The sequence below is a fragment of the Sorex araneus genome, chromosome 5, assembly GCF_027595985.1.
Source record: "Sorex araneus isolate mSorAra2 chromosome 5, mSorAra2.pri, whole genome shotgun sequence".
In the NCBI taxonomy this organism is placed as follows: Eukaryota; Metazoa; Chordata; class Mammalia; order Eulipotyphla; family Soricidae; genus Sorex; species Sorex araneus.
The window spans coordinates 39,946,989-40,086,528 of record NC_073306.1 but is presented as its reverse complement, the minus strand read 5'-3'; the positions used below and the strand labels follow the sequence as shown (position 1 = coordinate 40,086,528).

The following is a 139,540-nucleotide window of genomic DNA, read 5'->3' as shown; positions in this document are numbered from 1 at the left end:
TAGGAAAGGGGTCCGCAGGGCTGGGGCAGCGCGCCTGCAGGGCCAGATGCATTGGGAAGTGCTGGTCCCCGAAGGATTGGCAGGAGCTGCAGGGGCCCTGGGACCCCGGGTCCCAGGTGGTTTGGTGGCGGGAAGGTTGAGGCCCAGGCCTGACTGACGCTGGGGCCTCCACACAGCGCCTGGAGGAGATCATGAAGAGGACTCGGAAGTCAGACGCGACGGAGACCAAGGTCAGGACTCCTGGGAAGCCGTGGAGGGGCGGGTGGCTGGGTAGGCAGCGCCCGGGGCAGCCACAGTGGGGCTGAAGGGAGAGCGGGGACAGCTGTTGGGCAGGTGGGGCCGGAGTGCCGTCCTGTCTGACTCTCCTTCCCCTTCCAAGCAGAAGCAGGACGGGAAGGAGGCAAAAGCCAACACCTCGAGCCCAGGTAACACGCCTGCCCCATCACCTGCAGCCCTTGCCCCGCGCAGCTTCAAGCCCCTCCGCCTGGTGCAGCCCCTCACCCCCCGGCCCTGTTTCCTTCCCGCAGACCCTGACAAAGCCGGCCAGTCGCGGTCTTCAGAGCTGCAGAAGGAGACGGGGCAGAAGGAGGCTCTGGCTCCGCAGGAGCCTCAGTGGAGGTACCAGCTCCAGTCCTGAGGCTCACCCCCCCCCCCAGCCTCCTCCCTCCCAGCCAGCAGGGGGGCACCTAGAGCTGGAGCTGGGGGTGCCCGGGCCTGAGCGTCTGCCCCTCCTCCACAGCCTGCCGAGCAAGGAGGCACCCGGGTCCCTGGTGAACGGCCTGCAGCCTCTCCCCGCGCACCAGGAGAACGGCTTCTCCTCCAAGGGACCCTCTGGGGACAAGAGTCTGGGCCGCACTCCAGACACGCTCCTGCCCTTCGCAGAGGCAGAAGCCTTCCTCAAGAAAGCCGTGGTGCAGCCCCCGCAGGTCACAGGTGGGGCTCCCTGACTCCCGGGACCCCTACCCAGGCCCCTTCACAGCCCGCCCTGGAGCCGCCCCCACCCTGCACACACCACCACCACGTGGTGGGGCAGTGTTTGGCCCTGACTGTTTCCCCCCTCCTGTTCTCCCCTCAGAGGTCCTTTAAAGGGTGACCTTGGCTCCAGGCACAGCGCTGAGGGCTCCTCTGTGTCACCTACCAGGATGTCTGAAGAGAAGGAAACGGAACAAAGCCGGAAGTGGCCTGGGCGCCCGGGAGGGGTCCTCTCTGTTGTTTTTAATCTGCACCTTATAGACTGATGTCTCTTTGGCAGGAGCCAGGTCCTGTCCGCAGTGCATTTGTGTGCTCACAGGCACAGACACCCCCGCCCCCATACACACACATACACTCACAGCCTCTGGGCGCCTCTCGTCGGGAGGGGCCCTCCGTAGTATTTGCCTTGGTTCGGTGGGGTTCGGTGGATGTGAATACTGTAAATAGCTCGCGCTCAGACTCCTCTGCGTGGAGGGGCGGGTGCAGGAGGTAGACCCTCCCAAGACTCCCTGGTAGCTCTCCCTCGCTCTATTTAACTGTAACTGAGGGGGAGCCCAGGAACGGGCTGGGGGCACCTGGGGCCACAGGTTGCTTTAGGGGGACCCGTGCCTCCTGCCCTCGCCTGGAATCAGTGTTATTGCATCTGATCAAATGTCTCCGGAAATAAAGAGAGAAAACTCAGCTGGTCCTGTCTCTCCTTGGGGCTGCGGGGAGGGGGGGGCGGCTGGGGAGCATGTGCTCCCAAGTTCTAAAGAGAGCAGGAGGAGCCAGGGTCTGGGGGTACCAGCCCTGCACCCCTTGCCTGTGGCCTGCCACCTGGACCCAAGTCCCTTCACCGAGCAAGCATGCTTGTGTCTGTGCTGTGAGCAAAAGCTGTTTCTCCACTCTTTCTGTTTCTTTGTTTTTTTTTATTATTATTATTACTGTGTTTAGACCACACCCAGCAGTGCTCAGGGTTCATTCCTGTCTCTACTCAGGAATCACTCTGCAGTGCTCGGAGATCATATGGAGTGCCAGGGTTCGAACCAGGTTCTGCATGCAACTCCAGTGCCTTTCCCACTGTGCTACCATTTGTGCCCCTGTTCCTCTGGTTTGGTTTTGTTTTGTTGTTTTTGAGGGGGGGTCCTCATCTGGCAGTGCTCAGGGCTTACTCCTGTCTCTGAGCTCAGGCATCACTCTGTAGGCTCAGGGGACCGTCTAGGGTGCAGGGAATCAAACCTGGCTCAGCCCACGTGCAAGGCAGGCACCCTGCCCACTGTGCTACAGCTCTGGCCCCTGGTCCCCCGTTAAGTTCACAGTCTAGTGGGCGAGCCTCAGAGACACCATGGATTGCTTACTCAGCACATCCCAGCACCCCTGCCTCTCTGTGCCAGACAGAATCCCAATCTGGTTCTCTTCCCTGTGGATGCCCGCCCGAAGCGGAACCATGGTTGTGATGAGCAGAAAGTTTCCGGGGATAGTTGTGAGACCGTTTCAGAGGAAAGAGAGGTAGTCCAGAGGGGAGGTGTCTGCCATACCCGTGACCAGCCTGAGTTTGATCTCTGGCATCCCCTGTGGTTCCCCTGAGCCTGCCAGGAGTCATTCCTGAGCACAGAACCAGGAGTGCCTATGGGTATGGCTCAAAACCAAACAAGAAAATGACCGTTTCAAACCCCTCATGCCGGCCAGGAGTATGGCTTAGTGGGAGAGCACTTGCCCGCGTGAGGCCCTGGATTCCATCCCTGGCGTTGCGAAAAAGAAGAAATGAACCAACCCCCACGTGAGTGACAAGTGACAATTCCAGACCACAGCAGAGCCTGGTGGAGCTTCTCAGGGAAACTTCCTCACTTCCCAAAGCATGCCATGTGGGAACCGGCCTCTACGATGGCCTTTCTGTGTCCCTCACTTCCTGCTGCTCTCACCCTGTGTGGCCGCTCCTCCCCGTGGCACGCCCAGGCGGGGCCGAGTCACCCACCACGGAATGCAGCAGCAGTGACGCCGTGGCGTGGTTGAGACTCAGTCCGGAAGACGCGGCATCTGCCCTGGCTGCTCGCTCGGGGCCGCTCCCCCTGGAGGAAGGCAGCTGCCACCCCAGCTCTGCAGAGGCCCACGTGGCTGCTTGCCCACAGCCCCCCGTGGAGCCCAGAGCCAGCCGCCGAGGCCAGGGCTGGCTCTCACCTCAGAGAGACCCTCTGCCAGGTTCCACGTCCAGCCCCTCCCCACTCTGGCCCTCAGTAACTGTGAGGCAATGAACGGTGCCTGCTTCTAAGGGTCTGCTACACAGCAGCAGTTACTAAGACCTAGCAGGAGAAAACGCTGCTTGTGTGAGGAGCTTGACGGCTGGAATGGCTGCCCCACCTGACTGACCTGCCAGAGGACAAGCCAAAGGCAAGGGTGACAGAGTCAAGGCAGGGATAACCCTGGTCCTTGGGCACATCAGTGACACCACATCACCCACCACCAGACCCAGCTAACTTTGAGACAATTTTCCTTCATTTGTGTGTGTGTGTGTGTGTGTGTGTGTGTGTGTGTGTGTAAGGTGCAGGGTGTTTTGGAGCAAGGCCCAGGGGTGCTCTGAAGCTCTGACTCTGCACTCTGGGAAGTGTGCTTGGGGGACAATATGTGTGGAACCAGGGACTGAACTGAGGTCAGCCACGTGCCAGGCAAACACTTGTGTGTATGAATTATTGCTCCAACTGCAACTTCCAGTTGAAGCAGAGAGAATTGGGTTTTCCGTGATGTGGGCCAAGAATTCCTTGCTCATATCAGGACACAAATAATGCATGTTTCAGGGCCAGAGTGATAGTACGGCGGGTAGGGCATTTGCCTGGCACATGGCCAGGTTCAATTCATGACTTATGGTCCCCTGTGCAATGCCAGGAGCAACTCCAGAGCACAGAGCAAGGAGTAAGGATTGCTGGTTGTGGCCCCACACAAACCAGCCCCCAAATCATGCATGTCTTTGCAGAGGACTCATGATACACGGCAGGAGAGACATGGTGGGGAGCAACCACACCCAGCGTGGCTAGAAGGCTGAGCAGGAGCTAAGTGACAAGGGGCAGGGAGAAGAGTGGCAGGTGGGGGGGGCAGCCATGGGCAGCCCCGAAAGAGCAGGCACAGTGAACAAGGGGAGAGGCGGGCAGGGCCAGCTCCTACGTGAGGCGCTGGCAAGGGGCTAAGCCGCTTCCAGTGCTCTCCCTGCTGTGCTCCTGCGCTCACCCCGCCCAGCCCACAGCTAAGCTTCCAGCTCATAGTCACAGAGGCAGAGGTGCCAACTTTCCTTGAAGGCAGTACCCCTGCAAAAAAGCTGCATGGCAATAATGTTTCATTGATTCACTCTGTAAATTGGGGGTGGGGGTAAACGAGTTAAGCACCAGTGATAACTCAGACGTGCAAACTACTGGAGTTTCCTAAAGGCAAAGGTGGGTATTAACCGAATAACCACAGGAACAAACGTCCTAAAGGGCCTGACCCCTGGGCCTGGAGGGATAGTATAGTAGGTAAGGCACCTTGCACATGGCCAATCCCGGTTAGGTCCCCGGCATCCCATATGGTCCTAGGAGTAATTCCTGAATGCAGATCCAGGAGTAACCCTGAGCACTGCCAGGTGTGGCCCCCAAACAAAACAAACATAAAGGACCGACCACTAATCAGAGATGGCAAAAGAGCTGGCGCACAAAAAAATTATTAAAAAGGACTGGAGAAAAAAAAAAATAAAGGGCTGGAGAGAGGTCAGAGCCATAGTATAAGAGGTTGGGTGTTTGCGTGCATGCAGCTGATTTGGGTTTGATCCCTGGCAACCCATATGGTCCTCCAGTCCACCAGGAGTGATCCCTAAGCTCAGAACCTGGAGCGAGCACTGAGCACCACCTGGTGTGGCCTAAAAAAACAAAAACAAAACTAAAAAGGGCCAGAGAGATTGTACAGGGATCAAGGCATTTGCCTTGTATAAGGCCACTCTGTTAGAACTGCTGGCAGTACATTATGGTCCCCTGAGCACTGCCAAGAGTGATCCCTGAACACTGAACCAGGAGTAAGCCCTGAGCACCACTAGGTGTGGTCCCAATCAGCCTCCCCTAAATAGAGGCTGGAGTGCTATCTTCGTATGCATGAGGCTTGGGATCCAGCCCCAACATCATTTGATTCCCTGAGTACCAGGAGCAACCCCTGAGCACCAGGCCAGGAATGGACATCAAGCACCACTAGGAATGGCCTCAGAAAAAAGGAAAAAAGAAATACGTTCAATTCTATAACTGACATTTAGGAAACACCAACCAAGGGTTCTAGGTTGGGTATCTCTGAATAACTAGTGGTTAATCAGGTGTGATGGGTGAGCAGGCATTTGCTGGTCAAGTCAGAATAAACAGAGGCAAGAAGCACTTCCCAGCCAAGGGAAAGGTGCATGCAAAGGCCCCGCGGGGAAAGGAGTGTGTTGAAGTATCAGAAGACTGTAAACAGCCGAAGGAGTCTATGTTTGCTCATCCTGGTGCCCTTCATGTCCGGTACAACATGCCTCAATATTTTCTTTATTAAGAAAGTTCTGTTGACAGAGTTCATTGAATGGAGGTACAAGTTTGCAGTGATGGGGTGCATGGGAAATCTCGGGATGGGGGGGCAGTACCGGCACTGCTCCCTGCCCAGACGAGACCCCGAGTGGCCGCCCACAAACTGTTCCTCCGCTCCTGAACAGCCATTATCCCAGAGTCACATAAACCAATTTCAGAACCCAGCGGCTTCTGGCAGAAATCACTTTGGACTTAATTACTAAAATACCAGAAATCCAAAATCATATGCTCTTCATTATCAGCAATAGAAAACAAATTATCAAATGACGCCTTTATGGCAGGTCTGATTGTCAGGGGAAATTTCCAAATAATAATGTGGGTTTTATATCCAAACATTGAATGTAATCAAAGTAAAGAGAGAGTAAAGTGAAAATCATTTGCCACACAGGCAGAGGGGGACTGGGAGCGGGGGTATGCTGGGGTTCTTGGTGGTGGAACATGTGCACTGGTGAAGGGATGGGTGTTTAATTATTGTGTAACTGAGACTTAAACCTGAAAGCTTTGTAACTGTTCTCACAGTGATTCAATAAATTTTTTTTTAAGTTTAATATTTTGTGGGGGGGGCCGGAGCGATAGCACAGCGGGTAGGGCGTTTGCCTTGCACGCGGCCGACCCAGGTTCGATCCCCGGCATCCCATATGGTCCCCCGAGCACCGCCAGGAGTAATTCCTGAGTGCAGAGCCAGGAGTAACCCCTGAGCATCGCTGGGTGTGACCCAAAAAGCAAAAAAAAAAAAATATTTTGTGGGGGCTGGAGTGATAGCACAGTGGGTAGGGTGCTTGCCTTGCACGCGGCCGACCCAGGTTCGATTCCCAGCATCCCATATGGTCCCCTGAGCAGTGCCAGGGATAATTCCTGAGTGCAGAGCCAGGAGTGACCCCTGGGCATCGCCAGATGTGATCCAAAAAGAAAAAAAAAACAAACAAAAAAAAGTTTAACATTTTGTAAAGAGAAATCACAAAGCTGAGAAGGTGAAGGGCAACTAAAATGTTTATACAATGCTGATGAATCCAATTAAACAATGACTTTGTACAACTCTTCAGTTCCATAAAATGCTATTTGGAATAACTATTAAATTCAAAAATGGTAAATAAATTTGGTTTAATATTAAAAAAGAAAGAAAGAAAGAAAGTTCTGTTCTGTTGAGGGGCCGGAGCGATCGTGTTAGAGATTAGGCACTTGTCTGCACACAGCCAAGCCAAGTTCAATCCTCAGCATCCCGTATGGTTCTCCGAACCCAACAGGAGTGATTCCTGAAGCCAGAGAACTAAACCCTGAGCACTGCCGGGTGTGGTACAAAAACAAAAAACAACAAACAAAACCCTTCCAGCATTGGCAGGAGAGATGGTACAGGAATTGTAGCACTTGCCTTGCATGTTGCCAACCCTGGTTTAATCCCTGGCACTGCATGGCCCCCTGAACACCTCTGGGAGTGGATCCTGAGCACTTCTGGATGTGGCCCAAAAACCCAAATCAAGATAGTGGCAGAACTTTGAACTTTGACTCTTCAGCAGAGTGGGAGAGTGATATAGTCAGATGGGTGGTTTTATTGTACCCTTGGTTTCTCTGAAACTCATTAGGAGTGAACCCTGAGTACAGCCAGGTGTGGCCCAAAAGTAAAACAAACAAAACCCTTTCGTGGTCGAGTGAGAAAATAGCAAGGACTTGATTATAAAAAGTGATTTTTAGTGGCTATCAAAAAGTACCTGTCTTGCAAGCATGAGGAGCAGAATTTGATCCCCGGTGCCACCTGAATGCACTGAGCCTGATCCCTGTGTGTCTACTGTCTGGGCCCCTCACTCAGTCACAGAGCATGAGATATCTGGTATATGCATAGCCAGATGTGTGCTAACACAACTACAATTTTTTTTTCTTTCTGGGTCACACCCAGAAATGCACAGGGGTTACTCCTGGCTCATGCACTCAGAAATTACTCCTGGTGCTGCCCGGGGACCATAAGGGATGCTGGGAATCGAACCCGGGTCAGCCGCATGCAAGGCCTACCCACTGTGCTATCACTCCAGCCCCCAACTACGAGTTTTGACCCTAGCAAGGATTGCAACTAAAGGGACCGAAGTGATAGTATGGTGGGCAAGACACTTGCCTTGCACCTAGCCGGCTGACCTGGCACCCGATATGGTCCCCCAAGCTCGCCAGGAGTGATCCCTGCGCTCAGCGCCAGGAGTAAGCCCTGAGCACCTCTGGTGTGCCCCTCCCAAAAAAAATTGCAACTGAAGATGTGCAATTGTGGGACAAATGTATATGAATGGGACTAGTCAGAGAGGTTAAGGAGGGTGGCTAAGAAAGCAAGGCTGGAGCAGGGAGCTGAAGGAGCAGGGATTAGCACAGCAGAAAGCTGTGATGCCAGAGGAAATAGTGTACGCAAAGGAGGTACAGTCAGCATGGCCAATCCTTGAAACAAGAGCAAGGGAGGATGGGGCCAAGAGGCAGTGTGTGGGGATGCTCAAGGATCAAACAGGGGCCTCCTGCATGAAAAACCTGCATTCTAGGGGCTGGAGCAATAGCACAGCGGGTAGGGCGTTTGCCTTGAATGCGGCCAACCTGGGTTCGAATCCCAGCATCCAGTATGGTCCCCTGAGCACCGCCAGGGGAGATTCCTGAATGCATGAGCCAGGAGTGACCCCTGTGCATCGCCGGGTGTGACCCAAAAAGCAAAAAAAAAAAAAAAAAAAAAAACAAAAAAAAAAAAACCAAAAAACCTGCATTCTGGTTCGCTGGACTCTTTCTCCAACCCCAGAGTTTGGCTTTTATGGCAAGAGCCCTATACAAAGGTTCCACCGGGTAGCTGATACAATTGGCAAAAGTTCTGGAGACTGCCACCTGAAGACAGCAGGTGAGCTGAGAGTGGGAGAAGAGGGAGAGTGAGGGGCTAGACAGAAATGAGCCACCTGGAAAGAGACTGGACTATTGCATTGGTCCCACGAGTGCCACAGACAGAGAAGGCGAAAAACGGGGACCAGATGTGGGAAGTGAAAAATGTCAAGGATGGGGGCTGGAGCTATAGCACAGCCGGTGGGGCGTGTGCCTTGCACCCGGGTTCGATTCCCAGCATCCCATATGGTCCCCTGAGCACCGCCAGGAGTGATTCCTGAGTGCAAAGCCAGGTGTAACTCCTGAGCATCGCGGGGTGTGACCCAAAAAGCCAAAAAAAAAAAAAAGTCAGGGATGATCTCAGGCTTTCTGGGTGAAATCGCCAGCTGGATGCCCCATCTTCCTCCAGGAGAAAGCAAAGCTGGGGGCAATGGATCAAAGATCGGGAAGCCCGGGGGCGGGGGATGTGGCTCAATCAGTGGCCTGGCATGCGAGAGGCACTGGGGTTCGACCCCCTGCCCTCGGGTAACTAACTAAAAGTCCGGGGCTAACGGTTTCTGGTGTCGGGCCGGGACGGATCCCGCCGCGAGAGAACAGAGGCGGCGGGGCAGGGGCGTCCCGGCGGGGAGCGGCGTTCGGGCACCCGCCCCGGCTCTTCCCGGGGCGGGGCGGGCGTCGGGAGAACTGGCCCGGCTGGCCGGGCCTCCGCCGGGGACTCAGGAATGTCCGGTCTGCTTCTGAGCGAGACGGGGAACGGAGGCGGAGGCAGCCGCGCGCAGGGCGCTGCCCTTTGCCGCTCCGGCCAGGAGGAGGCAACAATCAGCCCTCCCCTCCCCCCCGCGCCCCAGCCGCCAACGCTGCGGACTCCGGCAACCCTCCCCCCGCTGCACACCCTTCCCTCACCGGGGCTCCCAGCTGCACTGCCGCGTCGGGGTGGGCCCAGCTGCCCGGGGCGGTCACCCCACCCTTCGGGCTGGGCCCGGAGCGCCCGTGGATGGGCATCTGGCGCCCCCTGGCGGCAGAATGAGCACACAGAGGCCCGGATCCCAGAGACGCGCAGGCTTGCGGGCAGGGGGCGGGGAGGACCGGGCGGCTGGCCAAGCTGAAGGGTCAGTCCTGGAGTGTGGCTCCCTGCGGGGCCCGGCCGGTGGCTCGCTGGAGCTGTGAGCAGTTCTCTGACCTCCAGGAGCTTCAGTTTTCTCATCTTCAGGTTAGGTCTAGTGATATCAGTGAGGCTGCACTTGAGCTAACAGAGAATAAATGAGTTTTGTTCCTTGCCTCAACCCATAGAGGGGCAGCAGGATAATTCTTTATTTTTTTTTGGTCACACCCGGCGATGCACAGGGGTTACTCCTGGCTCTTCACTCAGGAATTACCCCTGGCGGTGCTCAGGGGACCATATGGGATGCTGGGAATCAAACCCAGGTCGACCGCGTGCAAGGCAAATGCCCTACCCGCTGTGCTATCGCTCCAGCCCCAACAGCAGGATAATTCTTAGTGTTTTTTTTTTTTTTTTTTTTTTTTTTTTTTTTTTTTTGCTTTTTGGGTCACACCCGGCAATGCACAGGGGTCATTCCTGGCTCATGCACTCAGGAATTACCCCTGGCGGTGCTCAGGGGGACCATATGGGATGCTGGGATTCGAACCCGGGTCGGCCGCGTGCAAGGCAAACGCCCTACCCGCTGTGCTATCTCTCCAGCCCCTTCTTCGTGTGTTTTACCTGCCCCACTTCATGCCATTCTACCTAAGGACAGCCAAGTCAGAGAATCCTGCTATGGCCAGAAATTGAGTCAGATTTTTCGGTGGGGGCGTGAAGGGGGGCACACCTGGCAATGCTCACGGGTTACTCCTGGCCCTGCACTCCGGAATTACCCCTGGATGTGCTCAGGGGACCATATGGGATGCCAGGGATTGAATCTGGATTGGCCACGTGCAAGGAAAGAGTTCTCACTATACTATCATCGGCCCCGAGATTCCTATTTTTGAGGGGACTCAGTCTCAAAGAGGAAAAAGACCACTAAAGCCAGAAAAAGGGCAGAAGGACTCTGCTCAGTGACCTCTGGGGGCTTCTCACCCGGTGCCTCTTACTCTATTCCTCTTCCCTGTTCCCATCGCCCTGGTCTGGTTCGGGGCCTCTGCATACACAGTTCTCTCAGCCTCGGGTACTCGCCAGGCCCCGCCCCTTCCCATCTTCACTGTCACTTCCTCCAGCAGGCCACTGGCCCCGGAGCACTCCATCAACCAAGTGCTGCCAAGACTTTCTGCTCACTGGTTTTGGTTTTTGTTTTTTAAGTAAACAGGTTTTATTTAGAGGCTTTTTGAGGCGGGGGGGGGGGAAGGGATAAGAGAGAGGGAAAAGTAAGAGTAACGTGCTCAAGAGAGAATGCGGGCTTCTCCAAGGGTACAGAGAGCTCTACATACATCCTAGCTCTAGACACGAAAGCATGAAAGTACTTATCTCAAGAGGGGAGACGCGGGCGACACATGTGCTCGGGCACCGCATGTGCTTGGCCACATGGGCGCAAGCAGCACATGTGCTCAGGCAGCATATGCGCTTCTGGTCACTGTTTATTAAATGTCCTCTCCAGTCCTGGAGAAATAGTTCAGGTGGCTCAGCTCGCTTCGGTGGAGGAATTGCACAGTCGCCAGACCACCACCAGGAGTCACCTCTGAGCACTGTCAGATGTGGCCACAAAACAAAAGAAAATAATTCCTTGTTTTGGAAGAGGACCAAAAAGGAGTTGACTCCATGCGAGGCAAACACCTTAACCCCTGAATGTATTTTTCCTTTGGATCCCAAAAAGTAAATAAAATATTTTTAAAAACTAATAGATTAATTTAATCATCAGTGAGATGTAGTTAGCAAGGCCTTGCGTGTATTTGACCCAGGTTCAATTTCCGGAACCCCATATGCTCCTCTGAGCACCACCAGGAGTAATCCCAGAGCACAGAGCCATGAGTAAGCCCTGAGCACTGCCAGGCGTGGTCCCAAAACAAAACAACAACAAAGTAACAGATGTCCTTAGCAATAAACAAATTCACAGCAATGACCCCTCCAAAAAGAAATTACTCTTGGGGCTGAAGCAATAGCACAGCGGGTAGGGCATTTGCCTTGCATGCGACTGACTGGGTTCGATTCCCAGCACCTCATATGGTCCCCCGAGCACCAGGAGGAGTAATTTCTGAGTGCGTGAGCCAGGAGTAACCCCTGAGCATTGCCGGGTGTGACACAAAATAAAAGCATAAAAAGGGGCTGGAACAATAGTACCGCAGGTAGGGTGTTTACCTTGCATGCAGCCGACCCGGGTTCGATTCCCAGCATCCCATATGGTCCCCAGAGCACTGCCAGGAGTGATTCCTGAGTGCAGAGCCAGGAGTAACCCCTGTGCATCGCCAGGTGTGACAAAAAAAAAAAAAAGCAAAAAAAAAATTTTTTTTTTAAAAGCAAAAAAAAAAAAAAAGAAATTACCTTAAGACCCAAGTCATGAAAAAAAAAAAAAGATCCAAGTCATGAGCACAAACATTTCACCTCTGTTCTCCTCTCCGTCCACACAGGCTGGGCTGTCTGGGTGCAACAAATGTCTAACAGAAACGTGAGTGAGAGCCAGGAGCAGGGCTGGGGGAGTGAGGGAGGCAGCAGTGAGAGGGAGGGTATTCCCAAGATGCCCTTGAGACCAGCAGGCCACGATGTTGCCAAGTGTCCAGGGAAACTGGGACAGGAATAAGCCCCGAGTGCCTCTTTTCCCAGTTAGCTGGGAAGTGTTGGTGGTTCTTTCTGTCCTGGCACAGAAAAACCACTAAAGGACTTTTTGTTTTGTTTCAGGGACCACACCTGGCAGTGCGTGGGCCTGGCATGAAGGCCAGCAGTGCTGCACCCTGAGGGCTTGTAGGCAGTCTCAGGGATAAATTTAGGGCTTGGCATGGGCTCTGCCCCGCAAGCCACATCTCTGGGAGGTCATCTAGTTGGAGCTGGACCCTGGGGCAGACCAAAGTAAGCAAGCAGGCAGTCCAGAACTGGGGGCGGGGAGTCAGGGAGTCGGGAGCTGTGCAGTCCAATGTCTCGGCAAGCAAACCCAGAGGACTGGGGAAAGTGGGTGGCCAGGGCACAGGAGGGAAGAGGCATCACAGCACATGCTTCCTGGTGCCCGTGGAATTTTAACTCACATAATTGACTAATTCCTGGAAAAAATTTAATTTTAATGGTTTCCTTTAATTTTTTTATTTTTAAATATTTATTTATTTATTTTTAATTGAATCACTGTGAGAACAGTTACAAAGCTTTCAAGTTGAAGTCTCAGTCATACAACAATCAAACACCCATCCCTTCACCAATGCACATTTTCCATCACCAAGAACCACAATATACCCCCATCCTACCCCTCCCCCTGCATGTGTGGCAGATGATTTCCACTTTACTCTCTCTCCACTTTGATTACACTCAATATTTTGACAAAAGACCCACCATTATTATTTGGAATTTCCCCCCAACAATCAGACCTGCTGCAAAGGCATCATTAGATAATTTTTTTTCTTTTTTTTTCTTTTTTTTTTTTTTTTGCTTTTTGGGTCACACTCAGCAATGCACAGGGGTCATTCCTGGATCATGCACTCAGGAATCACCCCTGGCGGCGCTCAGGGGACCATACGGGATGCTGGGATTCGAACCCGGGTCGGCCGCGTGCAAGGCAAATGCCCTACCCGCTGTGCTATCGCTCCAGCCCTGATAATTTGTTTTCTATTGCTGATTATGAAGAGCTTAAGATGTCGCATGATTCCTAGAACAGATGGCTGGTTGAAGAAACTTTGGTACATCTATACAATGGAATACTATGCAGCTGTTAGAAAAAATGAGGTCATGAATTTTGCATATAAGTGGATCAGCATGAAAGTATCATGCTAAGTGAAATGAGTCAGAAAGAGAGAGACAGACATAGAAAGATTGCACTCATCTGTGGAATATAGAATAACAGAGTAGGAGACTAACACCCAAGAATAGTAGAAATAAGTACCAGGAGGTTGACTCCATGGCTTGGAGGCTGGCCTCACATTCTGGGGAGAGGGCAACTCAGATAGAGAAGGGAACACCAAGTAAAATGTGGTCGGAGGTCATGTAGGGGAAGGGGGATATGTGCCGAATGTAGACTAGAGACTGAACACAATGGCCACTCAACACCTTTATTGCAAACCACAACACCTAATCAGAGAGAGAGAACAAAAGGGAATACCCTGCCATAGTGGCAGGATGGGGTGGGGGGAGATGGGATTGGGGGGGGTGGGAGGGATGCTGGGTTCACTGGTGGTGGAGAATGGGCACTGGTGAAGGGATGGGTTCTCGAATGTTGTATGAGGAAACATGAGCACAAAAATGTATCAATCTGTAACTGTACCCTCACGGTGATTCACTAATTAAAAATAAATAAATTATAAAAAAAAAGATGTCGCACGATTTTGGATTTCTAATATTTTAGTAATTAAGTCTGGAGGGATTTCTGCCAAAAGCCAAGGGTTCTGAGATTGGTTTGGGATCATGTCCGTTCAGGAGCTGAAGGAGCCGTTCGTGGGTGGCAACTTGAGATCTCGTGGGGGCGGGGAGGAGGGGTTTCCTTTCATTTTATGTTTTGTTTTTTTGGCCATATCCAGCAATGCTCAGTGCTTACTCCTGGCTCCGTGCTCAGGGGTCAGTCTTTTTTTTTTTTCTTTTTGGGTCACACCCAGCGATGCACAGGGGTTACTCCTGGCTCTGCACTCAGGAATTACCCCTAGCGGTGCTCAGGGGACCATATGGGATGCTGGGAATCGAACCTGGGACAGCCTGGGTCGGCCGCGTGCAAGGCAAGCGCCCTACCCGCTGTGCTACTGCTCCAGCCCCTCAGGGGTCAGTCTTGGCAGTGCTTGGAGGGAACCACATATGGTGCTGGGATCCAACTGGCATTGACTACATGCGAGGCAAGTGCCTTAACACCTGCACTATCTTTCGGACCCTTCTTTTTCTTTTTTTTTTTTTTGGGTTTTTTTTTTTTTTTTTTTTTTTGCTTTTTGGGTCACACCCAGCAATGCACAGGGGTTACTCCTGGCTTTGCACTCAGGAATTACTCCTGGCGGTGCTCAGGGGACCATATGGGATGCTGGGAATCGAACTTGGGTTGGCCGCATGCAAGGCAAACGCCCTACCCACTGTGCTATCGCTCCAACCCATTTTGGTGTTTTTTTTGTCTTATTTTTTTCCCAGGCAGTAGTGCTCTTAACTGTACATTCAGAGATCACTTGTAGTGGGCTCAGGGATGCCAGGGATTAAAACCAGTTTGGCTACCTCCCCCCTCTAGCCTCCCCCTTTCCGAAAACTTGGCAGTAACACCCACAAGCTACCTCTGGTGCCAGATAATCTCATCAATGGCCATAATCCAAAGACTTATTATAAATCTCTCAGAAGAGAGCAGAAAATGACTCGCCATAACCATGCCATCAGACCCCCATGAAACAGCCAGGCTGTTTCATTCGGGACAACCGGAGTCCGAAGGTGAGACACCTTCCTGCCCCAGTGGAGCCAGCCTTGGCAGCTGAAAACTTCCATAATTCAATCACCACCATGCTCACGGCCACTCTCCACATGCTCCGGCTAAGCCTCACCCATGAGTGAACTTTTTCCTGGACATCTCATACTTTATATCACTAATATTCCAAAAGTAGCACACCACATTTGGTGGGGTTTAAAGTAGAAGGCAACCAATCTTTAGGGGGAAATATATTTATACATATACATATACATACATATACATGTATATATATATATATTATATATAAGCACACAAGGCTCAACCTTTAACAAGAACAACGTATTAGTAAATCTCTTATAGAAGGCTTTAATGGCCCCTGGGTGAAACACAACAATCTTCACACACTTTCCTCTAAGGAAACTTTCTGGGATCATTTTTAGTGGTTTATTCATTACAAACAATACAAAATGAATTATTTCAGTTCTGCTTTGGGGCAGGGGTGGGGGTTCGGGATGGAAACATTCGAAATATGGTGGTGGGATTGGTGTTTGAATATTAAGTGTAATCAAATATTGTGAACTACTTTATAAAAATCACTGTCACTGGGGCTGGAGAGATAGCACAGCGGGTAGGGCGTTTACCTTGCACTCGGCCGACCCGAGTTTGATTCCCAGCATCCCATATGGTCCCCTGAGCATGGACAGGGGTAATTCCTGAGTGCAGAGCCAGGAGTAACCCCTGTGCATCGCCAGGTGTGACCCAAAAAAAAAGCAAAAAAAAATTTTAAAAATAGGAGCTGGAGCGATAGCGCAGCGGGTAAGGCGTTTGCCTTGCACACGGCCGACCTGGGTTCGATTCCCAGCATCCCATATGGTCCTCTGAGCACCGCCAGGGGTGATTCCTGAGTGCAGAGCCAGGAGTAACCCCTGTGCATTGCCAGGTGTGACCCAAAAAGCAAAAATAAATGAATGAATAAATAAATAAATAAATAAATAAATAAAAATCACTGTCACTGTATCACTATCATCCTGTTCTTCATTGATTTATAAAAATAAAATAAAATAAAACAGGTCAGTCAAGTGCAAGGCAAGCACCTTCCCTGCTGTACTCTTGCTCCAGTCCCTGGGGGTAGATATTTATTTGTGACACTGGGGTTCAAACCCAGGGCCTCACACCTGTAAGGCAACTGCTCTACTATTGAATTATAGCCCCAGCGTTTGGGTTGACTGACTCGTAAAGAAAAAATGTGACAAATACATAAAAGTTGACGTAGTAGAATTCCTTGGGTCAAGGAAGAAGCTCTTTACAGCGGCAGAGCAGAGGCGGCCGCGTTCTACCTGCAGTTCCGTGCCCAGCGCTGTGCACCCCCAGCACTGCCAGTGATGGCCCTGGTGGCCTCAACCCCTGTCAGTGCTGGACCGGAACCCTGACCCCTCAGGCCTGCTGGGCTAAGCATTACCATGAGGAGGTCTCCTGGGCCTCCACCCCATAGTCCTGCTGGGTGTGGCCCCTAGAACAACTTTTCAAAAGTTTAATTCCTGGAAGCCAAAAGTGAGCAGTGACAGAAACACTCCCTGTTGCCCTGCAGCTTTGGCACAAGGATCACCAGGAGAGGACTGGGCAAGACCTGGTCTCCTGTGAGGCTTTAGTGCACCAAAATACAGGCTCCACTTAGAGCAGAATTCTACTGGACAATGAAAACGTTTTTAGTACAAGTGTGTTCCAAACATGGTACAGGACAGACTTTAAAAAAAAAAATTCTTTGGGGGCTGGAGAGATAGCACAGCGGGTAGGGCGTTTGCCTTGCACGCGGCCGACCTGGGTTCAAATCCCAGCATCCCATATGGTCCCCTGAGCACGGCCAGGAGTAATTCCTGAGTGTAGAGCCAGGAGTAACCCCTGTGCATCGCCAGGTGTGACCCAAAAAAGCAAAAAAAAAAAAATTCTTTGTAGGGGCCAGAGAGATAGTTCAATAGGTAAGGAGCTTATCTTGCATGCAGACAATCTGGGTTTGATCCCCAGCACCCCATATGGTCCCCCAAGCCCTTCCAGGAGTGATCCCTGAGCACAGAACCAGGAGTGAGCCCTGAGCACTACCTGGTATGGCCCCCAAACACACAAATGAAAATGATATGTTGAGGCCAGCTAGTAGAGAGAATAAGGTGCTGATCCAGGGTTTGATCCCAGGCACCTCATATAGGGCCTTGAGGCCTCCAGGAGTGATTCCTAAGCACAGATGCAGAAGTAAGCTTTGAGCACCACATAACGTGGCCCCAAACCCAAGAACAAACAAATAAACAAAAAATTGGGGCTAGAGAGATAGTACAGTGGGTAAGGCCTTGCATGTAGCCAACCCAGGTTCCATCCCCGGCATCCCATCTGGTCCCCTGAACCCATAGGGGTGATTCCTGAGTGCAGAGCCAGGAGTAACCCCTGTGCATCATCAGATGTGCCTCCCTCACCCACCAAAAAAAAAAAAGAAAAAAGAAAAAGAAAGAGGGCCAGAGCGATAATGCAGCAGGTAAGGCATGCCTTGCACACAGCCGAGTTGGATTTGATCCCTGGCATCCCATATGATCCCTGAGCACCCGGCATCTCATGTGATCCCCAAGCACTGCCAGGAGTAATACCTGAGTACAGAGCCAGAAATAACCCCCTGAACATCACTGGGCATGACCCAAAAAGAAAAAGGAAAAAGGGGGCTGGAGCGATAGCACAGCGGGTAGGGCGCTTGCCTTGCACTCGGCCAACCCGGGTTCGAATCCCAGCATCCCATATGGTCCCCTGAGCACTGCCAGGAGTGATTCCTGAGTGCAAAGCCAGGAGTAACCCCTGAGCATCACCAAGTGTGACCCAAAAAGCAAAAAAAAAAAAAAAAAAAGTTTGTTGGGCCAGAGAGACAGCTCAATGGGCTGATTGTATGCTTTGCAGTACCCCAGTACCACATGTCCCCAAGCAATACCAGGAGTAACCCCCAAGGAGTGAGGTGGGGGTAGCCCCTGAGCACTACCAGGTGTGGTTAAAAAAAAATAACATTCAAATTTGTCTTTAAAATTGCCAGTCTTCACGCCCTTGGCCCAGATAAGATCCAGAGCTGCTGAGCATGAAATGGACCCTCTGCTCCTAAAGACTTTGATTCCAGAGGTCTTGCAACCCATTTTGGCACCCAGAGCGGCTTCTTACAGAAATGCATTGGGACTGTGAACTGAGCTAAAATATCAGAAATCCAAAACTGCACGGTCGCGACAGCAGTGAAAAGAAATTATTAAATGATGCCTTTTCGGCAGGCCTGATTGTTGGGGGAAATTCCAAACAATAATAGTGAGTTCTCTAGTAAAATATTGAATGTATTCAAAGTATAGAGAGAATAAAGTGAAGATCATCAGCTACTTAGGAGGGGGCTGGGTGGGAGGGGGGTATTTTGGGGTTCCTGGTGGTGGGACATGTGCACTGGTGAAGGGATGGGGGTTCAAGCATTATATGACTGAGACTTAAACCTGAAAGCTTTGTATTTTTTTTTTCACGGTGATTCAATAAAATAAAAACTTAAAAAAAGAAAAAAAGAAACCTAAAAAATAAAATAAAATAAAATTGCCAGTCTGCCCCCCTGGTCCCCAACCCTGGGAGGTAGGCGGGAGGGCAGGGCAGGCTGCTCCAGCCCCAGGCACTGAGTATGGGTCCTGGGCCCCTGGGCCTGGGGACAGCACTGAGCTCCCAGCGTAGGGAAGCAGGCCCTTGCGCACAGCCCACCCCTTTGTGGACTCTGGGCAGAGACGCAGAGTAAGTATTCCGCTCATTGGTAGCTCTGAGCTCGGTGACACCTACTGACCAAGGGCAGGGCCAGAGTGAAGAACAGCCCAGTCCCCAGTTGCTTGGCAACAGCTGCTAGGCCAGGCTAGGGAAGGGCTGCAAGGCTCTGGGGGTGGGGTGGGAGGAAAAGGGAAGCGGGCAGGCGGGGGCCCAGGGGCAGGCTGACTGGGCCCTCTGGCCTGGGGACAAGAGCAGGCTGGAGTTGCAGCCACTCGGAGGCAGGGAGCAGGGACAAAGGTAGGACAGGTGGTGGGGGCAGTGGGGCCTCTTAGGCCCCCTGCCTTGGCAAGCTTCCTGGCCCAGCTCCCAGGACCAGGCAGCTGGCGTGATTAGTGTGGGAGGAGACATGCCAAAGTCTTGTCTCATGTCTCAGAACACGAGGATCCGGCTAGAGCAGATGGTGAGGCTGAAAGAGACAGAGAGGTAAACAGAGAAGTGGGGACAGCAACCGAGGCCTCCTGGAGGAAGAGAGCCAGACCTGGAGGGTGACACCGAGGCACGGTCTGACCCCCTACCCCCCACCTAGCATAGAGGCAGGGTGTTGTGGGCGACCAGGGATCGACAGCTCCCCAGCGTTTAGATCTCCATATATGTGTGTGGGGGGGGGTCTCCCCCAAGCTGAGCTAAGGGGCCTTCCCGGCAGTGCTCAGCCAATCAGTGATCAACAAGGGCCGAAGGATAGGGAATCCTATCAGTTCTGGGGGACTATGGGCTCATCCCTGGTCGTGTTCGGGGGGGCTGTACAAGTCAAGTGCTCTGACTCCTGTACTTTGTCTTTGTCCCTAATCACGTTTAATTGTGGAACAACTGGTAAAGGACTTGAGGGGAGAGCAGTCCGAGAAGAAATAAAGCTGTAGCATTTGTCAATCTTGGTGAAAATGCAGTCGTTCCTCCAAAGGAGACACCAGCCTCACGCAGCCGGAAAACTGAGCTTAGCTCCTTCCCCTCCCCCACCCGCTCTCATCCCGTCACTGAGTCTGGCCTCAGCACTCTGGCTGGATGCTTGTCTTGGGCCAGCTTCTGGTCGTGGTGCTGGTACAGTTTTAGCGGTGTTGGTTGCAGTCGTGTTATTGCTCACTGCGGGGGCTTCTATATTCTGTGTTTTAAATTTTATTCTGGGGCCACACTCATTTGTGCTCAGGGGTTACTCCTGGCTTTGTGCTCAGGAATCACTCCTAGTGGGGCTCTCAGAAGCACATGGGGTGCTGGGGATGGAACCTGGGTCAACCACATACATGGCAAATGCCCACCCCTCTGTGGTATGGCTCCAGCCTAGTGGTACACTCTGATGAGGGTCCCTAGACAACAGAGCTGCTGGACCACACTCCGGGCCTGTTAATGGCACCGGGGAACCTTCTCACGGCCTTATACCTGCAATGCAGTTATGCTCACTTTTGCTTCTGAGTCATCCTGGATCCCTGAGTATAACTTTTGACACCTCCCACTCCCAATGTAACTACTTTTGTTAACCAAAAGTCTTGCTGATAACATTAACAGCTGATTAATATAGATTGGATTAACATAAGAATATATTGTAATATATACTGTAATAACAGAAACAGTTGATTAACTATTGTATATATTTTTTTTCCACAAAAAATAAACTAGAAAAAAAGAAAATGTTGGGGCCGGAGCAATAGCACAGCGGATAGGGCGCTTGCCTTGCATGCAGCCGACTCGGGTTCGATCCCTGGCATCCCATATGGTCCCCCAATCACTGCCAGGAGTAATTCCTGAGTGCAAAGCCAGGAGTAACCCCTGAGCATTGCTGGGTGTGACCCAAAAAGCAAAAAAAAAAAAAATGTTACGAAGAAACTCAGAAAGGGGCTTGGGGTGTGTCCTGTGGTAAAGTAAATGTCTTGTGTGTATGAGACCCTGAGACACATCGACCTCCACCCCCAACTACCACCTCCATGCTCCACTGGGTGTGGCTTCATCAACAGAAAAAAAAAGAGAAAGGAAGGAAGGAACTTATAAGGAAGAGGAAATCATCATCATCATCATCATTATCATTTACTTTACCTTTACTTTATGTTTACTTTACCGCTAGACACACCCCAAGCCCCTTTCTGAGTTTCTTTGTAACATTTTCTTTTTTTTTCTAGTTTATTTTATTTTTTTGTGAAACAATATATATACAATATACATATACATATAAAAATACATAAGTACATATATACATAAAATACATATACAATATACATGTATATGTACATAGACATATACATTTATCATATTGTATTATAGTCATTGAAAGATTATGCTTACTGGTGCTAGAGACATACATAGTTTGTAAGCTGGAGTCTGGGGCTTGACCCCCAGCATCACGAAGTCCCCCAATCACTGCTAAGTAACCAATTTGTGACAGGAGAAGTCCAAGAGCATCATCAGGTGGCCTAAAGCCAAACAAAAAAAATCAAACAAAAATCTGCTTCTCAGTGGACTGATACTATTTAGTTTTTGATTTTGGACCACACCCAGTGTTGCTTAGGGCTGACTCCAGGTTCTATGCTCAGGGATCACTCCTGGTGGGGCTCAGGGGACCATATGTAGCATCAGGGATCAAACCCGGGTTGGCTGCAGGCAGGGCAAGAGCCTTACTGATAGTGCTGTCTCTCCAGTCCCAATCACTTGGGCCTTTTGCTGGGGCCAAATCACCCCATGCCCAAAACCACCTGGTGCCCCCAAGCCCCTTCGCTCCCCAAACCTCAGCTCTGAAGAGACATTGAGTCTCAGTGATTCAAGGAGGGATAACAGCGGCATCCTGTCCACATCTTCAGGTTTGGGGAAACTTCATTTTGGCTCTGCCACCCCTTCAAACTTGGAATAACCTGGATTGGGGTTCCTTGAGCCAGGCCTTGGTAAACAAAAGCTGGGGAAGTCTTGTGTTGCCTGGCAACCTGCTGTGGGCCTGGCCGCCCCTGTGCCTTTCACAGCTTCTGTCCCCAGGCCCAGGGAAAAAGGGAAGAAACCACACAAAGGTCATTCCTGTGGCAGCAGGTTTCTCTGCCAGCCCAGGGTCGGGAAGCAAGGATGGGGGGTGCAGGAAGGGCAGGCTGTACCGCTCAGACACTGAGCTAAACCAAAGAAAGCACCTGGTTAGCAAAGGAGAAATCCCAGTTAGATTCAGGAAGGCCTCGGGACCTGTCTGGAAGAAAATAAGTAGAATCAGTGTTTGGGAAAGTCCCTTCGCTCCAGGTGGCCTGGGGACCACTCAACACTGATGTGTGGGGCCAGCGAGATACAACAGTGGGTAAGGCTCTTGCCTTGCACATGGCTGACCCAGGTTAGATTCCCCGCACACCATATGGCCCCCTGAGCCCTGCCAGGAGTGATTTCTGAGCACAGAACCAGGAGTAAGCCCTGAGCACCGTTGGTGTGGCCCTGCCAAAAAACAGATGTATCTCACCCATGCTCATATAACCAGTGATGAATGCCTACCTCAGGGAAAAGTCAGAGAAAGTATGACTGCCCAGACCTTATAAGGTAGGGCTTGTCCTATTTCACAGATGGAAAAACTGAAGCTCAGAAAGGGTAAGTCACTGACTTGAGGCATCATCATCATCATCATCATCATCATCATCATCATCATCATCATCATCATCATCCCGTTGATCGTTGAATTTCTCGAGTGGTCTCAGCAACCTCTCCATTCGTCCTATCCCTGAGATTTTAGAAGCCTCTCTCTACTTGGCCTTCCCAACGATGCCGCATTGGAGGCTCTTTCAGGGTCAGGGGAATGAGACCCAGCTTGTTACTGGCTTTGGCATATGAATACACCATGGGAAGCTTGCGAGGCTGTCTCACGTGGGCAGGAAACTCTCAGTAGTTTGCCAGTTTCTCCCAGAGGGAGAAGTAGCTTATAAGATATCACTTCTGGGAGCTCGCTTTTAAGTCTCTGGATATTGGCTGTTGATGGGATTACACACACCTGGGTTCCTCTGCTGATACCTTCCGAACGTGTGGAGAGGGGCCTTGAGCATGGCTGTGGCTAGGTTCCAGAGGTCTTCGGAAGCTAGGAGCTCTGCTCGGGGCGGGGAGGGAAGCTGGAGCCTATCCCCTCCGAGGGGCCCCGGGGAAGACAGCCAGGTGCACGGGCAAGAGACTCTCTTGAGGCATATGGCTGTAAAAAGTAGTCGAGGTTGAAGGGCCAGGGCCAGAGAGATAGCACAGCATATAAAGTGCTTGCCTTGCATGTGACCAACCTGTCCAGCATCCCATTGTTTCCCCACGCCTAGGAGTGATTACTGAGTGCAGAGTCAGGAGCACTGCTGGGCGTGTTCTCAAAAAAAAAAAAGAAACAAAAAAAAACCAGATATAGGACCAGATAGTACAGGGGTTTAGTGCTCACCCTGCATGTCACTGACCCCAATTCGAATTCCAGAAACCACATATAGTCCCCTGAGCACTGCCAGGGGGCACTGCTGAGCCCCTGAGTACCTTAGGGTGGGGCCCAACACCCCCAAATAAGTAGTCTGGACTACTTATTTCAGACTACTTATAGTCCAGACTGAGAATATGGGGGATGGGAGAGACAGCTCAAAAGGGCAACCCAAGTTTGATCTCTGGCACCATGAGGCGAGGCTAAGTATTACCAGGAGTAGTTCCTGGACTCCCAAGCACAATCGAGAAAATAGACTGGAACTCTGATATGATTCCAAAGCTCATGCTCTTTATACCTGGTGACGTCATCTCCTATCCTGCCTCTCGGACTTCTGCAGCATAAACCACCCCCAACACCACCTTGTTCCCAAACTGGAGCAAGGGATTAAAGACATAAAGCATAAATTTATTGACAACTCTGGTAGCTTATTTATTTATTTTTTGGTGGGGGCGTCCTACAGCTGGCATGCTCAGGGTTTGTTCCTGGCTTGTACTCAGAGATCAAGGGACCCTATATGTAGTCAGATTGGTTGTGTGCAAGGCAAGTGCCTTAGCCATTGTACTTTCTCTCTAGCTCTGTTAGTTTTTGTGGAATTTTTTTTGGTTATGGCATGTAGCAGTACTCAGGGGCTACCCCTAGTACAGTGCTCAACAATGACTCTAGATAATGTTTGGGAGGCCATGCAGTGCCAAGGATGGAAGCCAGGGCTCTCCAACATGTGAAGCATGTACCCTGGCCCTTTGACTATTCTGCTCAACCACCCAGGCAAATCTAGCCCTTTGAAACGTCTCCCTAATACTCCCCACCTGTGCTAGTTTGCCTTGAATGTGGTTAGTTTTGCTAACTAAACCATAAAAAAATTATTTTTGGGTTTTTGGGGGCCAGAGATGCTTGAGATTTACTCCTGGCTCTGCGCTCAGGGATCATTCCTGGCAGGGTTCAGGGTACCATATGGGATGCCAAGGATTGAGTCAGGGTCAAATGCATGCAAGGTAAGTGCTTTACCCACTGCACTATCTCTCTGATTCACCCATAGAATATTTTAAAGCTTAATGTTATTGAACTTCTTTTGGCCTCAAAGCAAGATAAAGAGTCTCTCAAAATGAGCATTATTGATAATCTGGGCAGGATCATTCCTTGCTGTGAGGCAGGCCCACGCATTATACAATACTTAGCCTTTCTCTAGTTTGTAGCACCAGATATCAATAATGACTCTGTCCTTGTTTCCTCTCCTTTTCCCATGACAAAGCATCTTAGACATTGCCAAATGTACAACATTGTTCTCCACTGAAAACCACTGAGCTGAACCAAGAAACAGGTCTTAGGTAGAGCTAGAACCTGTCAGGGAGAGACTGGAGAGATAGTAAGAGGGCTTAAGGCACCTGCCTTGCACACAGCTGATTCAGGTTCCATCTCTGGCACCACATAAGGCCCCCGAGCACCTCCAGGGATGATCTCTGAGCATAGTCAGGAGTTAGCCCTGAGTACAGCCAGGAGTGGCACAAAGCAAAACTCTTCTCTGCCAGGGAAGGGAGGAGTGAGTAGTGTAGGGGAGACAGAACAGCTTCCTAGTTCTTTTTTTTTTTTTCTTTGTGGGTCACACCTGGCGATGCACAGGGGTTACTCCTGGCTCTGCACTCAGGAATTACCCCTAGCGGTGCTCAGGGGACCATATGGGATGCTGGGAATCGAACCTGGGTCAGCCACGTGCAAGGCAAACGCCCTACCCGCTGTGCTATTACTCCAGCCCCAGCTTCCTAGTTCTGAAGTCAGACTGCATCCCAGCTGGACAGGGTCTGTGGAGCCCCTTAGAGGCCTGGCTTTGAGTGGTTTTGCCAGGACCTAGGACTGTCAGATTGGAGTCCAAGAAGGGAATGGTAGAATGGTAGTGCACGGTGCTACCCCAAAGGAACTGCAAGAGAAACCTGCTTGGATTCAGGAAAACAAAGGAGTGAGCATGCTGGTTAGTCAATCCCACTATCCATGCACACACTCCTGGCACCCTTGTTGGTCTGGGAACATCTGGTATTGCATCCTTCGTCTCTGTCATCTTCCCTCAGAGGGGAACTGAAGTGAGCCTGGCTGCTGGACTATTCAGGGTAGGAATCAGAATGTGGCTATGCTTGGGGTGGAGGCTTCATCCAGAACAGCTGTCCACTGCCTTAGGGGGAGCCATTTCCTCCAGGGAATCTTCCAAATGTAAAGTGTTTTTTTTTTTTTGCCCCTCCCAGGCGGGGGCCCCTGGAGACCTGAGAGTAGGCATCAGCCTTGTTTCACCTATACGTTCTGTGTTTTGCTTTTGACCCACACCTGGCTGTGGTTGGAACTTATTCCTGGCTCTGCACTCAGGGCTCACTCCTGGTGGTGATCAGAGGACCATATGCAGTGCCAGGGATTAAACACAGGTTGGCTTTGTGCAAGGTCAGTGCCCTCCCTGTTACATCATCTCTCCAGCCCTCACCTTTATATACTGAATCCATTTGTAGCTCACCAGTGGCTCAGAGGTCAATCACACACAAGCTTATTCCCTTTAACTTATCGGAAATAAAATTAAAATAGGTTTCCTTTATTTTTTTGACAATTATTTTCATTTTCATAATTATAAACAACTCTGCAGTTAGACTTGGAAGGAGGGTAGGGACCAAAAGAACTGCAGAAGGGCTGGAGAGATCCTACTGTGGATTCAATCCTTGACACGCAATATGGTTCCCTAAGCCTGCCAGTAATGACCTCTGAGCACAAAGCCAGGAATAAGCCCTGAGAACCACAAGAAGGGTCCCAAGCCCTTCCCAAAGAAGAACTGCAAGAGAGCACAAGGATCATAAAATATTTCTAGTGTGTTAGTGTAAAAGGCTTCTCTCTCCTGAACTACAGAAGAAATGATCCGGTGGTGAAAAGACAAGTCTCCTGAATCAGACTTGCCCACAGATGGAAACCATTATCTTCTTGCTGGTCTTGCTGTTCCTGGACCCAAAGCACCCCATGGCTCCCACAAGATTCATTACCTCTTTTTTCACACATTTTAAAAAATTGAATCACGGTGAGATACATAGTAACAAGGTTGTTCATGACTGGGTTTCCGTCATACAATGTTCCAAATCGGTTCCCTTCCCCAGTGTACATTTCCCACCACCAACCAATGTTCCCAGTTTTCCATCCCCCCCACAGCAGATATTCTTCTCTCTCTTCTCTCTCTCTCTCTCTGTCTCCTTTTGAACATTAAGATCTGTAATACAGGTATTGAAAGGTTATCATGTATATTCCTTCGCTGCTCAGTTCTGGTCCAGAGTGATCATTTCCAGCTATCATCGCCACGGTGGGCTCTGTCTTAATTGCCTTCCCCACCGCTACTCCCACCCCACCACTTGTGGCAAGTTTCCAACCATGGACCAGTCTCCTGTCACCCTGTCAGAAACCACATGCTGGAGGCCAGAGCTATCGTACAGCAAGTAGGGGATTTGCCTTGTATGCTGCCAACCTAGGTTCAATCCCCGACATCCCATATGGTCCCCAGAGCCTTACGAGGAGTGATCCCTTAGTGCACAGCCAGGAGTAAGTCCTAAGCATGTTTACCAGCTTTACCTAAACATGTTTACCATGTGTACCAGCTTCTCTTCATTGATTCCTCTCACAGACACTGCCACCATACATGTGCATCAAAGTCTCTCCTTAAGCCTTAAAGACATTGTCACCACCTGATCTCCCATGTCCTGCAACCATGGCCAACCCTACTGTGTACATCAACATCAATGTCATTGGCAAGCCTTTGGGTCATGTCTCCTATGAGCTGCTTACAGACAAAGCTTGCAGTCCAAAGACTGCGGAAAATGTGCTTTGAGTCCTGGGAAAAAAGTATTTTATTATAGAGGCTCTCACTTTCACAGAATCGTGTGCCAGTGTGAAGACTTCACTCGCAATAATGATACTGGTGGCAAGTCCATCTCATGGGAGAAATTTGATGATGAGAATTTTGCCCCGAACATACAGGTCCTGGAGTCTTGTCCAAGATAAATGCTGGATCCATCACAAATGGTTCCCAGTTTTTCATCTGCACTACCAAGACTCAGTGGTTGGATGACAAGTGTGTGTGGGTTTGTGTGTGAGTATGTTTTTGTTGTGTTTTGGGGTCACACCTCGGGCTGTTCAAGGCTTGTTCCTGGATGAGCTCAGGGGCCATATGAAGTGTTGGGTACTGAACCCTGGTCGGCTGTGTGCAAGACAAGTGCCCTACCCACCATACTATCTCTCCAACCCTCCAAATTGCTTAGTTTCTAGTGGCTCACATTTGGACCTAACCTCAGAAACTTGTTCCCTACCAAGTCTGGACCATGGGGGGTTCCTCTCCACCCTAAGGGAGAATTTGGGCTCAATTTTGTGAGATGGGGTCTGAGAGGAGGGTCTCCTCACCTGTCTCTGGACCTCAAACCTGAACCCTGCCTAGATATTCCCTACATGGAGGACGGGAACAGGGGCATATGAGAAGGGGGTGAACCCAGGTCTGACTTACTGAGTGAGGCCGCCCTGAGTCTCCTCCATACCATACAGCCTTCCCCACAGCGCCAGTGGTGAGAACAAGAGTGGGTGCAAGCATCTCTACAGCAGCGCTTCTCTTACCATACTCCATATGCTAGTGTTTGTCTGGTCCCCAATGTATTCACAGCAATTAAATCTTAGGGCTGGGGAGACAGTACAGCAGGTGGGCACTTGCTGGCCCTGGTTCAATTCCCATCATCTCATATGGTCCCTCAAGCACTGCCAGGAGTGATCCCTGAGTACTTCTGGGTGTGGGCCCAAAATTAATAAAATAAATCTCTTTTAGAGGGTCAGAGAGAGAACACATGATCTATGACTCTTTCCTTGTATGCAGCTGACCCCAGTTTGACCCCCAGCATCACTGCTAGGAATGATAACTGAGCACAGAGCTAGCAGTAGTCATTGAGCACCAGTGGGTATGGCCCAGCTTCCTCCCCTCCCCCACCAAAAAAAAATCCATAAAATATTTAGAGCAGTGAGATCAAGTAATTGTGTTTGTTTAATCTTAAAACAAAAATGTACTGTATGTCTGTTTAAATGTGATTTTTCTGGGCCAGAGCAATAGTACATCAGGTAGGGTGCTTGTCTTGCAAACGGCTGCCTCAGTTTGATCCCCGGCACCACATTTGGTTCCCTATACGTGCCACAGAGTATCCCTAACCTTAAGTACAGATCCAGGAGTAAGCCTGGAACACACTGCCCAGCGTTACCCCAAAACAAACAAACCCCCCAAAACTAAACAAAGCTAATTTTTCTAGTAAGTTTTTTTTTCTTTTTGGGTCACACCCAGCGATGCACAGGGGTTACTCCTGGCTTTGCACTCAGGAATTACTGCTGGCGGTGCTCAGGGGACTTATGGGATGATGGGATTTGAACCTGGGTTGGCAGTGTGCAAGGCAACTCTCTGCCCACTGTACTATTGCTCCAGCCCCCTAGTAAGTCATTTTTATTTAAAAAGTTGCAGGGGCAGGGGCTAGATTTTATAAAAGACTTCCTTTGTGATAGATTGGAAATTAAATGGAAGAGAGTCTCTTGCCCCCGTGCCTGGCTGTCTTTCCCGGGGCCCCTCAGAGGGGGTGGGCTTCAGTTTCCCTCTCTGCCCCAAGCAGAGCTCCGGCAGCCAAAGATCTCCAGAACCTAGCCACAGCATGCTCAAGGCTCCTCTCCACAAGTATAGATGCGCCTCATGCATGAAGGAACCGGCAGAGGAACCCAGGTGTGTGGGACCTGGGCTGAGACCTCCAAGCCTGCTCGGATCGGAAGTGGGCCTCTTCCGCCCCAGGACTGTTGGGTACTGCCCCCAAAGCACTGTAGCACTGTCACTGTAGCACTGTCATCCCATTGCTCATAGATTTGCTCGAGCGGGCACCAGTAACACCTCCATTGTGAGACTTGTTACTGTTTTTGGCATACCGAATACACCATGGGTAGCTTGCCAGGCTCTGCTGTGCAGGTGAGATACTCTCAGTAGCTTGCCGGGCTCTCCGAGAGGGATGGAGGAATCGAATCCGGGTCGGCCACGTGCAAGGCAAATGCCCTACCCCTATCGCTCCAGTCTGCCCCCAAAGAAAGAAAATTTAAAATAAAATCTCCATTTGACTCAATCTTTGCTGAATATTAGAACTTCCTGGAGGAGCTTATTGAAACAATATCTGTACCATAGTTCTGGCTGCTAGAGCAAAACATTATAGTAGGAGTTTGAGACAGAGCTCAGTGTCAGAACACAGGCTTTGCATGTTTGGTAACTGTTTGACCTCTGAAATCACAACTGAAATATAAAATAAATCAAAATAAAATATAATTTCATAGTTGGTGCCTCAGACCCCCTTGGCCTGGCTTAGTCAAGGTTTTATTTACTTTTTTTTTTTTCTGAAGTAAAACAGATTTTATTTGGAGGTTTTGAAGGGAAGGAGGAAGAGAAAGTAAGAGAGAGTGGAGAGTGTCATGCTCAAGAGAGAACCCAGGCTTCTCCATGGGCGGAGAGAGCCCCTACACACATCCCAGCATTAGACAGGAAAGCATGAAAGTACCTATCTCAAGAGAGGAGATGTGGGCGCCACATGTGCTTGGGCACCACATGTGCTCGGCCACGTGGGCACAAGCAGCACATGGGTGTGGGCAGCATATACGCTATTTATTTGCCTTTTAGGACCACACCTGGAAGTACTCAGAGACTAATTCCAGATCAGTGCTCACTTCCAGGGTGCTGGGGATTGAATCCAAGCATCCCATATACAGAGCAAGTGCTTACAGGCCTGTCCAGATATCTCTCTAGCTCTGACCCAGGGCTTTTTTAGGTTTTTCCATTCGTGACCCTTTTTCATCTGAAAAAATATTCTATTGATAGAAATGTTGAACAGTACAGCCATTTCCGTTTTTGTTTCTGGACCACACCTGGCAGCGCTCAGGGCTTGCTCATGAATCTATATTCAGGGATCATTCCTGGCATGGCTGGTGGACCATACGGAATGCCAGGGATCTAACCTGGATCAGCTGCATGCAAGGCAAGCTCCCTCCCTGCTGTACTATCGCTTGGGCCCCTGGTTAACTATGTTAATAGGTTGTGTGAATATTTACATTTCCTCAGAGGTGCTACCGCTTACCTCCAAGTCAAGGTGAGGACCTCCAAATTCTGGTTTTTTTTTTTTTGGGAGGGGTCACACCTCGCAATGCTCAGGGGTTACGCTTGGCTCTGCACTCAGCACTACTCCTGGTGGTGCTCAGGAGACTATATGGGATGCTGAGGATCAAACCCAGGTCAGCCTCATGCAAGGCAGATGCCCTACCTGCTGTACTATTGCTCCAGCTCCAAACCTTCAGATTCTATGCCAAGGGTCAGAGAACATTTTCAGTAAAGAGCAGATAATAAATATCTCAGGTTTCACAGTCATAGACTGTCACAACTACTCAATTCTGCATAGCAGTAGCTATACTTCTAGATGCTGAACTTTGAACTTCTGATAATATTTTTTTTTCTTGCTTTTTGGTTCACACCTGGCGATGCACAGGGGTTACTCCTGGCTCATGCACTCAGGAATTAATCCTGGCGGTGCTGGGGGACCATATGGGGTGCTGGGGATCGAGCCCGGATCGGCCATGTTCAAGGCAAATGCCCTACCCACTGTACTATCACTCTGACCCCAAGAAATATTAGCTTCTTGAACTGGAGAGATAGTATAAAGGTTAGGACTTGCCTTATGTGCCTCTCAACCTCAGTTCAAATCTTTTTTTTTTTCTTTTCGGGTCATACCTGGCGATGCACAGGGGTCACTCCTGGCTTTGCACTCAGGAATTACCTCTGGTGGTGCCCAGGGGACCATATGGGATGCTGGGAATCGAACCTGTGTCGGTCGCGTGCAAGGCAAACGCCCTACCCGTTGTGCTATTGCTCCAGCCCCCTCAGTTCAAATGTTGACCATCATATATGGTTCCCCTGAACACTACCAGGGTTCAATTCTGGGTCAAGCAAAGAGTCAGAAATAGCCTCTGAGCATGGCCATGTGTGATCCAATTTGTTCCCCACCCCTACCCTAATTACTCTCCTTTTTACTACTATCTCTGAACTGCTTCTTTCTTTCTTTCTTTCTTTCTTTATTTATTTATTTATTTATTGCTTTTTGGGTCACACCGGCGATGCACAGGGGTTATTCCTGGCTCTGCACTCAAGAATTACCCCTGGCAGTGCTCAGGGGACCCTATGGGATGCTGGGAATCGAACCCAGGTCGGCTGCGTGCAAGGCAAACGCCCTACCCGCTGTGCTATCACTCCAGCCCCTGAACTGCTTCTTTAGATCTTATTTCAACCACTTGAAAATGTTTCATTTTGTGACTCTGGAGTGATAGTACAGTGGGGACAGCAATTTGTCTTGCACATAACTGGTTTAGGTTCGATCCCTGGCATCCCAAACGGTTCTTTAAGGCCATCCAGGAGTGAACCCTGAGTGCAGAGCTAGAAGTAAGCCCTGAATGCCTCTGGGTGTGACCAAAAACCAAACAAAATAAAACCAATAAAAACCAAAAAGTTTTGTTTTGCTGAGGTGGGTGTTTTGGGCAACACAGTGGTGCTTGGAGACACTCCTGGTAGTGTTCAGGGAACTGCATTGCTAGGTATTGGACTTGAGTCTTCAAAAGCAAGTGTTTAACCTTCTTGTTTTTTTGCTTTTTGGGTCACACCCGGCGATGCACAGGGGTTACTCCTGGCTCATGCACTCAGGAATTTTCCCTGGCAGTGCTCAGGGGACCATATGGGATGCTGGGAATCGAACCCGGGTCGGCCACATGCAAGGCAAACGCTCTACCCACTATGCTATTGCTCCAGCCCCAGAGCTTTAACCATTTTACTATCTCTCTGGCCCTCAATCACTTAAAAATGTGAAAACAATTTCTAGGTTTTTGACTGATAAAAACAGAGGCGAGGGCAGGAGAGACAGAGTACAGCAGTCTCTGTACTGCTGTACATGTACTGTAAGGCATGTGCCTTGAATAAGACCAACCCCAGCGTGATCCTCAACACCACATACAGTCTCCCATGCACAGCAGCCAGATGTGACACTTGAGCACAGAGCCAGAAGTAAGTCCTGAGCACAGATGGATAAAGCCTCAAAACCAAAAATCAAAACAAAAATCCCTGAAGGATATCTTTACTTAGCTTGTTGCCTATAATTTGCTGGCTCCTGTTCTACCTGCTACAGTATAAATGATATATTTTCTTTTTCATGAGTTACACTTCTTGTAGGAATTATGTGACTTCTTTTTCAAGGGAAAGGGAAAACCACACTCAACGGTGTTTAGGACTTATTCCTAGATCTGTGCTCAGATCGGGCGATGCTCAGGGTACTATATACGGTGCCAGGGATATTGAATTCAAGTTAACTGTGTGCAAGGCAAGTGTCCTACCTGCTGCACTATCTCTCTGGCTGGCCCCTCCAGAATTCTTTTTGTGTTGGGGCTGGAGAGATAGCACAGCGGGTAGGGCGCTTGCCTTGCACGTGGCCGACCCAGGTTCAAATCCCAGCATCCCATATGGTCCCCTGAGCACGGCCAGGGGTAATTCCTGAGTGCAGAGCCAGGAGTAACCCCTGTGCATTGCCAGGTGTGACCCAAAAAGCAAAAAAAAAAAAAAAAGAATTCTTTTTGTGAGGGGAGGTAGGAATTTGGACATTTTGGGTCACAACCAGTGGCTCTCTGCTGAAGTGTGATCCCATGTGTGTCTCAAGGAAATATATGTGATGCTACAGATTAAAACCAGGATTCAAGGGGGCTGGAGCAATAGCACAGAGGGGAGGGCAATTGCCTTGAATGTGGCCAACCTGGGTTTAATCACCGGCATCCCATATGGTCCCCAAGCACTGCCAAGAGTAATTCCTGAGTGCAGAGGCAGGAGTAACCCTTGAGCATCGCTAGGTGTGACTCAAAAAGAAAAAAAAAAGATTCAAGGAAAGTACCTTAATCCTCTTGATACTCTCTGATCCTGTGACTATATATATATATATATAATATATATATATGTTATATATATGGGTCTCATTCCCCTGACCCTGAAAGAGCCTCCAATGTGGCACCATTGGAAAGGAAAGGACGAGTAAAGAGAGGTTTCTAAAATCTCAGGGCTAGGATAATGGAGACGTTACTGAAACCGCTTGAGAAATTTGACGATCAACGGGATGATGGTGATGATGATGATATATATATTCATGGAGAGCCTGGCAAGCTCCCCGTGGCATATTCGATATGTCAAAAACAGTAACGATAGGTCTCATTCCCTAGCCCTGAAAGAGCCTTCCATCGTTGGGAAAGACGAGTAAGGAGAGGCTGCTAAAATCTCAGGGCTGGGACGAATGGAGATGTTCCTGGCACCCGCTCGAGTAAATCGATGAACAACGGGATGACAGTGATATAGTGACAGTGATATATATATATATATACATATATACATATATATATATACATATTCAATTCCCAGCATCTCATATGGCCGCCTGAGGCCTGAGTTGGGGCTGGTGAAGAAGACAGATTCCTTCCTCTCTATTCGTGCTACTGTCTATTCTGCCTAGGGGATACGGAATTCATCAAGAATGGATTTATGACTTTGGTACATCTACATAATGGAATACTATGCAGCTGTTAGGAGAGATGAAGTCATGAAATTTGCTTATAAATGGATAGACATGGAGAGTATCATGCTAAGTGAAATGAGTCAGAAAGAGAGGGACAGACATAGAAGGACTGCTCTCATTTGTGGAGTATAGAATAACATCACATGAGGCTGACACCCAAGGACAGTAGATACAAGGGCCAGGAGGATTGCCCCATAGCTGGAAGACTGTTTCATGAGTGGAGGGGAGAAGGCAGATGGAATAGAGAAGGGATCACTAAGAAACTGATGGCTGGAGGAATCAATCGGGATGGGAGATGTGTGCCGAAAATGGATAATAGAACAAACATGATGACTTCTCAGTGTCTGTGTTGCAAGCCATAATGCCCAAAAGTAGAGAGAGAGTATGGGGAATATTGTCTGCCATGGAGGCAAGGGGAGGGTGGGAAAGGAGGGGTGTATACCTGGGATATTGGTGGTGGGGAATGTGCACTTGTGGAGGGATAGGTGTTTGATCATTGTGAGAATGTAACCCAAACATGAAAGCTTGTAACTATCTCACAGAGATTCAATAAAAGAAACAAAAAAAAAAAGGGTGGATTTCTGGGGACTCTATGGCAAGTAGGATGCTTGACTTGCAGGTGGCTGACTAGAAGTTCAATCTCTGGCATTCCCTATGGTCCCCTAAGCCCTGCCAAGATTGATCCCTGAGCACTGCCAGGTGTGGACCCCAAACAAAAACCCCCTTAAAAAAAAAAAAGATTTCTAACCTCACCAGAGCTTATTTTGTAGTGGAGAAACACCAACTCAAGCCCTACCAATTGCAAAATACCAAGTATTGTGGGAATACTTAGAAGAGCACTGAGGAAGTACATAGGGAGCACTCTCGCATACTAAGGGAACATTGTCAGAATACTCTGGGGAGGAGCGAGTTTTGTTTGGGTTATTGAGACACACCCTTCGGTGCTCAGGACTTACTCCTGACTGCTTTTAGGGCTCACTCCTGGAGGGCTCAGGCGATCATATGTGGCGGCTGGGATCGAACCCAGGTCGGCCGCATGCGAGGGCAGCGTCCTAACCGCTGCGCTCTCCGCCGGACCCTAACAGCGCGACCACTTCGCTAAGGTTTTACGGAGAGGGGGCTTTTCCATTACACTAGGGCAGGAATTGCGGCGGAAATCAGCCTCCGCGAAACATTTGTCCGCGCGGAGTCCGGGGCTGCAGAGGCCTGTGACGTCGGGATCAACAGCGGGACAGTTTTCCAGCAGCCTCCCGGGGCCAGGCTAGGGGGCGGCCACTGTTTCCCCGCGGGGGGAGGGGGGACGGCCGGCCGTGAGGGAGCTGGGCCTCCACGCCTCGGCCCCGGGGTCCGAGGGAGGGCACGCTCTCCCAACAGTAACAGCTCCATTTTGTGTCACGCCGTCCAGGGCCTTGTAACAATTCCTCATTTCCCGGGGCAGAAAACTGAGGCTCAGGGAGGTGAGCCAGATTTGCTCAAGGTCATAAAGCGTGAGGGTGGGAAAGCCGGATCCCCCCGGCTCCGAAGCGGCTCGGACCCAGAAAGCAGGCCGCGCGTGGGTGGGGCTCAGGCGCTCCCTCCGCGCCGCTTCCAAAATGGTGGGGGGCAGTGGCGTCAGCAACACCCGCGCCTCTTCCGTCCATCTCCCTTCTTTCCTAGGCCACCCAGGCGGGGGGAGGGGAGGGCCGGGAGCGACCCACGTGACCGCCGACAACCAGGCGCGTGACGCAAGCGGCGGGCCTGGCGCTCGCTTTGCCTTCTGGGAAGAGTAGTTCGGTAGGCGGCCACGCGCTCGCGCGGAGCCGGGCCTGGGACTACATTTCCCAGGAGGCAGCACGGCGACGCCGCCGCTGCCTTCGTCGTCGGAGAGCGGGGACGCTGGGCGCGCTGTCGGGCGGGGGAGAGGTTCGGGCCGGTTGTGCCGTTGCGAGGTTGCGGCTGCGATCGCGGCGGTCGGCCTAGGTGAGTGGGAGCTTCCGAGGGGCCTGAGAGCCGCTCCAGCGGCTTCCGTTCTCTCATTTTTCATCTTTTCGCCGCGACCGCCTAGTCAGCCTTGCCCGAGAAGGCCCGGCGCGGAGCCGACTCCTCGGCCTCGTCTGAGCGGGCCCCGCGGGCTCCGGCTCCTCCCCCCTCCCCGCCCTTCAGGGCTTCCCCTCGCTCCGGCCTAGCTCCGGCCGCTCCGCGTCCCCAGGCTGCTTCCTTAACGCTTTCTCTCCGGACGAGCTGTCGGGGAACCAGCCTCCTCTTCCCCTTTCCCTCTCTTTCTGGTGCGAACCCCATTATTTGGACCCCCCCTCCGGAAACTCGTGCGCGCCCTTCCCCCCAGCCTCGTCTCCATTGGCCTGGTTCTGCCTTCCAGGGCGCATGTGGCTGGCGCCGGCGAAGGGCCCCCCTTCCGTTCCTTTCCGCCTGGCGGCCAGGAGTGGCGTAGTTCGCAGGCGGTGGCCGCCGGGGGGACGTGTGCGCCCACTCGGGGGGCTCCCGAGCGGGAAGGGAAGCCGACCTGCGTTGCAGAGGCGCGCTGCTCGCGGCGGTGGCTTCCCCGGGCACCGAAGGAATCGTTGCTGTCGCTGTTGCTCTTGGCCATTCTCTGCTCCGGGAGGTCGCCGGCGGCGGCCGACGCGGGGTGGGTGCCCCGGAGGTGGTGGGGGGGAGGGGTGGCGCATCGAAGAACCCGGGCCCGCCGGCCTGGGTTCGAATGTCGGTTCTGCCAGCTTTTGATTGGAGGTCGAGGGGATTGACCCGCGCGCCTAGGCGCCTGCGTTTCCTCTGCTGCGATAGTGGTGGTGAATGACGGTGGTCGCCTTCTGAGCGTACCGGGGCGTGGGGGGTGGGGGAGCTGGCGCCGGGAGCCGGGTAGCGCGCTCCCTGGCGCCGGGGCGCGCGTGCCAGTGCCCCCCGCCCGCCCCCCTGCGCCCCCCTCCTGTCGCCGAGCGGCGTGCCCGGCGTCTGTCGTGTTTCATCGATCTGCCCGGCCTGCTGCGTTTTTTCTTGAAGATCCCCAGCGGGCGGCCGCCGCGGACTTGCGGAGGAAATCCGGCCCGGTCGGTTGAGCACACACGGGCAACATCGAACTTTTTTTCCCCCCCCCCTCTGCCGCCATTTCGGCTTCTTTGTAGTTTGTAGGAAGGTGAATTGGGAATTTTCACGGAAGAAACTGAAAGCGGAGAGATGCTCATTGGTAGGGCTATTGCCTTGCGTGCGTGAGATCCTGGCTTCTGGAACATTCCTGACACACACCTCCCCCCCATCACCTCCAGATTTAGCTCTTTTTTTCGTTCCGTTTTTGTGGTGGTGGGGATGGGGATCTGGGCCTCATGTGGAAGGCAAGTGCTCTACAGCTGAGCTACGTATCCATTCACTACGTTAGAACAAACAGCAAAACCTTATAGGACCAGTTAAAGAGCTCCAGGATTGCTTTTCTTGTTTGTTTGCAAACTCGGTACAGTCCGATGGTGGCAGCAATGGTCATAGGAGAGGTGGTAGCGGTAGGTGCCCTATTAAAATTTGAGTTAGCCAGTGAAATGGGTTAGAAAGTGACCTGTTTTCTGCTGAGAAAATGGAGAGGGGAGATTTGGAATATTTCTGAGATTAGCACAGAGGGTAAGGGAGCAACCTGAAAGAGCACGAAATACACAATTTATTAATTTTTCATTGGTGGTAGTTTTAACTACTAAGAGTCTTCAGGTGCTAACCTGTTTCTCAGGCACAGTGACATCCAAAATGGAATTGTGATTACTCAGTTATGAAATACTCTGTAAGCACGTATGATTGGTTTGGCGTTCGATTGATTTTTAAATTCTGCCTGAGCCTACCATCAGGTAGGGCGGGGTGGGGGGGTGGGTATGAGACAAAGGGAGTCTTGTCTCTTGGGAACTTAGTGGGGGAAGACAACAGATAAATTCCAAATTGAGAAAAGTGCTGTATGTGGGAATATCAAGCAGGGGACTCGGATGCTAAAAAGAGGGCGATGGATAAGTGTTTATTGTTGGTGCCAGGAATCAAACCCAGGATTTCTTGTGTGCAAGTCTTGTGCTGTACTGTTGAATGACATCCCTGGCCACAAGAGTGAGGTGAGAGTTTTGTAGGACATCAAGGACAGAGTGTTCCAGAAGGAGGGAACAGCAAATGCCAAGCATGAAGATAGCAAGAATTTGGAGTGCTTTCAGAAGTTTCAAGAGGCCAGGAAGGCTGACACGTAGTGAGGGGAGTGGTTGAAGATGAGCTAGAGAAACTAGACAGTTTGTAAGGCCTTTAAAGCTTTCTGGTGGGTGGGAGTGGTTGGTGTTTATTTGAAAATTGCTTTTTGAGAAGTGTGGGAAAATGGATTGTAAGGTATATCAATGAAGGGGCTATTGTGGTAGTCCATGCTGGAGACAGTAATTGCCTAAGTAGAGGTGGAGTGTCAAGGGGCATGTTTGGAGGAAGACAGTTTGGTATAGTTAATATTCCTTTAGCCAGACATCTCAGTCTATGGTTTGTGGCATACGTTAAAATTGTTGTGAAGGAGTACATTCTCCCCCAAGGTTTGGTCATTACTTTTCAGCCTATGGGACTGGGAAACTCCAATGGGAGCCTCAAATTTCTATTTATTTATTTATTTATTTATCTATTTATCTATTTATTTATTTATTTATGGTATTCTTTCCACACCTGGCTAAAGGATCACTTCTTGTGCCCAGGGGACCATATGGGGTACTGGGGTTGAGGAGTCTGGTCTGCTGCATGCTAGGCAAGCACCCCCTGTCTGCAGTTTCAAAATTTAAAACCCACTGCCCTTGCTGGAGAGAGTTCAAAGGGCTGAGTGCATGCTTTGCATGCAGAAGGCTGGATTTGATCCCCAGCACCACCTGATCCCTTGATGTGGCACAAAAATGAACCACTGGGGCTGGAGTAATAGTACAGTGGGTATGGTGTTTGTGTTGAATGCAGCCAACCTGGGTTCGATTCCCAGCATCCTATATGGTCCCCTGAGCACCACGAGGGGCAATTCCTCAGTGCAGAGCCAGGAGTAACCCCTGTGCATCGCCGGATGTGACCCAGAAAGAAAAAATGAATAAGAAATGAACCACAGCTCTAGAGTCTATATATCTGTAAGGAAAGTTTATGCTCATGGCTTCCCAGGGAGTGTTGTGAATTTTCTTTTTAATGAATATTTTTTCTAAATAATAGTAATTTTTTAGTCTTTCAAGGGAGTCTTTTTTTTTTGGGGGGGGGGAGTGAAGGGCACACCTGGTGATGCTCTGAAGACCCATACGGGATGCTGGAAATTGAACGTGGGTCAACTGCATACAAGGCAAACACTGTACTAACGCTCCAGTCCTCCCAAGTTTTTTTTTTTGTTTTGTTTTGTTTTGGGGCCGCACCCAGCTATTCTTAGGACTTACTCCTGGCTTTGTGCTCAGGAATGCTGGTGGGATTGGGGGACATATATGGTGCCGGGGAATTGAACCCAGATCGATCACATGCAAGGTAAATGCCCTACCCCACTGTACTGTCTTTCCAGCTCACCATATCTTCTTGTTATGACAGAAGCTAAAAGACGAGACCATATCCATTCTGCAGGTGTTTTACTTGATTCCTGCCGTTACACAAATTTGAAGTAGTTGTCAACATTAAAAAGTTCTAGAAACATTTCACTCAGAACACTGGGTTCAGACTGCTTGTATTACTTTGCAGTGCCAGGGATTGAACTCAGGAAGCCCTTAGCACATGAGAGGCACATGCTGCATTAGAGTAATATCTTGACACCCTCCTCCTTTTTTTTTTTTTTTTTTAAATAAAGAAAAGCCAGGTCTGATAGCCCTGGACCTGTCCTGCTTTGCAGTGGCCATCTGTTTTGAATGTGGGGTTGGGTCATACCTGGCAGTGTTAGGGCATATGCAAGGCAGGCATCTTGATCCCTGTACTGTCTCTCTGGCCTGCATCAGCCATTTTGTTTTGGGCAGGGTGGGGGTTCTCTACAGTTATCCAAACTTATCACCATAGTCTCACATATTCCTGCAGTGGAGCAGAGTATCTGTCGATACTGGGTTTTTTTGTTTTGTTTTGTTTTGTTTGGGGGCCACACCCAGAGTTGTTCAGTGGTCACTCCTGGCTCTGCACTCAGGAGTTAGTCCTGGCAGTACTTGAGGGACTATATGGAATGCCTGTGAATGAACCTGGGTGGGCAGTGTGCAAGGCAAGTGCCCTAGCAGCTGTACTGTCTCTCCAGCCCCTGGTAATGTATTATTTATTTTACATCTTGTCTAAGACCTTTTTTTTTGGTGGGGGGAGTCACACCCAGCGATGCTCAGGGGCTGCTTCTGGCTCTGCACTCAGAAATTACTCCTGGCTGCGCATATGGGGACCATATGGGATGCTAAGGATCAGACCTGGGTTGGCTATGTGCGAGGCAAACACACTACCCACTGTACTATGGTTCTGACCCCTGTCTAGGACTTTTCTTTGCTATCATTTTTCTAAAAGGAAAGTTTATTATTTTGTTGGGGGGAAGGAACACTTGGCAGTGCTCAGAGCTTACTTCTGGCTCTGCACACAGGAATCACTGGTGTCAGAGCTCTGGGAACCATAATGGATGCCAGGATGTAACTGGGGTCAGCTTCGTGCAAGGCAAACACCTTACACATTCTATCTCTCCAGCCCCTCTAAAGATAGAAGTTTTATTGCATGTTTTTCTTGCTTGGTTTTTGGCCACATAAAGCTTTCCTCAGGGCTTATTCTTGGCTCTGCTCAGGGATCTCTGCTGGTGGGGATTGGAAGGCCGTATGTGGTGATGGGGATTCAACTCAGGTCAGGCTTGTGCAGGGCAAATGCCTTAACTGTAGCTTTATATCTCTCAGGCCTTCTCTTGTTCTGGATGTGTGATACAGGTCTCTAATGCCCCCACCTAGCCGTTTTAATGTCCTTATATTGTTTTGCTTTTGGATCATACTTGGCGGTAATGCTTAGGGCTACTTCTGGCTCTGTGCTTGGCTGCTCAGACATTAGATTTGGGCCTGCTGCATGATACAAAGTATGTGCTCAGCTCTTTTTCTCTTTTTTTGGAAGGGGAAGGTTTGGCCATATCTGGCAGTGGGGGGGGGGGCGGACCATGAGGTGCTAGCCCTTGAATATAGGTGTGCTTCATGCAAGGCAAGCATAATCTCTAACTTGTTGTCTTAATGCTAGACCACAGTTTGGACACTTGTTACCAGTCTTACAATGTTTCTTCTTTTCTTTTTCTTCGTTTTTATTGCTTTTTGAGTCAGGCCCCGCAATGTTTAAGGGTTACTCCTTTCTCTGCACTCAGGAATTACTCCTTGTGGTGCTTTGTAGCCCTCCCCACTGAAGTATCACTCTACCCACAATGTTTCTTCCTAAAGTAACTTATTTAAGGTAAGTGGAGAGGAGGGTGATGATAGGATATGAGATCAGTTCCCCAAAACATTGAATTTCCAGACTCCGGAAACTCCAGGACTTTTTATTATTATATTTTGTTTTGGGTCCACATCTGGTAGTGCTTAGGGATCACTCCTGGTGCCTTGGAGGACTATATGGGGATGCCGAAGATCTAACCAGGTCAGCTGTGTGCAGGGCAAACCTCTAGTCACTCCTGCTCCTCAAATCCAAGGACTTTGAGAAAGCATAAGGACATTGATCTGATCTGTGCCCTTGCCTGTTAGTAGTGCCCTCATTTTTGTTCTGCCTGATATGCTTTTTAGGATCCGGAATGTTGTAACTATATGTTTTGGCTTGGTACAGAATATTAAAGGCTAAGCAAAGAAGTTGCTTAATATCTATTTAGGGTACTTTTGGCTCCTTTCCAGAGATCTGAGGCATAAGAACCAAGGTTTTCTTTTTTTTTTTCTCCCTGTAATAAAATGCCTGTGTGCTTTATGATTTTAGGGTTTTTTTTTTGGGGGGGGGGCACAGATGGCAGTACTCAGGGCTTACTCCTGGCTCTGCGCTAAGGGATCTCTCCAGCGGGGCTTGGGGACTGAATGGGGTGCCCGGGATCAGCTGTGTGCAAGGCAGGTGGCCCCACATACTATGCTGTGCTCTGGCCCCTGATTTTAGTTTTGAGGGATTTATACTCCATTTTGTCTCCTATTTTTATCAAAAGGGCAGTATAAATAATTGATAGTCATAAAAGTGTGGTTGCTTTCTAAAAGTTAGCCAGATTTCTTCCCTGTGGGGCTCTTCATTCCAGAAAACTTTCCGGGGGTGATCATAATTTGCCCAAAATAGAGATTCCCACCTAGACTTACTTAGCATACCACCCCCTTTCCAAAAGTTATTCGGTGCTCCCTGGAACTCTCTCTTAGTGAACAAAACAGAAAGAACCTTCTCAAATTGTACTCCAGGATATTAACCACTTGGGTCATCCTAGGGCCCCCTCGGGCATAGTATTATCTACTTCAGAAACATGATCTAAAAGATGTGTTCTCAACTAATAGACTGGGGGCTATGGGAGGGGGTGGGACAACTTGATGTATTTAGGCATCTTGATCAGAAAACTATCGCTGTATCCCGTTGCTCATTGATTTGCTCGAGCGGGTGCTATTAACGTCTCCATTCATCCCTGTTGCATTCAAGGTCAGGGGAATGAGGCCCATTATTGTTACTGTTTTTGGCATATCGAATACACTACGGGTAGCTTGCCAGGCTCTGCTGTGTGAGATTCTGTATCACTCTCTTTTGGGAGCTTAGTTTATAGTCTCTGGATCTTGGCCGTAGATGAGATTGCATGGCACAGGTGGAGAGGGGGGAGCAGTTTGTGGGTGTGACTCCCAAGCTACTGGAAAACTGGGGATCTGGGTGGAGGAGGCCCAGTCCCAATCCAACCAGGCTTGGAGATCTCAGCCACAGGTCCCGCATACCTAGGTTCGTCTGATCAGAAAACTAAGAAATAGAAAGGACTGGGGATATTAACTAAGCAAGAATGTTTGCTGTATAGTGTGTAAGGCTACGGGTTCATACCTCTCACTGCAAAAAATGATTGTCCTCTAAGGAGGTGATTCCTGTAGGAAAGCTTGCTTTGTATGTGGGAACCATGGGTTTGATCCCCTTTATTGCATGATTCCCCAGCTGTGCTCCAGCGACTAAACTGAGAACATAGTATGTACACTCCCCCTAAAGCAAACAAATAGGGAGATTGAGGAACTTGGTAGCCAGAGCAAGCTTGCTCAGTAGACAAAAGGAATTGGGTAAATTTATGTTTTTGGGCCACACCTGGCCATGCTGAGGAATTACTTAATCCTGGCTCTGTGCTCAGGGATCACAACCTAACTTGGCGTCACATAAGGCAAGCATCATACCTGCTGTTTCTCTAGCCCTGGGGCAAATTTTATTTTTTGGTTGTTGTTTTTTTTGTTTGTTGGGGGTGCCACACTCCACCTGGCGGTGCTCAGGGTTTATTCCTAGCTCTGTACTGGGGATCACTCCTGGCAGGTCTTGGGGGCTCATATGGGGTGCTGGGCATTAAACCTGTATGCAAGGGAAGCATCTTAACTCCTATACTATGACTCCAGCCCACTTTGAAAAATTTCTGATTACTTACTACATTGGGAGATGTTCTCAGAGACCTTCATGACTATAGCACTCTCCTAAAGTGCTCTCCTTCTCAACTCTGCACTGCTATGTTGGGATTTTGTAGTTTTGATCTGTTAAGACTCTGCCTCTGAGGGTAAGGAAGGGATTTGTTTGATTCACAACTGAATCCCTATGCTTTGGAGGTTCTGTTTCTCACAGATGAGGATTCGTTAATGTTGAAAGAGAGGACAAGCCAATCTAGCATTAAACAGATGCTAATTGGGTGGGTGTCTCTGGTTATGCTCCCACTGTCATGTCCTCATTTGTTCAGATTCTCTTAGACTTGAGAACAATCATTGTGGAACTGGAGAGATAGTATAGCAGGTAAGGAACTTGCTTTGCATGCAGCTGACCTGGGTTCATCCCTGGCACTATGTATGGTTGAGCTTTGCCAGGCGTGAGAGCTCAGAGCCAGTTGTGACCCAAACCCTCCCCCTTGGCACCCCTCCAAAAAAAAGTGGGGCTGAATTATGGGTTAGGGTGCTTATCTGTATGGTCAGCCCCAGTTCAGTCCCTGGTACCACGTTTCCCCTGCCTACTGCTAGGTTGGCCCCAAATCCAGACCCCCTCATTCTCCCCCCTCACACCCCAAAATAATTTGGTCGTGGATAAGCAGAAAGAACAAGAGGTTACCTTTTCTTGGGAGGGGTGGTTTTAAGCACATGCACTGGAGATCAGAGGTTATTCTTGGTTTGTGGGATGCGAAGCATTTGTCTTACCTTCTCTGCTCTCTGTCCATCCCAAAGAGGGTGCTTTTTTGGGGGGGGTGGGAGTGCATACCCAGTGGTGCCTAGGGCTTGCTTCTGGCTTTGCTCAGAGATCACACCTGGTGGACTGTGGTGGTGGTGGTGGTGGTGGGTATCACATAGGATTCTGGTGGGGATTGATCCCTGATGGGCCATGAGCAAGGCAGGTACTCTGTTGTGAGTACAGGACAAATACCTACGTGCAAGCCAAATACCCTGCTGTATAATGACTCTGGTATAAGAAAAAAATCTAGGAGTTGGAGAGAGAGCACAGTGGGAAAGCTGCTTGCCTTGAATACATCCCAGCTGGGTTCCGCCCCTGGCATTGGAGTTGGTTGGATTAAGCCTTGAGCCCCCAAACCAAAAAACAAATCTAGGCAAAAATAAATGTGTGCTCATGTAAAGAAGTCATTTTCTTTTAATGTTTCAAGTTCTGTGATCCTGTCCGATTCCCCCCTTTAAAAAACTATGTTGGGTGTTGGAGTGTGGGTAGGACACTCTTGCCTCGTATGCAGATGACCCAGACTTGATCCCAGCCACCCATATATTCCCCTGAGCACCGCTGGGTGTGGCCTCAACACCCCCCCCCCCCAAAAGTATAGGGGTTGGTGAGATAGAACAAGAGATGAGATGCATACGGCTGACCCTGGTTCGAATCCCCAGCACTGCATTGACTCCCTTCACTCCCAAAGATTGATGCCTGAGCACAGAGCCAGAAGTAAGCCAGTTGTGGCACCCCCACCCCCATAAATACTTTACATATACAACAACATGAATAGAACTTAAAGACAAGCCAGTCATAAAAGAACAAACACTGTATGATTCTTGGTAAAGTAAGTCCTTATTTAATAGCTTATGTAGATTTTGTGGAAACTAATTTTGGGTGTGGTGTTTTTTTTTTTTTTAACTCTTTCTGGGTCACACCCGGTGATGCACGGGGGTTATTCCTGGCTCATGCACTAGGGAATGACTCCTGGCAGTGCTCGTGGGACCATATGGGGTACTGGGGATCAAATCTGGGTCGGCTGCATACAAGGCAAATGCCCTACCTGCTGTTCTATTGCTCCAGCCCCTTGGAAACCAATTTTTTTTCTTTTTGGGTCACACCTGGCGATTCATAGGGGTTACTCCTGGCTCTGAGCTCAGGAATTACTCCTGGTGGTGCTCAGGGGACCATATGGGATGCTGGGGATTGAACCCGGGTCGGCCGCGTGCAAGGCAAACACCCTACCCGTTGTGCTATCGCTCCAGCCCTGGAAACTAATTTTTAAGATTTTTTCTTATAAAGTAGTTGACAATATTTTATTACATTTAATATTCAAATGCTACTCCCACCACCATTACACCTTCCCACCACCATATTTCGGGTGTTTCCATCCCGAACCCCAATCCCTGCCCCAAAGCAGAACTGAAATAATACAATATTTTCCTCTAAGGTTGGTTGCCTCCTACTTTGAATTCCACCAAATGTGATGTGGTACTCTTGGACTATGGTTAGGGTGTGTCCTATAGAGTATAGAGGCTGCACGGCCCAGGGGAAGTTTATCTTGTGGCTGAGGCTTGGCTCAAGCTTGTGGAGAATGGCCATGAGCATGGCAGTGGTTGAGTTCTGGAGGTTTTCAGCTGCCAGGGCTGGGTCCCTTGGGGTGGGGAGGGATCTCACCCGCCCCTCTCTGGGACGCCCCAAGTGAAACAGCCAAGTGCGGGATCCAGCGGCATGGCTATGGTGAGCGTCATGTTACTCCCTTCCGGGAGAGAAGGACCTGTGATCTGGATAGTGGCCGATGATGAGATTATCTGGCACCAGTCAGGGGTGGCTTATGGGCATGATGGCTGAGTCGCTGGAGGGAGGTGGGTGGGTATGGGCAGAGGATCTCCATTTGGAAACCAGTTCTAAGGGAAGTCTGAAGTTTGCACGTCTGCTGGTATACTGGCTGGGATTATGATTTTTTTCCCCTCTATGTTTATAATGAAGCAACTGGGATATTATTGAAGAATTAGTTCTGTCTAATGTAGTCAGAGTCATAGGAATAAAGTGGAATGGTTGGGGGGGTGTTAGTATTTGTCTTTTTTTTTTTTTTCTTTTTGGGTCACACCTGGCGATGCACAGGTGTGACTCCTGGCTCTGCATCTCAGGAATTACTCCTGGCGGTGCTCAGGGGACCATATGGGATGCTGGGAATTGAACCCGGGTTGGCCTCGTGCAAGGTAAACGCCCTACCTGGTGTGCTATTGCTCCAGCCCCAGTATTTGTCTTTTTGAGCCACACCCAGTGGTGCTCACCTGGTGGTCACGATCCTTGCTATGTTGGGGATCTTGTGCTGGGGTTTGAACCTTGGTTTCTGGCTTAAGCCTGCAATTGCATGAAGACAAAAGTCTTGCCTCTGGCCCACAGAGCATCAAATGGATACAAAGTTTTGTGTTTTTGTTTTGGGGCCACTAATAGCAATGCTTGGGGAACCATATGGCATGCCAGGAATCAAACCCAGGTCTGCTGCAGACAAGCCCTACCCAGTGTACCTGTCTCCCTACAGTTTTAGTTTGGGTAAGTGAAAGTTTTGCAGATGAATAGTGGTGATCCTGGTTGATACAGTAAATAAACCTTAATGCCTCTGAACTGAGTGTGTATCTACTAATCACTTAAAATGGTAAGTTTGATGTTGTACTTTTACCACAGTACAAAACATTATCACAAGTGTTCAGTTCAACAAACGTTCTTAGGCACTGGGAATATAGAAAAGAATTTGATCCAGTACTTGGCCCTCAGAAGCCATTTAGTCTAGTAATATTGCATAACTAGTAATTCTCAAGGTAGTAGAGGCTTAAAGATGTAAGGAAATGGTAGTAGCTTATAAAATGTAGTAGGGGCCAGAGTGAGAGTACATGGGGTAAAGTGTTTGCCTTGCATGTGACCGACCCTGAGTGCAGAGCCTAGAGTAAGCTCTGACACAGGGGGGTGTGGCACAAACAAAAAAGATAATGTAATACTTTTTTTTTTTTTGGGTCACACCCGGTGATGCACAGAGGTCACTCCTGCCTCTGCACTCAGGAATTACCCCTGGCCATGCTCAGCGGACCATATGGGATGCTGGGAATTGAACCTGGGTCGGCTGCGTGCAAGGCAAATGCCCTACCCGCTGTCCTATCACTCCAGCCCCAATGTAATACTTTTTTTTTTGTTTTGTTTTGGTCCTACATCTGGGGTGCTCATGGGACCATGTGATGCCAGGTATTGAAGCAAGGCTCCTGCATGCAAAGTTATGTTATCCAGCTCACTGAGATATCTTTCCAGCACAAAAGATAAATTTTTCGGATAAAAGTAGTGCTGGGGGGAAAAAAACGTAGTGCTGGAGGGGCAGGGTGATAGTACAATGAGTAGGGAACTTGCCTTGCACACAGATGACCCGGGTTTGAAATGGCATCTCATATGCATATGGTCTCCGAGCATCCTTAGGTATGACCCAAAAACAACAACAAAAAAGTAGTGCTGGAAGATGCCTCAGAGGACTGGTACACTTGCTTTGCATGTAAGAATCCTGCATTCAATGTCCCCATCATTGCATAGTCCCCCAAGAACTATACAATTTTCATAGATGTGTAGTAAGTGGAAAATGGTTTTATAGATTAGGAAACAGTAAGATTTCATTAACACATTTACTTCTGTTGATGCAGGCACTGCAATTTGTGTTGATTTTGCCACATTCAAGTGTGAGCCACTGATGGTATGCACTGCAGCTGAGGTGTTAGGTACTAAGTTCACCACATAGTGGAGCTGGAAATCAAACCATGGCATTTGAACTTCAGTTTATGTGCCCGTTTAATTTATTAAATCACTGATTGGGATATGTGTTCAGTTTGCCTATTTGCAAGTTGTTAGGCATTTATATTTAAAAGTGGCAGTTTTGGGGCTGGAGCAATAGCACAGTGGGTAGGGCATTTGCCTTGCACGCGGCCGACCCGGGTTCGATTCCCAGCATCCCATATGGTCCCCTGAGCACTGCCAGGGGTGATTCCTGAGTGCAGAGCCAGGAGTAACCCCTGTGCATCGCCAGGTGTGACCCAAAAACAAACAAAAAAAAAAACAAAATAAAAGTGGCAGTTTTTTTTTCTGGCCTTTGGGCCACACCCAGTGATGTTCAGTGATGTTTCTGGCTCTGCACTCAGGAATCACTTTTTTTTTTTTTTTTTTTGCTTTTTGGGTCACACCCGGCGATGCACAGGGGTTACTCCTGGTTCTACACTCAGGAATTACTCCTGGCGGTGCTCAGGGGACCATATGGGATGCTGGGATTCGAACCCGGGTCGGCCGAGTGCAAGGCAAACGCCCTACCCTCTGTGCTATCACTCCAGCCCCTCAGGAATCACTTTTGACCGTGCTCAGGGGACCATATGGGATGCCTGGGATCAAACCTGGGTCAGAGGTGTGAAGTGCCCTCTATCCTCTGTACTGTGGTGGTGGTGGTGGGCAGCCACCCACCCCAGCTACTTTAAAGAGCTTTACTTTTTTAGGCTATTTGCACTACGTTCCTTTGTTATACAAGTGGTGCAAAACTGGAGTGGTAAGTTTTTTTTTTTTTCCTAAAAATTTCTGTAGAGTACTTTAGGCTTGGGGGCAGTCAGGACTTAAATTGAGGATGTTATGTAGGGACTTAAATCATTTAAGACAATAAAATTTTATTTGCAAAATTCAGAATATAATTAAACACAATTTTTTGTAAATAGAAACCTAGTAAGAAAAAATGGAATATTCTGGGATATAACATTTCGCTTAATTGGGCTTCAAGGCTAGCCTTACCTATCAGTTGATGACAGATGTTAATCCATTAATGCTGATATACTAATGTATCTTTTCTTACAGATAGTTACTGCCAAGTACTAATATTAGCGTGTTAGCATTTTTTTGGGGGGGTATATGATTTTAATTTGAGGCTATTCACTTGAAAGGCAGTTACAGAATCCTGTTCGGTTCTTTATCATGCCATCACACTGAAGAGTAGCCATTTCCAATTGGAGATCAGGTGGAAATGAAACTGAATGGTTAGGTGAAGTTGGAAATGTGGCGGAGCTATAGTTTGAGCTTAGAAAATAGTTCGTTTGAATTATGTGTGGAAATGAGACTTTGTAAAATTTTAGTTTTGGGGCAACACCCAGTGATGGTCAGGGGCTAGACCAGTACAGCGCTTGGTGTTTTTCCGTGGTGCTGGGGGAGGGACTGTACAATGCTGAAGATCAAACCAAGGCTAGCCACATGCTAAGGCAAGCACCTTAATCCCCTAGTCTGACTGTTTGGCCATCACTAAAAAATATTTTTAAGGGACTGGCAAGCTAGAACAGGAGTTAAAGCACCTTTTTTGCGTGTGGTTGACGCTGGTTTGAACTCTGGCACCAAATATGGACTCCTGAGCATTGCTGGATGTAGCCCCAAACCACTGTCACTGTCACTGTCATCCCATTGCTCATCGATTTGTTCGAGCGGGCACCAGTAACGTCTCTCACTGAGAGACTTATTGTTACTGTTTTTGGCATATCCAATAGCCCCAAACCAATCCAAAACAAGTATTTTCTAGTCTCAGGTAAAAGTGATTTCCAAAGTAATTGTGTATTTATTCATATTAGTTAAGGGTGATATTTGCTGAGGAATATTAAATTTTCAAACTCTGCCCTAAACGTTAAGCACAGTGAAATTTTACCACTGGTACATTGTTGAAATATTTAGTAGGGGAGCTGGAGCGATAGCACAGCGGGTAGGGCATTTGCTTTGCATGCGACTGACTGGGTTCGATTCCCAGCATCCCCCAAGCACCGCCAGGTGTAATTCCTGAGTGCAGCACCAGGACAAACCCCTGTGCATCGCCAAAAAGCAAAAAAAAATTAAAAAAAAATATTTAGTGGGGCATATCAGATATTTGTCATCTAATTCAGACAAAAATTCACAACTGACTGGTAAATTGAGAATGAATAAAATTCACCGTTTATAGTATTGACTGAGTAGTAATGTGGTTAAAATGTATTTTCTGCATGGGGCTGGAGTGATAGCACATGGGTAGGGTGTTTGCCTTGCACGCGGCCAACCCAGGTTCAATTCCCAGCATCCCATATGGTCCCCTGAGCACGGCCAGGGGTAATTCCTGAGTGCAGAGCCAGGAGTAACCCCTGAGCATCGCTGGGTGTGATCCAAAAAGAAAAAAAAAAGATATTTTTTGCAGAGTACCTATTGATAAGTATCAGTGAGTAACCATACTACATGAATATATTTCACAAAGATTAATGTTAGTACTATTCTTTAGGTTATTTGAACCTTGGGGCGGGAGTGAGGGAGGGAAGAAATGCCTTTCTGCCCTATAGTACCAGGAGTGCTGACACTTTAATAAACTATGGGTAGCACTGTAGCACTGTCCTTTCATTGTTCATCTATTTGCTCGAGCGGGCACCACTAACTATGGTGGGGACATTAACTGTGTGCTTAAGCTTGCTGATGTTGGGGATTTTATTAATATTTTAGTTGCGGCTGTTTTAGTAATGTTTGGATCTGGTAGATCAGAAATACTTTTTGGCCTATATGGGATAAGGATGGGTTATTTTTAACTTGGATGTATTTGTTGGATTTATTTCAGCATGTGTTTGTTTTATGTAAATTTTTTTGGTTTTATTTTGGAGCATCTCAGTTCTTCTAGAATAATTTCTCTGGGTTGAATTATGGAGCTTTGAATTAATCTTTCATAATGCATATTATGGCACCTGAAATACTGCCAGTGAAAGTATCAGTTTACATGAGGAAAGTTTTACTGTTGAAAGTTGTTGGATGGTTGAAAGTGTATGGAGGCTGGGGGTGGGAGGGGTGAGAGAGCAAGACAGTGAAAGTGTATGGAGGCTGGGGGTGGGAGGGGTGAGAGAGCAAGACAGTGAAAGTGTATGGAGGCTGGGGGTGGGAGGGGTGAGAGAGCAAGACAGAAACCACCCAGGCCAATATACTTTAAGGAAGAACTAGAAGGACTCTGAGTACTTTCGAGCAGCTGTATTTCAAGATGTGATCTGCAAAGTTTGAGTAGCTGTTTTATCACTAATTTTTTCTCTTTTTTCAGAACTGTATCCTGACTTTGTAAATTGGAGAAGCCAGCAGCACTGCCAGTATTCTTTACAGGAAGTGTCTGTTTGGGATCCACAGCAAGTTGAATCATTGTTCAGATAAGGTAAATGGAGGCTCTAGACATAATATAGCAGATAGAGTGTTTTCGGTGCGTGTGTCCAACTCAGGTTTGATCCCCAGTAATCCTATATTGTCCCCTGAGCACTGCTAGGAGTAATTCCCAAGTGCAAAGGTAGGAGTAACCCGTAATCGTTCACCATGTGTGACACCAAAACAAAATACATGGTGGTAGCAGGAACTAATGACTTCACTATCTTAAAAAGCCTATCTTGTTTATCCTGAAACCAGAGATAGTACAAAGGTTAAGGCACTTTCCTTTTATGTAGCTGACCCCAGTTCAATCTCAGTTCAGTTTTATGTACTACATAGTCCCCTGAGTATAGCTGGGAAAGACAAAGCGAGGAGTATCTCTTGACCACTGCCTGGTATGGCCTCAACCACTCCTCTCCCCCAAATAATTGGCCACAATTTTTTTATTTTATAAAGTAATTCACGATATTTGATTACATTTAACATTCAAACATCAATCCCACCACCATTACACCTTCCCACCACCATATTTCAGGTGTTCCCATCTGAACCCCAATCCCTGCCCCAGAGCAGAACTGAAATAATATATTTTGTATTGTTTGTTATGAAAAACCACTGAAAATGCTACAGAAAAGTATCCTTAGAGGAAAGAGTGTAAAAGTTGTTGAATTTCATGCAGGAGCCATTAAGCCCTTCTATAAGAATTACTAACATGTTGTTAAAGGTTGAGCCTTGTGTGCTTTTATATATTTATCTGTAAAAAAAAAACAAACAAACAAAACTTCCCTCTAAGATTTGTTGCCTCCTACTTTGAACCCCATCAAATGTGGTGCGGTACTTAAGAGTATGGGTTGGGTGTGTCCTGTGAAGTGTCGAGAGGCTGCGAATGTGACTGCTGGGTCCAGGAATAGGTTGACCCGTGGGTGAGGCTCAGCCTGAGTCTGTGGAGAGCAACCATGAGCAGGGCGGCAGTTGAGTTCTGGAGGTTCTTGGCTGCTGGGGCTAGGTCCCTTGGGATGGGGAGTGAAACAGCCTGGTGGGGGTCTGGCGGCATGGTTATGGCGAGTGTCATGTTATGCTCCCTTCCAGGCGAGAAGGACTTATGATCTGGATGGTGGCCAATGACGAGATTATTGGGCCACAGTTTTCTTGTATATATTTTTTCACTTGTGTTTACTTATACACGCTCACTTTTCTCACTTTTTTCTTCTTCATTGCTAGGTTTTTTTTGTTTTGTTTTTGAGCCACACCTAGCACTGCTAGGGGTTGATTATCCCAGGCTCTGTGATGAGAGGATCACTCCTGGCAGACTTGGGGGACCATATATGGTGCTGGGGATCGAACCCAAGTTGGTGATGTATAAGGCAAGCTAAGCACCTTGTCTGCTCTACTATCGTTCTGGCCCCTTCATTACAAGGTTTTGTGTAAATCTGTCTTACTTCTTCATACAGCTCCAAATAACCGCAGTTCCTACAAGATTATACTCTTCATACATTTGTAGAAAATTATGCCTTCTGTAGCTGCCAGGAAAAACTGGTAATAAGTCTTCAAACTTTCCCACATGAGTCAGGGATCCCAGCTGCAGTAAATTATAGACTACAGAAAACAAAGTATGTTCTCTCTTTCCATGAAGACTTCGCAGTTTGATGATAAAACGTGGTGCCGGGGCTCACTCTTGGGGCTTTTGCATACAGAGCATGGACTCAAACCTTTTGAGTTACCTCCCCAACGGGCCCTAGCCACTGGCCCCTTGTTTTGTTCCTTTTAAAAAATAAGATGGGGGGTCAGAGTGCTAGTACAATGAGTAGGGCACTTGCCTTGCATGTAATGATCCGGGTTCCATTCCCCAGCATCTCACATGGTCCCCTTGAGCACTGTCAGTGCTGTTCAAAAGCAAAAAACAAATCAAAAAAGTAAATACATGATCTAGGAAATAAACAGACCTCTTTTTTTGCTGGGGGAGAGCAAACCTAGCTGTGCTCAGGTCTTTGAGTCATATTCCTGGCTTTGAGCTTGGGGATCGTTCCTGCTGGCCCAGGAGATCTTATGTTTTGCTGGGAATTGAACCTGGTTCGGCTGTGTGCAAGCTGTATTATCTCTCCAGGCCTGTTTCTTTTTTGTTTTGTTCTTTTTTCAAAGCCTGTTCTCCAACCCTCTGTAACGGATTCTTCTTGATTTGTTTTGTGGATTCAAGCCATTGGTAAGATTAAAAAAAAAAAAGGCTACAGATCTTGAAGTTATTTTTGTCTGTCTGCCTTTTTCCTTCTCTTTTGTCCTTTGCTTCTTCCCAGGTCTCATGTATGCAAGGCATGTGCTTTGCTGCCAAACCACATCCCTGGCCCCATAGAGTCAGATATATTTTAGTCATCTAGATATCTTTTTCTTTTCTAGTTTAAAGTGGTGAAGTGTACATGTAAGTGATTGGCAGTAACTTAACAGGAAATCTTAATGGATAGACAAGAAACAGCCAAAATAAGTGATTGTTAAAGTGCCTGGTAATGGATTAGATTGAAAACTCGAGTAATTTGAAAAGACGTAATCACATAATCATTAGTATCTTTTTGAGGACAATGTAGTTCCAAGAGACTTGGGTTGTAGGTGAGCACTAGGGAGCTTGGATTACATAGGTGAGGTTTGATTCTGAGGACTGCCAGAAAATCTCAAAAAGTTGCCAAGACTGTTTCAGAGCCCTGTAGGTGATTGCAATGTGTACCACTGTTTCAGCTCAAGGTCTTCGTAATAATAATTTTATGTTAAAAGTGGGAGCTGAAGAGATCATACAGGAGGTAAGGCACTTGTCTTGCGTGTCCCCATTCCAGGTTCAACCCCCAGCACCACAGGTGGTTCCTCAAGCACCACCAGGAGTGTTTCCTGAGCACCGAGCGGAAAGTATGCTCTGAGCACCAGTGGGTGTGTCCTGCCAAAATAAAGAAGAGTGGGCTGAGGAGATAGCTGGAAGGCTTGAGTGCATACTTTCGTGTTTGGGAGTCCCGAGCATTATTTCTGGCATCGAATGATATTCTGAGTTCGAAGAAAAACCAGTAAAGGACTAAGATATGGCTCAGGGGATAAAGACCCCCTTGATGACATAGGCCATCACTAGATACCAGCAACAGTCATCCCCCAATATCTCCCCACATGCATGGAGTGTTCTTGATGGGAAAATTTGATCTTAACTACCACAGGTATAAAAATTGCAGTGAACACCACAACCAAGTGTTTGATCTCTGGTCATTGCAACAACAAAGAGCAGGGGAATGAGAAAAAAAATGACTATTTCATAATAGGCTTTTCACTTAGTTTTTAAAAAGATGTACCATAATTAGAACTGGAAGGAAACCATAGATCATTTGTTATTACAGGCAATTGTATCAGCTTTAAGAGTAAGAAGAGGGGGCTGGAGCAATAGCACAGTGGGTAGGGCGTTTGCCTTGCATGCGGCCGACCCGGGTTCGATTCCCAGCATCCCATATGGTCCCCCAAGCACCGCCAGGAGTAATTCCTGAGTGCATGAGCCAGGAGTAACCCCTGTGCATCGCTGGGTGTGACCCAAACCCCCCCCCCCAAAAAAAAAAAAAGTGAGAAGAGGGGCTGGAGCAATAGCACAGTGGATAGAGCATTTGCCTTGCACGTGGCCAATCCGGAATCGATTCCCAGCATCCCATGTGGTCCCTGAGCACCACCAGGGGTAACTCCTGAGTGCAGAGCCAGGAGTAACCCCTGTGCATCGCCCGGTGTGACCCGAAAAGCCAAAAAGAGTGAGAAGAAAATACTCCCCAGTGGTAATACATGCCTATTTAAAGCTGGGACTAAAGGGGCTGGAGCGATAGCACAGCGGGTAGGGCATTTGTCTTGCATGCGGTCGACCGGGTTCGATTCCCAGCATCCCATATGGTCCCCTGAGCACCGCCAGGAGTGATTCCTGAGTGCAAAGCTAGGAGTAACACCAGGTGTGACCCCAAAAAAAGCAAAAAAAAAAAAAAAAAAGCTGGGACAAGTTGCTGTTACCATACCCTAAGGATAAAGGAGAGCTTCTAGGGTGAGTCTAAGAATACTTAAGCTGTTGAACTGTGCTGTTCATTCTGTGTAATGATGAAAGATTAATTGCATTGATCATCCTGAGCTTAATAGATGACCATTGTGCAAGTTCTCAGAAAAGGAAACCCAAGTTGCCTATATTGGGAATATTGTGATGGGCAGGTTCCAAATGAATGACCTATCAATCAGATTGCTGTTGATATCCCAGCTAACATCCAGTAGCAAAGGGATTTATTCTCTAAAGGTCATCATGAACTTAGAATATGACCAATTAAGCTAGTATGGGTTCAGAGAACTATAATAGGTGCTGCAGATCAGACAGGTGCCTTACCCATTGTACTCTCTGGTTCAAGCTCATATTTTTTTACAGTACCTTTAGAACTCTGTATAGAGTTTGTAGCTTTAGCTTTTGGGGTTGATAATCTGAACATGTACTTTATTAATGTGTTGTCTCCCCTTTCATAATTCTCTCAGCTGTTATGAAGTAATCACATTTCTAAAAATAAATCAGTGAAGCAGCCCATGTTGCAAATGTTATTTTGGACTGCTCATGTTTGTAATTAAGAGGTAGATTGAGGTTGCAATTTGGAATCTAAGTTTTTGAAATTAAATTGAAACGATTGCTATTGCTGATAACTTTTTTTTTATTTATAGCTCACACGTTGGAGGAATTTTAATTCTTTAATTGCAAATCTTTCTTGTGTTTATGCGTGCATATATTCATGTGTATAAAATGGAACTTTTTTTTTTTTTTTTTTTTTTTTTTTTGGCTTTTCGGGTCTCACCTGGCGATGCACTCAGGAATTAGTCCTGGCAGTGCTCAGGGGACCATATGGGATGCTGGGAATCAAACCTAGGTCAGCTGCATGCAAGGCAAACACCCTACCCGCCGTAGTATTGCTCCATCCCCCTGGAGCTTAAATTTTGAAATGAAAATATCTAGGAATAGAACTATAGAGACTTGACTTTATCTGCTTAACTTTGTTAGGACTTGAATATGGTTAGAGACAGCCTGTACAGTTGACAAATTATACTTTCGTATTTTGTGTATGTTTGAATCAACATTCTGGGAGGGAGGGGTTGTTGAGCCATGTCTGGATACTCATTGGTCTGTGTTTGGGGGTCACTCCTAATGGTGTTTGGGAGACCATGCAGTACTTGGGACTGAATCAGGGCTGCCACATGCAAGGCAACTTCTGCTTTATTCCCTGTAAACTCACTCTGGACCCTGAATGAGCAGTTCTTTCCTTTTGTTTTTGGGCCACACCCGGTGGTGCTCAGGGATTACTCCTGACTCCCAACCCTGGAATCACTCCTGGCAGTGCTGAGGGGTTGGGGGGGGAGACATATGGGATCCTGAGTATGGAATCTGGGTCAGCCCATATGCAAGGTAAGTGCCTTAGCTGCTGCGTTCTCTCTGTGACCCCAACCCAGCAATGTGTATCAACAAACTTGGGGGCTGGGGGCGGGTTTTGGCCAAACTATGGTAGGATTGAACTGGGGTTTACCCTTGTGGTATCTCTCAGTGATCCTCAGCTCCCCTTCCCCTCACCCCGAAAGTTTTTTTTTACTGTAAGCATTCAGGGGCTGTAGTGATAGTACATCGAGTAGGGTTTGATAGTACAGGTAGAATGCAGGTCTGGTCTGCAGGGTAGAGAATACACCTAGACTGGCCTGTTTTGCATGGGAGAGGTGGGGTTGTTTTTGCGTTTTGGGTCGCATTCGGTGATGCTCAGAGGTTTCTCCTGGCTTTGCACTCAGGAATTACTCATGGCAAGCACCCTACCTAACTGTACAATTTCTCTGTCCCTCCTCTGGCCTTTCTTGCCCATTTTAACAGAGAGGGTACTTACTTGCCTTGCTGGCTACCAACCTGGGTTCTATCTCCAGCACTCCACCATCCCCTGAGCCCATCCCTTGTAATTCCTGAGCTCAGAGCCAGAAATAAACCCTAAGCACAGCTGGGTGTGGCCAAAAACAAAACAAAGTAGCAAAATAATTCCATTGTAAATAAGGCCTTCCTGTAATTAAAATGCAGGCTTTTTTTTTCCCTAAAAAAAAAAAGCAAAATTTATTGTTCCAAACAAAAAGTCATTAAAAATTATACTTGATCTCAAGGTAGCTAATCATTTTTTTTTGTTTTTGTTTTTGCTTTTTGGGTCACACCCAATGATGCACAGGGGTTACTCCTGGCTCTGTACTCAGGAATTACTCCTGGTGGTGCTCAGGGGACCATATAGGATGCTGGGAATCGAACACAGGTCAGCTACATGCAAGGCAAACGCCCTACCCACTGTGCTATCGCTCCAGCCCCAAGATAGCTAATCATTCTTAAGTAGTAAATGTTAATGTTCTGTTAGTAATTTTAAGAGTTTATTTTAAAATTGGTTCTATAATTTCTACTCCATTTGGTTTCCTCTTTTTTTTTTTTTAAATCACAATGGGATACCAGGTTACAAAGTTGTTCATTATTGCATTTCAGTCATAACAGTTGTTCTAACACCCATCCCTTCACGTGTCCACCCCACCCCACCTCCCCACCCCTTCCATAGAAGCAGGCACTTTCTCACTTAACCTCTGTGTCTGTTTCTTTCTCCTCCTCCCCACTTTCCTCTCTCCTCTCTGTCTCTCGGTCTCTCTCTCCCCCCTTTCCTATCCTCTCCTCTCCCTTCTCACCTTTTCCCTCCCTCCCTTCCCCCTACTTCTGGGTAAATACAGGTATTTTTTAAAGTTAATTTTGAATTCTTGTGAAAATCACTTGGGTTTTTAAAATTTCAGTAGGGCTGGAGCGCTAGACAACGGGTAGGGCTTTTGCCTTGCATGCAGCCAACCCGGGTTCGATTCCCAGCATCCCATATGGTCCTCTAAGCACTGCCAGGAGTGATTCCTGAGTGCAGCAGCCAGGAGTAATCCCTGTGTATCGCTGGGTGTTAAAAAATACAGTAAAAGTAAAAATATTTCGGTAGTAGGTGTTTGGTTCCATACTAAAGATGAAAAAATTCAATTCTTACCAAAACATCATCATGTGGATCTGGGGTCCCCAGTACCACATGGAGCAGGGAGCAGGTCATATCCTCAGGCCCTGGCACTGAACTATTCTGTTTTTTGGTTTCACCAGTTACTCCTGAGCACTGCTGTGGAGCCTCCATTGTAAATAAGAACTCTTAACCTCCATCAGTGTCAGCTTTTTTCTTCTTAGAGTAAAATAGTAAAAATGCCAGTAATAGTAAAAATAAAAAATAGTTAAAATGCAGGAGTGTGCAGGGGTTACTCCTGACTGCTCAGTGATGACTTCTTGCATGCTTTGGGGGACCATGTGGGGTGTTGGGAGATCGAACCCCAGTCAGCTATGTGTAAGCCTTCCTCGTTGTACTATCTCTGGCCTTTGAGAATAAATATTTAACATTTAAAAGTTTTATTACTGAACTGGAAATAACTTGCGATTTTATAACGAATAACAGGGCAAGCTTTTTATTATATTTTAAATTGCTTAAACAATAGTACTGCCAATCTCCCCAAAGGGCTCCGCTACTTTTTAAAGTACTTGGGGCTGGAGTGATAGTACAGCGGGTAGAGCGTTTGCCTTGCACGAGGGCCGACCCGGGTTCGAATCCCAGCATCCCGTATGGTCTCCTGAACACCATTGGGTAATTCCTGAGTGCATGAGCCAGGAGTGATCCCTGTGCATCGCCATTGCCGGGTGTGACCCAAAAAGAAAAAAAAAAGTACTTATTTATGGGCTTGTGAATATTCTCTTCATGTAAATATTAAGACATCAGAATTGAAGTTAGTATTATTTAATTAAGGGGAGCCACTTTAGGCCAGAGCAATATAATACAGCAGGTAGGTGCTAGCTTTGTAAGTGACCTACCCAGATTTTTGCCCTGCGCCCCACATGTTCCCCTGAGCTCAGAGGCCAGAGCATCACCAGGTAATAGCCCAAAAACCAAAAGAGAGAGAGAGAGAGAGAGAGAGAGAGAGAGAGAGAGAGAGAGAGAGAGAGAGAGAGAGAGAGAGAAAGGGGAGAGAGAGGGAGAGAGAGAAAGGGGAGAGAGAGAGAGAGAGAGAGAAAGGGGAGAGAGAGAGAGAGAGAGAGGTTCTACTTCCCACAGTGTCTGGAAAGGGCCTCTGGCTTGATTTCTTCGGGGATATGGGTGGGGTGTTAAGTCTTTGCCAAGCATTACCCTAGAGAGACCCACAGCTCTCTTGATTTTGTTTCCCTTTTTTTCCTTCTTACTCAGAGAGGGTAATCTCTAGAGAAAAGTCATAAAATAGTAAACAACATTTAGTATTTCACCTGAACTTGACTTTCCTACTCTTACTTACCTAGAAGCATTACAGAGCACAAAATCAGGCACAGTATACTACTTTGCCTACAACCCTCGGTTTTTGTTGTTTCCTTGAGGCTTGAGGGGCAGGGGTGAATAGGGACACACCCAGCAGCACTTAGAGTCAGCTTCTGGTTCTGGGCTGGTATGCGCTCAGGCTATTGCTGTGCTCAGCCATCAATCACTCCTGGCAGTGCTCAGGGGACCATATGTGGTGCCAGGGATTAAACAGGGTCGGTCACATGCAAGACATCAGCTTAACCTCTGTACTCTCTCAGACTACATTGTATTATTTTCTACTTTGCCACGAATTTTTAAAATTTTGCCTTTACTGACTTTTAAAACTGTCTTGACACTTGAGGGATCATATGTGGTTTCAGGAATGGAACCCAGATTGGCCGCCTGTAATTACCTTCACCTGTTGTGCTTAACCTTTCCAGACCAGTAGTACTTCTTTATGATAAGCTTTACCATTCTGATCCCTGACTGTTCAGGATTTTACTTACATATATTTTTGTCTATTAAAAACTACTCTTGGGGGGGCCGGAGCGATAGCACAGCGGGTAGGGCGTTCGCCTTGCACGCGGCCGACCCGGGTTCGATCCCCGGCATCCCATATGGTCCCCCAAGCACCGCCAGGAGTAATTCCTGAGTGCAAAGCCAGGAGTAACCCCTGAGCATCGCTGGGTGTGACCCAAAAAGCAAAACAAAACAAAACAAAAAAAAAACCCTACTCTTGGGGCTGGAACAATAGTACAGCTGGTATGGCACTTGCCTTGCACATGGTCTACATGGAGTTCAATTCCCAGTACCCCGTATAGAGTGCCCCCTGAGTGCAGAGCCAGGAGTGAGCCCTGAGCACTGCTGGGTATGTCTCCAATACTAACCAAAAAAGGTTACACTCTTGGTAAAGGGGCACCCTCCATTTTAAGGGGTTTTTTTAGGGTTTTTGGTTAGTTTTAGGTGTGTGGTGTTTTGGGTTTTTTGTTTGTTCATTTGTTTTTCAGTGGGAATAAGGGGCCACCCCTGGTTCTGCACTCAGAAATTTTTCTTGGAATGCACAGGGACCGTGCCGAGTTCCATCTGATGAAAGACTCCTGTTTTGTTTTTTATTTTTAATGTTTCTTTTTTTAATTGAATCACCATGTGGAAAATTACAATGCTTTCAAGCTTAAGACTCAGTTATACAATGCTGAAACAACCATCCCTTCACCAGTGCCCATATTCCAGCACCAAAAAAAAAACCCCATATACCTCCCATCCCTCCCCACACACACACACACACAAGTAACTGTGTGTATTTCACTTTACTTTCTCTTTACTTTGGTTACATTCAACATTTCACAACATTTCAACAAAAAACTATTACTGTTAGGAGTTCCCCATCAGAGTCAGACCTGCGGTGAAGAGATATGAGGCCACTATTGTGGCCACGCAGTTTTGGATTTCTGTATTTTAGCAACTAAGTCCAGGGAAATTTCTTACAGAAATCATGCTCGTTCAGCTGCGGTGGGGCCACACGTGCGGCCCCTTGGATCACATCTTGGCAGCGAGCAGGCTGTTTTGTTTTTTATTTGTCTTTTCATCTGTGGGATTTTGGCTTGAGTGTCCAGAGAATTTCAAGTGTGCGAAATGACTCCTTTTCCCCCATCAGGAATAATTGAAGAGTGACCTTTCTTCAGAGATGTCAAAAACAAACAAATCCAAATCTGGATCTCGCTCTTCAAGGTCAAGATCTGCATCAAGATCTCGTTCTCGTTCATTTTCGAAGTCTCGGTCTCGAAGTCGGTCTGTCTCTCGTTCAAGGAAGCGACGGCTGAGGTAAGGCAATGTGATTCTGTATTGGGGTGATCAATACATTTCCGGTCATAAGGGGCCTTTAAAGTGCCTTCTTTAGTAATTTCTATAAATGTCAAAGAGGTGGGGAGGAAATTTGCTAGGGGTGGGGCTTGGGCTATAAGATAGTCTATTTTTTCAAAACTACAAATTAAAATCAACTTCGATTATTATGCTGCTAGCCTAATTCCTTTTCTCTTCTGCCAACTCTTGCTGTTTCTCATCATTTTGTAAGAAAAAGCACTTCATTTTGTTTGAACTGCTTGCTTCAGATCTCTACACATCTGATTGATTTTTCACTGAAATATTCTTTTTGATGATAAGGCCAAATTTTATATGCATCATCAGCGAAGGCTAAATAAGATGACAATAGTATGATAAAGCATTGCAAGATAAAGAAGCCTTAACCATTAGTCTAAAAACTTTTGGTGGGTGGGGGTGGAGGGGACTGGTGAATCAAGTCAGTGTAACTTGTGTTTTTTTGTTTTTTTTTTTCCTTTATGGTGTGGTGTGTGTTTGGTTTTGTTTTTGTGTGTGCCAGGGGTTGAACCCAGGGCCTCATACTGCTGAGCTACATAAGAAAAATTTTGTTCCAGTTTTCATTTTCTTAAGAAAAAGTGAGGGGGCTAGAGTGATAGCACAGCGGGTAGGGCACTTGCCTTGCACGAAGCCAACCCGGGTTCGTTCGATTCCCAGCATCCCATATGGTCCCCTGAGCACCACCAGGAGTGATTCCTGAGTGCAGAGCGAGGAGTAACCCCTGTGCATCGCCATGTGTGACCCAAAAAGCAAAAAATAAAAAGAAAGAAAAAAGTGAGGGGAAACCTCACCTCCAGAAGTTTTTAGTCTTTAGGGTCTTTGGATTGAATAGAGACTTTCAGCAACTCAGTTTCTACTTTGCACTTGAGTCTTTCTTTTTGAGGCATAAAAAATTTCAAGTCTTAGTTTATTTGGGTATATTTGAAATTTTAGTTAATAGAAATTGTTCAGAAATAAGAGTAAATTGAAATGATAAAAATCAGTGATAAATGTTAATTTAGAAGTTTGTGATAAATTGTGTTCTGGGCACGTTTCCCTGTTCTAAAGATCATTTGGTGTTGTCAATTACTTGGCAAATGAGGGGGAAATTGCCTTAATATGTGCTGGGGTAGGTCTAGAGACATTTCATGTGTGAGCATATGGCTAGAAAATTGTTAATTTTGAGAAAATTATTTATAGAAAACACATTTTTTTATTTGGTTCTAGTCTGACTTCTGATTTTTAGAAACAGCTGCCACTGGATGGTCCATTTTTATTTCTGGCTTACCTGTTTCAGATTTTTTTCTTTTGTAATCATAAAGTATAGTATCCAGAGAATTTGAGAAATCATGCCTTTAATTTAACTGCTGAATTCTACAGAATTGGAGAGAATTGATTGTTTCCTTTATTTCACAGACTATCCTTTTCAGTGACTTCTCTAAATAACTTCATTTGCAATCTGCAGAGACTCAGGTTCCTGCATCTCTGCAATGACTGCGGGTTTTGGATGCAGTATGCCACAGGGCCCTCACTAATAATTGGTGACAGAAGCAGCAGTAGCTTCTGAGGATGGGAGTATGAATTGAACCCTCCTTAGTACTGGCGGTGCGTCACCTCTTTCATGCATAGCAATTTAACCGGGTCATACTCAGTTTCATAGCCTGCATCTGCTTCTTCCTTCTCCTTTTCTTACATTGTTATGTTTTCGAATGAAAAGTGTGGAAGGTAAGTTTTGTTGTTGTTTTTAAATTATATCCAAATAGTGCTCAGGAATAATCAGTTCTATAAGACATCTTTGGCTATTGCTGTTGTCCTGGGGTAGGCAAAATCTGCCATGGGTAATAAGTACTAGAAAACAAATGATACTTTATTTCCTTAGAGAATTTAATGGAAATCTTTTAAAAACACCATCGCTAAAACCTGTTCCATTTGCTAAATGGGGTTGATTTCTTAAATGAGTAGATAAAATGCTTGTATTCCTTTCATGTCCAATGAGAAATTCCACAGACAGAATGGTTTTTTACTCTACATGTGAAGAAAATATTTTAGCAAGAAATTTCTAGTAATTTTAGATATTTCTAGGTATTTAGAAGTAATAATCATTTTTTGAGGGTGCCCACACCCAGTGGTGCTTGGGAGTGGTAGGATTGAACCTTGGCCAGCTGCTTTCAAGGCAAGTGCCCTGCCTGCTATACTATCTCTCTGGCTCCAAGAGTAGTAATCTTTGTATGTAGTTGATAAGGCAATTAATTGTTGTCCATGAGCCCTGGTGAATTTTTACACCAACAGATAGTTTTAGCTTGTTTAATTTTTTGTTTTTATGAGTGGTGATGCTGGTGGTGTTGCTGGGCATTGACCCTGGGGTTTCATGTATGAGTGCCTTCTCTACATGAAGCTGTATCTTGCAGTCTGTTTTCTGGGCTTTTGGGGCCACACCCGGAAGTACTCAGGACTTCTGGCACTGTGTTAGAAATACGGGGCTCAGGGGACCACATGATGCCCAGAATTGAACCCAGATCACCCATGTTCAGGCAAGTGTCTTCCTTGCTGTACTATGATTGGTCTTGCCCTGTTTTGGTGGAAAACAAGTCCTTGTAATTGACAAGCCTAGCAGGTGACTGTTCTGAATCTTTCTGGTTCTGGAAGATTTTACCTATGATAATTAGGTTTTTTTTCTTTTTGGGTCACACCTGGCGATGCACAGGGGTTCCTCTTGGCTCTGCACTCAGGAATTATCCCTGGCGGTGCTCAGGGGACCATATGGGATGCTGGGATTCGAACCCGGGTCAGCTGCGTGCAAGGCAAACACCCTACCCGCTGTGCTATCCCTCCAGCCCCATATGATAATTAGTTTTAAATTGTGAAATGAAGAGTACTGACCTACGCTGTAGTTACGCTTAAGGACGACTTGAAAGAGGAGTTGGTTGTTGTTGCTCTTGGTAGTTATCTTTGCAAATCTCCCATGGACTTGGATGTCTGTGGTCAGATGGTGCCCTCTGGTGGCATGTAGGTAAGATGTAGTCACAGGAATTTGACCAGAAATTGGTGAGAATCTAACATCCCTAGTTTAAAACATTTAACGTGCTTTATTATTATTATTATTATTAAGAATTTTTTTGAGGGGCCATACTTGTCCATGCTTAGGGCTTACTCCTAGTCTGTACTAGAGGTTCATTTCTTGAAATAAACCTTTGCTCAGAAAACTATATTTTAAAAAAATGCACTCTCCCAGGTTCCTGTTTTAACTATTCCTTGATTTAGACTGTAACTGTATTTTTGTAATCTCACATCTTAGTGAAATCTATACAATTAGAACTGCACAGAAGTCACTAGGATAGAGACTAGAGTGTTATAAAAATGTTGGGCCTTCGGGGTAGAAAGATAGTATAGCGGATAGGTTGCTTACCTTGCATGCCCCTAAAGTAATTCAATCCTGAGAGCCAGAAGTCAGCCCTGAGTATTGTCAAGTGTGGCCCCCAACTCCCCCCTCCAAAAAAAAAAAAAAAAAGGCCTAAATACTTATTTGTCTGGAAACTGCATTTTGTGTTTCTTCCTCATCCAATGACCCAGGAACCTTAAATCCCTTGACAGTGAAACTCTTAACAAGTAGTAAATTAAGATGGCTTTTGTTTAGTTTATTACATTAAGATTTTGTTACTCTTTCATTACTATTTAAAAGATGCTACAATTCTAGGGCCAGAGAAATAGTACAGGGGGTAGAACACTTGCTTTGCACGGCTGACCTGGGTTTGATCCCTGGCATCCCATATATCTCTTGAGCATCAATGGGTATGGCCCAAAGACCAAAAGAAAAACTATAATTCTAATGAAGCAGTCTTGGTGTCTTATTAAAGTGATTCTTCTTTGTACTTTTATACTAAATATAAGCCATAAGCAATAGGTTTAAATATTTTAAGCTTGGACCCTTTTGCTGAAAACAAAACTGGCAATAAATGATACATAGGAACAGGGATTTCACAATGTTAATCTCTTTATTAGCAAAGAGATAGAATAAAATGATTGTGATTGAATAAAATGCTTGTCAGAAATTCACGGTTCTGCTTTCCCCCGTTCCCCTTTTCAGTTCTAGGTCTCGTTCCAGATCATATTCTCCAGCTCATAACAGAGAGAGAAACCACCCAAGAGTCTATCAGAATCGGGATTTCCGAGGTCACAACAGAGGTTATAGAAGGCCCTATTACTTCCGAGGGCGCAACAGAGGCTTTTATCCTTGGGGCCAGTATAACCGAGGAGGCTATGGAAACTACCGATCGAACTGGCAAAATTACCGGCAAGCTTACAGTCCTCGCCGTGGCCGCTCCCGATCCCGCTCTCCAAAGAGAAGGTCCCCTTCACCAAGGTCCAGGAGCCATTCTAGAAACTCCGATAAGTCTTCCTCTGACAGGTCAAGGCGCTCTTCGTCCTCTCGTTCTTCCTCCAACCATAGCCGAGTTGAGTCTTCCAAGCGCAAGTCTGGAAAGGATAAAAAGTCATCTTCCAAGGATAGCCGGCCATCGCAGGCTGCTGGCGATAACCAGGGAGATGAGAGCAAGGAGCAGACATTCTCTGGAGGCACTTCTCAAGATTCAAAGGCATCTGACAGCTCAAAGCCATGGCCAGATGCCTCTGGTTACAGTGCTGGTTCTGCATCACGGGGCTCAGCAGTTTCCGAGCTGAGTCCCCGGGAGCGAAGCCCCGCTCTTAAAAGTCCCCTCCAGTCTGTGGTGGTGAGGCGGCGATCGCCCCGTCCTAGTCCTGTGCCAAAACCTAGCCCTCCGCTTTCCAGCACATCTCAGATGGGCTCATCTCTGCAGAGTGGTTCTGGGTACCAGGCAGGAGCACACCAAGGTCAGTTTGACCACAGCTCCGGGTCCTTGAGTCCATCCAAAAAGAGCCCTGTGGGTAAAAGCCCACCAACCACTGGCTCCTCATATGGCTCATCTCAGAAGGAGGAATCTGCTCCTGGAGGAGCAGCATATTCAAAGAGGCAAGTATCTTGTTTCCTCTGCCTGTTAGTGGTTTTTATCTCACCAGCTGACGGCCTAATTGCAATATGTTCTAAGAGCTCTAATTAATGGTAATACGGTAGTCCCCATATCCTAAACTTTTCATTAACAGACTTTAAAGCATTACCCCAGGAAACCTTTGGCTTAACTCTAGCTTTCCTACCTTCCTGAATTTGTATTGCAGCATAGCTAGACTCCTCTGCAATGATGTTTTCACATTTGAAATTTGCCTTGGATTCCACTGATGTAAGCCAGAGAGTAGTAGAGATTTGTGGGTCAGCTATCCAAAAAATAATAATAATAATAAAAATAATTTTAAAAATAAGGTCTTTTCCAAAATGAGTGGCCATTGATGCTGTTGACCCACCATCTACTGTGATTGATCTGCATCAGTCCATCATACTGAGTAGCTGCACCCACATATTCTTATTACCCCCTATCCCCCAGTTGAGGAAACTGGGTGGGGTGGGAACATCCAAGGCTTAGTCCAGGAAGGCCTTATTTTTAAATCACAAGGTGGGTGTGTATCCCAGTAGTAGCCTACCAGGCTGCATGTTAGGAGAGGACGTGACAGTACTTCCATCTTTCTACCCTGGGGACACGGTGAGTTGGAACCTGAATCTTTGTGTGGTTGTTGGATGGATTGGGATGGCAGGACTAAGACAGGGCAGTTGTTTGGGGACCAGGTTGGGACGTAATCAGGCAAGTGGTTTCCATGTTTTCTTTCTTTTCTCTTATTAGCCTATTCTCTGCAATCCTGCTGTTTTGATTCTTCTTTGCCTTATTAATTAATGTACCTATAACTTGATTAGACTTTCTCCATTAATGGTACAAATGAAATGTTCAGATGTTCAGCCTTCAGTAAGTCTATTTAAAATGTAAGTTTGTTTCTTGCCAGGACTGTGAATCACATTAAAAGATTTGGGCTTGAGCTCTGCTTTTCCATAAAAATAGAGCAGGATGGTTTTTGCCCCTTTCTCTAATTAACATGTATTTTGTTTTTATTTGTGTTTGCAGTATATTTCATATTTAGATCTTCTAGGTGACTTGAAGCAAAATTGAAAGTCTCTTTTGAGACTTATATTTCCAAATGTGAGTTGTATAAAAGCAAAAACAGTCCAAGGTTGAACATTCTCTGTTAACTTTGCTGAAAGCAGATTTTAAGTGACAGAAGGTTGGATAAGACCTTTTTTTTTTTTTTTTCTTAGACCACTTACAGGTAAGTAGGTTTCTGTTCTTCAGTATCTTAAAGATTATCTTGCTATTTTCTTTTTGGTTGTTTTTGTAAGATGCAGCTTCATGGACAGTATATTTTCTTAAATGCTAAGTTCATAAGTCTATCAAGGGCAGTTTTTCAGAAATTACTAGGAGGTATCCAAGTAGAAAGTCCTGTGCTAATAGTTGAATTCAGCTGCCATGTTTATTCAGAGAAATCAAAAAGTCCAGGACCATACCATGTGGTGTGTTTCAGATGAGCTTGCTCAAGAAGCCTCTGGTGTGTCTCCCCTATGTTTCTGTCACTAGGTATTTAGAAGAGCAGAAGACAGAGAATGGAAAAGACAAGGAACAGAAACAAACAAGTACCGATAAAGAAAAAATGAAAGAGAAAGGGAGCTTCTCTGACACAGGCTTGGGCGATGCAAAAATGAAATCTGATCCGTTTGCTCCCAAGACTGATCTTGAGAAATCTTTTCGAGGTAGCCAGTCTCCCAAAAGGTATAAGCTTCGAGATGACTTTGACAAGAAGATGACTGACTTCCACAAGGAGGAGATGGATGATCAAGATAAGGACAAGGCTAAGGGAAGGAAGGAATCCGAGTTTGATGATGAACCCAAATTTATGTCAAAAGTTATAGCAGGTGCAAACAAAAACCAGGAGGAGGAGAAGTCCGGCAAATGGGAGGGCTTGGTGTATGCACCTCCTGGGAAGGAAAAGCAAAGGAAAACAGAGGAGCTAGAGGAGGATTCTTTCTCAGAGAGATCCAAAAAGGAGGATCGGGGAGGGTCCAAGAGAAATGAGAGTGGGCACCGGGGATTTGTGCCTGAGAAGAATTTCCGAGTGACCGCTTACAAAGCAGTCCAAGAGAAAAGCTCATCACCTCCCCCCAGAAAGACCTCTGAGAGCCGAGAGAAGCTATCAGGCAAAGGAGATTTCTCCACAGGGAAGTCTTCCTTTTCCATTACTCGAGAGGCCCAGGTCAATGTCCGGATGGACTCCTTTGATGAGGACCTTGCAAGGTGAGAAGTAGTTCTTCTGTCTTCATCCTAAGATGTTGGGAATTGTACCCAGTGATGCTGGGGGTTGAACCCAGGACCTCATACCTGCAGTGCTCTGCCTACCATCGAGTCACATCCCTGACTCATGTCCTTTTTGATCATCAGTGCCTTAGTGGCCTAAGTGATATTTCCTGACCTATTTTCCCGAGAATAGACTAGAAGCAGGAATGTCCCTCCGCAGTTCTCACCCACTATTCTTGGCATCCTCCTCTGGCCCCATTTCTTCAAGGCCTGCTGTTTCTTGCCCTCAAACCATCCAAGATCCATTCCTGCATTCTTAGCTAGGTCACCAGAATCTTAATTGTAGGCCTTCATCAAATAATAGAGCAATTTGTATTTGTTTGGGGACCATACCCAGTGGTGCTCAGGGATCACTCTGGGCAGGCTCAGGGCCATATGTGATACTGGGGATCAAACCTGGGTCAGCCGTGTACAAGGCAGGCGCCCTACCTGCTGTACTATTGCTTTGGCCCTTGATGTGGCAATTTTAAGAGTTGAGTTTTGGGAAGCAGCGTTTTAGTATAAAGCAGTGAAACCTTAGCTGATTGTTCTGCACTGCAAAACCAGTGGAAAACCTTGTCTAACATTCTAGCTGCATTCCACTCCTGCTTTAGTTCAGTAAGTCACTTCACTGCTTCTAGTTGGCCAAACTAGTTGCTCTTTCACATTTTTTTCTTTTGGGAGGGGAATGTTTGGTGGTGGTACTCAGGTAAACTCCTGGCAAGCTTCATGGGACCATATATGGGATACTGGGGATTGAACCTGGGTCAGCTGCGTCCAACGCAAACACCCTACCCACTATACTATCATGGGGCTCTAGTTGTTCTTTTATTGTTACTGGGAATAGGGCACACTGGGCAGTGCTTATACTCTGGAGGTGGTGGAGGCACTATACGTGCTGCCATGGATTAAACAGGGTTGGCTGTGTCTAAAGAAAGCGCTTTAACTGTCTCACTAGATGCTCTTTTAGACCAAATTTGTGAAGGTCCCAAGATACAGCTTAGTGATAGAGTACCTACTTTGCATGTGAAATCCTGAGTTTGGTCTGTGGGTACCTTAAACAAAATGTGTTTCTATGTGTTTCCTGTGTCAGAACCAATAGTAGCGTCTCCCCACTATCCCCCCCCCCAAAAAAAAAAAAAACACAGCCCTTTGCTTGTTCCTATTAAACTGTGAAGAAATAATTTGAATGCCCCTTTCCATTGTTAGGTGCATTGAGGTTGCTTTAAATTTTGGTAAAAAATAAAAAGGGAGGGGGCTGGAGTGATCGCACAGCGGGTAGGGCATTTGCCTTGCACATGGCTGACCCAGGTTCAATTCCCAGCATCCCATATAGTCCCCCAGCACCGCCAGGAGTAATTCCTGAGTGCAGAGTTAAGAGTAACCCCTGTGCACTTCTGGGTGTGACCCAAAAAGGAAAAAAAAAAAGAAGAATAAAAAGGGAACTTTGTGGACAAATGGACCCTTTTGAAGTATCAGTTTTTAGGATTTGGATTTTCTAGTTTCTTGTGTATCATCTTATAGTGAATTTCCCTGCATTTCTCTTTTAGACCCAGTGGCTTATTGGCTCAAGAACGCAAGCTTTGTCGGGATCTAGTTCATAGCAACAAAAAGGAACAGGAATTTCGCTCCATTTTCCAGCACATACAGTCAGCTCAGTCTCAGCGGAGCCCCTCAGAACTTTTTGCCCAGCATATTGTGACCATCGTTCACCATGTTAAAGGTGAGTTCAGGCCCCCGCCTTCTTCAGTCTCCCTTTCAGCATGCAGCTTCCTCTCACAAAGAATGAGTGGGTGAATAAGGGAACCTTTTGGCTCCTTATCTCATCATAAAGGCCTTTGAAGCTGGAGACTAGCTTGATGGAAATTCTTTTCAGAGGAGTTTTTTTTTTTTTAATTACAGAGCTAAATATTTTGAAATGCTAATAACCTATGATCATATGATACAGTAATCTTTAGCATGCAGGTTTGAAATACTGGGAAAAGGCTTTAAAGTAGCTCTTACTTTAGTTCTGTCCTTTCCTATCCAGCAGGTGGAAGCTTCTAGAGCAGTCTTTCCCAGAGTGGGCCATAACACCCTTGAGGGGAGTATGGAGGTACCGCTGGACTGATCTAGGGAGGGTGCAATTATAGGGTATTCCATTTGCTGAAAGAAGGTAGATTTCCAGGGGAAGTGCTGATTTTTTTTAAATTTTTTTTAATTTTTATTATTTTTTTAATTTTCCCCTATAAAAGGGGGTGGTAGGCCAAAGAACTTTGGAGACCTCTGCTTTGGAGGTTTCTCACAGACCTTATGATAATGGAGTTTCCTTGAACGTTTTACAACCTTCTAGGCAAATGAAGATGGACAGGTTAGAGAACAGCAGTGTTTAGTAGTTAGATTATCTGAGGAAATTCAGGTTTTAAACTCCAGCAGGAGTTTAAATCAAAGGGAAACCTACTCCTGGTATCTTTCTTTGAAGCCATTTCCTAAGAGAAGGGAGCTAAAGTAAGTAGAAATCTAGTGCCCAGTATTGGTCTTTGATCCAGACCTTTTCTTTTGTTTTTCCAGTATGTTACATAGATTTGATTGCTTCCATTCCATCTCTGGCTGCAGGTTCATCCTCTTAAGAATTGATAAATCCTGTCTACCTTTGATCAACCTAATGTGCCTTTCTTTGACTCTCCATAGAACATCACTTTGGATCCTCAGGAATGACATTGCATGAACGCTTTACTAAATACCTAAAGAGGGGAACTGAGCAGGAGGCAGCTAAAAATAAGAAAAGCCCAGAGATCCACAGGTGAGGACCAAAGCCTTCGGCCTTCCACTGAAGGTTGTCCTAAAAGACTGCTCATAAGTACCTAGCCAGCAGAACAGATATCTTGGTCACAGAGGTGGTTTGTCCAGAGCAAGACTCACTGTTAGCCATATGTGCTGATCCCTACAGTTTGCACAAATGTGGGAAATTCGACTGTGCCATTTATATCAGTGGGGAACTGCGTAAAACTGTTCATGAGGGCCAAAGATTGTACAGTGGGTTAGGTATTTGCCTCAGCAATTTAGGGTAATACTCCCCGGGTTTTAGGATATCAGTGGGCATTTATAATTGTGAGTGAAAAGGACTTGCTTTGATGGCACTAATTTCTCACTTGGAGCCTGAAGGAAACCACGTAAGGGTTAACTTACTGAATTTGTATTCTTGGAGCTGGCAAATGAGATAATAGACTACTCTTGAACCTTTTGCAGTAGGCATGGGAACCGTGTTGGTATGACGGTCTTGAACTTGGGTCTTTTGCAGAATATGTGTATAGGCCAGGCAGTTGTTTCTCACCTACCTAATAAATGGGCCATTATAATGGCCAGATAAAAAATGATACTTGGGTTAGCAGAACATAAATGGTCTTGATGTGATTTTGAGATTGTAGACATGACTGTCATCAGTCTGTCTTCTGGGTATAGCAGTACTGGCAGGGAGTTTCTTCTCTTAAAAGGTTTCTAAAAAGCGGGGCCGGAGCGATAGCACAGCGGGTAGGGCGTTTGCCTTGCACGCGGCCGACCTGGGTTCGATCCCCGGCATCCCATATGGTCCCCCAAGCACCGCCAGGAGTAGTTCCTGAGTGCAAAGCCAGGAGTAACCCCTGAGCATCGCTGGGTGTGACCCAAAAAGCAAAAAAAAAAAAAAAGGTTTCTAAAAAGCTGGGAATTCAGGATGGGGGCAGGAGGGAAAGAGAGGGAGGCCTGCTACAGACGCAGGCAGGAGGGGGAACTGGGGACATTGGTGGTGGTGGGAAATGTACACTGGTGAAGGAATAGATGTTGAAACAGCCTTATAACTGTATCTCATTGTGATTCAATTAAAAAAAAATTTAAATAAGGTGAGGAACTGGGGCTGGAGCAGTAGTACAATAGTGGGTAGGGTGTTTGCCTTGCACGTGACAACCCGTGTTCGAAGAGCCAGTAGTAACCCCTAAACATCAGGTGTGACCCCAAAAGTAAAAAAAAACTCTGGGAATTTGTGTCATCATCAAATGTATGCTAATAGGAAAATATAAGTATCTGAGTATTAGTGAAATATGTATGTATTTGTATGCTAGCTCTGAAATTTCTGGGAAGAAACACCTCTGATTTCATTACCAAGAATTTACCAGGGCTGTGTTCACACTGTAGAATATTAGAATATTAAGTAGTTTTTGTGTTTTCAATTTTAGGAGGATAGACATTTCCCCCAGTACATTCAGGAAACATGGTTTGACTCATGACGAAATGAAAAGCCCTCGGGAACCTGGCTACAAGGTGAACTGTTGCTTTAATCAGTAATTCCAACAAAATGAGTGCGTTGGGCATGAACTTGACAGAAATGTGTTTGTTTAAATTACTCTCTACTTAAGTTTGTGTTTTTCTTTTAAGGATGGGCATAATTCTAAAAATGAACTACAAAGGGTTAATTTTTATTAAATGTATCAACAACCTTTGTGAAGTGGTTAGAATATGGTAAAATGACCCCAAAGTCTATTGAGGTGAGCTTGAGAAAAAAAAGAGAGGAGTTTTGGAACAAGTGCCCATGATGAGAGAAGAAACTTTTTGTGATATTTTTCTGCTTGTAAGTATTATCAAATCAACTATATACATGCACTATTTCCAACCATGATTTCAAAAAGACATGCATGTCAGAGGAGAGAGAGCTATTCGTATCTTAACTTAGTAGACTATTTAACAGCTAGTCCAGGTTTGGTTTTTTTTTTTTTCCTAACATTGTACCATATATATCATCTGTTGGTTTCTGTTACTTTAAGATTAGTTATTACTTTGTCGCCCAGCTACATTTGCAATGATGTGCACGTAAACACTGTTATTACAAGGTTAAAACTTGTGTGCAGTCTTTTACAATGAAATACTAGGTTGGGTTTTTTTTTAAATCTCAGTATTTATTGCCCTTCACTCACATAAAGTAGTTGAAATTTGAAATCAGAGGTGACTCCAGTGCAGCTAAAACCTTTTCTAAAAATATTTTCACGTTTCAAACAAGTTGGTTGAATTTGATGAAAGACTCTCTTAGACAGTCTCCTCCCCTCCCTACACCCCTTTTCCTAAGGACCCACCAGCTTGGTGCTTACCATGAAACATCAGGCAAGATCTCTTCCCTGCTGGCAGTACTGCCAAAGCGAGCAGTGACTTAGTTTTTCTTTTTCTTTTTTTGTCTTTGGAGGATACAGAGCCTTCGTCCCTGTCAAAAGAATAATAAAAACAAATGTACTTACTATAGTTTCTATTACAATTAAATCATCTAAGTAAAAACTTAGCTTGTTTACATGAACTGTGACTGCACGGTGAGCTGCTCATTCCTTACTCTATTAGGGAGGTTTTGCTGCCATGAGACAAGTCCTTGTGTACGATTGTGCCAGGGTGTGCCACTTTGTTGCACCCTCTGCTCTGAGATTCCTAAGGATCGCTGAAGGGCCCTCGCTCGCTGTGGCTGACAGGTGGGAGGCCATTGTAGCGGCTTACTCAGCCTTAGCTGCAGGATACAGACCTTCATCGTGCTTAGAAAGTAGCCAAAATGGATTGTTTCTTCTCTTTTTTTCTTTTTAAAAATTTTTTGTATTGCTGGGCCAAAGCAATAGTACAGTTGGTAGGATGCTTGCTTTGCACATAGCCAATCCAGGTTTGATTCCCAGCGCTGCCAGTGGTCCCCTGAGCTCTGCCAGGAGTGATTCCTGAGCACTGTCAGGTGTGGCACCCAGAAAACAAAAAGTGAAATTTTTGTATTACTCTATAAATACTCTATGCTGCTTTTAAAAAGTAATTCCTTGCTAGAGAAATTTCTTCTTATAAGTTGTGTTAGGTTTTCTGTTTTGTCTGGAAGGAGTCAGTACTTGCAGTTAATCCCTGGAGGGGAAAACTCAGTGTGACTGAAAGTTTAGGTAGGAGAAGCATTTTCACCCCTGATGGCCAAGCCCTGAGCCAGCCTGTCCCACTACCCTCCAGAGCTGATTGGCTCCTCCCTGTGTAAGCTAGCCGGTCATTCCTGGGTCACAAAGGAAGACAGAAAGCAAGATCAGAATAAAGCCTTTTCTGAAGGGACCGTCTTCATTATGTTAAGAGAACTTTTGATCGGATTCTGTGAGGGATCCTGATGAGGTGACTTCAGTGGGACAGCCTGTATCCATCCCTCCTCCCAAGCTTGGGTGAGGTGACTCGGTTCTCAGTTCTTCTCTGCACCACTCCATTGGAGTAGAAACCACAATATATGGGATAGTTGAGTCGACAGCCTGGAATCCCAAAAACCTTAATTTTGATTTCTCTTGGCAGGCTGAGGGAAAATATAAAGATGATCCTGTTGATCTACGCCTTGATATTGAGCGTCGTAAAAAACATAAGGAGAGAGATCTTAAAAGAGGTAAATCAAGAGAGTCAGTGGATTCCCGAGACTCAAGCCACTCGAGGGAAAGATCAGCTGAGAAAACGGAGAAAAGTCATAAAGGATCAAAGAAGCAGAAGTAAGCAAGCCTCTGCATGTGACCACATTCAGACTCCTGAGTGGAGTCCTTGTCTGTTGGCTATATACCAGACCTCCCAAAGAGTTTGGTGGGGGGTTAGGACTGAAAGCAGTTTGCAGTTTCTTCTGTACAACCTGATTTTCAGGTAAAGTCCCTCAAACAGAAGTTTTACGCTAGAGCACATGTGATCCTTGTCCACAGTCTCCTGGGGAATGGGCTGGTAATTTGGCTACAGGGACAGTATCCAGTAACAGAGAAATGTTTAGGAATTTCATTTCAGACATTTTCTCACCTCCCTCCCCCCCCCCGCAATTTTTATTGGAGGTTGGAGGTTTTGTCTTAGAAATGGCTGAAGTTTTGGTGTCAGCTAATAACACTGTTTAGTCAGAGAAATGGGGTGGAACCAGATAGGAAAAGATTGTTGATCTTAAATGCCTTTTAAACTCGTTCTACAGATACTACTCGTGTTCCAAATGTTCTTAAACACAGGTGGCATTGTTGAGCTACGTAGGGCAACACTCTTGCCAAGGTTCTCCTTGTTTCTGTTTACATTTTTTTAATTTCCATGACTTTCAATTATGTCTCATTGAATGTAGCACCATTTCATTCTTAGGCTTCTTTTGTGATACTTTTTTGAACCTCGACTGGCAAGCATTTTCGTGTTAATTTGATTTTCTCTTTTGGGATCACATGTGACTGCTCGGGGATTCCTCCTGGTGGTGCTCAGGAAGCTGTATGCAGGCAGTGTCTGTGTGCCGGGCAGTGCTTCACTCCTGTCCGCTCTCTCCAGGGCTCTCCCGCCTCACCCCCCCCCACCCCCAATTAATTTTCTGGTAACATTCCTTTGAGACAGTTGATGTGATACCCATTTTGCCTGTTTGAAAGAGAAGCTCAGGATAGTTTTAACATCAAAATCAGATCTTGGTGGGGACCAGAACAATAGTACAGTTGGTAGGGCACTTGTCTTGCATGCAGCTGACACTGGGTTCAGTGTCTGGCATCCCCTATGATTCCCTGAGCACTTCCAGGAGTAATTGCTGAGCACAGAGCCAGGAGTAATCCCTGAGCATCGCTGTATGTGGCCCCCAAACAAAAGCAACCAAAATAAACCCAACTCAGATCTTGGGTTCCCCCTTCAGTTTTCCTTTTCACACAGTCAGTGTGTGTTAAGAGCCCCAACACTTCGGGGCCACCTCTAGGTGAAGGCCTGGATGACCTACCCTCATCAGGGAGTAGAAGTGATGTTAGTTACATGGTTGTCAGGACTCTTATTGGGAAAGCAATGGACCCCTCAGCATTTCAATTAAATTCGAATAGCTAATTGGGATTCCTTTCCCTGTAGGAAACTAATCAATACCTGCACACCTGTGTACATACAGTGTAATTAAAATAGCTACAGCAAGTCTAATAAAATGTAATACGTAATAAAACATAATTATATTTATCACCACTTGTATATCAAGACAGTTTACAAGACTTTTTGTTTTTAGTGCTTGGGGGCTACTCTCAACTCAGTCACTGTCACTGTCATCCCGTTGCTCATCGATTTGCTCGAGCAGGCACCAGTAACGTCTCCATTGTGAGACTTGTTACTGTTTTTGGCATATCAAATATGCCAGGCTCTGCCGTGCAGGCAAGATACTCTCAGTAGCTTGCCGGGCTCTCCAAGAGGGGTGGAGGAATGGAACCCTGATCGGCCACACGCAAGGCAAACGCCCTACCGCTGTGCTATCGCTCCAGCCCCTCAACTCACTATGGCTGAAAAATGATTGTAGGTTAGGAGTGCCTTTGTGGAAATCTGGGACCTTTTGGAGGTGTTTGGCAGGCTCCTTAGAGGTGGGGGGAGGCCCTGGAGCAACCATGATTGTCCAGTACTGGTGCAGTACTCAGGGGCCAGAGTGATAGTACAGTGGGTAGGGCATTTAGCCAACTTGGGCTCAGTCCCCAGCACTGCTGATGGATATGACTCCAAAACAGAAACAGGCCCGAGGCCTCATACATTCAGAGCACGTGTTCCAGCCCTGTGAGCCATCCTTCTGAACCCAGTCTTATTTTCAAAACGTTTTGAAAATAGGGCTGTGGGCATGGTGCAATAGAGCACATGCTTTGAATGTGTGAGGAGGTCACTGGGGCTGGGAAGTAGCGGGTGGACAATGGTGGGACCCTGAAATAGCGCTGAGTTCTGTGTCTCACTTTAAAGAATCTTACATCTTAAAGGCTGGAGATCATAAAACGAATATGGTGCTTGTTTTGCCTGCTGCCTACCTGGGTTCGATTCTCAGCATTTCATGTGGGCCTCCAAAACCCATTAGGAGTAACCCTTGAGCACCACTAGGTGTGGCCCCCAAACGAAACATCTTGTGACAGTGACTTGGTATTTCTCCTTCCTCTGAGTAGATACTGGGAAGATTCAAACATTTAAGTTTGTTTCCTTCCTTGGCCTTTGGGGTCACTTCTGCTGGTGCTCAGGGGATCCTATCGGGGAGTTGAGCTGGGATTGGCTGCCCACAAGGCAAGTTCCACACTTAAGCCCTGTATTCCCTCTCCAGCGCTGCTCAGCCATTTAAGTTGTTGGGCGTAATAAATGCCTGGGGAAAGTCGGGAGGATGGCAGGTACTTTATTCATAGGGGAGGAGAGGACCAGAAGGATGGAGGATATGCTGCAGGCTGGTGGCTGGCTCACTTCTCCCTGTAAGCTCTAAGCTCCCCTGGGAGCCTGAGCATGTGTTACCTTAGCGGCAGCTGGTAATACCTCCTCTACCACATGACCTCTAGAACAGACGGTGACTCATCATATTAATTAAGGTAGTTTTCCCTAGTCTGTAATTTCCTCCAGGTGAAAGGATGGAGGGAAATAACAAGGAAGAGTTGCCCCGATCCTATGCTTAGTAACACCAGGTATTTGAGCTCAGTGGGAGGTGGTATATGGGGTAGTGGGAGTAGTGGTATAATCAGGTTTGAATCTAAGGTAGTCAGCGCTGTCACCTGAGCCTTCTATCTGTAAAATAGAAATGGTACCAAATAATTCTACTTGCCATTTACAGCATTCCCACAGTATGGTGTTGATTCTCTGCAAAATAAAAATAGTACATATTGCAAACAGAAGGTAATTCTGTTACTTGTGCACCCTACTGGATGCAGAGACTCTCCATAGTGTTTGTTTGCTTCCTTCTTTACACATGGCCATTACCCTGAGCTCCAGAAGCCACACGCTGGGTTTTGTTCCTCCTGATGTGTGTGCTCCGTGCTCATTAGTGTCTCAGACGTAGGTGGCATTGAACACAACTGACAGTTGGGAAATGAAATTTTACCAGTATCTTGGGTGGGTAATTTGGATATTTTGTTTATTTGCATTGAGGGAGTTGAGCCACCCTCAGAAGCTCACCCAGGTCTGTGCTGGGGAATCCCTCCTGGCAGTGTTTGGGACCCGGTAGTTGCTGGGGATTGAACCTAGGCCTACGGCAGGCAAAATACGCTCAGCCCATCACACCATCTCTCTGGTTCTGATAGGGCGTCCTCGGTTGCCTTGTTCGTAATGTCTTCAGCAAATTATCCCCTAGAGGTTCTTCTAGGGACTCACTGGTTGCCCTGGTTCTGCTTTTTTCATAGGAAGCACCGGAGAACACGAGACCGGTCCAGGTCCTCATCATCTTCCTCCCAGTCGTCCCACTCTTACAAAGCGGAGGAGTACACTGAAGAAACTGAGGAGAGGGAGGAGAGCACCACGGGCTTTGACAAATCAAGACTGGGGACCAAAGACTTTGTGGGTCCAAGTGAACGAGGAGGCAGAGCACGAGGGACCTTTGTAAGACCCTGCCCCTCCCCTGCTTTCTAAGCCCCAGTTCCATTTAATGATGTACTTATGAGAATTAAGTTTTTATCATTCCTATTGACTCTACAAATAACTCAGCATTGCGCCTTCCCCCACCCCACCCAACTTTGACTTCCGTTCCTCGGGCTTTTTCTTTTCATTTCTCTTTGTGATAGTCACTTAGCTCATTTCTTTTTTTTTTTTTTTTCTTTTTGGGTCACACCCAGCGATGCTCAGGGGTTACTCCTGGCTCTGCACTCAGGAATCACTCCTGGCGGTGCTTGGGGGACCACATGGGATGCCGGGATCGAACCCGGGTCGGCCGCGTGCAAGGCAAACGCCCCACCCGCTGTGTTATCGCTCCGGCCCCCTCTTAGCTCATTTCTTACGGTTTCTGGGCTCAGAAGTTCCCTCATTTACCTTGACCTGTGTATAAGGGAACTGAACTGTGTAGGCTGTAGAGTTGAGATAATATAAGCAGAAAGGAAGTGGCTGAAACAGTTCATTAGCCTGTGACTAGAGTGTAACTGTTCCCATGCCTGAAAAGTGAGCAATGCAGAATTATTCTCTTTTCCTAATGATCCTTTGTTCTTTTTCCCTCTCTCCATTGCCACAGCAATTTCGAGCCAGAGGAAGAGGCTGGGGCAGAGGCAACTACTCTGGTAACAATAATAACAACGCCAACAATGATTTTCAGAAGAGAAACCGCGAGGAGGAGTGGGATCCTGAGTACACACCCAAAAGCAAGAAGTATTACTTGGTATGTGTTTGCTAGAGGGCCTTTGGCGCAAACAATACCAGATACTGAGACTTTGATCTGTCTGAAACCATGATGCAATACCTATATAGGCGTCTTACATAGACAACATAGTCCTGGAAGAATGGTTGTTCTCATCTTGAAAGGGTTTATCATCTTAAGATCTTTGTATTCCAGGATGAGCACTTCTTTTTTTTTTTTTTTTTTCATTCATTGAGCTAGCTTCATGCCCACTCTCCTCCCTCCAGCATTTACCCAGGGATTGAGCCATCACCTTCCCCTTAGAATACAGCTCTGCCCTTCTGTGAAAGACAGGAAAGACAGCTCTGAACACTGAGTTCTTTCATCTAGGCCACTGTTTCCCAAAGTGCTCACCCACCCTCTGTGGGTGCCCCATGATCTGGGGGTGGCAATAGTAGCCTCAGGTACAGTTGAGGGGAGCTGAGTAAATTTATTTATTTATTATTTTCTGTAAAGAGAGGTTTGGGAACCTCTGCTCTAAGCTGATTCTAGGTACCTGGCACCTTATGTGCTTCTGATACTACGTTTTGGGTCTTCTGGGTGCATTACTGGCCTGAGTGAGCCTTCTTGGTCTTGCTATGTCAGAGTAACATCAGATTCAAATGATTATGACTCTTGGGTGTCGTGACTAAGATAAATACAGAATTGCCATCACCCATCAGAAGGGCTAGTGTTTGTATTGTCAGTTGTACAACTAGGAAGCAGGTTTTTTTTGTGCAGATAACCACACAGCCACCTTTGCTTTCCTGTAGGTTTTCACTTTATTCTGGGGCCACACCTGGCTGTGCTCTGGGATTGCTCCTAGTGGGACCATATGGGGTGCTATGGATAGAACCTTGGTCAGCTGTGTGCAAGGCAGTTGCCCTCTCCACTGTGCCATCACTGGGCCCTGGGAATTGGTTTTCTGCTCTTGCCTGTACTGCCTGTTACTAACTTGGTATCGGGAGAGTTTGGAAGACCTCCAGCCCCACGTGTGTTTCAAATATTGCTTTCTCTGTGAGCTGCCTGACAACCAGGACACATTCTGTCATTTTACATCTTGGTATGGTTTTTTTCAAATCTATTCTTGAGAGATGGTGTACTAAATAAATAGTAGGAAGTTGCTTGCTGTTCATAAGCCAGTTTCCTCATTTACGTAGGGGAGGGGAGATTAGGTGTTTCATTTATTAAGTTTGAAGGCCTTAAAAACAAAAAAAAACCTCCCAGGGCTGGAGCAATAGCACAGCGGGTAGCCGACCCGGGTTCAAATCCCAGCATCCCATATGGTTCCCTGAGCACCGCTAGGGGTATATCCTGAGTGCAAAGCCAGGAGTAACCCCTGTGCATCGCCAGGCATGACCCAAAAAGCAAATAATAATAATAAATAAAGGCCTTTCACTGGTTCAGTAAAAAGTTTTTCTCATCTCCATCATCTTTGGTATTACAATGCCCAAGTCACTGCCTTAGAATTCCTTGGCACTTGAGTATTATTGTTTCGAAAATGAATCTACGTTTTTGGAGTAGCATCAGAGAGGAAGGAGGACAGAAAGGAACAAAAGGCCCAGCCAAGGCATAGGGAAAGGAAGGCCCATTTGTGTGGGCATCGGGTTCTCGTTAACTGTTTGCTCTGGCATTGATGGCCTTTTTCTTACCCCTCAGCATGATGACCGTGAAGGTGAAGGCAATGAGAAGTGGGTGAGCCGAGGCCGTGGCCGAGGAGCCTTTCCCCGGGGCCGGGGTCGATTCATGTTCCGGAAATCCAGCACCAGCCCCAAATGGGCCCACGACAAGTTCAGTGGAGAGGAAGGGGAGATTGAAGATGACGAGAGTGGGACAGAGAACCGTGAAGAGAAAGACAATTTACAGCCCACAACTGAGTAAGGGCCAGTCTCACGGGAGCCCCTGCCCAGGGGAGAGGTGCTGGGAAGATGGCTGGTGAGGAGCTAAACAGAGGAGCCCCAAGAAGACTGTGTGAACACCTCGCCCCTACCCCCACCAGCCGTGCAGAGTCCCACTAGAGCTGAAAGCAACCTGCCGCTGTGTCCCGCTTGACCGAGGCAGCCGGCTGTGGAGCTAGGGTCAGGCCCAGCTCTGAGCAGAACACAACACATTGGGCTTTAGCTGTGTTTCTCCTTTCTTGTTGGCGTGTGGGCGCTGGGCTGGGCTGGGCTGGGGTAGGGGAGAATGATACTTGGATTTTGGTTTGTTCCCTATTAGAAACCAACAGTTTTGTTCTTAATTTCATTTCATTTGGAGCTAAGAAGACTAATATGATGATTTTCATTCTTTTTTTTTTTCCTGATTTTCAAAGCTCCTCCCCCTTTTTTAGGCATATGTAGTAACATTAGAGTTAATTTGGACAACTTTGATTCTATAAAGAGAAAACAGCATGTGAATAAACATTGAAGTGTTCACCTCAGTTTGGGACCAAACTGCTTGGATCTTTGTAAAAAATCGGTTTTGTATGTTGAGGAGGAGTTTAAGGCCTTTCTGTGCATCATCCCCTTTGCTGTCCAGCCATGTATCTATCACATATGGCAACGCTCCTAAACACATCCCACGTGCTCCCTACCCCCACCCCCCCATAGTTTCTGATTTCTTCTGGGCTGGGCTTCTTCCCCTTCTCCACCAGCAGCTCCAGTGTCCCAACTTTCTAGCCCTGCTGATCTTCAGCTCAACAGGAGTAGAAGCTGGGTGGCAGTTCCTGGTCTGTTTTCTAAGAAACTTCTGAATTCTATTATCTTTACAAATATAAGATGAGAAAATAATTTTTTCAATATTTTTTATTAATCTTTTTATAAAATGAAAAACTCCTATGATTGATTAAGGACGGTGGTTATAGCTGGGTGATTAGTGGGTTTTGGGCTTTTTTGGGGGGTGTTTTTGGTTTTTTGTTTGTTTTCTTTTTTTTCGGGGGGTTGGGTTTTTTTTTGTTTGTTTTGTTTTGTTTTGTTTTGTTTTGTTTTGTTTTAACCTTGAGCTTTAAGTTGAAACATTCTCTCAGATGTTGGGGTGGGGGGCATCCTCTTCAAATGGGTTCTTGTGCTTGCCTTCCGGGGAGGCAGTCCTGAGCAGGCGAATCATAAAGCATTCTTGCATATATTATATGCAGTTTGCACCCCTTCTTTCCCCCCCAACCTTTGCCTATTGGGTTGTTGTGCTACTTCTCCTTACTTTGCTACATTTCTATAGTTAAAACTTGGTTTACTTGAATGATTCATGTTTAGGGGAAAAAAATGAAAACACTTAAAATTTGTTTCAACTCCTCCTGCAAATAAAAATAAAAATGAAGTGGCAGATGTAAAAGCGCTCTGGTCATTGTCACACTGGGGGCGTGTGTCATTGTGTGTGTGTGCATGTGTGTGTGTGTTTCCCATAATAACTTGGACAACCCAAAAGACAAACCATCTACACTTGTGCCGCAGCCCCTCCACCAGCACCGCCACCCTCTGAATCCCAGGGGCAGCCAGTCCTGCCGTTCTGAACTCCTCACCTCCAGTCATGTTCGTGGTTCTACCTCATCTGCTCGTACACCCGTGGAACTAGCAGTGCATTTGCTCTCTGCTGCCATAAGCAAGGGCTCTGGCTTCCAAGGTCGTGGGGCAGAGTATGGATGGCAGGCTCAGCCTTCTGCATTCCTCCTCAACCTCACTTGGCACTAGGTGGGCCCTTTCGAGCCCCTCGCCATTCTAGACTTGGCTGTGCCATGAGCAGTGAAAATGGAAAAACAGGTTTCATCCCTGCCTGTCTCCAAGTATCCCAGGGGTGCTTTCTGATCTAGCGCCTGAGAGGGGGGGCTTCTGCATTCCCTGGTGGCAGGGACACAGCTCAGAGGTGAGAGCAGGAAGCTGAGGAGCAACAGCTTTGTACAAGAGCAGCCACACCCTCCGCCGGGGCCCCGCCTTAGAGCGGTTGCGGCCTGCTGCCCCCCCTGGGCCCTTGCCCAGGTATGTGCCTCTCCCCACCTTTTCCCCTGTAGCTAAACGCTCACTGGCTGCGGAAGCGCCGAATGCACGGTGGGCGGGAGCCCAGGGGAAGCGTCTAGTCTGGAATTTGTGACCGGGCCTGGAGGAGTATGTGGGAACTGTGACCAGCAGTGACCAGAGACCCCCAGTGAGCCTCACTCGAGTAGGGGGGCCGCGTCCGCCCGCCCCCTCCCACACCCAGCGCTGCACCGGGAGCCTGACCTATCGGCTCGAGTCTCCGCCTCCCTCGCCGCACCCGCGGCTCGTCCCACCCCAGCGCGGGCCAGTGCTCCGCTGCCAGTGGGCCCGCACTGTGCTTCCCGCCCGGCTCAGGAAGGGCCCCCGGACGCCATGGGTAGGTGCAGAGGGTTTGGGGCGGCTCATCGGGGTGGGTGGGGAAGCACCGATTAAAGCTCCCCGCCTCTTGCTCCGCACTGAGCCCGAACCTGTCCCGTCCGCCGCAGAGGTGCTGGTCCTGGCCGGATACCGCGCGCAGAAGGAGGGCGAGCTGAGCCTGGCGCCCGGGGACGTGGTCGGGCAGGTGTGCCCGGGGCCCGCCCGGGGCTGGCTGCGCGGAGAGCTGGGCGGCCACAGCGGCCTCTTCCCCGAGCGCCTGGTGCTGGTGAGGCCCGGCGGGTCGGGTAGGGGGCGCGCGGGGCTCGGGGCGCGCCGCCGGGGCACTGAGGCCTCCGCACCGACTCTGTTCCCAGGAGATCCCGGAAAGTCTGCGCGGTACCGGGGAGGCGCGGAGACCGCGCTGTCCGCGCCGCCGAGGTAAGCGCCCGGGCGGCCCGGCCGGCCAGCAACGCCTGCGGGGCCCGGGCCAGCCCCAGCTCGCAGCGGCCAGTGCCGCTCTGGGCGGGGCCGCCAGGCCGCTCTACCGTCTCTGATTGGTTCTTGAGTACAATGCTCCGCCCTGGGGCGTGGCTTGAATACTTAAAAGGGCTCTTGGCCCACCCTCCCCCGCAGACCAGCTCCCCCTTTGCACCGGGGCTCCTAGTTCAAGCTGTCCAGAGTTTCCCTGTTCCACCTAGGTCACCTCGCCAAATCTTGGGGTCCCCAAAGATGGTGCAAAGTGAACTACAACTACATCCCGGAGCAGACAGACGAGCTAGAACTGCAAGCTGGGGAGATAGTGGAAGTTATAAAGGAGGTGAGGGGCGGGGAGCTGAGGGAAGATAAAGGAGCACCGACTGGAGGGTGTGGGCGATGGGAAAGGGAGGATGAGGTGGTCGGGCAGAATGGGGCGCACTTGAGGGTGTAAGGTTTCTATAGAGACCCCTTGGGCAGAAGCAGATACCCCTCCGTGCTCCCTCCCTCCCCCCAGATTGAGGACGGCTGGTGGCTGGGGAAGAAGAACGGGCAGCTGGGAGCCTTGCCATCCAACTTTGTGGAGTTGCTGGACAGTGGGCCCCCAAGTGAGACCTGGACCCTGGGATTCCGCAAACTGGTCACCCACTGCAAGCTCCATGTCCCCTCCCCCATTCTGTACATTTTGTATCAGCATCCCCTTACCTCTTTTCCCCCCACCAGGTCTTGGTAACACAGACATGCCTTCCATCATCCCTGGTTTAGAGCAGCCTCCCAAGGTAAAGAGTGGGAACTGGGCAGTGGGCATCTGCCTGAGGTGGGGTGTGCTCCTTCAGGGAGCAGGGGGAGGGCAGGGGGAGCAGAGATACCAATTGTCCCCTTTTCCCCTCCCCCTCCAGCTGTGCAGCCTGATGCAGGACAGTCCTCCCGACTACCTGCGGACAGGTGAGCTCCTGGTCTTAAGGGTCCCTTGGAACTTCCTCAAGTCTTGCTGACTTGGGGTTAGGGGGACCCAGCTCAGCTGCTGGGGAGGAGGGGTCCTCTGCTGATGTGGGGGAGGGAGGTTTGCCTTCTGGTCACTGACCTCCCCTTAGCCTACCACCCTGAGACCTACAGGGTCCTGTTCGACTACCAGCCCGAGGCTACAGACGAGCTGGCGCTGCGGAAGGGGGACGTTGTGAAAGTACTGAGGAAGGTGTGAGGGCGCGGGGCAGGGAGGAGGGGTGCGGAGGAGGGAGGCTGGAGATCAGGTAGGGCGCACCTCCACGCCTTACCCATTCCCTCACAGACCACAGAGGACAAAGGCTGGTGGGAAGGGGAGTCCCAAGGCAGGAGGGGACTTTTCCCCGACAACTTCGTACTGCCAACACCCCCGGTGCGTATGGGGCCTGTTGGGTGGGGGTGGGGGGCTGCCCACTCCTCTAGATGAAGTGGGGGCTCAGGGTGCTCCTGGACAGAGGGTGACACCTAAGTAAGGGTGGCCTGGAAATGAAACTTAGGGGCACTTCGCTTCTGATACTTCTGTTCTGCCTAGATCAAGAAGCTGACCCCACGGCAAATCTCACGGGACTCAGGTGGGTGCCTGAAAAGCCTTGGAGTGGGGGTGCTCCCCGGTGGGCCCTACACACCCAGTATAGGTCCAGGTCCAGTCGAGTCCCTTAGCAACTCCCTTCCACGGGGAAGCGCCTGGGAAGAATGTCTGTGGCGGGGGGGTTCAGGAATGTGGCACTGGGGTGGGGAATTCGCTCATTTCTGTGTTTGTGGCCTGCAGTGTGAGACTTATTTCACTCACGTGATGCTCAGGTTTGTGCACCTGGGAGTCCGCCCACCTGTGCCATGTCCGAGATAAGTTCTCTGGAGGTGTCTGCAGGGAAAGTGTCTTTTTTTTTTCTTTTTGGGTCACACCCAGCGATGCTCAGGGGTCACTCCTGGCTCTGCACTCAGGAATTACCCCTGGCCATCCTCAGGGGACCATATGGGATGTTGGGAACCCAGGTCGGCAGCGTACAAGGCAAACGCCCTACCGCTGTGCTATCACTCCAGCCCGAGGGAAAGTGTTTTTTTTTTTTTTTGCTTATGGATTGACTTTTTTTTTTCCGGCGGGGGCAGGTTGGGCAGGCGGGGGGGACCACACCCAGCAGAGCTCAGGGGTTGCCCCCACCAGCTCTGTTTGGGGGGCAGTGCCAGGGATCCAGCCTAGGCCTCCTGCATGTAGAGTATATTATATTCAGCACACTGGGCTGTGTGTCAGCCCTTATTTATGCTTTAAGATCATAATCTGCATACGGAAAGAACAGATGTGACATTATGCTCTGCTTTGAAACTCGCTAATGAACGCCCATGGTCCGTCACCGAAACCCACGCTCTATGTGCCGCTCTTGTGCGTCCTGCTGCTTCCTTACCCCAAAGGGACCCACTCTCCTGACTCTTGGAGGTTATATCCCCACTTCTCATCCCTTGGTTGTTATTTCTCTGACGACCAGGAGTGGCAGTGCTCGCTCACATTTTGAGGTGGTGCCCAGCTCCGGGTGGTGCTGGTGGGGAATGTGTTTCCTTGGAACAGGAATGCAGCCCGGGTCACCCGCACGCAAGACAAGCACCTAAACTCTCTTTCTGGCCTTCTTATTTTGCTTTTTTTAGCTGTGATTTTTGTACACCTACTTTTGTAATTTCAGTGGCTGCTCTTGAAGTTTGCCAGGTAAACTTGTTTAAATTCACAGGCTTAACCTTTCTCCTGAACAAACCTTTCGCTAATTTGCGGTTGAATTAGGCAATTTCTATTTCAATTCCTGTTTCAGTTCGATTCCAATTTCTCCTTCCAGTTCTGTCATTGCCTAGGGATCACACACACTTTTTAGTGGTGCCAAAGATCTCAATCAGCAGATCCCCTGGGGGTCACACCTTGGCACGTGGCACAGGGCCAGGAATCAAGCTCAGCCTCACTGTCTTCTCGCTTGCAAACCAGGCGCCCTGTGTTATAAATGTGTTTTGTATGATGTTAAGGTAACATATCCATTCTCCTGTGCTTACTTGTATGATGTATCTTTTCTATGAACTCTGTTGGAAGTTACTGTTTTTATTGAGTCTAGTGATCTCTGTCTTTATTTATTTTTTTATTTAGGGGTTTTGGCCATAGCTTGCAATGCTTAGGGGTTATGCCTGGCTCTGCACTCAGGGATCACTCCTGAACAGTGAGTGCTCAGGGTACCATATGGGGTGCTGGGGATGGAACCCAGCTTGGCTGCAGGCAAAGCAAGCACTGTATCCACTATTCTATCTTTCTGGCTCAGTCTCTGCTTTTAATGGGGACGGTTAGTCCAGGTGTTAGCAAATGATGGCCTGTGGTTGAAGTTGGCCTATTGTCTCTGCCCACCCCACCCCTCGCCCCAGTCTTGTTATTTGAGATCTAATTTTTCTGCCATGCAATGCAGGCATTTACAGTGCAGGAGTTTGTAGTGATGTGTTCACTCACAGAGCTCTGAAGCATATACCATGACAACTTGAGAACTTTTTCCAAAACCTGCAGTGCTTAGCCACTCTTCCTGCACAGTCTCCCCCCCACCCCGTTCCCTCCCGCACCAGCCTCATGAACCATGGCCCAGTAGACAGGCTTAGTGTTTCGACACCTGATACCGCACAGTCTGTGAACTTGGCATCCGTTTCATCATCTCTGTGTTTTGTTTGCTTTTTTTTGGTGTGTGTGTGTGTGTGTGTGTGTGTGTGTATGTGTGTGTGTGTGTGTGTGTGGGAGGGAGGTGGTCACACCCAGCGATGCTCAGGGGTTACTCCTGGCTATGCACTCAGGGATCAATCACTTCTGGCAGTGCTCAGAAGATCGTAATTAGATGCCGGGATTGAATCCGGGCCAGCTGCATGCAAACGCTCTACCTGCTGTACTATTTCTCTAGCCCTATTTTGTTTACTCTTTGGTTTTTGAGCCGGAGCTGGCTATACTCAGGATTACTCCCAACTATGTGCTTGGAGCTTGCTCCTGGTGGTGCTTGTGGGGACCATGCAGTGTCAGCAGTCGAACCCAGGGCTTCTGCACACACGCCTCCCCCATTAAGCTGTCTGCCATCACTTCTTTTTGTTGTCCAGTAATAACCCATTGTGTGAATCACTACCTTTTATTATCCATTCACTGGCTGAAACTTTGAGTTGTTTCCACTTTTTGCCAATAAACTTTCTATCTTTCTTTTTCTTTCGTAAATAGAAAGGTTTATTGGAAAATAGAAGGGAAAGGAAGGAAACTCCCCAGACGGGAAGGAGGAACTTAGTTTGGGACTAAGTATAGCTATAAATTTTCATGGACTGTCTTTTGTTTTCCCCCACACCCAGCAGAGCTCAGGGACCACACCACAGTGCTCTCCTGGGTCTGTGCTCAGGGGCCACACCTGGCTCAGTTCTCAGGAACCATATATGGTGCCAAGATTTGGGCCAGGGTCATACTGCAGCCCCACGAAAGGCAAGTGCCATGACCTCTGAACTGTCTCTCTAGTCCTTCACAAATGGATTTTTGAAGTGGACATGCTTCCATTTCTCTCAGGTACCTGCCTGGGAAAGAATTGCTGGGTGATGAGGTAACTCACTTTGACTTTGGGAAGGATTGTCAGAGTTCACTGAAATAGATGCACCGTTTCACAGTCTAGCGGTGTTGGAGGTCCCAAATGCTGCACATTCTTCTTCCTCTTTTTTTTTTTTCTTTTTGGGTCACACCTGGCAATGCACAAGGGTGACTCCTGGCTCATGCACTCAGGAATTACTCCTGGCCGTGCTCAGGGGACCATATGGGATGCTGGGAATCAAACCCAGGTCAGCCGCGTGCAAGGCAAACGCCCTACCCGCTGTGCTATCACTCTAGCCCCAACACGTTACTATCTTTTTAAAATTTTTATTTTATTTGTTTTTGGGCCACACCCAGTGATGCTCAGGGTTACTCCTGGCTCTGCACTCAAGAATCACTCCTAGCAGTGCTTGGGGGGCCATATGGGATGTCGGGGATTGAACCTAAGTTGACTGCATGCAAGGCAAACACCCTACCCCCTGTACTACCGCTTCAGCTCCTACTGGTTTTTACTGGTCTGGTTTTGGTTTTTGGACCACACCTGGTGCTGCTTGGAGATTACTCATGGCTCTGTGCTCAGGGATCACTCCTAGAGGGCTTAGGACCACACAGGGTACTGGGGATCAGGGTTCGAACTTGGCTTGGCCATGTGCAAGGCAAATGCCCCCACCAGCTGTACTACTGTTCCAGCCCTCTTTTAGTTTTCCTTGTGGGACTTTCTTCCCCAGCATGCTGGGGGGCATGTGTGCTGGGATCAAACCTGGTGCCCAGTGCTTGCCGAGCATGTACTCCAGCCCCTTGAACTATCACCTTGACTCCTCTTTCACTTTCATTGTTCTTGGTGCTTAAAAGTTAAAATTGGGGGAGGGGGGGCTAGCGCAATAGCGCAGCAGGTAAGGCGTTTACCTTGTACGCGGCCGACCTGGGTTCGATTCCCAGCATCCCATATGGTCCCCTGAGCACTGCCAGGAGTAATTCCTGAGATGCAGAGCCAGGAGTAACCCCTGAGCATTGCCAGGTATGACCCAAAAAAGCAAAATAAAAAAGTTAAAATTTAGCTCCTTGGAACTACACTTATTACCCTGAGCTTGCCAGGAGTGATCCCTGGGCACAGAGACAAGAGTAAGCCCTGAGGGGCTGGAGCGATAGCACAGCGGGTAGGGCATTTGCCTTGCACATGGCCGAACTGAGTTCGATTCCCAGCATCCCATATGATCCCCTTGTGCACCGCCAGGTGTGACGCAAAAAAAAAAAAAAGAAAGAAAAGAAAAGAAAAGAGTAAGCCCTGACCATAGCTGGGCGTGGCAAAAAAAATATTGTTTTAATTTTAAGTCACAAATGTTTTTTCGTGCCAGCAGTCAAACCCAGACTTCCTTACATGCAAGGCAAATGTCCTGCTGCTGAGCTCCCTCCCTGCTGCAGTTTGGATGACGTCCCATTTGTTTCTTATTCCTTGGGTTATTTGCGTTTTTGGTATCGCACTTATGCAAACAGTAGAAAGTCCCAGGTTATATCCAAACTAAGTACCTTTCAAGCACAGCAGTAACACTGCTGCCCTCAGCCCCCCTCCACTCAAGAGAAGGAATGGCCACTGGTACCAGGTGGTGAGGGCCAGCAGGGCAGGCAGCCCTGGGAAGGGAGGAACACGGGGAAGCTCGGACGCTTCTCAAGCTGACCTCATCCTCCAGCCCATCTGCAGAGCCTCAGAATGGGCTGGGCCTCTGGATCCAGCGTTCCACTTCTTGCCTTGTGGCCAAGGGTTTTCTTCCTCAGCCTGCTTCTAGCCTTGCCCTTAAACACTGCCTTCAACATTTTACTCCTTGTTTCACTCCAGTTGGAGTTATCTGGTTCTCTTCTCAGCTCTTGGTTATATTGGATCATCTGTTTATCCTATATATTGCATTGTTTCCTTTCCTTCCTTCCTTCCTTCCTTCCTTCCTTCCTTCCTTCCTTCCTTCCTTCCTTCCTTCCTTCCTTCCTTCCTCCCTCCCTCCCTCCCTCCCTCCCTCCCTCCCTCCCTCCCTCCCTCCCTCCCTCCCTCTACATGTAATGCTGCCCACTCACCTTTCTGGTCCAGTTCCTCCTTTCTTAGGGTTCCCCCTGCAGTTTTTGGTTTTGTTTTGTTTTGGGGGGGCCACACCTGGCAGTGCTCAGGTCTTACTCCTGGCTGTATGCTCAGAGGTCATTCCTGGAGGCACTTGGGGGGCTATATTGGGTGCTGGGGGTCAAACCTGGGTCAGCTGCATGCAAGGCAAGTGACCTACCCACTTGGAACCCAGTTAGTTCCAAGGAGCTAAATTTTACTATCTCTGTAGTCCCTCTGTGCAGTTTCCAAGTCTAGCAAGTACCCCAGAGCTAGGACTGTGGATGGAGCTCTGTGGTTGAGTCTACTCCTTGCAGTGATTTTCTGGATTCAATACTTGGCACCACATACATATATGCACGAGTATGCATGCGTGCGCATGCACGCGTGTGCGCACCCACACACACACACACACACACGAGATTAGCACCCCAAATGAGATATCATTGCCATCCAGGAGGCTCTCTAGAGCTGCCTAACCAGCCAAATTACAAAAAACATTCAAAGTTTGTTTACTGAGCTCTTGCCACTGGCATGCCTCAGAGATGTGGAGGGTCGACTCCAGATCCCTGCAATAAAGCAAATATTACACTAAAGCAAGTCAAGTTGCAAGCTGGTATTGGCTTCTTTGTTGTTGTTTGTTTCTCAGTACATATACAAATTATATTTACCCTCAGCTGCAGTCTGCTAAGTCTGCAGTAGTAGAGTATCTGCAAAAGAATATATGCCCCTTCATTGACTGTGGCTGACTCCAAGTGCTGGACACTGGGGTGCCACAGGCCTTTCACTCGTAACGAGCATGACAACTGCCCGAGCCTCAAGTGTAGTGCAGTAGAGTAAGGGATGCTTGTCTCTGATGACGTCTTCCAACACCCCCCGAGACTGCCACTCAGACCTCACTGCCGCCTGCAGGATGTCCGTGGTGATGATGGCTTGCAAGTGTTGAGGTGCAGAGAGATCATGCAAACTCCCCGACTTCTCATGCCACTTTTGAGGTGTGGAGGCAGAAGAGCCTGGTGTTGGCTCCTGGCTCCATGCTCCTACCATTGCGACCTGCTGTGGGATGTGTGTGTGTGTGTGTGACTACCATTAGGGTCAGAGTCCATGGATATGAATGTCCCTGAATGTGTCTGTCCACTTAGAGGCCCCCCTCTCAGCGTGGCAGTCTCTGACCACCACCTTCTCTGCCGGATTTACTCGATCTCCCTGTCTGTAGTCAAAGCCTGCATGGGCGGTGGCCACAGGTGGAGACTCTGTGGTACTTAGTGCTGGAGCAGGTGACAGGTGGCTGGATTCAGGATGGATTTTGAAGGTGGAAAAGAGCTATGGACTGAAGGTATAGAGGTGTGGCAGAGGCAATAGACTGGGGAAGACTCCTCATTTGACCTTGGAACAGGAAGGTGAACAGGTGAGACAGCACTGGGAAAGGAGCCCACACACAGGGCAGGAAGTGCAAGGGGTTAGCTCTGCACACGGGAAGTGGGATGCCCATCAGCTCTCTATACAGAGATATTGAGAGGCAGGGAGATATGAGTTCGAGGAAGAGGCTAGGGATGAAAGTTGGGAGTTGTTGGCCTGTTGACAGTGCAGATCTAAGACTGGTGAGTTTTCTTACAGAGTAGATGCAATAGAGCAACAGGGTAGTTCAAGGGAGGGTATATTGAGTTTATTTAATTTTTTTGTTTTGGGCCATACCTGGCAGTACTTAAGGCTCACTCCTGGCTCTGCGCTTAGTCGATGACTCATGGGAGGGTTCAGGGAACCATATGGAGCCGGATATCGAACCTGGGTTGCATGCAAGGCATGAGCCATACCCCCACTGTACTATTTCTCAGGCGCCAAAAGCAGGTGGATTGGAAGTGGGAAGGTCCTGCCATGGTCTGGAAGATGCAGAGAATGAGGAAAGCAGGGCCTGGCGTTTATGAAGCCTGAATTAAGGCGGGGTGGTGGGATGTGGTTCAAAACAGAGCCTAAGCCTGCTTTTTGTGGCTTGTTTTTGGGCGGCACTGGTGGTGCCAGGGGCTGCTGTTGGCTCTGTGAAGGGGCCAGAAAGTACATGCTCTTCTGTGCAAGAGCCTGGTGTGACCCCAGCTCTCAGCCACGCAAGCCAGGGTTGTGGATATTGGGCACATCTGGTGTTGAACATTCTACCCACTTTCCCTTCCCAGATCCTATTAAGGAAGTAAAACCAATAAAACAAAAAAAGATGGTGCCAAGAACCGTGCTCCCTGCAGTCAAAAGGATGGGGACAGCTGCCTCTCCTCCGGGGCCCAGCAAAGCCAAGTAAGGGGGAGGTGGGGGGGTCTGGGGGGATGGGAGGACAGGAAATCCTCCTGCATCCCACCTGGGACCCATGGCCTGGGACCCGAGGTCTGATGGACCCTGTTCCAGGCTATCCTGGACACCTGACAGAGAAAGCGCCAAGAACCCCAGTGGTGAGTGTCCAGTGCACCTCAGGGGGGCAGAGCTGGGGGACGCTCAGGCCAGGAGGCCGGGGCCTGAGGTATTGCTCTCCTAGGCCTCGGCGGGGATCAGAACCATGTTGATAAGAAGGGATCCAAATCCCATGTTGCTGCCGGTCAGGTGAGTGGGGCGGGCTGGGGTGCCGGTGCAGGGGCCCCTCCCAGCTGACACGTGGCGTCCACTCCACAGAAGGGAGAGCAGAGCAGTTCAGCCAAGGCTGCCGCTCTGACAAAGAGCCCCGTGCCGGGTAAGCGAGGCACGCCAAAGAGGACCCGGACGGCAGAGAGAAACCCCTCTCGGGGACAGCACCTGACGCCAGATAAGACCCTCGCTCCACAGGAGACCCCGGCTCCGGAGAACAAGCCCTTCACCACAGACGGCTCCTTCCCTCTGGAGACCCCTGACCCAGAAGCCTCTGTCCCTCCGACGGAGGGGGCCCCCTCTGAGGTGACCTTAGGCAACTCTGAAACCAGTGACTCCTCCTTGGAGGATGCCAAGTCTCCCGGGGCCACCAAGACGCAGTCCCTGGAGGTCCCCTCGCCAGAGCTGCTGCCCCCTCCCACCACAGAGCAGCCTCCTGCCCACCCGGATGCAACCCTGAAAGTGGGGTCCTCCAAAGAAGAGGCGCCCTCCTCAGGTGATGACACTTCTCCCGTCAAGCTGGCTCCGCACCCTCAAGAGAGTTCCACAGTCCATTCCCCTGCCGCCCAGAGTCCCCCAGACGGCAACTACGACAGCAGCATCATGAAGCTCACGGAGGAGGTGAAGGCGTTGAAGACGGCACTGGAGCTGATGGGGGAGCGGATGGAGTAAGTGGGAAGGACACGGAGGGGCTGGGAAGGAAGTGGGGGCGTCTAAGCGCTTCCCTCTGGTCTCCCATCCCGCAGGAGGAAGCTGGGCCACCTCTGGGAGGAGCTGAAAAGCGAGAAGGAGACGCGCCAGAGTCTGGAGGTGCGTGGGGTGCGCCCCAGCGGGGGCCACCAGGGCGGGCGCGGAGCCCCTGAGCCCTGACACCCTCTCCCGACCAGGTCCAGCTGGGGCTGAGGACGCCTGAGCCGGCCGCCCCGAGCACCACGGGTGAGCAGACGCACGCACAAACGTAGCAGACCGGCCGGGGAGGGCCCCCCACGTCCCTGTCCCTGTCCGGGGCTGCTGGAAACGCAAGAAAGTAAAGTCCGAGGTGTCCGCGCACGCTGCGCCTGCCTCCTTGGGGCGGGGCGGGCCGGCGCTCCCCGCCCCCCACATTCCTGGCGGTCTCTCCCGGGCACATCTGGCCAACATGTGGCTCCCATTACGGTCCCCCAGGCCTGAGCTCAGCTATTTTTATCCACCGGATGGGGGTGGCGTGGGGGAGGGTGTCTCCCGACGCCAGACCCGCAGCGCGCCGGGCGGGTAGGGTTCTGAGACCCGGTTCCCCCCCACACCGGCGGAGGGGCGCCCACCTCTCCCACTTGCCCCCACTGTCGTCGGCTCAGGACCCACAGAAAGGTACCTGGGTTGCCACCGACTCCACAGCCCTGCGGGGTACGCACGGCGACACAGGCGCACAGGCCCGCGGCAGGGTCAGGGGCCCAGGGCTGTGTGCTTCACAGTCATCCGCGGACCTGTGCGGCGGGGGCGCAGGGGTGCAAGCGAGGAGCGCCGGAATGTGCGCCGGACCCGCGAGGCGACTGAGCTGCGTTGATGCAGCCTAAACGCAAGCCCGTGTCGGGGAACCAGGTGGGTGGATGGAGGCGGTCCTCAGCCCTGGGCCCCCCCAGCATGACAGCAACCACCAAGGGAAACGGGGGTGGGGTGTGGAGTAACAGAGGGAGACTGAGTCACTGAGAATGGAGCTTTCATTGGTCACCCCCTCTTTACTGTCCTTTTCCCCATGGGATGGGGTCCCTGCCCTCCCCCAGCTCTGGCTGTGGAGGGGATGGTGCATCCCAGGGAGTGGGGCGATGTCCAATAGCACCGGGGGAGCGGCCGAGATGGGGCCCCTGAGCACCGTGGGCAGGGGCGGCCCCAAGCCCTGGGCAGCCCTAAGCCCTGGGCAGCCCTGCGCTCGCTTGTGCGTGTCCAGCGCTCCCGGGGCGATCAGTAATAGTGCATGCGGCCCAGAGTGCCGGTGGTGGCGGGGCCGGGCCCCAGCGTGCCCGTGCCCAGCAGGTCGGGCTGCCCGGTGCGCCAGATCTCTCGCAGGATCCGCTCCCGCTCCTCCAGCCGCTGCGCGCGCTCCAGCTCCTCCGCCGACGTGAACACGTTGACCAGGGGCCCGTCGGGCTCGGCCGACAGCTCGGGGCCCCGCAGCGTGTCGTCGGGGCCCAGTCGCGTCACTGTGTCCTCCTCGTCGTCATCGTCATCGTCTTCGTCCGGCTCCAGGGCGCTGCTGCGGGGGTCCCGGCGCGGGGCGGGACCCCGGGGCCGCGGGCGGGGCGCGCACGAGATGCTGATAACCAGCAGGCACAGGGTGAGCAGGAGGCCAAAGCAGACGCCCAGCACGAAGTAGAGGCCGAAGCTCTCCGGGTTAGCTACAGGGCAGAGGGCAGCGGTCACGGAGGGGCCCTGGGGGCGGAGCACTCCCGGCGCCCGTGAGGGGCGCCCCGGCGAAGAACTTAAGGCAGGGGCTCGCGGGGCTGGGAGAGAGGAGACGGGGCAGCGGCGAGGCGGTGGGGAGGGAAGAGGTGGAGTGGGGCCCCGAGAGCGCCCCGAGGGTCCCCGCCCACGGCGCCCGCTCTCACCGCGGATGTGCGCGAAGGCCGCCAGGCTGTTGCTGAGCAACTCCATGTCCCTTCGTGGGGCATCCATGCTGCTGTCGGGCGGGGGCAGCGCCCCCGGCAGCCTGCCGGATCCCTACGCTCCCGCCGCCAGGCACGGAGGATGCGGGACCCCGCTTTCTTGCTCCTGCAAGAGCAAGCCCAGCTTCCAGCGTGCAGAGCGGCTGCCGAGTGAACTCGGGGGTCCTCCCCGTGCGCCTCGCCGTCCCTCGGCCCGGAGGCGGAGGCTCCGCCCCGGCGGGGGGTCCTGGGGCGAGGCCGGCTTCGGCGTCCCGGACGCGGGCGCCTTCCGCACTCCCGGGGGCGGGGAGCACCCCCACTCCCGCCCGCCCGGCCCCCCAGCCGGAGCTGGGGCTCACTCACCACCGCCTGCGCCCCGACTCCCGCTGCCCGCCCCGGCGCGTCCGACGTCCGGCCCCGGCCCGCACCCGCCCCGTCCGCCCGCCCGCTCGGCTCCCAGGCCGCGGCAGCGCGGGCCGGACTCGGGCCGGGACCAGCGGGCGGAAAGTTTCCTCGGAGGAAAGGGGCGGGGCGGGGCGGGGCGGGGGCGGAGGGAAGGGCGGCGGGAAGGGGAGAGGAAAGGAGAGGAGAGCACCCGCGAGGAGGGGGAGCCGGCCCGGGGCTCGGCTCCCACAGGAAACCGCTGGGGAGGCCGGGCGCAGGGACCGCCCTGGGCCACTGATGACAATAACAAGCAAGATGAAGCTGGCCGGGCCGCCGTGCCCTTTGCAATAAAGGTCTCTTTCCATCCTAACACCCCTGTATGAGGGGAGCATCCCCACTTAACAGGTGAGAAAACTGAGTCTCAAAGAGGTTGGATGGCTTTGCCAAGATGTTAGGAGTGGAGTCCACTGTCCCCCATCGAAGAACCTGCCGCTAAATCATCTTATACCTTGCTCTCACCAGGGGTGCCCTCCCCCAGGAAGACTGCCTCCCCCTCGTCTTCCGCCGGCCCCCCCAGTGCCCCAGCTGACGTGTGTCCAGCTGGCCAGTGCCGGAGCTGTGGGTTAATGAGTGTTGGACCTGGGCGGGCAGCCAGGTCCAGCCAGCCTTGCAGAACCCCGCCAGGGGCCTCTGCTGGTCCCTGTGCTCCCCCACCAGACCCCCAGGGCCCTATGGAAATGCCCCTCCTCACTGACCCCCACACCACTTAGGTGCGTTTCCATCGGGGCCCAGCGTGGACCGTGTCCGGATCCCCGTGGGCTGCCCAGGCCTCTTCCTGCCCCGACTCCCAGCCAGCCCCTCCTGCAGGGCCCCCCTTCCTGTGCTGGGGCTGGGGTGAGGGGGAGGCCTTCTTGGCCAGAGCCTTGGAGAGGAGGGGAAGAAGGGGGAGAGGAAATTGTAGACATAGCTGAAGGCGCTGCCTGAGGCCTGCGGGCCACTGACACCCCCTCAACTCCCCATCCCCCCCGCCTGGAGGCACCCCCCTCCCCCTCTAGGACTGGGTTCAAGCAGAGGCCAGATGAACCCTGGGAGGGTGAGTGAGGAGTGGCTCTGGGGACTGACAAGGCTCGGGGAGCCTGCAAGGCTGGGGGTGGCCGGGGGCAAGTCCTGCTGCCCAGACTCTAGTGTATGTCCGAGTGCCGAGCATCTGCACGCCCGCTCTGTCCCCACATGAACCCGTCCGTGATCAGGAGGCCTGTGCTCGCACCGCCTAGTGACCAGCTCTGGGCTGTCAGGGAAGGTCACCTCCCGGGGAGAACGATGGAAACAAGGTGGTGGGGTGGAGAGCACCTCGGGGTGCTCCCAAGGTGGACGTCTGCAGTGAGATGGGAACCCTGGGGCTGGGAGTCCAGGGAGGAGTGAGGGTCCTGAGGTCAGAGCCTGGCTCACAGGGCCTGCACTGTACCGTTTGGTGTGTGCGTGTGCGGTGTCTGCGGGGACTGAACCTCCAGCAGGCCAGGCATGCGTGCTACTCTGGGATCAAGTGCGCCAGGGCCTCGCTTCTCAGGACGTCAGTGGGGAGCTGCTGGGGACTTTCCACCAGGAAAGCATCATGGGTGGGAGACAAAACGGGGAGAGCATTGTGTCAGCTGGTGGACACCAGACAAGCAGAGGCCCAGCCTGAGTGGGGACAGATGGGCAGGGCGGGTGGGTGGAGGAGGTAAGGTAGGGTCAGTTCTGGGGGGATCTGAAGGTGGGTCAGTGGGCACATTAGAGAGGAGCTTCATTGACCTGAGCCCCCCGGAAAGCTTATGTGGGGTGTCGAGGTTCATTTGGTGGTGCTGGATTTGAGCTGCTTTTGTACAGCCAAGGGCGGGCGGGCGGCAGACCAGCCACTGGGTAGGAAATGTCTTTGAGAGTCCTTGAGAGACAAGCCAGGGAACGCCCAGGCTGAGCTCACCCACCTGGGGAGCGGGGCCGGGCAGACGCAGGTGTCTGAGGCTGGAGCGCTGGGCACTCAGACATGGCGGGGCTCCTGGGGGTGGGGTAGTGGCCCAGGAGAGCCTGGCACGGTGGGCGGAGACGTGGGCAGCACCCCAAAATGGGCTGGGAGCTGGATTGAAACAGCTGTGAGGTGTGTGTGGTTGGGGCGGGGGAGACTGACCTTGCAGGCTATTGTGATTGGCCCTGGGCATTGAAGGGTGACACAATGTGTGACACCCCTCACGTGTGTGTGTGCTCCCTTCCTGCTTCTGGCTCTGCAAATTCTGGTTCCTCTGCAGCACTTCCTGACAGCGCTCTGGCACAGGTCTGGAGCAGTGCAAATGTGCTTGGGTGGGGAGGGCGGTGGGACCCTGGCTCGGGAAGCTGGGCCGGGGCATGCTGGTCCCTGAAGAAGACACGGCTCATCCTGGGGGGCTACATGCCCCTACACCCCCCACCCCATCAGCCCATCTGCACCTGCCTCTCCAGCTCACACCAACACCCTCTGCCCAGTTTTTCGTGGTCCTCCTGCGGGTCAGAATGTGGTGAAAACTGAGGCAAAACAGGTCTCTAAGGTTGGGGGGACTGATCAGGGGCTGGGGGCTAGGCGACCCACAGCAGCTGGCTTATTCTGAGCCCCCTTTCCCAGTGGCCAAGAGGGGGCTGGCTTTATCCGTCTGGGGGTTTAGGGAATGCCTGAGTCTTGGATGAGGGAGGAAAGAAGGGAACTCAGGACCCTCTCTGTTCACATCCGGCTCAGCACCCCGGACAGCTGCGGGAAATGGCCAGCATGCACTTGTAAAATGAATGGAGTCATGGGTATTAATGAATGAATGGAGTCTGGGTACTGATGAATGAGTGGAGTCATGGGTACTGATGAATGAGTGGAGTCTTGGGTACTGATGAATTAATGGAGGCATGGGTATTGAATGAATGGAGTCATGGGTATTAAATGAATGGAGGTATGGGTACTGATGAATGAATGGAGGCATGGGTATTGATGAATGAATGGAGTCAAGGGTACTGATGAATGAGTTGGAGCCATGGGTATTGAATGGAGTCATGGGTATTGATGAATGGAGTCATGGGTATTGGCAATGAAGTCATGGGTACTGATGAATGAATGTGGGTATTGAGGGCCCTTCTGGAAAAGCACAGGTGCTCTGCTAACTCCCTACCCACCTCAGCCCAGCCCCTCCTGGTCAGCATGCAGGAGGGATGAGAGGCTCTGAGGTCCCCCCACTGGTGTGTGGTCCCATGAAGAGAAGAGATGGGTGGGCTTGAATGCTCAGCTTGAATGTTAGACACTCCCCACCCTGCTCCTGACCAGTTTTACCCGCAACCTTGAGCTTTTTGCCCTTCACCAGACCCCAAGCTGCCTTTGGATCACTCCTGAAATTCAATTTGTGGCTAATTTACCCCCACAGCTAATGTCTCTATGCAGGGCTTTCCCTCCGAATGTAAAAGAAATAAAGCCTAACAATATGCCTTTGTGAAGTGGTCAGTTGCCTGAAAGGTGACAGCTGCTGGCACAGAGCAGCGCTGTGCCCTCGGGTGCCCGTGGCTCAGTGTGAACACAAGTGAGCAGGGTGGCGCGGGGCTGCCTAAGCCTGCATCTGCGCGCCAAATGGACTTGCATTCCTGGCTCGGGTCCCACCAGTCATGTCTTCACACTGAACCCTGAATGCCAGAGAACTTGCCTTCTGGTGGGGGTCGCTGGTGTCCCTCGCCTCGCCTCTAGCTGTAGCCAGGTCCCTGTGATGGCCAGCTCCCTACATTCCCATCCTCAAATGGACGCAGGAAAGGTTTCTGCCCTCAGTCAGCAGACACGTCATCGGCCATTCAGATGCCAGGCTGCACTACGTACAAATGACAGTAAAGCTCAGGAAGAATCAGAGACGAAGCAGACATGGTCAGGGATGGCCTCTGCCGGTGACATTTTGAACAGAGGGAAATGAGGGAACTGCACAAATAGCTGGGGAGAGAACATTCCAGAAAGAGCAGTCAATGTTAGAGCTGGAGTGATAGTACAGCGGGTAGGGTGCTTGCCTTGCATGTGGCCCACCCTGGTTCTTATCCTAGCACCACATAGGGTTCCCTGAGCCCCACTAGGCGTGACCCTGAGTGCGGAGCCAGGAGTAAGCCCTGTGCACAGCTGGGTGTGGCCCCCAAACAAAACACCGAGAGAACAGCCAATGAGGACGCCCTGGGCTGGTTCGATGGTGGGACGCCTACCTGCCTTGTGGACCTAAGGCCAGGAGTTGGACTCCCAGCTCCACGCCCACATCCCAGCAGGAAGCACTTGGGATCAGTCACATAACCATATGCCACCCCCCGCGTCACAACCAGAGTGCGTATGGTCTTTATTCACCGAAGGGAAAAGAGAGGAAAAACAAGTGGAGAACCATGAACAGCTGCTGCCACCAGCCAGCAAGTGCGCCCGAGACGGGAGCTGGGCCTGTGTGCCCATGCACAAGGAGGCTGAGGGCTGAAAGGGCGTCAGCTGTGGACCTCGGTGTGGAAATTTTAGACAGGACGGGCTTCTGGACGTGACTGCAGGGGACAGAAGCCAGGCGGTGTAAGCAGGGGAACAAAATTAGACTATCTTGTTTCTGGGGATCAAACTCAGGGCTTCCTATGCAATTCACGTGCATAGGACATGTGAATTGACCATTCAGCCAGATCCTTGGCCCCAACAGGACTTGAAAAAAGATTGGGGGGGGGGGGCAGAGTGATAGAACAGTGGGTAAGACTCTTGCCTAGCAGGTAGCTGACCCAGGTTTGATGCCCATCACCCCCTATGGCCCACCAAGCACTGCCAGGCGTGATTCCTGAGTGCAGAACCAGGAGTAACTCCTTGAGAACCTCCAAGGGTAACCCCAAAACAAAAATAGTTGGGTATGCCCCCCAAATTCTCTAAAACACAGTTTAAAAAATACTTTTGAGGGGCTGGAGAGATAGCACAGCGGGTAGGGCGTTTGCCTTGCACGCGGCCGACCCGGGTTCAAATCCCAGCATCCCATATGGTCCCCTGAGCACGGCCAGGGGTAATTCCTGAGTGCAGAGCCAGGAGTAACCCCTGTGCATCGCCAGGTGTGACCCAAAAAGCAAAAAAAAAAAAAAAAAAAAAAAAAAAAAAAAAATACTTTTGGGAGGGCTTGGGGGGCCACACCTGACAATGCTCAAGGGTTACTCCTGGCTCTGCCCTCAGGAATCACGCTGGCAGTGCTTGGCGGACCATATGGGGATGCTGGGGATTGAACCCGAGTCAGCTGCATGCAAGGCAAGCACCCTACCGTTGTACTATCTCTGGCCCCTGATAGTTTTAACAGGGGCTTCCCCAGTAGAGCTTGGTTGGGTCCTTGGGATTTAACGCTGGCCTTCAGGGATGACTGTCATTTGTTGGGCCACACCCAGCAGTGAGCTCAGTCTGAGCAGCTCCTGAACAGCTTGTGCTCAGGAGTGGCCCCTGGCGGTACTCGTGTGCGAACTGGACGTGGGACTGAGGACAAACTGGGACTGTTATAGGTAGCGCTGTGGCCCTAGTATACATGCCCCCATCCCCAAACAGGATCTTCTTTCTCTTTCTTTTTTTTTTGCTTTTTGGGTCACACCAGGCAATGCACAGAGGTTACTCCTGGCTCTGCACTCAGGAATGACCCCTGGCAGTGCTCAGGGGACCGTATGGGACGCTGGGAATTGAACCCAGGTTGGCTGCGTGCAAGGCAAACGCCCTACCCGCTGTGCTATCACTCCAGCCCCTTTCTTTCTTCTTTCTTTCTTTCTTTCTTTCTTTCTTTCTTTCTTTCTTTCTTTCTTTCTTTCTTTCTTTCTTTCTTTCTTTCTTTCTTTCTTTCTTTCTTTCTTTCTTTCTCTTTCTTTTCTTTCTTTCTCTTTCTTTTCTTCCTCTCTTTCTTTCTTTTTCTTTCTTTCTTTCTTTGTTTCTTTTTTTTCTTTTTGGGTCACACCCAGCGATGCTCAGGGGTTACTCCTGGCTTTGCACTCAGGAATTACTCCTGGTGGTGCTTGGGGGACCATATGGGATGCCAAGGATCGAACCCGGGTCGGCCGCGTGCAAGGCAAACGCCCTACCCGCTGTGCTATCGCTCCGGCCCCTCTTTCTTTCTTTCTTTCTTTCTTTCTTTCTTTCTTTCTTTCTTTCTTTCTTTCTTTCTTTCTTTCTTTCTTTCTTTCTTTCTTTCTTTCTTTCTTTCTTTCTTTCTTTCTTTCTTCTTTCTTTTCTTCCTTTCTTTCTTTCCTTTTTGGGTCACACCTGGTCATGCACAGGGGTTACTCCTGGCTCTGCACTCAGGAATTACTCCTGGCGGTGCTCAGGGGACCATATGGGATGCTAAGAATCAAACCTGCGTTGGCCTCATGCAAGGCAAACGCCCTACCCGCTGTGCTATTGCTCCAGCCCCAAACATGACTTTTCAAAGCTCACTCTGGTTGCCATGTGGCTCCACGTGGTTGGGAGAGTGTAGGGAAAGCAGGGGAGTGGGTGAGGGGAAAGTAGGAGTGAGTGGAAGGGTAGAAGTCAGTGTGCCCAGCTGCTCAATGGACTTGGCCGTGGGGGGCGGGGGAAGAGGGCGTGGCGAGAAGTGGAAGCTGTCTTGGCTTGGCACCCGAGCAGCCAGCCATGAGACGCCTTTCCCGCTCCGGATGCTGGACGGCTCCGAAGCTCCGGCCTGGCTTCTGGAGCCCGCCCTGGAGGTCACCGGGGATCAGGAAAGGACTATAGCCCACGGGAACCTCGTGTCTTGTGTGACTCTTGGGCTTGGACATAGGAGGCTGCCAGCCGCACCCTCCTTTCTGGCATCTTCCTTCCTGCACGTTCAGGCTCAGGAAGAGCCCGGTGGTATCTGTCCCCACAGTGACACCCTGAAGTCTGTGTCCTCCACAGGGCCACACCCAGGATCCACAGTGATGACCTCAGCCCCTCGCCCGCCTCACCCCTGGCACACAGGCCTGATGTGACGTGAGAGGTTTGGATGCACGAGCCTACAGCTCTGGGGCACCCGCCACGCAATGCTCAGCCACAGGTGCCAAGACTCGCAAACGAGGTCCCTGCCCCCGGAGCTGCTGCCCCACGTCTGGGCAAGTGCTGTACTGAAGGTGGGGTCTGGGGGACTCCAATCCCCCTGAGGCTGAGGGGTTGGGGACGGGCCCGAGGCTGCACGTGGAGCTCTGGCCAAGCAGGAGCAGGCAGAGGACTCGAGGGCTGGAGCAATGGCACCTTCAGTGACAGCTGAGGTATGGGCGGGTCAAACAGGCACAGTGTGGACAGAGCCAGGAGTGGTCTTGTGGCTGCTGGGGAGCTGTGGATCTGTGTGGGGAGGGCTGGACAAGGGGCACAGGGGCCCCTAGAAAGAACTGTCAGAGAACTGGTCACCTCCTCTGTTCCTTGTTTGTTTTTTTAGTTTTCAGTTCACACCTGGCAGTGCTCAGGGGTTATTCCTTTCCTGGCTCTGCACTCAGGAATTACTCCTGGTGTTGCTCGGGGGAATATGTGGGATGCCAAGAACTTGGGTTGGCTACCTGCAAGGCAAATACCCTACCTGCTGTACTATTTCTCCAGCTCCCAGGCCTCTGTTCCTTCTGTGACCAGGGTCTGTGTGCAGGTTCTGGGACAAGAGTGGGTCTCCCATGCACTGTGGCAGGCTTGGCCCACCTCGACAAGTCTGCCCTCACTGCACGGAGCTCTGTCTATGTCTAAATTTAGGCAAAGGGAGGAAGGAAAGAGGAAAGGAAGGAAGGAAACCTCTCGGATGGCGGTGGAGGGGAGGGGAGGAGGTGGAGCAGGAAGAGGCAGCCCGGCTTCTCCGCACTCACCTCAGCTGCCCTGCGCGGCCCTGTGGGTGCACGGGCCGTCCCCAGCAGTCCTCAGCCAGTGAGGGGGCCAACACTCGCGTGCACACTCGCTGGGACACTCTTGCTGTGGAGCGTCTGGTGAGGGGCCTGGCCAACACTGAGTTCCGGGGTGCAGGGCTTTCTGGGGCCGAGCCTGGCGCTGTGGGATGGGCAGGGTGGGCAGCCAGGACACAGACGGGGCGCGGGAAAGAACAGTGACCATACAGGGTCCAGTGGCTCCAGAGCAGGAAGTTTTATTGCTGACATGCAGGAAGAGTCCCCATGTAGTACAAAAATATGTCTTTATACAAACTTTTTGTGACTTTTTCCGTTTTGTTTTCTTTACAATAGGACATCTCTCAGCGTGTGATGTGGGGGGCGGGGGGCAGCCCCCACCTCCTCTCCTTCGCTCTGCGGAAACGTGATTCAGACACATGAGCTGACCTGGGAAGGGAGGGTCCGACAGGCCTCTGCAGGCTGGAGGGTATTGCTTTGAGAAGGAGGAAAGTGACCCCCCGGGGTAAGCTGGCCCCGGGTCTGGGCAGGCTGTGGGCGCCGGGGCTTGGCCTGGCAGGGGCCTCTGGGTCGGTCAGAGGCCGGGAGGCTAAGCGCGCTCCTTTTTTGAAATAAATATAGAAAAGAGGCAGCCCCAGCCCCCAGCACAGGGCCCTGGCTCTCGGCGGCTGGCGGGGCCGAGCTGGGGATTCAGGGTGGGGGAGAAGTGCTGGGGGCCAGCGGGCTCCCACAGACCCACTGAGGCAGAGGCATGAGGCGCCCACATGCTGGGGGGTGGGGGTATGGGATGGGGGGGCGTGGGCGGCCCTGCTACTGCTGGCAAGAGGTGGCCCCATTTTTTCCAAATGGGGAAACTGAGGCACAAGGAGGTTTGGGAACTTGCCCAAGTCGCTCACAGTGAGTCAGCTTTTGGGGAGGAGGCAGCTCACCCTGACAGGGCATGGGGGCCCTGCTGCCCCCCCACACTGGGGAGCAGGGACAGCTGGGAAGGGCCGCCTAGAGGGGGCGTGTGGCCCCGGGGCGGGGAGAGTGTGTGTTGTGAGAGGGTCCTGGTGAGAACAGCCTTTCTGGCAAGACGGGCATCCACTTCAAAAATCTCGGCTCAAAAAAGGGCAGCGGGGCTGTTCTCAAACCAGGCGTGGCCCCCCCAGTTCTCCCCTGTGCCCCCATCTCATGAAGGACCCTGTTGGGGGTCCCCAGGAGAGAAACACCTATTTTGAGGCCGTGGGGGAGGGGGAGGGGCGTTCCGGGCGCCCGCACAGCCTGCAGAGGACTGCTGAGAGGGAGAGAGAACCGGCCACCACCAGGGGGGTAGATGGGGACCTGGGTCTGGGCAGGGGGCCGGCAAGAAGGGGCTTCTATGAGCCTGGGGTGAGGAGAGGCCATCGTGGGTGGGGAGGGAGAGGCGGGGGGGAGTGGCCATGGCCGAGCAACCTGGAGATGGGAAAGAAGTTGGTTTCAATACAAAAATAAATATATCTGAATTCCACTTAAGATGAGGTGAAGGTTTCCAAAGCGTGGACCAAGGGACCTGGGGACCAAAACAGACTGTGGGAGGGGCCAGGGTGAGCCCCGGTGGGCGTCTGTGGGGCGAGCCGGCAGCCAGCACGTCCAGGGGCAGTGCCGGGGGCGGGGGGAGGTGGAGCTGGGTGGGTGGGCGAGCTCCTGCCCCCTCTCCCTCAGTCCAGAGACAGCATGGTTAGGGAGACAGAGGTAGATTAAAACGTCATGATTAAAAGCAGATTAGTTTTCTAGGCTTCTCAGATTAAAAAAACCAAACAATCAAGCAATCGTTCCAAAAGGTAGCTTGGTGGTACCTCTGCTGAGCCATGTGTGCCCTGGGCTGTCCCTGCCTGGGCCGGCTGCAGCCGGGGGCGCTGGGCACTCACACTGGTGCCCACAGTCAGCGGGGTGTGGGCGTGCGGGTCCCTGCCCGAGGCCGCTATTTCCGCAGGTAGCGCTGTGCCAGTATGGCTGCGTCCAAAGGGTTCATGGGCTGCGCGTCGTGGCCCAGCCGTCGCACGGGGGGCACGCTGCCAAACTGCCGCTTGGGCACCCAGCTCCGGGCCTCGTGGACCGAGCTCTTCTCCTCGGCCAGCAGCAGCTGCTGCCGCATGTAGTTCTCGAACTCGTACTGGGAACACTCCTCCGTGACCTTCGCCTGCGGGCGGGGGCGACAGAGGAGCTTGTGGGCGCCGGTCGGGGAGCCCAAGGCCCTGCTGTTACTCTGGACCCCGCTATGCCCCCCTCACCCCCCGCCAGCAGCCTGGGAGGGTGTGTCGGCTCCCCAGAGCTCCGAGCTGGGTGCCCAGCTTCCCTGGGAAGGGGACAGGAACCCCCGAGTGGCTCCAAGGCACACCAGGTATCCAGAGGCTGAGCTCAGCCCCTGGGCGACCCTCTCTCAGTGCTCGGCCCACGCTGAGCTCCTCAAGGGGCCAGGGCATGGTGGCACGTGCAGCCCCGGGCAGAGCTCAGAACTGGGGGACGTGGAACTCCTTCACCTCCAACATGGTGCCTAGAAGAAACTGTTTGACCAGATTCCTCCTTCTGGCACGAGAACCAGGACGCGGGCCTGCAGCCAGGCGTGGCACCTCACACCACTCTGTGGCTACCTGGCACCCAGGTCGCTGGCCTCCCTCGCAGGGCCCGGCACTTTCTCCAGCCCAGGGAGGAGTTGTGAAGGGAGGAAACGGGGAGAAATGAGTCATCTGGAAGCAGAGGCCTAGAAGCATGACTGTGAGAGACTGGCACGTGCAGAGCCAGACCGGGCAGGGGAGGCGGCCCTGGGCCCCCCACAGCCCTCTCTCGGACGCTGCCCCAGTCCTGCCTGCCAGGGCGCGTGTCCCCGCACTCACCTCCTGCGCGCTGTCTGCGCCGCTCAGCTGGTCGTCGATGTCAGGCACCACTTGCAGAGGCCCGCTCAGGGACGACAGGGACTGCCTGCGGGGGCGCACCCGTCAGCCTGGCCCAGGGAGGCCAGCTGACCACCGCCCCAGGCTTGGCGGGCAGCGCCCAGCTCTGTGCCTTCCCCGTGCGCGGGACCCCCTTTCCGAGCTCGGACTGTCTCCTAGAGGCAGACGCTGCCGTCCTTGCAGGCTCTGGTCACTCCGGCTGTGCCAGCCCACAACTGGCATCCTCCAATGTGCAGGAAACGGTCAAGCCTGTGTTCCACCCTCCCAGAAACCCTGGAGCTCTGCCGCCCTGGACAGGGGACAGGCCTGCCCACTCACCACGAGGCGATGATGGCACTGAGGGCCTCCAGGACGTCGGTGGCGGCGAGCCGCTGCTGGGGGTCGAGGACCAGCAGTTTGCGGATGAGACACACGGTGTTCTCCGAAACCCGCCCGTCCCTGCGGGCAGAGGAGGGTTCAGAGGGGCTGGCTGGCGGGTCGGGAGGCTCCCTCCCCCCTCGCCCGCCCGGGGTGGGACTCACTCGGGGATGGTGTACTCGGCCGCCTTGATCTTGCGGAAGAGCTCCTGCGGGATGCTGTCGTAGAAGGGGAACTGGCCGTAAAGCATGGTGAAGAGCACCACGCCCAGGGCCCACATGTCACTCGGCTTGCCTCGGTATGGCCGGCCTGTGGGTGCAGGGACATGCACTCAGCTCGCGGGTCCCCGACCCTCCCTCTGGCCACACTCCTGCCGGCTCTCCCGGGTTCTGGTCGGTTCCGAGTCAGCTCACGTCCTGTGACTCTACTCCCAGCTCGGCAGGACTGAAAAGGGAGCCCCTGGCCTCAGGGTCCTCCCCGGGACACTCCTGCTCGCCTGGGCAGCGGTGTCCCTGCAGGCGGCCTCAGATGAGTGCTCCCCTGCTTCGAGGCCCCTGCCAGAGCTGAGCGGGAATGGAGAGGTGGAACCCTCATGACGCCCAGTCTCCACCTCGAGGGGAGTCGGGTCCCCCTCTCCTCTCCAAGGAGTAAACTGGGGCCCAGGGGAGTCTTGTGCCATGTTCTGAGTGGACTGTGCCAACTCTCTCCAGCCACTGTCACCTGGGGCTAGGGTCCTGGCAAGGGCCAATCCCTCCTGACTATACACTAGTACAACCCCCGCCCCACCCACAGCCCCCTCAGACACCACAATCCCTCCTCTGGGTGCTGGGCGCCGTGGGGCGGGAGGGTTCTGGAGGAGAGGCAGGGGTGAGCACATGGCCCCCAGGGCCTGCCCACCTGCCGCCTCCACATGGTCGTTTTCCCAGCTCACGCACAGGAAGCCCCGCGCAGCTGATCTCAAGGGGCGGTGGGGGGAGCTGGACGGGCACTGCTGGGGTCTATGCAGGCTCCCCCGGTCTGCCCCACCCCAGGCGAGCTCAAAGGGCTCTCCCACTTCCACGCTGGAGTGTTGGGGCAGAGCTGAACGCAGACGGCAGCTCTGCCCGTGCCGCTGGCCCCGCTCCACGGTGCCGCTGCTCGGTCGGGGGCCCCAACAAGGCCCAACCCCGCTGGTCCCGGCAGCAGCGCCTCAGAGAGGACACTGGCGTCCACGGGAGGGGACGGACCCTGGCAGGGACTTACCGCTGAGCACGTCGGGGCTGATGTAGGCGGGGCTCCCCCTCTGGTCCTTCAGCAGGTCCCCCTCGCTTACCAGGTGCTTCCCCAGGCAGAAGTTGGTGATGGTGATCCGGTGTGTCCTGGGAACAGGGCCAGAGTGAGCGACCGTGAGTCTGCACCCCTGGGCACCCCAGCTGACCCGGGGCTCACGCCCCTGTTTTCGCTGCCTCCCGCAGGGAGCGTGGGGGTGCCACCTGCTGGGAGCCGAGTGCCTCTGACCAGGTGTCTCAGGGGCTGCCTGGCACTGCCCCAGGAGGGCCTGGGATAAAGCAGCTCCCAGAAGACCCAGCAGGGGAGGCCAACTCACGGGACTGGGTGGGTGAGAGGGAACTCACAGGGCCTCGGGGCTGCCCACGGGCACCACTGTCGCCCCTGAGCTGGCCTCTTTGGTCATCAGCGTCACTGGGTGAGTGTGGGGCTAAGCTCAGAGTTGGGAGGTGTGGGGGTGGCTGCCCAGGGGCCATTTCTCCCAACCTGGGCAGGCTGCAAGGGGACATGCCTCGCGAGGCCACGCAGGCACAGAAGGTCACCTGGTCATGGAGTGTCCCGAGATGGACACTTATGGGTGCCCAGTGCCCCTGACCTGCTGTTCTGCTCTGTCATTGCAGACCCCTCCCTCACACCTGAGCCTCTGCCCCACCGAGAACTGGAGCCCCCTCTCAGTGCCCCCATCACAGGGCAGCTGTTCTGGGTTCAGACCCCTTCTCGGCTCACACAGGGAACACAGGGCTGAGGAACTTTCCCGCAGGGCACCCCCCAAGCAGAGAGGGAGGAGGGCAGGGAGGGCAGGGCTGGCTCAGGGGCTCTGAGGCCCACCGACCACCCTGGGGCTGAGAGCTGCCGTGCTCCAGACTCGTCCCTGGGCCTGAGAGCCCTTTGAGCTAGCCTGGGGGAATTCTGCTGGCAGGACCAGCCCGGGGCCAAACAAAGGCCAGCCTGTCCTCTGCATTCCAATGGGAAACGTTGACTCTGGCTCACCATGCAGGCCCGCCCTATGTGTGCCACAGAAATTGGGCCAGCGGCCATGAGTGGCCAGAGCCCAAGGGAGTAGCAGAGGGTCTCGGCCCAGGCCCACTAGCGAGCAGAGACTCGGCCTGCTTGGCTCTGAATCTCCCAGGTCACTGCCTGACCGTGGGAGAGACCAAGCCCCCGGGCCGGAAATCCCCGAGGAGCAGCAGCTCGGGCTTTCTCCTCCGCCACAGCCGGCCACTGCAGGGGGAAGCGTCCCTCCCGCAGACGCCCAGAAGAGGTGGCTGAGGAGGGAAGTTCCTGGTCTGGCTCCGCCCGCCATCCCCTGGTGGTGTGGGCAGGGGCGGGCTCTTTTATCTCTTACTAAGCCTCCATCTCCTCATCTAACTCCTGGGACTGTGTGGGGTTTAACAAAACAGATAATCCAAGGAAAGCGCTCAGCCGGTGCCTGGCGAGGCACGGAGTCCGCTGTCTCCCCGGGGTGAGTCACAGACGCTCCAGAGGGGAGTGTCCGGGAAAGAGACCATCTCGGAGGGGGCAGGTGAGACTCACACAGTGAGAAAAGGTCCTGCGTGCAGGGGGCCAGGCAGGCGGGGCTGGACGGGCCAAGACCACCTGGCCGGCCAGCAGGCACTGCTCTGCCACTGAAGGGCTGGAGTCTTCCCTGCGGGAGACCCGCCTCAAGGTCCAGTGCTCAGATCCCTGGAGGCTGGGCCATGCTCCCCTGTCCTGCTCCCCCAGCTCATTTGCTGGGTGGGTACCCAGATCCCGGGGGCAAGGGGGTCCCAGACCTTAGCCTGGTGCTGTCAGGAGGAGGCGAGGGCTGGCAGGCGAGTGCTGTGCGTCAGCGGCCCGCAGCATGAGTCACTTGTCAGCTATGGCCTCTGGGCCACTGTAGTGTTTTTCTCTTTTTCTAGGAAATTGGTCTGCAACTTGCTACCCAAAGAGAAAGGAGGAAGAATGCGGCCACTGCAAACCTCACATTACCCCAGAAGGGGATTTCAGACATCAAGCTGGTGTGAATGCCAGCCACAGGGTGCCCAGCTGGACGCTCGCCTGCCCCGAGAGAGGAGGAGGCCGGGGGCAGGCTCTGGGCCACCCGAGTGGGTGCCTGCACCACACCCCTATCCTCACAGGGGCTTTGAGACTCAAGCGACAGGCAGTGAGAATCTGTCTGTTCTCAAAGGCACCAGAGTGACAGAAGCATGGCCTAGACGGTGTCTGAGGGGGTGCCACGGCCTGAGAACACAGGTGCACACATGTGCACTCACAAGCACGCACACGCACTATGTACACGCACATGTACACAGGCAGACACAACCCCGCCAACTGCAACATGGGACCTCCAAGCACACACATCCACACCCCAGATGCGCAGAGCTGTGGCAGCTCCAGGCTTCCCCAGAGAGTGTGACCTTTGGACTCCATCCCCCAACCGCAGGCCTTGGAGAAAAGACAGCGGAAGCTGACCCTAAGTGGGACCGGAGGCCAGCGCCTGTGAGGTTAGAGGGCAGGAGCAAGAGGCTGTTCCCGCAGCAACCCCGGATGTGGGGGGAAGGGGGCTGAGTGGGCTCAGGGAGCCTCAGTGCCGAGTGGGGCGGTGACTGGCTCGAGTCCCGGGTAGAAGCCGCTGTCCGCAGGGCCTGCTCTGCCTCTGCCCTCCTGCCCTTCTCACAGGCACCCCGGGGCCCCCAACCCTGGCCCTGTCATGCAGGTTCACGGGACAGCCCCCTCTGCGATCTCTGAGGGGAGACAGGCGCTGCGAGAGCGATGGGCTCAGGTCTGGCCTTCAGGAGCCCCAAGCGGTGCTGCTGTGCCTGGCTGTGGCCCACGGTCCAGCCCTGAGGACGGGGCATCTGCTCACGGCCACTCCGCAGACAGCAGCGGTCACGAGGGGTGTGGGGGACGGAGGCGCAGTCGCAAGCCCAGCGGGCATCTCGGATCCCGGCGCCCGCCTGCCCCGTGACAGCTTCTCTCTGGGGGGCCTCCCGCCCCCAGGGAGCACAGGGATCCCCAAATCTGCTGAGTCGAGCTGTCTCACCACAGCTCTCCGCACAGCAAGGGCACGGCTCAGGGGCAGCAGGGCGGGCAAGTGGGCACTGAGCAGGCCCTTCCTGACCACTCCAGGCACCAGGCAACAGCCTGAAGCAGGGCCTCGCTGTCTCCCTCCGAGGACAGGGGTGAAAGTGGAGTTGCCAGAGGCCCCCTACAAAACCAGAGACAGCTCACTTGCTGGGTCCAGGGGCACAGCCTGACTGGTGTCCTGCCCAGGGCCCGCGGACACAGCCTGACCTGTGTCTTGGCCTGAAGCTGTCTGCCGAGCTCCTCCCTTGCCAAGACCAGCTCATGGCAGGACACGGCCTCGCCTGTCCCACGTTCACACTCATCACAGCCCGCAAGATGCCACAGATGAACGGGCCGGGGTGGCACTTCAACACACCCCACTCGACAGCCCCACCCTGAGTGAGAGCCATGGTCCTGGGCAGCAAAGGCAGAGAAAGGCGCCTCTCTCGCCCAGCTGTGTGGCAGGAGCACCGGGAGCAAGACTCACCTCTTGTTGAGCACCATGTTCCCGAGCTTCAGGTCTCGGTGCACGATGTTTTTCTGGAAAACAAAAACCTTCTTGTTGGAACTGTGAGGGTGAGGACAGGAAAGGGCCCGTGGGCTGTCCCTGGTGACGGATGGGGACCCTCCTCAGAACTAAGGACCCAGGCCCAGAGCAGGGGACAGGAGGGACTGCAGTTCCCCCTCCCTCCTGCCCATCCAACACCATCCGTCTGGGTGCATGCCGCGGGGAGCTGCCAGGTTCTGGGGCGGGAGCCTCCGGGCTGAGTGCGGCAGCCTGTCCTGTCCTGCTTGGGCACAGGCCACTCTAACCTGGAGCTTGGGGGACCAGACGCCCCACTCCCCGGAGACACCCACCAGCTCAGATGCAGCCTGACTGTCCCATGGCTGCCCCTCCCTTCCCAACCCGGACACCAGCTCAGCCTCTGGGTGGCAAGGCGCCTGGGCAGGGCCGGCTCACCTGGTGCAGGGCCTCCACCACGCGCACCACGTCGTAGAAGATGACCACCGTCTCCCGCTCGCTGAGCCGCTTCTCCTTGATGACGTAGTGCTGCAGGTTGATCAGATCGGCTGTCTTGTCACTGAAGTCGTGGGCACACAGGCAGTCGAGAACCAGGCAGATGCGCTTCTTCATCTTCTTAACCATCCGGCCGGACTCAGCGTCCTCCACAATTTCACAAGTGCGGTCCTAGGAGGCACAAGGTGGGGGTGGGGATGAGCTGTGGGGACCTGCTGGGAGCCCAGAGGAGAGAGCTTGAGTCAAACCAGCCATGGGTGGGCTCCAGAGGGGTCTCAGTGAAGGCATGAACCACACAGTACAGTTTCCTGGACACCAAGGGCCAGATCCACCAAGAGGCTTGATATTTTGATGCTAATACAAAAAATTCTGTTGCAGGTGAGCTGTAAAGGCCAGGCACATAGCATACAGGAATCCAGGCCACTCCAGGGAGCCTAGCCACAACCACCGTCACTTTCTATGTCCAAGGCAGTGGAAGCTAAGTGCTCTGGGTGCTAAGAAGCCTGTTCTCACCTGGAGGGGAGACTTGGGGCTGCCGTGGCCCAGCAGTTAAGGAAGCTCTGGCAATGCCTGGTTTGAGCTGTAGGACCCGGCGATGCTCCAAACCTCTCCAGGCCCCTGGCTCCCCCTCCAGGAGGTGCGGCCCCTGACCACTGCTCCCAGGCTGCTGGGAAAAGTCACAAGACTATCCAGTGTGAAGCATCCGTGCCCCAGCCGCAGGTTCTGGACCCATTTTCCTTACTGAAGAGCATTTCAACCCTGACGAGGAGCAGATGCGACTCAGGACCTTTATCCTCATGTGGGCTGTCACCTCTGGGACCCCCGGGAGCCGGTGCCCACCTTTTCCCCTGAGACTCAGGATCACACCTCTCCTTCCCTCCCGCCGAATGGCAGAAACATGGACAGTTCTAGAAACACTGCTAATCACTCAGGTTCCTTTTCCAAAACTGAGATGGCACGTGGCCTTGGGACTCCGGTGAAGTTCTGACAAGCCAGCAGAGACAGAACACCGAGAAGTGGCAATCACCTGCCACTTGCGTTCTCGTCTGAGGGAGAGTCTACATTTTCAGAGTTGCCCAAGAGGACTCCAAACAAAGGGCTTGGAGGGACGGATGTACATGGTGAAGATACGCTCCACTAACGTCTCAGGAGATGGAACAGCCAGCCGGGAGTGGGACCCTCATTCCTCAGGTGGGCGCCCCATGTCACAGATGAGGAGTCACTGCTGAGGGGCCCCATGCAACTTGCCAGGAGGTCACACCACCTGAGTCCAGGATTGAGCCCCGAATGCTGGATGTGCCCTGGCTCCATCTGCCTCCCATGTTCCAGTGTGTCCACAGCTTGGGGTCCTGCCGTTACTCTGTGGGCCTGACTCAGTGGCCGCCAGCCCCATCAACCTGACCCTTACCACCATAGATGTGACCCTCCCTTTTGCCCAGGGAGGCTGCTGAAGGCCAGGCACTGCCCGGGACTCCTGGGACCAGAGCTGAGCAGAGTTCCTCAAGAGGCCCGACGAGGCCAGTTTCCAGTGCCCGCCCCGCCAATTCCTGACAGCATGACAAGAAGGAGTCCCTGTGTCTTTAAGGAACTTCCTGCTTTCCTCAGTTCTTGGAAAAGCATAAACTGTGGTTGTTCCCACCAGCCTGCGATCGCTCTGGCGGGAGCCCGGCCCCAGCCTGACCTCCAGCCCACCCGCCCAGGAAGCCTCGCCGTGGCCGGCTCACAGGGCCAGCAGCGGAGCCAACGGCTGGGGCTTACCCTGCGCTCACCTGGAAGAGTCCGTGGTGGTGGACCACACCGTCCTGCGTGTGCAGGAGGGAGAGCAGGGAGAACTCGGTGTGCAGCAGCATCTTGCCTTGCCGCTCCTCTTGGCTTTCAATCCCCTGGTCTCCCCTCTCCTCAAGGGTCAGGATCTGAGGAAGGCACACACATGAAGAAAGGCCTGACTGCGTGAAGTGCACTCGAGGAGTGGGGCTCACATCCCCCCACCCTGTGACACCGCGTGCACACGCCCACGGGCACGTGCGAGGTGAGGTGAGATGGCCCGGGTAATTTATGCGCAGATAAAGCGCTTTAAATTGGGACCTGTTCAGAGTGAGACCGTGTGATCTTGATTGCTTCCCGGGAAGAAACGGCGCTACTCTGCTTCACGGGAGGCGCGGGTGTGAAGGTGGAGAGGGGGAGGAGTGGGCTGGAGGACGACCTTTGCGTCACACACACACACACACACACACACACACACACACACACACACACACACACACACACACACAAACACACACACACACACACACACACACACACAAACACAGTGCTTCACTTACCTTCAGCTGATAAAAGTCATCTGTGCCATCTTTCCTTGCCAAACACTGCACAATGCTGGGCACCGGAGAGTTGCCCAGACGGGGACCTACGGCACAGAGTCGCTAGCTTACTTCCCTGCTGTTATGGGTAAAGGGGGTGGGTGGAGCCTCGCAGGGACTGCTCAGGGGACGTTATGGGGTGCCAGGGATCAGACAGAGGTCAATGGACGAAGGCAAGCGCCTTGCCCGTTGTCCAAACTCTGGCCTCTCCCTGGCTGACTTCTCAGGAGCCCTGTCTTGTGGCATGGCACCACCAGCTCTTCTGGAAAGACCTTTTCTTTGGTCACAGCCACCACTCATCCCTCAAAAATGGAGTGGGGGCCTGGAGCGATAGTACAGCGAGTTGGGTACCTGCCTTGCACATGGCTAACCCAGGTTTGATCCCTGGCATTCCATATGGTCCCCAAGCACTGCTAGGAATAATTCCTGAGTGCAGAGCCAGGAGAAATCCCCTCAGCACCACCGGTATGACCCAAAAAGACACACACACACAGACACATAAATGAAGGGGATGTGTGTCTGCATGCGGCATCCCTGCTTTCCCATGGGCACCATTCTCACAGAGGAACTTCCCACAGTGGGCACGAGCAAGGCCCTCTGGAGAGCAGGTGTTTAAAGAATGTTCATTTGCAAACTGGACCCTCTGAATTTGCAATTCCAGAGTGAGGCTCCAAAATATTAGCACTGGGCCTGGAGCTACAGTGGATCCTACACAGTGGATCCTACACTGGACGGGGCATTTGCCTTACATGTGGCCGACCCACGTTCGATCCCCGGCATCCCATATGGTCCCCCAAGCACCACCAGGACTAATTCCTAAATGCAGTCAGGAGTTAATTCCTGAGCATCAGTGGGTCACTGGATGTGACCCCCCCAAAAAAAAAAAAGAAAGGGAAAAAAAAAAGGAACCAGCGCTGTGTTCACCAGGTTGCCCCTGCAGAGTCTGGCCCACACTCTCCCCAGGTCCCAGCTGGCCTCGTCTAGTCCCAGCTTCCGGAGCCTTTGTGTTCTAGAGAACTTTGCAGCTTCTTGTTCTGTGCAAGACCTTGCTTCAGTTCCCAGAAATGCCACATGACCTGATCTGCTGAAAACTCTTATCATGACTCCAGGCTCATAATATACAATCAAAACTTCTTCTTCTTTTTTTTGACCTCTAAAGACTTGTCCAGAGACTTTCCTTGCTTTCCTGACTTTGTTCCCTGGTCTCACACTCCATCTTCTCTGAGCTATTAGCTCCGGACCTATGATGCTGGGGCCGATAGAGCAGGAAGAGCACTTGCCTCACACTCGCCCGATCCTAGTTTGAATCCCAGCATCCTGTATGGTTTCCAGAGCCCCTCCAGCACTGATCCCTGAGTGCAACGTCGGGAGCAGGCCCTGAGCACAGCCGAGTATGGCCCCAAACCAAAAGAGATGGACAGACAGACTCCTCAAGCCCTGCCCCAGCTCGGGGCCACTGCACACAATGTTCCTTCCCGAATGCTGTTGAGTTTCCCTCTCCATCTGGGGCCGGTTCAGATGTTTTGTCCTCACACTGACCTGCACTGTCTCTACTATTCTAAGCCCCTTCTTCTTTTGATTTGTTTTTGATCTACACCAGGTGGTGCTCAGGGACATTCCTGGAGAGGCTTGGGGACAAAATATGGGGTCCTGGGGATTCAAACTAGGGTCAGCTGCACGTAAGGCAAGCACTCTGCTCACTAAACTCTTTCTCTGGCGTTCCTAGGTCCCTCTATGTTCACACACACCATCTTGCTGACGTTTTTCGGGGCCCTTATGCCCTGGGGGCTTATGTGGGGTTCCCACTGTTGCTTTATGTTAAGTTTCATGAGGGCAGCAACTTGCCTGTCCAGTCACTCTGGTGTCCCTGAGAAAGTGGGGTCCTCACACCCCCCTGTGCGCCTGAGCACGGACATCTGGACCAGCTGGGCTGCTCAGCCACAGAGGCCCTGCATGCCCCTGGACCAGGGGCCGCCCCAGCCCGCAGCATTTCTGTGCCAGCTCCATATGCAGCAGAGGCTGGAGCACTTTGTGAAGCATCCCCTCCAAGAAAGGCCAGAGAAGGCCTTGTGGACCCTTCTCTGGTGGACCGGGTTCTGTTCCAGTGCAGCAGAGTGCTTCCGTGGTGACATCATGGGGCACTCGGAGGACTCTCTGCACAGGGACAGCCCACCTCTCAGCTGAGACTGAGCTAAGGACTTCAACCAAACTGACAGCTTGGCAAAGTCTTCCTTGCCCCGACTCCGCTGCATGTTGGGGTGAGGTGGAGGCCGGGGCCTGCGTGCCAAGTGGGTGGCACGTCCCTGTGTGGCCTCCATGAGGGCTGTCCCCCACCCACACCCCCCGCTGCTCAGAGGCTTACCCAGGATGAATGGTCCAGCTCTCTTTGCATTATTTCCGGAAATTCCACTTCCTAGAGCTTTCGCCCTGGCCGACGTCTCCCCAGCTCCTCTGTCGGATGCTCTCCGCTTCATCCTCAGCTCTGGGAGACAGACACGATTGCTCTGACTGAGCAGGCAGCGAGAACCTCCGCTCTGCTCCCCCGCCCCCCCCCCCACTCGCCTGCAAGTCTCTGGCTTGGGGCTGCGTCACACAGCTGCCGCTGCCGTTCCCACCGCTGCCGCCACCTCCTCCCCCTCCCGGAGGGGCCTCCCAGGTTCCCGGTGACAAACAGAACTACAGCTCTTCACTCCTGCACTCAGGATTAATGAGGGGCTCAAGAGGAAGTACTTGGAGCAGCATGTGCAGGCCACGGAGGCGGGTGGTCCGTGTGCGCTGCAGACCCTGAGGCTGGCGGGGGCCCAGGTAAGAAGGGGCACACCCGTGCCCAGCTTCAGGGGGTGGGGGGCTACAGTGCTCCAGGAGGCAGGGCAGGGTGAGAGTAAGGAGGAACGCAGCCTGCGGTCTGTGGGTGCACGCGCGTAAGAGTGAGCATGCCCGGAGACAGGCCCCGCTCTGAGACCACACAGAGCCCCTTCCCTGGGGAACAGAGCTCAAGAAACAGCCGTGAAAACAAACCAAAACATCACGACTGTCACCCCTGTGTGACAACGTTCTCCCCAGCGCCCTGCAGGCTCCTCAGAGAAGGTGCGCCCGACTCAGGACAGCGCACGGCTCCCGAGGCCAGGGGCGCGCACCCTATGGCCGCACCCACCTGGAGCCCAGCTGTCTGCAGAGCAGGCAAGCGGAACCCAGAGCCTGCACACGACTCGTCCTGTTCTGAAACTGTCTACTGGATGGTCCGCTGGATGGCACATCACGACTCAATCCTGCTTCAGCTGCTTACACTAGTTACATGTTCGTCTCCTTTTCTCTCTGGTTTTGGCACAAGACCTTGTTCAGGAGCTGCCCTCAGCACAGTGCCAGGCCCCTCCCAGCAGGGGGCTTCCCACATGTAAAGCACATGCTCCAGCCTTCTGAGCCATCATCCGAGCCCATGGAGAATTTCTTTTCGTGTGTGTGTGTGTGTGTGTGTGTGTGTGTGTGGTTTTGTTGGGGACCCCTTGCAGTGCTCAGGGATCATGCCTGGCGGGGCTCAGAGGACCTCAGGGGGTACTGGGGACTGAACACAGGTTGGCTGCAAGGAAAGCAAGCAAACGCCTTACTCCTGGACTATCTCTCCAGCCCCAACGTTTTTCTTTTTTTCAATGGGGCCACACCCAGCAGTGCTCCTGGCTCTGCAACAACTCAGGAATCACTCCTGGCAGTGCTTGGGGGACTATATGGAATGCGGGAGATCGAACCCGGGCTGGCCCTGTGCAAGGCAAATGATCTTACCTGTGGTACTATGGCTCCAGACCCTAGTCTGGTTTTTTGGTCACATCCAGCAGTGCTCAGGGATCACTCCTGGCAGGACTCAGAGGACCGTATGGGGTGCCAAGGATCGAATCCAGGCCAGTCCCTGCCAGCCAGGCATCCTGATGGCTATACCATCTCTCCAGCCCTGAGCATTTCTCTTATACACTTCCAGTTCATATTATTCTTCCACTTTTACTGCTGTGTTTGCATTGATCTTATTGATCATCAGGAACATTTGATATTCTGGCTAAATTGATTTAGAAGCTATTTTTAGGGTCAGGGTATTGCTCACTGAGTACCTGCCTTGTACACAGGAGGTCCTGGCTTCCTTCCCCAACCAAAAAAAAAAAAAAAGCAGGGCTGGAGTGATAGTACAGCAGGTAGGTTATTTGCCTTGCATGCGCCCAACCAGGGTTCTATCCCTGGCATCCCATAAGGTTCCCCGAGTACTGCTAGGAGCGATCCCTGAGTGCAGAGCCAGGAGTAACCCCTTAGCACTGCTGGGTATAGCCCCCCCTACTAACCTCCCCTCAAAACAAAGAAATTTAGGAGAAAAAAGCTCCTCTAGAATTTTGTTTTTCCTCATGTTTTCCTGTTTTCAAAATGATGCTGGTGGGGCCAGAGTGACAGCAAAGCGGGTAGGGCATTTGCCTTGCATGCGGCCAACCTGGGTTCAATTCCGGCATCTCATAGGGTCCCCCGAGCACCATCAGGAGTAATTCCTGAGTGCAGAGCCAGGAGTCACCCCTGAGCATTGCTGGGTGTGACCCAAAAAGCAAAGAAAAAAAAACTGATGCTGGAAAAAAAGCCTCAGGGCCTTGACATGAAAAACAGAAACTTAACCATTGAGCTACATCCCTGACTCCTTAGATTTTTTTTTTTTTTTTTTTTTGGTGGGGGTGGCCATACCCAACAGTGCTTAGGGGTTACTCCTGTCTCTCTGCTCGGAAATTACTCCTGGTGGCACTCAGGGGAGCATATGGGATGCTGGGGATCGAACCCCCAGGTTGGCTGAGAGCAAGGCAAGCACCCTGCACAACAGAACGGAGAACAACAGTACAGGTCGTACAAGTGCCCCAGGCCCACACCCACCCCAGCTTTTTTGAGTTAAAATTTGTTTCTTCTTCAGTCTCCCAAGCAGTGCTGGGGCTCTGGGAGTCACTCATGGCCTCCTTGGCCTGCTGCTGTTTGAGACGGCCACGGGCTGCTCCCGGGACCACTTGGGGTCAGGAACCCAAGCCGGCTCTTCGCAGCCGGGCGTACGTGCCAGCCTTAGGCACCATTTCCCTAACCAAAGAGGTTACATGTTTTGTTTGGGGGTCAGATCCAGCAGTACTCAGGGGCTACTCTGCCTCTGCGCTCAGGGGCTTGCTCCTGGTGGTGGCCGGGGGACCATGCCATGTTGGGGACTGAACACAGGCCCCCCCGCAAGCAAAGCGTGTGCAGTTCTCTGAGCTGTCTCTGTCCCCACAAACAGTTCCTTATGTTTACAATCGTGGCAATAGCCTCGTTTTATATTTGTGCTGCTGCTGCACGATGCCCCCCACCAGTGTGCCAAGATCCCTACACAAGGTTAAAAAAAATTTTTTTTGGGGGGGCACACCTCGCTCTGTGCCAGGTGGTGCTCAGGGATCCACATGTCCAGTCAGGATCAAACTGGGGCCCACTGCATGCCAAGTAAGCGCTTTACCCGCTGTACTCTATCTCTGGTCCACAGGGTCACATTTCATGTAGTCAGGTAATCTGTCTTTCCCCTGTTCTCCTTCTGCTGCCAGTCCTGGAGCTGGGCTACCCCTGCTCAGAGACAGGAAGACAGGCTGCGGCTGGCCGGCACCCTCACACACCGCCTTCACAAAGGCACCTCATGAACAATCTGCCTAACCGTCCGCAGGGCTGGCCCTGGGGGGCCTCTGTGGAGCCTGTGGGGGGCTGACTTCTGCCCGAGCGGGAGAAGAGCCAGCGTCCATCACAGACAAGCAGGGGGGAAGGACCTGCCCTGAGGAGGCTCCGTAGGCTGGGCAGCAGCGGGCTGCAATGGCTTAGCCTCTGCCTCCTTCTCCATCTCAATGTCACCTTCTGGGGCAGGGAGGCGGCTCAGCGGAAAAGCCCTGGCACTGCCACGTGTGAGGCCCTGGGCCCCGTGCAGGCGGGCTGCTGTTGCCAAACAGCCCCAGAGAAGGGGGAGTCCCGCTCTGAGAGCAGCCTGCCTCGGTGCTCCCACAGGGATTCTCCGCAGGATCCACACTTCGTGAGTGTCACCATATGCATCATGGCATCAGAGAACAAATTCACGAGAGAAAAGAGAGCCCGGGCGGGGTCCAGAACGGTAGAGCAGGTAGGGCTCCTGCCTTGCATGCAGCTGACCTGGGTTCAATCCCTGGCATCCCATAATGTTCCCCCAAGCACCACCAAGAGTGATTCCTGAGTGCAGAGCCAGGAGCAACCCCTGCCATCGACAGGTGTGGACCAAAATTAAAGGAAAAAAAAAGAGAGAGAGAGAACACCTGGGCACCACTGCCCCCCAGGGCCTGCCCCACAGTGCCCCAGGAGTGAGTGGGTCACCCCCCTCCTGGCCCTGCTCTTTGCTTCCTGCAGCCAAGTCCCTGGAGAGCAGCCGGAGGCGTGGGCACAGCTGCGTGACGCTGCCCGCCCGCGCTCCTACGCACGGCCCGGTCTAGACAACAGTTTGCCGGAGCAGCTGCAGCACAGACAATGAGTGGGCTCAGCCTGACCCCACCCGCCCTGCGCACGGGCCCTGCTCCAAGCGGGGGGTGGCAGAAGGATGGTGGCAGATGGGCAGGGTGGGAGAGGGTGGCAGGGGAGTGAGCGGGCGGCTTCCCTTCCTGAGTGTCCCCTCATGCCACCACACAGGCAGGCCTAGAAGCGCGAATCTGCTGCATGCCCAGGGTGGGGCAGTGGTGGTGGTGGTGGTGGTGTGCAGACATCCAGAGACCCTATTGCCCCCCAGCCCCCGCAGACGTGCCCACCCCAGAGGCCCATCTGTCAAAGGCTCACAAACACCGGGGGTGGGCCTCACAATGCGACTGAGATGCTGAGGCTCAGGGCACCCTGGCCCAGTCTGGCCGAGGGAGCCATTTGCCTGGAACGTCCCGGCCCTGGTTCAAGTCCGGCTAGACCTGCCTTAGAATGTCCCTGAGCCGACCTGGTGTGCACCAGGCACGGTGGAACCCGCACTCCCCAATGGGGAGACCCAGCAAGGAGGCCTGGAGAGACGCAGTGGGTCCTGCCCTCGGTCCTGAGAGCAAGGGGTACCTAGTGTGGCCCCATTTTGGGAACACGGCACAGGTCCAGCAGGAGAGGGCACCTGTCCTGCCCTGTCCCTGGGGCTCACAGGCCATCACCCACCAGAGCCGCTGGGCAAGGTGAGTCCAACTCCCAGAGAGGCAACAAAGGCCGGGCCAGGGGCGACATGTTAGGGTCCGCTAGCCCGAGGACGTGTGGGGCACGTGGTGGCAGGAGGGTCGGCTGGGGTCAAGCATGGCAGGGCACAATGCAACAGGCTGGGCAGGGGCCGGAGAGACAGTACAAGGGTTAAGGCATTGTCTTACATGCAGCCAATCTGGGGATCGATCCTTGGCACCCCATATGGTGCCCCGAGCTGTGCCAGCAGCGAGCTCTGCGCACAGGATGAGGAGCAAGCCACAAACACGGTTGGGGGTGGCTCCCAAACAAAAACAACAAAATAACAAGACGGTCAGGCCACCAGCTTCCAAAAGGAGGTGGGTGCTGGGGAGGGAGAGATAGTACATGCCTTGCACATGACTGACTGAGGTTCGAGCCCCGGCATCCCATGTGGCCCCCTGAGCCTTCCAGGAGTGATCCCTGAGCACAGAACCAGGAGTAAGCGCTGAGCATTGCCAGGAGTGACTCAAAACAAAACACCAAAGGGAGATGGGTGCAAAGAGCTAGGCCTGGGGCTGCCCTTCCAGTCTCTCCGCCTCCTGCAACGACCGAGCAGCTGGCGCCTGCAGGGAAGAAGGGCTTTTCCGACAGAGCCAGGACCCCCATGCACAGGAGCTGCGTGTGAGTGCACACACATGCACGGGCCAGTGAGCTCCCACCCCAAAAAAAGGGGCGGCATTGGGTGTGCCCACATCTGCTCTCAACCTCATCCTGGGCTGCAGGGGTCCCTGTAAACAAATCAGTGAAGGCAGAGTGGAAGGGGCGAGCTGAGCACTGGGCTCCCTGCATTTTCTGCTGTGTGTGAGTCATACATTTTCTCTGTATGACTGAGAAACATGCTCAACTTGGGATGGGAGGAGAGGGTGCACGCGCACGAACGTGTGTGTGTGTGTGTGTATGTGTGTGTGTGTGTGTGTGTGTGAAAGGGAAAGAGAGAGAGAGTGAGTCTGTGTAAGCGCAGACATGAATGTGTGATGTGTGTGTACATGTGTGAGTGACAGCAACAGCTGGTAGCGATGACTGGTCAGGGTCAGGCTAGGCCGACAGCGTCAGTATTCAAGCTGTCCCTGTCAGCAGCCCCTCTCTTGGGCACATGTTCCTAGCTCTGTCACAACAAAGCAAGCACCAAGTTTCTGAGCTCGGCTGGTCTGTCTTCTGGGGGAGTCTGCCGAGGGCAAATCCTGCACCAGGCCCTGTGAGAGCAGTCCTGCCTGTCCTCAGTCCTGTACGCCACACAAGGTTGAGGTGTTGTGTCCAGATCTGCCATAGCCCCCAAAAGAGAGCAGAGAAGACTGCCACCAGGCCACGAGGGCAGAGCCATAAGGTCAGACAGTGCTGCATCTGTCACTCAAGATGTAGAGAGAGCTTTGCAGAACACTGGGGTGTGAAGGGGACTGGGTGCCCGTGGCCCCCTGCCCAGCCCAGACACTGTCAGGTGGAAGGGCTGCCCTGCCCTACACGCTCAGGCTGGGCACCCCCGACCCTGCAGGGGCTTTGGAGAGCCAGTCCTGGTTCAGCATGCCATCACACTGGCCACAGTGGGTAAGGTGCTGGCTTTCAATCCCTACCACTCCATGTGGTCTCCCAAGCCTCACCAGGAGTGATCCCTGAACCCAGAGCCAGGAGGAAGCCCCGAGCATGGCTGGATATGGCCCCCAAACCAACAAAACCAAACAAATTGCTTGTTCTGTATCTGCAAAATACAAGCCCACGGCTGGCTTGAGGATTACAGAGGTTCCCCCGAAGAAGGCTCAGCAAGGGGCCTCCTGGCACACCGTAGCATCGGGTAGCCTCCAGTGAAGCTAAACAGGTGCTCTGAATTCTTCCTGCCCAAGCAGAAAAGATAGCTAAGTAATACATTAGGGCATAGAGATCTGGTGTGAGAGACCTTAAAAATAATTGTTGGCTCGTCTGAGACTATATGACTGAGAAACATACTTAACTTGGGATGGGAGGAGAGGGTGTGTGTGTGTGTGTGTGCGCACGCGCATGCACACGCACGAACACACAAACTAAGAAGGTAAAAGATGCTCTGTGTGTGTGTACTGAGAAGGTAGAGAGATGCTGGGGGATGGGTGTATACGTGTGTGTGTGTGTGTGTGTGTGTGTGTGTGTTTGGTGGAGCTGAGAAAGTGGAGATGCTGGCCACCCCAGTGTACATGCAGTCGTGGGGGGTACAGGGAGTACTGGCCTTTGGGGCAGAAGCACACAGATCTCATCCTTCTCTTCTGTTGTCTACTGGGAGCACAGGCTGGAGCACCAGCTGGCCACAATCAGCTCAGGCACAGGAAGTCCTACCCAGGATGTTGAGGTCACCCGAACGGTCCTACATTGCAATCCAGTTGGGGGTGAGATGTTGGGGGCGGGGGAGTCTGGAATTAAGAACAGGCGCCACTAGTCTAAGATCACTTGGAGCAGGACTGAGGGACGGAAACAGCACATACCCTGGGCTGCAAAATTTTCAGTATCAAAGGACTTAACTTCTGAGTATATACATTTGTCAAAACAAACTGTGCAGTTAAAATAGCTGTGAAATTCACTGTGTATAAATATGCTTAAATTTTTACTTATTTATTTTTCTGTTTTGGGGCTAGACCTGGTGATGCTCAGAGGTCACTTCTAGCTCTGCACTCAGAAGTTACTCCTGGCAGTGCCTGGGGGACCATATGGGATGCTGGGGATCAAATTCAGGTTGGCTATGTGCAAGGCAAGCACCCTACCCACTGTACTATCACTCTGGCCCAATTTTTTTTTTTTTTTTAAAGCAAGGGGCAACTTTAACCAGTCAAAGTGAGCATCTCTAATAACAGAACAAATGCCACCAGGTTATTCTGGATATGCTACACTGAGAAAATATATCAATTACTATTGCTGTTTTGCCAATACAGCACAACCTGAATCTGATCGAGAGGTGACCCCAAAGTGAGGACACTCCACAGGGCAGGCCTGTGGGCTCAGAAACACCAAGCTGGGCACGGCCCAAACACCCAAAGAAAAGTCATGATGAGGCTGGAGCGATAATACAGCGGGTAGCGCATTTTCCTTGCATACAGCCGACCCGGGTTCGATCCCTGGCATCCCATATAGTCCCCTGAGCACTGCCAGAAGTAACTGTTGAGTGCAGAGCCAGAAGTAACCCCAGGTGTGACCCAAAAAAACAAAAAATCCCCAAAAGTCATGGACCAGAGAGATAATACAGTGGGTAAGGCACTAGCCTTGCATGTGGCTCACCCGGATTTGATCCCTGGCACCCCACATGGTTCTCCCCCAAGTCCCGCCAGGGGAAATCCCTGAGCACAGAGCCAGGAATGAGCCCTGGCTTGTTGCCAGGTATGCCTCCAAAACTAAGCCCAAACAAAAGGAAACCTCGGGGCTGGAGAGAGAGAACAGTGGGTAGGGCTCTTGTCCTGCAGTTGGCTCACCGGGATTAGATCCCTGGCACCACATGTTGGTCCCCTGAGCCCTCTAGGAGTGGCCCCTGAGCACTGCAGGTGTGGCCCTCAAACCAAGCACCCAGACAAGAGCAACAGTGCGGCAACAGCAGCAGCTTCCAGACACACACCGGCCACGAGAGCCAGCAAGGCGAGAGCGGGCGGGGCACAGCGTCCCCACTCCCTGGAGTGTCAGCGGACCAGGAGAAGGCGGGCCTGTGGGAAGAGCTCCCGGAGCCCTGCTCCTGGGGACACGGCCCCCAGAGGCGGGACTGCAACTTCAGGCCTGTTGAGCTGGGTTGGCCTGGCCAGAGCAGCTCAGTCTCTGGCGTCCCTGCAGGCCTCCACCCTGCACTGACCAGCTGCAGGAAAATGAGGCCTGCGTGCAATCGCCAGGTCTGCCACCTGGTGGCAACATTTTGCAGAGCACCGTGGAGGCGGCTCCATAGCACAGGTGAAGGGCAGGCCTCCAAGGAAAGGCCTCAGCGGCCTCAGTGCCCGCCGAGCCCAACCCACTGCCTTTCCCCTTTCCCTGCCGCTCAGGGTCTCTGGTCATCTCTGTTACTGAGAAATCCCCAATGTCGAGTCAGCCTGGCCAGGTCCAGTCTGTCCTCCTGACCGCATGGTCCTATGTGTCCCCTGAATCCAGTCCCGCCCACAAGCACCTGGCACCGCGGTACCCTCCCGGCGGCCTGTCCTGTCCTCGGCTCCCAGGCACCCCAGCCGCTGTCCTGAGGTCCGTGTGAGAACCCCAGGTTTATCTGCCTGGCTCTCCTTGCCTGTGGGCCCCCACGAGCAAGCAGCCCCAATTCACTACTGCTTCCCTGCACCCCACCCAGTGGCCGGCAAACTACTGAGTAAGAAAACACAAGCTGGAGAAAACAAAGAGCACTCGTGAGAGAGGGGTGCCCAGGAGGAAGGGGCGACACGGGGTCAGAGTGTCAGGGGGCTGGAGCGAAGTCACAGCAGGGAGGGCATTGCACTGGCACGCAGCAGACCTGTGCTGGATCCCCGGCACCCCAGATGACCCCCCAGCACCACCAGGAGTGATGCCTGAGTGCAGAGGCAGGAGTAAGCCATGAGCACCTCTGGGCGGGGCCCCCTCCCCAAAAAGAGGTGTCACTGCTGCAGGGAACTGCTGGAAAGGCCCGGGTCAATCCGGCCTCACATGGTCTCCAAACACTCCAAGCACCCTGGGCACAGAGCAGGAACTAGCCCCCACCCCCATTCCAAAGAGGCTCGACAAACTGAGGCACCTCCCTGAAGTGGTCCGGTGAGTGGCTGGAGGAGTCAGTGTGTGCAGACTGCCCAGCGCCGCAGCGAGACTGCACGGGAGTCGCGCTACCCAGCCCCTCTCCAAGGCCCACTGTGCTCTGGGGACGCCACGCCCAGAGAGAGGGGACAGCTCCAATACCTCCTCCTCACGACCATTCTCCTGCAACCAGGGAGCAGCCAAGGCCCAGAGCAAGAGTGCAGAGAGGGCAGGCCAGATGGATTCCTGAAAAATCAGCACTGCAGGCTCCACCCCACCCATGAGGAGCACCGAAGGCTGGAGTACTGAGACATCCCCTCCCCCGACTCCAGAAAACAAGCAGTGCCCCCCGCCACCACCCCCCCCACAGTGTCCCCCTGACCAAAAACTCTGTGAGCTGCCACCAGCTCCCCTAACTAGTCTCCACAGAGTCTGCCCGAGAACAGGAGGAATCCAATTCCCAGAACCAAGCGTTTCAGACCAGGACCCACTGCCCGCGGGAAAGTGGATGGGCTGGAGGCCATGTCATGTAGGTTCAAAGTTCAGCTTTTGTCACTGGCTACCTGTGACCCTGAGCCAGTCACGGACCCTCTGAGAGTCACCTACCCTATGAGCCTCAGTTTCCCCATCTGTAAAATAGGGATGCCAGAAGGCTCAGTTGTGACCCATGGCTGGGTGGGAAGGGGCCTCCCCACGCCATGCTAAAGTGCTCCCTCTCAGTCTTCCCATTCTGCTGACATGTGGGCTGGGCTGGGGGAGGCACCTGTGCTGCTTGCTGCCTGTTTGGGGGGACCCTCCTGGAGTGTGGGTGACATTGTGCCCAGGATGGCACTGGGGGACAGGGAGGTGGATCACACCTCCACACACACCCCCAGCCCCACTTTCAGCCGGGGTGGCCTGAGGGCGGCGCTGCCTGGCTGTGCTGGACCCTCCCCGGGGCCCACAGCACAACTCAGCTGTCATTCTCCAACACCGCACAGCGCCTGGCCACCTCGGCACCCAACGACCCCAGCCCTTCCCGGCTGCCTGGCAGGGTGCCTCCCGCTGTGCTCTGAGCCGTGGGGAGGGTGCCCTGCTCTGAGCCATGGGGGGAGGGTACCTGTGGCAGCCAGAGAGGAAGTGACTCAGTCCTGTGGAAGTGGGCGGGACGCTGAGAACAGGGCTGCTCCCCTCAACATCCGCACCAGGTCTGGGTCCCGGGGCTCCTCCAGCGAACTGCACTGGACTGAGCGCACAGTTCAGGGGGCTGGCAAGGGCCCAAAGCTGCTGCTCCCAGGAAGGGGGCCTACCTCCCGCCCCCTCCGGGCAGCAGAGGTGCCTTCAGCCCCTGCCCTGCGATGGTTCCCGAGGCCACGCCTTAGCCCCACCGGGGAGGGCAGGGGTTCACCCACAGCCGCTTGCCAGCCTGCCACCAGGTCACCCTCCCAAGAGCCTCCAAAGCAGCTGATGTGACAACAGAAACTCCGTCACTGTGTGTGGGTGTTGGAGGAGGAAGAGGCCGGTGTCTGAGCACTTCCTCGGGGTGCGGCGCCCGGCCCTCTCCTACCGGGACTCGTTGAGCACAAGGCTTGGGAGTCACTGGGGGAGGGGGTGCTCAGCCATGGAGAGGGGGAGGGCCGGGCCTCATGCCAGCCTGCTGACACTCTTGGCTTAGAAGCGAGGATGCCACTGGGGGACCCTGGCCTGCGCCCAGGACTAAGGCCGTCGGCTCCTGTGCAGGATCCCCTGAGGAATGCAGACTCCGGCCACCCAGCGTGGCCCAGATCGTAGAGTCTGAGAGCCCCTTTGTGCTCACCGTGTGACCTGGACTCGTGCTGCCATGCCCTGCAGTCATCTCACCTCCGGAGAGGACAGTGCCAGCCCCCACAGGGTTCCCTGGGGACGGCCAGGAGGGAGCCGCGGTGGGGGGGGACACCAGACCAATGTTCAGTCTTTCCCATTCATCCCAGCCTTCAGAGCGACAGACGGGAAAGCCTGCGCCAGGCCCAGGGGCCCGCGATTCTCTCTCTTCATACTGTTTTTAATAGCAAAAAATCATTACAATCATCCTGTGAGAAAAGCAGCTTGGACTAGGGCCAGCAACCTGCCTTTCCTTAACTGCCTGGAGCAAAAATTTAAGTCAATTTCGCAACAATGAACAATACAGTTGAGCCTCCTGCTGCTGGCTGTGGCAGCGTGGAGGGCCAAGTCCACAGAGGGAGCCAGTGGGGTCTGACGTCACAGTCCTCTCACTGGCTACTGGGATGGCTGGACACATGCCCCACCAGCTCTGAGCACAAGACAGACAGCCAGTCCCCCGAGTCACTGGCCACCCTGTTTGCCTGCCCTTGCACACGGCTTGCTCTGGGTCTGTGAACAGGGGGAGTGCCCGGGCTCAGGACCAGGGCCTAGCCCACCTGAGAAGGTCCCGCACAGGCCCCGCAGATGCACAGCTGCCCAGGGAAAGTGAGATGCGGGCCACTGGCCCAGCCACCCCTAAGCATTTACAATGGGGATGCACGAGGAAGCATGACGTCAGGCTTCTGGCTCTTGAGTGTCACGGAGCGGAACAACATAGAGGGTACAGCCCCCCCACGCCCCTCAGCTCCAGAGCTGGGTCCCTGTGGACCAAAGCCCTTCAAGGCGACACATAGCAGTCCTCAGCCACACCTAACCAAGAGGAGTATGATCACTGACGTTACCTGAGCAGGGTCCCCAAAACACTGGCCGGCCACAGGAATCAGAGCCCCACCCCCACAGGGAAGAGAGAGAGAACGGGCTCTGGAGCAGGCTTCCCGACCCTTCCCCACCCACCCCTTTCGCCCAAGCAATGCAACACAGGCATGCACTGCCATGAACACTTTAGACACACAGCGTGGGTGATTCTGAGTTCATCTTCAGGCCACTGGACCTTCAGAAACCTTTAACTCTTACTAAAATGTTCATGGCCCCAGCAGTCAGCTGGGCAAGCCCATACGATCACGACCCACTTGAGCAGCTAAGGAAGCCCTGACTCTCATCCACACAAGTTTCCCAAAGGGGTGGTACTGTCACCCAGGGTTGCTGGAATGATCCAGGCTTAGGGGTGTGTAGTAGCAGCCTCAAGTACGACTCAGGGAAGGGGGTACATTCTTCTATTTGCCTAAGAAAGGTAGATTTCCAGGGGATACTAAGTAATTTTTTTCCCCAAAACGGGGTGGTATGCTAAATAAGTCAGGGACCTGACAATCTTTTAAAAATTGGAGGTTCAGGGAGAGTACAGTGGATAGGACACTTGCCTTGCATACAGCTGACACAAGTTTGATCTCCAGCACCCCATATGGTCCCCTGAGTCTTGCTAGGAGTGACCTGTGAGCGCTGACCCAGGAGTAAGCCCTGAACATTGCTGGTATAGTCCCCAAAAGATCTAAAAAGATCTGAAGTGCTGAACAGAGAGCATAGGGGTTAAGATGAGTTCTTACACAGTCAACTTGGGTTTGGTTCCTGTTACCACATAAGCCCCTGAGCAGAAGTGATCCCTGAGCAGTTAGAAGGAAGCCCAGAGCAACACCAGGTGTGGCCCAAAACTTAATATTAACAAAAATGTCCGAACCCACTGGAAGCAGCTAAGGAAGCCCTGACCCTCCTCTCCACAAGAGTTTCCCAGAGGGGTGATACTGTCCAACCCACAGGTGGATTGAGGGTGGCTGGTATGGTGGACCCCTCAAACAGGTACCCTGAACCCTGGGCCTGAGTGTGATGTGGGGTGCGGGAGACACACCGCATTCCTGTCCTGTCTCAGCTCTCCCAGGACACCCCTGACCCCCTGGCACCCTGGAGGGCACCAACCTTTCGAAGAGGAGACCCGAAGCCTGGCTCCTTGGGAGGCCTCATGGAGTCACTGAGACCTCTGGGCTAAGGGCACCTGGACCTCACCTGTGCCAACCCTGCCACACACAGCTCCATCTAACCCTCACGCCTCCCTCCACTTTAGGGAGGAGGCCAAGGTCGGAGAGAGGAGGTGACGTGTAGCATCCCTCAGCTATAAGCGGCAGAACTGGGTTCCGAAGCCAGGTCTGAGGCGAGCCCAGGCCCTTCCCTGCTGGGTGACACGGCTGAGTCTCCTTACCCACTCCCTACGGGGCAAGGGGGGAGGGACCTGTCCAGGCAACTTCCTTTCTCTGGGAGAGGAGACGACTGTGGCTCTGTCACTGTCCCTTCCAGCTCTGCAACTCTGCGAGTCCAAGATGCCATGAGGGCAAGAGCTTGGAGTCACGTCAGTGTGGGCTGGGACCCGATGCTGCTCCATCGCCCGCCTGAGAGGTACGGATGACTTCACCTGCCGCCTGGTGCTCCTGGCCCCTACTCCTCTGACTGTGACGGCTCCCGAGATATGGGAAAGGACCTAGAGGTGGTGGCGATCTCTCTTTGGGGGTGGAGGGGAGGCTCCCCAGTGATGCTCACTCCTGTGGGCCTGACAGTCTGATGCTCAGGCCAGGCCAAAGCAGAGCAGCCCAGACTAAGGGGACCTCTGGGACCATGCCATGGTGGGCATGAAACTCAGGAGCTCCAGCCCTTTGAGCTGCCCCTCTGGTTTTGGGGACTCTTTGGTTTTGGTTTGATTTGGGGGCCACACCTGGCAGTGCTCAGGGCTTACTCCTGGGTCTGCATCCAGGGATCACTCCTGATGGGTTTGGGGCACCATATGGGATGGCGGGGGTGCAAGCAAAAAGCCCAACCCACTGCACTATTGCTCTGGATGGGGACTCTGCCTTTTTAAAGCTACTTTCCTCCGTGTTCCTTCTGAAGGGAACAACTTAGAAGAGGAGAGTATCCCTGAGAACTCAACCGCCCAGCCAAGAGGTCGGAATGTGGGCAGGGGAGATGCCTCAAATGGACCATGTGCTTGGCATGCAGGAGCCCCGGGCTCAGTCCCCAATACCACGTGGTCCCCTGAGCACTGCCAGGGGCAGCCCTCACGCACCAAGCAGGGAGTAGCCTCTGAGCACTACCAGATGTGCTCCCCACCCCCGAGGATAAAACAACCCAAACCAAGTCCCACATTCACACCAATACGTAACTCCGGCTCTCCAGCACTGAAAAGTCCTGTGGAATTCTGAGCTTCGCCAGGTCCCAATGCCTCCCGAGAGGCTGCGCCCACCTTCTTCCTGGGAGGATCTGCTGTCCCCTGATCACTTCTCCAGCTCTGCCCAAACCCACAGGCAAAAACGATGGGCACTGCAGTCTGCACCTGCCAGTCCCCACTACCACACTGAGTCCAGGCCACTTTCTCTTCATTCTGGACCATCGAGTCACAGACTCATTAAAGACCCTCTTGCCGCGGAGGTGGGGGCTGCAAACACGATGAGGCAACAGCTCTGAATGTCAAGCGCCCTCTTAGCTTTACCACCTCCAGTCTTTCCTCAACTCTAGTGTTCTTGAACTCAGGGCTCAGACTCCGCTGTGCCGGGTAAGCTCTTGGGGGCCTGCACTCGGCCCAGGACAGATGCCACCAGCCAGAAAAGGTAGCTGCCATGAGCTGGGCTCCCTACAGGGAGAAGGTTCACAGTGTCCTCTCAGGAAGGGGGGATCTCAATCGGAAGAGCACCTTTGCTGGGGAAGAGCAGGCCCCTCTAGTTCACTAAAGGGAGGCCCAGGCCCAGAGACAGTATAGGGTTAAAGCACTTGCCTAGGATGAGTGGCTGCGGGCTGCTCCTCCAAGCACCACCAGTGTAGCCTGTGGGGCCCCTGGCACTGCAAGGCCCAAGCAACACCACATCCTAGGCCCCTCGCACTAAACTGCTCAGCAGCCTCACACACACACACACACACACACACACACACACACACACACACACACACACACACACAAGACCCAGACTAGGGATGTGGCACAGCAGTAGAGCACTTGCCTCACATCTAAGAGGCCCCAGACATGATCTCCAGAACAATAACGAAAAATCAATTAATTAAAGGGGGCCGTGACAAAATTTTTAACCAGTAACTAAAATGAAAGATTTCAGGCAGCACCTCCTTCTGTAGGCCTCCTGCAGCTACCAGGGTAGGCAAAATCACACGGTCGTCAGCGGACACCCCAGCACTGCGTAGAGCAGATGACAGAGACTAGTCCAAGTTCACCAGCAGCGAGCTTATCAGGTAAGTGCCATCTAAGACAGGCCACAACGGCACCAAAAATGATCCCAAGGTGCCAAATGGGAAACGTCTGAGAGTCAAAGCAAGCCAGACCACCCTGCCCCTTCCTGGACCTCATTCCAGATGCTGAGAGGAAGCACGGGACTGCCCTGCGTCTCACCTGAGCGGGGAGGAGGGAGAAATGCTCAGGTTTCACGGTGCACTTTCTCATCTTACCTTCTTCGCACCACAAACGCTTGGCCTAAGCGTTAACAACCTCTCCAATTCCAAAGGGCTACTCGGAAGCCCCGCCCACCGACACACCCCTCCCCGCCGCCCAATCAGATTCGCGCCTGGCTCCGCTCTGCCCTCCCACAGGGCTGGGGGTGGGGGGAGATAAGGGGACCGAGGCAGCTGCCTCTCACCTCCGCTAGTTCTCAGGCAGTGCTCGCTCTGTGGCCTCCAGTGCCATTTCTCAGAACCAAATCCCAAAGCCTCTCTCGAAGATCTGCAGGGACACTGGGCAGGCCCTTTGTTCCCAGGATCTCCTGCTGTCCCCTGCTGAGTCAGTGTGGGGAGACACAGGCAGAAAGACTCTTTTTTTTTGCTTTGTGTTTTAGGCTCACTCCAGGCTCTGTGCTCAGGGATTCTCCTGGCAGGGCTCAGGGGACCATATGAGATGCCTGGGATGGAACCTGAGTTGGTTATGTGTAAGGCAAGTGCCCTGCCTGGTACTATCTCTCCAGCGCCCCCAGAAAGCCTTTCTCTAGGGCCACTGGATGACTGACGATCTAGGGCTTCTGCAAATTAAGTCAAATGAGAGTCTCGAGAATTGCAAAGTTCACTGTGGGTCAAATGTGGGCAGAGAAAGAATGGTGAGGGTGGGGGGGCTGCCCTTCTCCCAGGCGAACCAGAGCAAAGCCTGACCAAAGGGGGCAGGTGCCACCGCACCTGGCACCGGACCCTTTCCTTGTGAGCATGCGCTCAGGGGTACTTGAACAAAGCATGCTCTCCAGAGCCATCCGTCTGCACTCCTCAGGCTCACCTGCCACTATTGCTCCTGCCTTAGCCCTTAACCCTCACTTCCAAATCCTCGTATGTAGTAGCAGAGCACTTGCCTCATATGAGTGAGGCACTGGGTTTGATTCCTGGTACTGACCAAAAAAAAAAAAAAAAAAGAAAGTGCCAAATGCTTCCACAGTGCAGTTTATCCCCCCTCCCCCAACAGCTCTCATTGATTCTACCAAACTGCCGCTGGCCTGACCCAGAGCTTCAGCAGCTCTGACTGGTGAACGCAACAGCTCTCCGAGGGCCTCCAGACTTGCTTCCTCCCCAGTCCATTTGGCACCCAGGGGCTCCTATGTCCGCTGTGCCCATCAGCCACTATCCGGGCCTGAGCCATGCTGCAATCCTGTCTGGGGCAGCTTGCGAACCCTCAGAAAACCAGACCAAGTTCTAAGAACTCTCCACAGTTCTCCCCTCCCAGCACCCACTCCTGGGCACTCACTGCTGCCTTGAACGGGGCCAGGGCCTGCTCCTCCTCCATCCTCCGGTGCGTCCGCAACGACGCACCCCTCAGCGTGCCAGCAGGGGACAGGAGCCGCCATACGCAAGTGGGCGCACTCCTTGCTGAGGCCACCGATTACCATTCCGACAGGGTGTCTCACAGGGACACCCACACAAAAAACTTGAAATCCTTTTCCTCCCATGCACACAGGAAAATCCACTTCTTTCCCTCAGGAGTCCTACTTCTTTTTTTTTTTTTTAAATGGTTCTTTGAGACAGCTGAGCTGAATCACCAGCACGGCACCCCGACAGACAGACGGGGTGAACTCCCCCCAGATCGCCTCTTCAGAGAGACTACAATACAGCTCTGTGATCCTGTGATTCTCTGGGAATTTCTGCAGGCTCAGTGGGGCTGTTCTAGCTGCCACTAATCGCTTCAGCTAATTCTTGGGTCTTCTCTCCTGCAGCCTGTACCAAGCATTTCTGACCGTGTGCCAAGCCTTTGACCTGCAACATCTTACTTCATCTACATAAATGCCCTTGCAGGGAGGGGCTCGGGCTGTCCCCGTTTTAGAGATGAAACAGCTGAGCAAGGAGAGAGTAAGTAGCCTCGAGTGACAGGAAGGCTGCGATTAGATCTGTGACAGCAGAGCCTAATACGGCCGTAACCACTACAACCTCCTGTCTTCCCCAAAGCAACCCAAAAGCACAGGAGAGCAGAGGTACCAGGCCTCGCCCCTACCTCCACACTGCCCTCTGGGGAGAGCAGCTCACCCCCCTAACTGCGCTGGAGACTGCAGTGCTGGGGTGAGGAGCCCGGGGAGCCAGCCACAGTCTACAGGAGCCTCCTCAGCAGCAGCCCCACCAGGCACCGGCTCTGCTCCCTCTGAAGGGGTCTCCAGTCCTCACCCTCTGCTGGGACTCCAGGGAACTAAGTGGGTCACTGCTCTGCTTAAAACCTTGTTCCTGGAGGCTGGAGGATAGGACAGCAGGTAGGGCACTTGCCTCTGAACGAGGCTGACCCTGGTCAGATTTCCTGGGTTAGATCTCCGGCCATCCATATGGTTGCCCGAGCACCACCAGGAGTGATCCCTGAGTAAAGAACCTGAATGTAAGCCCTGAGCATCACTGGGTGCGGCCCAAACACAAAAACAAAAAGAACAAAACAAAACGCCTTTTTCCTAGTTTCACGCTGCCCTGGCCACGAAATCCCAAACTGTTAAACAGCATCTCCTCATCCATCCAGACTGCCTCCCCTGGCACCACAGCGAATAACCAGTTTATTCCAGAATAAACACAAGTGCTCTGGTCTCTCTCTAAAGCAGGGTACCTGCTCCTTCACTCTCCTAGAAGTCACTCTAGGGTCACTTTTTGTCCAGCCTTCCCAGGACCCTTCCCCAACCTAGAGAAGCAGCTTTCTTCAGCCTCTTGGCACCCCATACTTGCTGTTGCGACCTTTCTTCTATTTTATTTTCTGGTTTTTGCACCACCCTTGGAGGTGTTTGGGGGTTATTTCCATTCATTGCTCAGAGGTCACAGTGGGCAGCTGTCAGGGGACCTCACAGAGCCAGGACTTAAATCCCTGCCTCCTGCAGGCATAGCATGCACCCAGCATGTCCGCCCATTTCTCTGGCTTTTTACTAGCTTTTAGGAGCTACAATGTTTATAGGTCAGGTCATGAGCTTCTTGAAATAAGAGTAACCTTTACTGAAAATGTACTGCACACATGTCAGATATGTTTTAGGTGTCCCCCATATTTTTGACTTTCTTAAAACTTCTGTCATTCTCTCTCAACCTGTTTCATAGATGAGAAAACTGAGGCCCAGACAGGTTAGAAGAGCCCAAGGTCACACTGCTAGAGAGCTGCAGAGCCAGAACTGAAACTGGGAAAGTCTGGCTCCACCGCCCAGCTCTCATGCCCAGAAACGCAGTCCTCGCATCGTGCACTAAGAACTCTGCTGTCCTCGTGTGGCCCGCGAATGAATGAATGAATGAATGAACGAACGAACGAGGGCTACCTTCTGACCGTCTAGATCTAACTGACAAACTGGCCCAGCAGGGCCATTAAGGAACTGCACCGGCACTGTTGACAAACAAGGATGTTTTGGGCTTGACAAAGACGTATTCTGCCCTTCCTTATCTCGGGCAAAACTGAGCCAGAGGGAAAGGAGCCCAGCCCAGGATGACTACCCTCTTCCCACCGCGCTCGAACCGAGCAAAGCCAACCGGTTTCCTCCTCCGACCGAGACCAGAGCAAAGTCTCTGCTGCCACCGAGGGTGGCTGTCATCTCTTCCTTCCGCCAACAAAGGGGCATGGAACTCGGGGGTGGGGGCGGGCCGCGGACGCGCTGCTCGGCCGGGCACCCGGGGCTCGGGCCGCTGGAAGGTGGGGCCGCGTGGCCCGCGGACGGCGGGGCCTGCGCCCCGGCGGGGCAGGTGAGCGCCGGGCCCGGCAGGACGGGCTCCCCCGCGCCGGGCGGCCGAGCGCGCACTGCCCCGCCGGCGGCCGGCCGGCACCTGCGCGCCCCCGGGGCCGCGGGCGAGAGGGCCCTCCCGGGGGACTGCTGCTAACTTTCAAGTTTCTCCCGGGACCCGCCGGCAGGCGTGCAGCGGCGGAGGCGGTGTCCGGGGGGAGACCCGGGTCGCGCCGAGACGCCGGAGCCTTCCCGGGGGGCGGCCGGCAGCGCCCACCTCCCGCGGCCGCCCGGGACCCGCGCGCCCCGGCTCTCGCCAGCCCCCGCCCCCGCCGCGGGAAAGGCAGACCCCCGCAGAGGGGGCGCGGGCCGGCGCCGTTTCCGCCGCCGCAGGCCGGGCGCGGGCTGTCACGCCGGTCCCGCGACCGCGGCCACTCGAGGCCTGCCCGCGCCCGGCCGCACCTCCCACCCGGCTCCCCGCGCCGGGACCCCCGCCCTCACCTTCCCCCGCCGCTCAGCGCTGCTCGCCCATAGTCCGTAGCCCGGAGCCGGGGCTGCTCGGCGCTCCGTCCCGGGGGGCCGGGGCCGGGCCGGGGGGGGCCTGGGAGCCGCTCACCGCCGCCTCCCAGCGCAGCCGCCCGAGCCGCCGCTGCCGCCGCCGCCGCCGCCGCCGCCTCCCTCCATGGCTGCGGCGCCGCCACCTGACAACGGAAGTGACGCACCGCCCACTCCTCCGGGCCCGAGCCGCAGCCCCACCCCCCGGCCGGGCCCCGCCCCCGCCGGCCCCGCAGCCCCGCCGCGGTGGGCTCGGGGCGCCATCTTAACCACGGGCGGAAGCCTTCAGGCGAGGGGCCAGAGCTCGAGTGATGATTGGTTTAGGGTGGGGCCCAGAGAGAAATCTGCGAGGCGATTGGAAGATGAGATACTGAGGAGGCGGTACTTACCGCTTATCTGTGTCTGCTGTGAGACAGGGGCGGAGGTTCCGCCCCGCCTCCGCCGAACCTCGTGTACTTAGGCTCTCCGGGTTGGTTTGGGGGGAGTCTCCAGCAGTTGGAGAACTGGCAAGTGTGTATTTATTGGAAAAATGGCTCTTCCTTGACCCCACCCCCACCCCACCTCTCCGTTTCTGAAGATATGTTCGAGGAGCGCTGTGATGAGCCTGAGTAATGACAGAAATGCCGCCCTCGCAGCGCATTTCCCTCAAGGCCTCTGGCCCTTGTGGAAATCCCTGAAGATCTCTGGAGTTGGAATCTTGACTTAGGGAGATTTACACCTAGACTTTCTATTAAAGATCCCAGCCCTCTAACCTCAGCCCCTCCTGCAGCAGTTTCGGTCCCTTTCTCCACCTCCTCCAGCGACCACGCCCTCCATGAATCAGCTTCTTGCACCAGCGGATGAGCCCTTTAAAGGGATTGCATCAGGCTGGTGACTCACTGGGGCCCTCTGAGAGCCTGGCTTTCCTCCTCTGGCATGCAGAAGCAGTTAGAATGGCTCAGTGGCAGCAGCACCAGCGACCCTGGTTTCACGTCTTTGTTTCAGAGGGGGGAACCAGGGTGTTTGCTGCCTATCACTCTAAACCCAAGTACCTTTCCAGAATCCCCCGCTGTTACTTTCTATCCACATGTGGACACCACTTTTAAGCCTTTGTGAAGAGACAGTTTTCCTAGGGCGTGTGGCCAGGCACTTACGTGTGTGCACATTTGTCATCCGCACACTGGCAGTGCCCAGGCATGAGTGAGCCTGGCTGTCTCCTGGTCCACCTCTTTGTCTCTGAATGCCTGGTGATAGAGTTGAATAACAGCAGTCATCAAAACAGCTCCCTCTGGTGTGTCACAGCCTGTGTGAAGCATTTCAGAGACATCAGCTTAGAAGTCCATTTCCAGGTAAAGTTTAGAGTTCTCTGTTATTGTTTGCTTGTTTTGTTTTCTTGGGTCCCCACCCTGTGATGCTGGTAAGAGGGACCACTCTGGGCCAAGTGCTCTGGGGATGATGCTCTGTAGGGATCCATCTAGGGGCTCCAGCCCTTCAAGTCACCTCCCAGGCCCCAAAGCTAAGAGTTCT

At 51.8% G+C, this 139,540-nt stretch overlaps 5 protein-coding genes across 12 annotated transcripts in view; 3 read left to right on the top strand and 2 right to left on the bottom strand.

Moving 5' to 3' along the window:
• The window catches only part of MAP7D1 (MAP7 domain containing 1), a 25,023-nt gene extending 23,370 nt beyond the window's left edge, over nt 1-1,653 (top strand). For 4 of the 8 annotated variants that reach the window (XM_055138591.1, XM_055138587.1, XM_055138593.1 and 1 more), the window contains 5 exons: nt 177-230; nt 380-425; nt 528-618; nt 740-933; nt 1,076-1,653. In XM_055138591.1, the coding sequence (XP_054994566.1) occupies nt 177-230; nt 380-425; nt 528-618; nt 740-933; nt 1,076-1,086 (396 nt within the window). In that variant the 3' untranslated portion in view covers nt 1,087-1,653. The remainder of the gene's footprint in view (nt 1-176; nt 231-379; nt 426-527; nt 619-739; nt 934-1,075) is intronic. The other 4 variants (XM_055138592.1, XM_055138588.1, XM_055138594.1 and 1 more) reach the window with 1 other exon arrangement.
• A 33,871-nt stretch (nt 1,654-35,524) lies between these two features.
• On the top strand, nt 35,525-83,025 carry THRAP3 (thyroid hormone receptor associated protein 3). Its single transcript, XM_004614247.3, has 12 exons — nt 35,525-35,644; nt 51,084-51,191; nt 61,199-61,365; nt 65,483-66,385; nt 67,929-68,642; nt 70,232-70,404; nt 71,352-71,463; nt 72,872-72,956; nt 74,973-75,160; nt 78,770-78,965; nt 79,588-79,731; nt 81,388-83,025. The coding sequence occupies exons 3-12, from the start codon at nt 61,229-61,231 to the stop codon at nt 81,607-81,609; spliced, it is 2,874 nt and encodes a 957-aa protein (XP_004614304.2). The 5' UTR covers nt 35,525-35,644; nt 51,084-51,191; nt 61,199-61,228; the 3' UTR covers nt 81,610-83,025.
• Nucleotides 83,026-84,044: 1,019 nt separating this feature from the next.
• SH3D21 (SH3 domain containing 21) lies at nt 84,045-95,297 on the top strand. The gene is made up of 17 exons (XM_004614326.3): nt 84,045-84,048; nt 84,158-84,315; nt 84,404-84,467; nt 84,728-84,846; nt 85,021-85,111; nt 85,227-85,282; nt 85,403-85,448; nt 85,598-85,698; nt 85,792-85,878; nt 86,038-86,077; nt 93,319-93,433; nt 93,542-93,585; nt 93,669-93,733; nt 93,803-94,422; nt 94,501-94,564; nt 94,642-94,690; nt 95,206-95,297. Exons 1-17 carry the CDS (start codon nt 84,045-84,047, stop codon nt 95,295-95,297), a joined length of 1,815 nt encoding a protein of 604 aa, XP_004614383.3.
• Nucleotides 95,298-95,439: 142 nt separating this feature from the next.
• On the bottom strand, nt 95,440-97,108 carry EVA1B (eva-1 homolog B). Its single transcript, XM_055139767.1, has 3 exons — nt 96,736-97,108; nt 96,337-96,499; nt 95,440-96,126 (listed from the first exon to the last, which is right to left on the bottom strand). The coding sequence occupies exons 2-3, from the start codon at nt 96,401-96,403 to the stop codon at nt 95,693-95,695; spliced, it is 501 nt and encodes a 166-aa protein (XP_054995742.1). The 5' UTR covers nt 96,404-96,499; nt 96,736-97,108; the 3' UTR covers nt 95,440-95,692.
• Nucleotides 97,109-104,827: 7,719 nt separating this feature from the next.
• Nucleotides 104,828-138,188, bottom strand: STK40 (serine/threonine kinase 40). Its single transcript, XM_055139379.1, has 11 exons — nt 137,981-138,188; nt 117,928-118,047; nt 115,527-115,612; nt 114,972-115,115; nt 113,146-113,373; nt 112,672-112,724; nt 109,116-109,231; nt 108,038-108,182; nt 107,835-107,954; nt 107,460-107,544; nt 104,828-106,765 (listed from the first exon to the last, which is right to left on the bottom strand). Exons 2-11 carry the CDS (start codon nt 118,037-118,039, stop codon nt 106,547-106,549), a joined length of 1,308 nt encoding a protein of 435 aa, XP_054995354.1. The 5' UTR covers nt 118,040-118,047; nt 137,981-138,188; the 3' UTR covers nt 104,828-106,546.
• Nucleotides 138,189-139,540: the final 1,352 nt, after the last annotated feature.

Excerpts from the sequence above, each read along its gene's own strand:
- EVA1B (XM_055139767.1), bottom strand. The coding sequence starts at position 96,403 with ATGGATGCCCCACGAAGGGACATGGAGTTGCTCAGCAACAGCCTGGCG. Across the intron at positions 96,127-96,336 it reads GGCCTTCGCGCACATCCGCG|CTAACCCGGAGAGCTTCGGC; the intron begins GTGAGAGCGGGC and ends TCTGCCCTGTAG.
- THRAP3 (XM_004614247.3), top strand. The coding sequence starts at position 61,229 with ATGTCAAAAACAAACAAATCCAAATCTGGATCTCGCTCTTCAAGGTCA. Across the intron at positions 68,643-70,231 it reads TTTGATGAGGACCTTGCAAG|ACCCAGTGGCTTATTGGCTC; the intron begins GTGAGAAGTAGT and ends TTTCTCTTTTAG. Across the intron at positions 78,966-79,587 it reads GCAGAGCACGAGGGACCTTT|CAATTTCGAGCCAGAGGAAG; the intron begins GTAAGACCCTGC and ends CCATTGCCACAG.
- SH3D21 (XM_004614326.3), top strand. Across the intron at positions 85,879-86,037 it reads TCGTACTGCCAACACCCCCG|ATCAAGAAGCTGACCCCACG; the intron begins GTGCGTATGGGG and ends TGTTCTGCCTAG. Across the intron at positions 94,691-95,205 it reads GGCCGCCCCGAGCACCACGG|TCATCCGCGGACCTGTGCGG; the intron begins GTGAGCAGACGC and ends TGTGCTTCACAG.
- STK40 (XM_055139379.1), bottom strand. The coding sequence starts at position 118,039 with ATGAAGCGGAGAGCATCCGACAGAGGAGCTGGGGAGACGTCGGCCAGG. Across the intron at positions 115,613-117,927 it reads AGCTGGACCATTCATCCTGG|GTCCCCGTCTGGGCAACTCT; the intron begins GTAAGCCTCTGA and ends TCTGTGCCGTAG. Across the intron at positions 106,766-107,459 it reads GCGCAGACAGCGCGCAGGAG|GCGAAGGTCACGGAGGAGTG; the intron begins GTGAGTGCGGGG and ends CCCCGCCCGCAG.